Source organism: Oncorhynchus masou, unplaced genomic scaffold, assembly GCF_036934945.1.
Source record: "Oncorhynchus masou masou isolate Uvic2021 unplaced genomic scaffold, UVic_Omas_1.1 unplaced_scaffold_974, whole genome shotgun sequence".
Lineage (NCBI taxonomy): Eukaryota > Metazoa > Chordata > Actinopteri > Salmoniformes > Salmonidae > Oncorhynchus > Oncorhynchus masou.
The window spans coordinates 91,271-206,637 of record NW_027016250.1 but is presented as its reverse complement, the minus strand read 5'-3'; the positions used below and the strand labels follow the sequence as shown (position 1 = coordinate 206,637).

At 42.4% G+C, this 115,367-nt stretch overlaps 1 long non-coding RNA gene and 2 pseudogenes across 1 annotated transcript; 2 read left to right on the top strand and 1 right to left on the bottom strand.

Annotated features, from left to right (window-relative positions):
• The first annotated feature begins 17,147 nt into the window (after positions 1-17,147).
• On the top strand, positions 17,148-44,256 carry LOC135538512 (NLR family CARD domain-containing protein 3-like; annotated as a pseudogene).
• A 12,165-nt stretch (positions 44,257-56,421) lies between these two features.
• Positions 56,422-88,886, top strand: LOC135538511 (NLR family CARD domain-containing protein 3-like; annotated as a pseudogene).
• Positions 88,887-109,289: 20,403 nt separating this feature from the next.
• LOC135538513 (uncharacterized) lies at positions 109,290-113,170 on the bottom strand. The gene is made up of 3 exons (XR_010455436.1): positions 113,083-113,170; positions 112,344-112,477; positions 109,290-109,807 (listed from the first exon to the last, which is right to left on the bottom strand). It is a non-coding gene; the product is annotated as an uncharacterized LOC135538513 (long non-coding RNA).
• Positions 113,171-115,367: the final 2,197 nt, after the last annotated feature.

The following is a 115,367-nucleotide window of genomic DNA, read 5'->3' as shown; positions in this document are numbered from 1 at the left end:
CTCAAATCATTCTGTTCACCTAATTTAGAATTCCTCACAATCAAATGTCGACCGCATTATCTACCAAGAGAATTCTCTTCGATTATAATCACAGCCGTATATATTCCCCCCCAAGCAGACACATCGATGGCTCTGAATGAACTTTATTTGACTCTTTGCAAACTGGAATCCATACATCCTGAGGCTGCATTCATTGTAGCTGGGAATTCTGACAAGGCTAATCTGAAAACAAGACTCCATAAATTGTATCAGCATATCGATTGCGCAACCAGGGCTGACAAAACCTTGGATCATTGCTATTCTAACTTCCGCGACGCATATAAGGCCCTGCCCCGCCCTCATTTCAGAAAAGCTGACCACGACTCCATTTTGCTGATCCCTGCCTACAGACAGACACTAAAACAAGAAGCTCCCACGCTGAGGTCTGTCCAACGCTGGTCCGACCAATCTGATTCCACACTCCAAGACTGCTTCCATCACGTGGACTGGGATATGTTTCGTATTGCGTCAGACAACAACATTGACGATTACGCTGATTCGGTGTGCGAGTTCATTAGAACGTGCGTTGAAGATGTCGTTCCCATAGCAACGATTAAAACATTCCCAAACCAGAAACCGTGGATTGATGGCAGCATTTGCGTGAAACTGAAAGTGCAAACCACTGCTTTTAATCAGGGCAAGGTGACCGGAAACATGACCGAATACAAACAGTGCAGCTATTCCCTCCGCAAGGCAATCAAACAAGCTCAGCGTCAGTATAGAGACAAAGTAGAATCTCAATTCAACGGCTCAGACACAAGAGGTATGTGGCAGGGTCTACAGTCAATCACGGATTACAAAAAGAAAACCAGCCCAGTCACAGACCAGGATGTCTTGCCCCCAGGCACACTAAATAACTCTTTTGCCCGCTTTGAGGACAATACAGTGCCACTGAGACGGCCTGCAACGAAAACATGCGGACTCTCCTTCACTGCAGCCGAGGTGAGTAAAACATTTAAACGTGTTAACCCTCGCAAGGCTGCAGGCCCAGACGGCCTGCATGCGCAGACCAGCTGGCTGGTGTGTTTACGGACATATTCAATCAATCCCTATCCCAGTCTGCTGTTCTCACATGCTTCAAGAGGGCCACCATTGTTCCTGTTCCCAAGAAAGCTAAGGTAACTGAGCTAAACAACTACCGCACCGTAGCACTCACTTCCGTCATCGTGAAGTGCTTTGAGAGACTAGTCAAGGACCATATCACCTCCACCCTACCTGACACCCTAGACCCACTCCAATTTGCTTACCGCCCAAATAGGTCCACAGACGATGCAATCTCAACCACACTGCACACTGTCCTAAACCATCTGGACAAGAGGAATACCTATGTGAGAATGCTGTTCATCGACTACAGCTCGGCATTTAACACCATAGTACCCTCCAAGCTCGTCATCAAGCTCGAGACCCTGGGTCTTGACCCCGCCCTGAGCAACTGGGTACTGGACTTCCTGACGGGCCGCCCCCAGGTGGTGAGGGTAGGCAACAACATCTCCACCCCGCTGATCCTCAACACTGAGGTGCCCACAAGGGTGCGTTCTGAGCCCTCTCCTGTACTCCCTGTTCACCCACGACTGCGTGGCCACGCACGCCTCCAACTCAATCATCAAGTTTGCAGACGACACAACAGTGGTAGGCTTGACCAATAACGACGAGACGGCCTACAGGGAGGAGGTGAGGGCCCTCGGAGTGTGGTGTCAGGAAAATAACCTCACACTCAACGTCAACAAAACTAAGGAGATGATTGTGGACTTCAGGAAACAGCAGAGGGAACACCCCCCTATCCACATCGATGGAACAGTAGTGGAGAGGGTAGTAAGTTTTAAGTTCCTCGGCATACACATCACAGACAAACTGAATTGGTCCACCCACACAGACAGCATCGTGAAGAAGGCGCAGCAGCGCCTCTTCAACCTCAGGAGGCTGAAGAAATTTGGCTTGTCACCAAAAGCACTCACAAACTTCTACAGATGCACAATCGAGAGCATCCTGGCAGGCTGTATCACCGCCTGGTACGGCAACTGCTCCGCCCTCAACCGTAAGGCTCTCCAGAGGGTAGTGAGGTCTGCACAACGCATCATCGGGGGCAAACTACCTGCCCTCCAGGACACCTACACCACCCGATGTTACAGGAAGGCCATAAAGATCATCAAGGACAACAACCACCCGAGCCACTGCCTGTTCACCCCGCTATCATCCAGAAGGCGAGGTCAGTACAGGTGCATCAAAGCTGGGACCGAGAGACTGAAAAACAGCTTCTATCTCAAGGCCATCAGGCTGTTAAACAGCCACCACTAACATTGAGTGTCTGCTGCCAACACACTGACTCAACTCCAGCCACTTTAATAATGGGAATTGATGAGAAATGATGTAAAATATATCACTAGCCACTTTAAACAATTCTACCTAATATAATGTTTACATACCCTACATTATTCATCTCATATGTATACGTATATACTCTATATCATCTACTGCATCTTTATGTAATACATGTATCACTAGCCACTTTAACTATGCCACTTTGTTTACATACTCATCTCATATGTATATACTGTACTCAATACCATCTACTGTATCTTGCCTATGCTGCTCTGTACCATCACTCATTCATATATCTTTATGTACATATTCTTTATCCCCTTACACTTGTGTGTATAAAACAGTAGTTTTGGAATTGTTAGTTAGATTACATGTTGGTTATTGCTGCATTGTCGGAACTAGAAGCACAAGCATTTCGCTACACTCGCATTAACATCTGCTAACCATGTGTATGTGACAAATAAAATTGGATTTGATTTGATTTGAATCACCAATCGTTAAGCTCTTCACTAGCAGGGTCGCAGTCTCCTGGTAGCAGCTCCTCTCTCCCCTAGGATTTGAAGACAATGGTGGCTTAGCCCATAGCCAGTAGGGAGGTCCGGGAAGGAATTTCAACAGCTAAATCCATGAATACATCTACAGTGTATTGCCAAAAACCACTCAACAACTTCAAACATAGACTCTGACCTGTCCAATGAGCCAAACTGATTAAAGAATCCTGCAGAACCTTAACACCCTTTCTCTCTTTATCTCTATCTCACACACGCAGAAAATCCACCGACAGGTGCGACCAAGGTCGTTGTGGAACAGGTAAGGGATGTAGCTTCCCTCTGGTTAGGTGCCCAGGAGCCTTACACTTGGCGTACACCAACTAGGAGGAAAAATAAACCCTCAGCAAAGAGGCACTGTTTGAAGTTAGGCCTTGAAATACATCCACAGGTACATGTCCAATTGACTCAAATGATGTCAATTAGCCTATCAGAAGTTTCTAAAGCCATGACATCATTTTCTGGAATTTTCCAAGCTGTTTGAAGGCAGTCAACTTAGTGTATGTAAACCTCTGAACCACTGGAATTGTGATACAATTAAGTGAAATACTATTACTTATAAGTACAATTATAAATGATAAGTGAAATAATCTGTCTGTTAACAATTGTTGGAAAAATTACTTGTGTCATGCACACAGTAGATGTCCTAACCGACTTGCCAAAACCATAGTTTGTAACAAGAAATTTGTGGAGAAAAACTAATTTTAATGACTCCAACCTAAATGTATGTTAACATCCCGACTTCAACTGCATAAAGCAGACAAACAAGTTCCCTACCTTCTCCTTTTCCACTTGCCTCATTTTTGTGGTAATGGTTCAATCAGTTGGTTGTAAATTTGGATTGAGCAGATACTGCCAGATATTTTCCATAACTACATATGTGACATAACACCTCCGTTTCTATTTATAATATCATTAATAAATATAATATCATTAACAAATATAATATCATCAACAAATATAATATCATTTTTAAAGATTTTTTCCATAAAGAATGTTTTTTTATTCATCATTATATTTGAGTTTAACCAAAACATTTGTTGTAATATTTATTCTACCTTTTCTGGAGGATAAAACTGAAATTGTAACCAGCTTTGTATGGCTTGTTGAAGAAAGGGTGATACTTTAAACAACATGTCATTTTCAATTAGTCAGAAATGAGAAGTTGTAACCTGTATAAAGGTAAAAAGGCCATTTGTTAACAAAGGATGAGCCTTTCTTAATGATCTACTGGAGAACCATTTGGGGTTTAAGTATAACTTTGTATGAGTGAAGCTTTTAGTGAGAGGTTAAAAGCTTTAATATTTAATCATTTTAGCCCCCCAAACTCACATTCCTTACATAAATTATGAACATTTAATTTGGTCTGGCTTAGCATTCCAAATAAAATGAAATATTTGTTGCTCATATGATTTTAAAAACGAGTCATCTGGAGTAGGCAGTGCCATTAGTAAGTAAACTGTGATAGGACCAAAGAGTTATGTGGTCTTGACTTGAGTGTGTTTCAGCAGGGTGAGGTCAGAGAGATGCTTCCAAGACACTATTTTTCTGAAATCATAAAATCCTTTACACAATCTGATGGGATGGATGTTCAACCCCATTAAAATTACCATTTATATAGTACCTTTATGTTAAGATCTCATAGTATATAACTATGAGCTTCATCTTGAGGAGTCACCTGTGACAGTATAGAAAAAAAAGAGTATGAATAGTCTTTTAGATCATAATGAGTCAGATTACATGGAGAGGAGGACTTAATCCTTGTTCAGTACTCCTCCTCTGAGACAAACTGCCTTCATGAATAAGGGACCAGGAGTCACCAGAACCAGGAAACCGAAGACATACTGTTCTAAAGTCTAGTTACAGCAGGTGCTTACTGCCATCTAGTGGATGACGGCTGAGCTGAAACCGAAAGTCAATGCGTTATTTTGTTCAAGATCCATTTTGAGACGACAGAGCAGAAAACACTATATAGAGTAAGAAATAAAGTAAGTATTACTGAACGAAATCTATTTTAAAGGACAGATTAATATAACTAATACCTGGAATGAGATATTACTAGTTAGTAGAACTGTTACTTGAGCTTATTGCTGACAGACAGCAGTATTCTAAGTGGAAACGAATCAGTAGGCCTACATGTTATCAGTAAAACGTCTGGTGACGATGACGAGGAGCTTTTAAATGTTAGGGTTTTGTTCTTGCCCAGCTCTTACAGTACACACCTGATTCAACTAATCATCAAATATTTTAAGACAGTTTAATATTTGAGGCATACAAATGAACATCCTCAAATGAAAAGCTTTTGGGTTTGTAAGCCTGTTTACAAGTAGACCTGGTTACAATTATTACGGACCTACGGTAATTTGAAAAAAACACAACTAAACCTGGTTCCTAGTAAATTATAGGTTTAGCTAAAATAATGTAAGAGCAATGTCTTTTAGTATTATAATAAAAAAAACTGAAGCAAAATTTGGAACAAAATGTCATGAGTTACTGTTGTCGCATGCATAACTGACTGTTAGCGCCACCCTCTGGTTACTGTCGATATATAAAGGGGTGACGCAGTGAAGGCAGTTGAAACTGAACAAAGTAAAGTATCTGTATTGGGCCATTTTGAGATGACAGAGCAGTACATACTTTAATCTCTAGACTGAAACGAAGCTTCAAAGTAAAGTGAGTATTTCAAGATCATAATCTAGAATAAAGCTGAGGAAAAATGTGGATTTAACAAAACTAGTGTCCAAGTGCTGCTATTTTAGCTCAGTAAGTTACATGGGACTGAGATGAGGAAGTAAAACAGTAGGCTTATGTGAAGATGCTACAAGTAAAATGACAAGAAGTTGGAATATGTTTTTTCTGTCAATGTAACGTAAACTCACGTAAACTCGTATATCGCCTTGGTCCGTACAATTGCCCTTATTTTAACACCCCCAAAAACGTAATACTTCCAGATCAACTGTAATGTCAATACCATTGTAAAGCACACTTTATCCCCTTTCCAACTATATCAATTACATGACCTAAACACTGCCCGTTTCTGCATAATTCAAGCAGACAATGAGCTCCGTCGGGTCTTTTTAAAAATGGCGGGTGGGGAAGCGAAACTAATGTGTGATAGTGAGACGGAGAGATGTTGTGTGGGAAAATTGCTTTTTTTCACTTGATCTGTCCAACTTATCACCTTATCGCCTCTAAAATGTAAATAAAACACTATAAAGAGTTTATATAATGTGTCATTACATACCTATTTGAAGGTTTGTGTCGAATTTGAATCAGGTTCGTTTGAATGTTGCCTCGTTTGAATGTTGCGGTTCCGCACATTTGTACGGAATGGGGTGAGTTTACATTATGATGTTATTTCAGTGGTTGTGATATTATGTTTCATTATTTGTTGTAGCCTATGTGTCACATACATGTCTCTCTTTTGACTTTTAGAGTTTATCCAGAAAGTGACACACTATCTTTTTTATCTTCAATTTTTTATTAAATACAATAATGAATTTGATGTGACAATGTTGTGGGTTTTAGTTCTGCTGATCTGTACTCTACACTAGATGTCTCAACAATCAGTCTGCTTGGTGAGGAGGAGGAAATATATCTTTCTGTAGCGACACTGAATTCTGTCTGGATAAAGTGTGTGTGGATACGCCACGAGGCCCAGAGAGCAGTCTCCAGTACCCAGCTGTCTGTCTATGAAGAGTGACTTCTCAATGGATCACCCTGTCAATTTGAGTGGTGGATCAGGGACCTTTGACCCCAGGTAAGTCACGAGTCAGCTTTATGATACTACTGTGAAGAGAAGAATCTTCCAAATCTGAAACAAGTATTTACATTTATATTTCAGTAATTTAGCAGATGCTCTTATTCGGAGCAAGCTACAGTAGTGATTGCATACATTTTCGTAATATGATTTTGAAGATTAAGACAACTTTATATAGTTATATTGTTTAGGGATTGTAATTGCTCTGTGGACATTTATTAACTATTCCAGAGGCTCCAAAAAGACCAGTACCCAGCTGTCTGTCTATAAAGATATCAGAACTCAGGATAAGACCCAGATGCAGACAGCTAGGGTAACACATGTTTATTGACCCAAACAGGGGGCAGGAAAAAGACAGGTCAAAGGTAGGCAAAGGTCCGTAATCCAGAGTCAGGCAAGTACAGAATGGCAGGCAGGCTCGGGGTCAGGGGAGGTCAGAACCGGGAAACAGAACTTGAGAAAGCAGGGAATCACCTTTGATCCAAGGTCAGAATTATGATATTACTAGTGAAGAGGAGAACCTTAAATATTTGAAAGAAGATTTTTTTGTTTTCTATAACTGAGTATATACAGTACCTGCGAATATATTTTAATGCTTTAAGTCTTGTGTTTTATCTATTGAAATATAGTTTTGCTATATTTTAAAATGTAATATCATGCCGATTTATGTTTTCTAGAAGCTCCAACCAAACTCAGAGATCAGTGTCTCCAGTACCAAGTTGTCTGTCGATGAAGAGTGACTTTTCTATGGATCATCCTGCCAATTTTAGTGGTGGATCAGGGACCCTTGACCCTAGGTAAGTTTCCCCAGTCAGAATTGATGATATTCCTATAGAAGAGAAGAATGTTCTAGATCTGAAACCAGATGTATTTGATGTATCTGAGTATTCACTATAAAACTGCTAATACTTTTTTGTTTATGTAATATATTGTTAAATGTTGTTTCATGGTGGTTTATATATTTTATATATTTATATGGTTCATATATTTCCCCCCAGAAGCTCCATCCAGAGATCAGTCTCTCCAGTACCCAGTCATTTGTCTATGAAGAGTGACTTCTCTATGGACCATCCTGACAATTTTAAAAGTGACTCAAAACAATATGATCCTCGGTAAGTCACTAGTCCTCAACATAGGATACACCTTCTGCAAATCAAATCAAATTTTATTTGTCACATACACATGGTTAGCAGATGTTAATGCGAGTGTAGCGAAATGCTTGTGCTTCTAGTTCCGACAATGCAGTAATAACCAACAAGTAATCTAACTAACAATTCCTAAACTACTGTCTTATACACAGTGTAAGGGGATAAAGAATATGTACATAAGGATATATGAATGAGTGATGGTACAGAGCAGCATAGGCAAGATACAGTAGATGGTATCGAGTACAGTATATACATATGAGATGAGTATGTAAACAAAGTGGCATAGTTAAAGTAGCTAGTGATACATGTATTACATAAAGATGCAGTAGATGATATAGAGTATATACGTATACGTATGAGATGAATAATGTAGGGTATGTAAACATTATATTAGGTAGCATTGTTTAAAGTGGCTAGTGATATATTTTACATCATTTCTCATCAATTCCCATTATTAAAGTGGCTGGAGTTGAGTCAGTGTGTTGGCAGCAGCCACTCAATGTTAGTGGTGGCTGTTTAACAGCCTGATGGCCTTGAGATAGAAGCTGTTTTTCAGTCTCTCGGTCCCAGATTTGATGCACCTGTACTGACCTCGCCTTCTGGATGATAGCGGGGTGAACAGGCAGTGGCTCAGGTGGTTGATGTCCTTGATGATCTTTATGGCCTTCCTGTAACATCGGGTGGTGTAGGTGTCCTGGAGGGCAGGTAGTTTGCCCCCGGTGATGCGTTGTGCAGACCTCACTACCCTCTGGAGAGCCTTGCGGTTGAGGGCGGAGCAGTTGCCGTACCAGGCGGTGATACAGCCCGCCAGGATGCTCTCGATTGTGCATCTGTAGAAGTTTGTGAGTGCTTTTGGTGACAAGCCGAATTTCTTCAGCCTCCTGAGGTTGAAGAGGCGCTGCTGCGCCTTCTTCACGATGCTGTCTGTGTGAGTGGACCTATTCAGTTTGTCTGTGATGTGTATGCCGAGGAACTTAAAACTTGCTACTCTCTCCACTACTGTTCCATCGATGTGGATAGGGGGTGTTCCCTCTGCTGTTTCCTGAAGTCCACAATCATCTCCTTAGTTTTGTTGATGTTGAGTGTGAGGTTATTTTCCTGACACCACACTCCGAGTCGTGGGTGAACAGGGAGTACAGGAGAGGGCTCAGAACGCACCCTTGTGGGGCCCCAGTGTTGAGGATCAGCGGGGAGGAGATGTTGTTACCTACCCTCACCACCTGGGGGCGGCCCGTCAGGAAGTCCAGTACCAGTTGCACAGGGCGGGGTCGAGACCCAGGGTCTCGAGCTTGATGACGAGCTTGGAGGGTACTATGGTGTTGAATGCCGAGCTGTAGTCGATGAACAGCATTCTCACATAGGTATTCCTCTTGTCCAGATGGGTTAGGGCAGTGTGCAGTGTGGTTGAGATTGCATCGTCTGTGGACCTATTTGCGCGGTAAGCAAATTGGAGTGGGTCTAGGGTGTCAGGTAGGGTGGAGGTGATATGGTCCTTGACTAGTCTCTCAAAGCACTTCATGATGACGGAAGTGAGTGCTACGGGCGGTAGTCATTTAGCTCAGTTACCTTAGCTTTCTTGGGAACAGGAACAATGGTGGCCCTCTTGAAGCATGTGGGAACAGCAGACTGGTATAGGGATTGATTGAATATGTCCATAAACACACCAGCCAGCTGGTCTGCGCATGCTCTGAGGGCGCGGCTGGGGATGCCGTCTGGGCCTGCAGCCTTGCGAGGGTTAACACGTTTAAATGTTTTACTCACCTCGGCTGCAGTGAAGGAGAGACCGCATGTTTCCGTTGCAGGCCGTGTCAGTGGCACTGTATTGTCCTCAAAGCGGGCAAAAAAGTTATTTAGTCTGCCTGGGAGCAAGACATCCTGGTCCGTGACTGGGCTGGATTTCTTCCTGTAGTCCGTGATTGACTGTAGACCCTGCCACATGCCTCTTGTGTCTGAGCTGTTGAATTGAGATTCTACTTTGTCTCTGTACTGACGCTTAGCTTGTTTGATAGCCTTACGGAGGGAATAGCTGCACTGTTTGTATTCAGTCATGTTACCAGACACCTTACCCTGATTGAAAGCAGTGGTTCGCGCTTTCAGTTTCACCCGAATGCTGCCATCAATCCACGGTTTCTGGTTAGGGAATGTTTTAATCGTTGCTATGGGAACGACATCTTCAACGCACGTTCTAATGAACTCGCACACCGAATCAGCGTATTCGTCAATGTTGTTATCTGACGCAATACGAAACATGTCCCAGTCCACGTGATGGAAGCAGTCTTGGAGTGTGGAGTCAGCTTGGTCGGACCAGCGTTGGACAGACCTCAGCGTGGGAGCTTCTTTTTTTAGTTTTTGTCTGTAGGCAGGTATCAGCAAAATGGAGTCGTGGTCAGCTTTTCCGAAAGGGGGGCGGGGCAGGGCCTTATATGCGTCGCGGAAGTTAGAGTAACAGTGATCCAAGGTTTTTCCACCCCTGGTTGCGCAATCAATATGCTGATAAAATTTAGGGAGTCTTGTTTTCAGATTAGCCTTGTTAAAATCCCCAGCAACAATGAATGCAGCCTCCGGATAAATGGTTTCCAGTTTGCAAAGAGTTAAATAAAGTTCGTTCAGAGCCATCGATGTGTCTGCTTGGGGGGGGATATATACGGCTGTGATTATAATCAAAGAGAATTCTCTTGGTAGATAATGCGGTCTACATTTGATTGTGAGGAATTCTAAATCAGGTGAACAGAAGGATTTGAGTTCCTGTATGTTTCTTTCATCGCACCATGCCTCGTTAGCCATAAGGCATACACCCCCACCCCTCTTCTTACCAGAAAGGTGTTTGTTTCTGTCGGCGCGATGCGTGGAGAAACCCGTTGGCTGCACCGCTTCGGATAGCGTCTCTCCAGTGAGCCATGTTTCCGTGAAGCACAGAACGTTACAGTCTCTGATGTCCCTCTGGAATGCTACCCTTGCTCGGATTTCATCAACCTTGTTGTCAAGAGACTGGACATTGGCAAAAAGAATGCTAGGAAGTGGGGCACGATGTGCCCGTCTCCGTAGTCTGACCAGAAGACCGCCTCGTTTCCCTCTTTTTCGGAGTCGTTTTTTGGGTCGCTGCATGCGATCCATTCCGTTGTCCTGTTTGTAAGGCAGAACACAGGATCCGCGTCGCGAAAAACATATTCTTGGTCGTACTGATGGTGAGTTGACGCTGATCTTATATACAGTAGTTCTTCTCGACTGTATGTAATGAAACCTAAGATGACCTGGGGTACTAATGTAAGAAATAACACGTAAAAAAAAAAAAAAAAAAAAAAAAAAAAACTGCATAGTTTCCTAGGAACGCGAAGCGAGGCGGCCATCTCTGTCGGCGCCGGAAGTACCTTCTGGCCCATGCAAAATCAATTGACAACTTGTATGGGAAATTACTGAGGATAATAGCGGCTGATATATCCACTCCCATTTGTCATATCTTCAATCTAAGCCTACTAGAAAGATCGTGCCCTCAGGCCTGGAGGGAAGCAAAAGTAATTCCGCTACCCAAGAATAGTAAAGCTCTCTTAGCTCAAATAGCCGACTAGCTCAAATAGCCGACCAATCAGCCTGTTACCAACCCGTAGTAAACTTTTGGAAAAAGTTGTGTTTGACCAGATACAATGCTATTTTACAGTAAACAAATTGACAACATACTTTCATCATAGGGAAGGACATTCAACAAGCACAGCACTTACAGAAATGACTGATGATTGCCTGAGAGAAATTAATAATAAAAAGATTGTGGGGGCTGTTTTGTTAGACTTCAGTGCAGCTTTTTACATTATCGATCATAGTCTGCTGCTGTTAAAACTTGTGTTATGGTTTTACACCCCCTGCTATAATGTGGATAAAGAGTTACCTGTCTAACAGAACACAGAGGGTGTTCAATAATGGCAGCCTATCCAATATAATCCAGGTAGAATCAAGAATTACCCAGGGCAGTTGTCTAGGCCCCTTACTTTTTTCAATCTTTACTAACGACATGCCACTAGCTGTGAGGAAAGCCAGATGACTCAACAATATACACGTCAGCTACTACAACAAGTGAAATCACTGCAACACTTAACAAAGAGCAGCAGTTAGTTTTAGAACGGGTGGCAAGGAATAAGTTAGTCCTAAATATTTATAAAACTAAAGGCATTGTATTTCGGATAAATAATTGACTAAACCCTAAACCTCAACCAAGTATTGGTTGAGGTTTAGGTCAAACATATTGAGGTTCATGGTCAAACATATTGATACAACAGTAGCTAAGATGGGGAGAAGTCTGTCCATAATAAAGGTCCTACTGGCTCTAGTTTTGTCACACCTGGACTACTGTTCAGTCGTGTGTTCAGGTGCCACAAAGAAGGACCTTGGAAAATTACAATTGGCTCAGAACAGGGCAGCACTGCTGACCCTTAAATGTACACATAGAGCTAACATTAGTAATATGCATGCACATCACTCATGGCTCAAAGTGGAGGAGAGATTGACTTCATCACTACTTGTTTTGTAAGAAGTGTTGACTTGCTGAATGCATAGAGGTATCTGTTTAAACTACTAGCACACAGCTCGGACACCCATGCATACCCCACTACACATGCCACCAATGGTCTCTTCACAGTCCCCAAGTCCAGAACAGACTATGGGAGGCGCACAGTACTACATAGAGCCATGACTACATGGAACTCTATTCCACATAAAGTAATTGATGGCTACATGGGGACTGTAAAGAAACACACACAGGCACAGACACACATGATAAGATATGCACTCTACAAACACCTACACATGTACAGTGGGGGAAAAAGTATTTAGTCAGCCACCAATTGTGCAAGTTCTCCCACTTAAAAAGATGAGAGAGGCCTGTAATTTTCATCATAGGTACACTTCAACTATGACAGACAAAATGAGGAAAACAAATCCAGAAAATCACATTGTAGGATTTTTTATGAATTTATTTGCAAATTATGGTGGAAAATAAGTATTTGGTCACCTACAAACAAGCAAGATTTCTGGCTCTCACAGACCTGTAACTTCTTCTTTAAGAGGCTCCTCTGTCCTCCACTCGTTACCCGTTATTTATAGAAGTTCTGAAGTTTTCTGCTGTAGCGATTATAGCCAACCAAGATATCTGTTGTTATAGATACATATTGTTTTAATGATACAATAAATCTTGTGGAACCGATCCAGTCGCCTTTAAACTACATCAAAACATTATACTGTATGTTATTTCTTTCTTTTATTATTTAACCTTTATTTGAGACCAGGGCCTTTTTAAAGGGAGCCCTACATGACCAGACCAGGCAATTACACAATAAAAAGTATTACAGAAATTACACAACATAAGTTGGAGAGATAGATACTACAATTAAGGCAGGAGCATAGGAAACACACAAACATGAAATATACCATAAACACAAACGAGGCTGCTGCCCGATGTACATAGGCATGGAACACTGGTCACTTTAATAATGGAACACTGGTCACTTTAATAATGGAACACTGGTCACTTTAATAATGGAACACTGGTCACTTTAATAATGTTTACATACTGTTTTACTCATTTCATATGTATATACTGTATTCTAGTCAAAGCCATCATTAAGTATTGCTGTACGATACTATTCTATCCTAGGTATTCTACAAATATACTAGATATTCTATCCACATAATGTCCATAATGTCTATACATTCCATCACATATATACAGTATATACAATTTCGAGAGTCATAGCAAAGGGTCTGAATACTTATGTAAATAAGATATCTGTTTTTTACCTGTTTTCGCTTTTTCATCAATTTTAGAATAAGGCTGTAACGTAACAAAGTGTGGAAAAAGTCAAGGGGTCTGAATACTTTCCGAATTCACTGTAAATAGATACATACATATGCACACACACATATATACACACACACACACACACACACACACACACACACACACACACACACACACACACACACACACACACACACACACACACACACACACACACACACACACACACACACACACTCTGGACTCCAACATTGCTTGATGTAATATTTCTATATTTCTTAAATCCATTCTTTTACTTTTAGATGTGTGTGTATTGTTGTATATTACTGCACTGTTGGAGCTAGGACCACAAGCATTTCTACACCCGCAATAACATCTGCTAAATCAGCAAAGAACAAAGAAGCAAAGAGGAAAATGCTCACCCAGACGCGCGTCCTAGTGGCCGGGGAATTTAATGCAGGCAAACTTATATCAGTTTTACCAAATTTCAGATGTGCAACCAGGATTTAAAAAAAACAGGGGGAAAAATCCTAGACTTTACTTCACACACAGAGATGCACACAAAGCTCTCCCCAGCCCTCCATTTGGCAAATCTGACCATAATTATTTCCTCCTGATTCCTGCTTACAAGCAAGAACTAATACGGAAGTGGTCAGATGACGCGGATGCTACACTACAGGACTGTTTTGCTTGCACAGACTGGAATATGTTCGGGATTAATCCAATGACATTGAGGAGTACACCAACTCAGTCATCGGCTTCATCAATAAGTGTATTTCTTTTTCCTTTTATTTCACCTTTATTTAACAAGGCAGGCTAGTTGAGAACAAGTTCTCTTTTACAACTGCGACCAGGCCAAGATAAAGCAAGGCAGTGCATCACAAACAACGACAAAGAGTTACACATGGAATAAAGAAGCGTACAGTCAATAACACAATAGAAAAAAATAAAGTTTCTATACAGTGTGTGTAAATGGCGTCGTCGATGACGTCGTCCCAACAGTTACTGTACGTACATATTCCAACCAGTAGCCATGGATTAGGAAGAGGACGACCTGCTGAAAGAACAGGCATTTCTCGGCCTTGACGTACAGATCATGCTCCAACAGTCATCCAAGTACCCTGCGCACCAAGGACACATGCTCGGCGTGTGTAGCGGAGTATATCAGAATGTCATCGATATACACCACTACACCCTGCCCGTGCAGGTCCCTGAAAATCTAGTCTACAAAGGATTGGAAGACTGATGGAGCATTCATCAACCCGTATGGCATGATGAGGTACTCATAATGCCCTGAGGTGTACTAAACGCTGTCTTCCACTCGTCTCCATGCCGGATACGCACAAGGTTATACGCACTCCTGAGATCCAGTTTTGTGAAGAAGCGCGCCCCATGCATTGACTCAATCGCCGTGGCAATTAGAGGTAGCGGGTAACTGTACCTCACCATGATTTGATTGAGACCTCTATAGTCAATGCAAATGTGTAGACCTCCATCCTTCTTCACAAAAAGAAACTCAAGGAGGCGGGTGAAGTGGAGGACCGAATGTACCCCTGACGCAGGGATTCAGAGACATATGTCTCCATAGCCTCTGTCTCAGCTTGCGAGAGGGGATACACGTGACTCCTGGGAAGTGCAGCGTCTGCCAGGAGATTTATCGCACAATAAATTGACATTTACATTTAACATTTAAGTCATTTAGCAGACGCTCTTATTCAGAGCGACTTACAAATTGGTGAATTCACCTTCTGACATCCAGTGGAACAGCCACTTTACAATAGTGCATCTAAATCATTTAAGGGGGGGTGAGAAGGATTACTTTATCCTATCCTAGGTATTCCTTGAAGAGGTGGGGTTTCAGGTGTCTCCGGAAGGTGATGATTGACTCCGCTGTCCTGGCGTCGTGAGGGAGTTTGTTCCACCATTGGGGGGCCAGAGCAGAGAAAAGTTTTGACTGGGCTGAGCGGGAACTGTACTTCCTCAGTGGTAGGGAGGCGAGCAGGCCAGAGGTGGATGAACGCAGTGCCCTTGTTTGGGTGTAGGGCCTGATCAGAGCCTGGAGGTACTGCGGTGCCGTTCCCCTCACAGCTCCGTAGGCAAGCACCATGGTCTTGTAGCGGATGCGAGCTTCAACTGGAAGCCAGTGGAGAGAGCGGAGGAGCGGGGTGACGTGAGAGAACTTGGGAAGGTTGAACACCAGACGGGCTGCGGCGTTCTGGATGAGTTGTAGGGGTTTAATGGCACAGGCAGGGAGCCCAGCCAACAGCGAGTTGTAGTAATCCAGACGGGAGATGACAAGTGCCTGGATTAGGACCTGCGCCGCTTCCTGTGTGAGGCAGGGTCGTACTCTGCGGATGTTGTAGAGCATGAACCTACAGGAACGGGCCACCGCCTTGATGTTAGTTGAGAACGACAGGGTGTTGTCCAGGATCACGCCAAGGTTCTTAGCGCTCTGGGAGGAGGACACAATGGAGTTGTCAACCGTGATGGCGAGATCATGGAACGGGCAGTCCTTCCCCGGGAGGAAGAGCAGCTCCGTCTTGCCGAGGTTCAGCTTGAGGTGGTGATCCGTCATCCACACTGATATGTCTGCCAGACATGCAGAGATGCGATTCGCCACCTGGTCATCAGAAGGGGGAAAGGAGAAGATTAATTGTGTGTCGTCTGCATAGCAATGATAGGAGAGACCATGTGAGGTTATGACAGAGCCAAGTGACTTGGTGTATAGCGAGAATAGGAGAGGGCCTAGAACAGAGCCCTGGGGGACACCAGTGGTGAGAGCGCGTGGCGAGGAGACAGATTCTCGCCACGCCACCTGGTAGGAGCGACCTGTCAGGTAGGACGAATCCAAGCGTGGGCCGCGCCGGAGATGCCCAACTCGGAGAGGGTGGAGAGGAGGATCTGATGGTTCACAGTATCGAAGGCAGCCGATAGGTCTAGAAGAATGAGAGCAGAGGAGAGAGAGTTAGCTTTAGCAGTGCGGAGCGCCTCCGTGATACAGAGAAGAGCAGTCTCAGTTGAATGACTAGTCTTGAAACCTGACTGATTTGGATCAAGAAGGTCATTCTGAGAGAGATAGCGGGAGAGCTGACCAAGGACGGCACGTTCAAGAGTTTTGGAGAGAAAAGAAAGAAGGGATACTGGTCTGTAGTTGTTGACATCGGAGGGATCGAGTGTAGGTTTTTTCAGAAGGGGTGCAACTCTCGCTCTCTTGAAGACGGAAGGGACGTAGCCAGCGGTCAGGGATGAGTTGATGAGCGAGGTGAGGTAAGGGAGAAGGTCTCCGGAAATGGTCTGGAGAAGAGAGGAGGGGATAGGGTCAAGCGGGCAGGTTGTTGGGCGGCCGGCCGTCACAAGGAGCGAGATTTCATCTGGAGAGAGAGGGAGAAAGAGGTCAGAGCACAGGGTAGGGCAGTGTGAGCAGAACCAGCGGTGTCGTTTGACTTAGCAAACGAGGATCGGATGTCGTCGACCTTCTTTTCAAAATGGTTGACGAAGTCATCTGCAGAGAGGGAGGAGGGGGGGAGGAGGATTCAGGAGGGAGGAGAAGGTGGCAAAGAGCTTCCTAGGGTTAGAGGCAGATGCTTGGAATTTAGAGTGGTAGAGAGTGGCTTTAGCAGCAGAGACAGAGGAGGAAAATGTAGAGAGGAGGGAGTGAAAGGATGCCAGGTCCGCAGGGAGGCGGAGTTTTCCTCCATTGAGTCGCCTTCTTTTACAGAAGGAGAGAGACAAATAGGCATATTCTGGGGATGCTCACGGTGGAGAGCAGGTCTGGACTTTCCACCGTGTTAGCACCAACGTAGAGCCCTCTGTTGCCAGGAAATAGTGTGGTTATGGTGAGCCAGTACCACGGGAAACGCAGGACAGTCTATGAGGAAGAGACTCATTTTCTCCCCGGGACCCCCTGGTTCTCCATGGCCAGGGAGATGGTGGCTTCCCTGATTAGCCCGGACCCTAATGGTTGACTATCCAGATCGTGAACTGGGAAAGGTCTAAGTACAGGAATAATGGGGATTCCCAAACTAAGAGGTAACACTCTGTTGATAAAATTCCCAGCTACGCCTGAATTGACGAGCTCCTTATGCTGGGAATGCGTGGAAAACTCAGGAAACAAACAGGTGCAAACAGGTGGTCAACAGAGGACTCTGGATGAGTGTGGTGCAGACTCACCTCGGGTGACGCCAGAGGGCCCTGCCTCTTGCCTCGACTCCCAGAGGATCGACACGGCACCGACCAGCAGTTTTCCCTCTGCTGCCACAAATGATGCACGTGATGGCCCCTCCTGCACCTTCCTACGCTCAGCCCCTCCCAAATCCATGGGCACCAGACCAGGGGTGCTGGAAGATGGCACTGACAGAGCCCCTCTGGACATGCGCGGGTGACCAACCGGTTATCCAAACGGATGGACAAATCCACCAGTTGGTCAAAGGAGATGGTGGCATCCCTGCAGGCCAGCTCATGTCGGACGTCCTGTGGTTGATGAGGGCCCTGTCGTTCCAGCCTGCTCCGGCGGCCAAGGTCCGGAATTCCAGGGTGAATTCCTCGGCGCTCCCTGTCCCCTGCCTCAAATGGATGAGCCGTTCCCCCGCCGCTCGACCTTCGGGCGGATGGTCGAAGACGGCCCAGAAGCGACGGGTGAACTCCTCGAAGTGGTCCAACGCCGTGTCTCCTTCACCCCACACAGCGTTTGCCCACTCCAAAGCTCTCCACGAGAGGCATGAGACAAGGGCAGACACTCTTTCCCTCTCCGGCGTTATTGAATGCCTTTGCACAGTGGCCAGGTAGAGGTTCAGTTGTAACAGGAATCCCTGGCACTGTGCTGCCGTCCCTTCATACCCCCTGGGATGGGAGAGACGCATCCCACTGGGACTGGCTCCGGGCGGGACAGGTAGAGGTAAGACTTCCTATCTCTCCCAGCGGTCCATAATCTGGACAACGTGATCCATCATGGTACCAAGATGATGTAACATAGCAGAATGTTCCTGGACGCGCGCTCCTCAACTCCTCTAACCGGGTACCTGCTCCTGCTGACTCCATGGTTGGGTGTGATATTCTGTTACGGGTGTATATGGGATGTCAGGTGCAGGAGAGCAGAGTGTAGTTAACAGGCGCACTTTTATTCCGGTCCAAAACGAAAGCACGTAAGAACATAAACGTGCCCAAAACATGAACAAAAGTCTGGCGCGTGACAATACCCACATAACATAAAAAATATCACACAAAGACATGGAGGAGAACAGAGGACTGAATACATGCAGTGTGATTAGGGAATGAATACCATGTGTGTATGGAACAAGGCAAAACAAATGGAAATGTGAAAAATGGAGCGGCGATGGCTAGAAACCCGGTGACGTCGATCGCCGAACGCCACCCAAACAAGGAGAGGAGCCGACTTCGGTGGAAGTCGTGACACCTTTCCGAATCATAATTAAAACATTTCATAAATTATCCAACCCAAATTTAGAATGATAGTCCTTAGTGCTTTACATTGAGTCCATCACTAGATTTCAAGCCCCTCAACCTGGCCCACATCACCACGGTTAGAATGTACATTTATAAACAGGACCAGATATTACTCTTCTTATTACAACCCCCATTTGTCCCTGTTTTCCTGTCGCGAGTGGCATGGTAATGAAAGATTTGTATCTCAGTGCATTCTTAGTCTAAATTACTATGAATATCGCAGTGTGCAGACCTCCGCAATCAACCTAATACCCCAACTAAACATTTATGGGCACGGTTGACCATCCCCCTTCTCCCGGCACCTTCTAGCATGTCTTCATTGGTTCTTCTTCAGATAGCGTTACAGTTCATCTTCCCAACTACACATGTAACTCATGCCTGTCACAGTTGATGGCCCTTGATAATGTCATGATATCAATATCGAAATAAATTAATCAGTTTTTCCCAAGTACATGAGTCTCTCACCTGAGCCTCCACCACCATTCTTTACAGTCCATTCTATCTGGTCCATTTTCCCACCAGTACACCAGCAGCATGAGATGAGTTTGAACATGATCTCTCTCTCTCCATGCTCACTTCACATGCGCGGTCTCAGGACTCGTGGTGTACATCTGCCGGCTCATACCCTGGTTGATGGCTCAGACTCAGGTCACAGGTAGGAGAGTTAAAAAGCATGTTCGTATTGAACGCCTTTGTCGCTCTTTCTTCAGCCGGTTAGGGAGGGTTTTTAGGTTCACACACTGTTCATGGTCAAATGATCCCTTCCATGCATCAAGACACCATCTGTGGTCCCCTTTGAATTAAACTTGAGAGAGGACAGAGCAAAACAACAGTTTAAGACACTTCTGAATCTGGAAATCTAGACCATCCATTCACCGTATGACAAATTATTACATTCCCAATTTTCTTAACATCATAATCTCTAAGACAAATGTCAATGAGCATAACAACACACAGTTGAAACCATTTTCCAAGTTGGTTTATACTCCTTATAATACTGGTGACCTCACCACAGAGTTAGTGGGTCTGGGAGTTAGAGTGTTAGCCCTTAGGAGAAAACCCAACAATACAGCAGACCCAATCTGGTGATATTTGTATAGAAACAAAGATAAGAACAAAAACAACAGCAATACACATATCACAATCCATTTGGAGTAACTTTCAACCATTATTAACATATATTTTCTGTATATATGCAGACTGAACAAAAATACATTTGCGTATTTACCAAAGGAGGAACTAGGACTGGGCGATGTGGCTTACATATCATTTTAGCTTAATCCGTTCTGATTTTTGTGCAGCAGCATTAAACAACACTGACAGTGAATAAAAGTAGTGCTATTGGTTCAACTTTATTAAACATAGGAATACTAATAAATAACTCGGCAAAAAGAAAATGAACATATTCACAGTGTGAAAGTTCTGGTCAAGGAAAACAAGCCTATCCACTGTCTATGGCTTCAGCGCTGCGCTGTGGAATGTTACGGCACCACATTGAAAATAAATAACATACAAATAAATTCAACTATTTCACATGATGTGCAAATTGCAAAGGCTGCTGAATGGTACCAAACAGAATAACTTCAAGAATTGCAACAAAATAATGTAAATATTCAAGTCAATCTGGGCAAAATCACAGCTTCAAATAGGGGCTTAGGCTTAAGAACTACAAAAATGTCCCACTTTCATTTAACCAAGTATAGAACCGACAATCATATAGGTTTAGCAGGTAATGGTCAAGGAAATCTGTGGCATGTCACCACATTGCCACCAGTGCTGAAGGCCCTTTCGGAAGGTGAACTAGTGGCAGGAATGCACATGTATTTCTTGGCCAGTTTGTTCACTTGGGAAGTTCTCTTCATGGACTCTCCACCACTCCAGGATCTGCCTCACTGTCAGCATCAACAGTCTGCAGGTAGCTATTCAGCTCAGCTTCAATCGCCCCTCTGTCAGACAAGGAAGCTGCTGGTGCTTGTTTGTCCTTTTGAAAAAGCTTCCAAGCGTCTTCTTAATCTTCTTTGGTTCCACTGGGCGTGGTGCTTCTGCTCCTCCTGCTCCTGACTGTGATTTATCTGTAACTCTGATGGATGGCACCTGCTCTGTCAGCAGTCTATGAAGGTCTGCTGCTGCTCTTGTCTTTATGTAGTCCACCCTGTTGCTCTTGATGTATATGATCTTAAAGCGTGGGTCTAGGAAGGACGCTATGTCCAACAGGTCATCTGTGGTAGGATCTGAGTACTTTTCGTTCAGATAATCAAGAAGGGTCCTCTTGATGTCCTTTGTTAGGGGTGGGTCATCTTCTTCCAGAGTCAATACAGTGATGTTGAACAGCTGGAGTACAGGCTTCAGATAGGAGACACTTACATAATCTTCTCCGGACAAGGCGTCAGTGAACTCCTGCAGGGGAGCCAGGGCTTTGTTGATTGACTCAAGGACTTGTATGTCCTGCCATGTAGGCACACAGTGCCTGGTTTTCTTGTCTGCAGCCAGGACCTGAGTTATGGCCTTCTCATGTTCAAGCACTCTGGATCATCTTCTGGCGTGAGCCCCACCTGGTTGGAGTTTCAGTGACAAGTAAGTGGTCAGGCAAGTCAAGTTCAGTTTGTGCAGTTTTCATAGCTTTTTTCTTTTTCCAGGCCATAGAAAAGGCGCTGACTACTCTCTTGCAGACAGCAACTGGTCAATCCTGGGATCTTTAACACTTATCTCTGTAAAAATACCAACAAAACAATTGACTAAATTAACTCAGTTTTTTTCAAATATTCAAATGGCAGAATAGAAACGAGAACCAAAAAGTAAACCACTAGATTATGAATAATAAGTACATAACACAAATATTACATGAAATTTGTATCAACCATTTTCCATTATCGTTTAATTACAGTAATTGTGATTTAATTGATTGATCTACATACATTATTTACAGTAAAATAAATATATTTCAATTAATGTGATGAACACTCTAGTTATGAATCCAACAATTGGCCAGCAATGCTAGGCAAGATAGTTACATTAATATTTAATCAATAACTAACGTCCCGATAGTTTATAACAGTAGCTGCATATTTGCAAAAATATTTTGGCAACTATTTAACTTACCAATGGCCAGATGAAGACGGGGGCCAGATAAAGTTAAATATTTCAAATAATTACATTTGAATTTGGCGCTCTGCCATTCCACCGGATGTTGACACATCGATCCCGTTAACCGGATTTGATCCCTAAGAAGTTTTTAAATTAATATGTACAAGTCTCTCTCTCTCTCTCTCTCTCTCTCTCTCTCTCTCCTTTATCTCTGTAGTGGATGGTCTACTCTGTTCAAGATCAGTCCAGGTGTGCAGTGTGTCAGCAGGTGCAGAGGGATCCAGTCTCTATCTCCTGTGGACACAGGTTCTGCAGACAGTGCATCACCAGATACTGGGAGAGACCTGCTCCTTCAGGAGACTATGACTGTCCTCAGTGTAGAAAGAGATCCAGAACACTTCCTGTACTACAGAAACTGAGTGAACCCAATGATGCAAGACAGACCACTTGCACATGTGTGCTAAGTCAATACCTCAATATGATTAAATGTAGTTAACTGCAATAATATGAGATAATATAAGTTACTGTAGTTGTGGAAGGCCCATTTTTCATCCTGTCAATGAATGTGTCTGATACACATCCTTTTTACACTTCCCTTGTAGTGGATGACGGCCTACAGAGAGCCATAGTAAACCATAAAGACAGTCTGACAAGGAGGTATGAATGTGTGATAGAAACCATCGACAAAGCAGGGAATCAAACTCCCCTCAACAGGATTTACACAGAGCTCTACATCACAGAAGGAGAGAGTGAAGGGGTTAACAATGAACATGAGGTGTGGCAGCTAGAGACAGCATCCAGGACACCAACCTCACATGACACAGCAATCCACTGCAATGACATATTTAAACCCTTACCTGGCCAGGAGAGAAGCATCAGAACTGTGCTGACGAAGGGTATCGCTGGCATCGGAAAAACAGTCTCTGTGCAGAAGTTCATCCTAGACTGGGCTGAAGGGAAGGCAAACCAAGATATGGATGTCATATTTGTGTTTCCTTTCCGGGAGCTGAACTTGATCAAAGATCGGCAGTACACTCTTCTCAGACTTTTAAATGACTTCCACACAGAACTAGACATAGCCAATGCAAAGAAACTCCATGCCTATAAAGTTATGTTCATCTTTGATGGTTTGGATGAAAGCAGACTTCCATTGGATTTCCAGAACAACGAAATGGTGCCCGATGTCACACAGACATCATCTGTTGATGTTCTGCTAACAAACCTCATCAAGGGAATCTACTTCCCTCTGCTCTCCTTTGGATAACTTCCCGACCTGCAGCAACCAATCAGATCCCCCTGAGTGTGTTGACCGGCTGACAGAGGTACGAGGGTTCAATGACCCACAGAAGGAGGAGTACTTTAGGAAGAGATTCAGTGATGAGAACCTCGCCAGCAGAATCATCTCACACATAAAGACATCAAGGAGCCTCCACATCATGTGCCACATGCCAGTGTTCTGTTGGATTTCTGCAATAGTCCTTGAACACATGTTGAGTACAGACAAAAGGAGAGAGATGCCCACGACTCTGACTGAGATGTCCATACACTACCTTCTCATTCAGATTAGCCTGAAGAACCAGAAGTATCATGGAAGAGATGGCATGGATCAAGAGGAGTTCATGGAGTCAGATAAGGAGATTATTCTGAAGCTGGGGAAGCTAGCGTTTGAAAATCTGGAGAAGGGTAATCTCATGTTCTATGAAGAAGACCTGAAAGAGTATGGCATTGATGTCAAAGAAGCCTCAGTGTACTCAGGAGTGTGCACACAAATCTTTAACGAAGAGTCTGTGTTATTTCAGAGAGTGGTGTACTGCTTTGTTCATCTGAGCATTCAGGAGTTTCTCTCAGCTATCTACATGTACCATTGTTACACAACCAAGTTCATGGATGCACTGAAGCCCTTCCTCAAGAGAACGTCTGGAGCTGCGTCTGAAGAGCTAACCTTGGATGAGCTGCTGAAGAGTACCGTGGATAAAGCCTTGGAGAGTAAGAATGGACACCTGGACCTTTTTGTCCGCTTCCTTCATGGCATGTCACTGGAGTCCAATCAGAAACTCCTACGAGGTCTGGTGACACAGACAGAAAGCAGTCCAGAGAGCGTCAAGAAAACGATCCGATCCCTTAAGGTGATGCAGAGGAAGAACGTCTCCCTGAGAGGTGCATCAATCTCTTCCACTGTCTGATAGAGATGAAAGACCATTCATTACAGGAGGAAATTCAAGTGTACTTGAGGTCAGAGAAGAGATCCAAAAACCTCTCCCTTGCCCACTGCTCAGCACTGGCCTACATGCTGCAGATATCAGAGGAGGTTCTGGATGTGTTTGACCTGAAGGATTACAAGACATCAGAGGAGGGTCGTAGGAGACTGGTCCCAGCTGTGAGAGGCTGCAGGAAAGCTCTGTAAGTATTCATGTAAATTTTGCACACCAAAATACGTTATAGCAGTGTTTTCATTGTCTGAGTGGATCTGTAAGTACTCATGTGACTAACCCTCGGACCAACTTTACTGTATGTAGGAACAACGGTATTTTCATCGGCTGACTAAACTTTCTATCAGCTGAAAATTCTTCACAAACTATAACTCAAACTGATCATTAAAAGTTAGATGATTGAGCCATGTATGCACGACGTACACATTATTTGTGCATGGGTAACAGTGTGAGCAGGGAAAGCTAAGCGTAACATTTTAATACAACCAGTCCGTCATGTATTTTTTCTGTGTTGGCAGACTCGCTGGCTGTAAACTCACAGACACATCCTGTGAAGTGTTGGCCTCAGTTCTCAGCTCAAACCTCTCACACCTGAGAGAGTTGGATCTGAGTAACAATGACCTGAAGGATTCAGGAGTGAAGCTGCTCTCTGCTGGACTGGTGAATGCCCACTGTAAACTGGAGACTCTGAGGTCAGTATTCCTGTAGTTGGTCAACAAGTGATACAGTGGGGCAAAAAATTATTTAGTCAGCCACCAATTGTTCAAGTTCTCCCACTTAAAAAGATGAGAGAGAGACCTGTAATTTGCATCATAGGTACACTTCAACTATGACAGACAAAATGAGAAAAAAAATCCAGAAAATCACGTTGTAGAATTTTTTATGTTTTTGGATATAAAGAGGGACTTTATCGATCAAAACAAACATTTATTGTGTAACTGGGAGTCTTGTGAGTGCATCCATGTGAAAATCATCAAAGGAAAGTGATTAATTGTATTGCTATTTCTGACTTTCGTGACTAGTCTACTTGGCTGGTAACTGTATGTAATGTTTTGTCTACTGAGCGCTGTCCTCAGATAATCGAAAGGTTTGCTTTCGCCGTAAAGCCTTTTTGAAATCTGACACAGCGGCTGGATTAACAACAAGTTAAGCTTTATTTTGACTTATTGCACTTGTGATTTTATGAAAGTTAAATATTTATAGTAAATTCTGCAATTTCACCCGATGTTGTTGAGGTGGGACTACCTAGCGTCCCACTGTTCCGAAAGATGTTAATACACTATAAGTGAGTTGGGGCGGCAGGTAGCCTCGTGGTTCGAGTGTTGGACAAGTAACAGAAAGTTTGGAAGATCAAATCCCGAGCTGACATGGTAAAACTATGTTGTTCTGCCCCTGAACTAGGCAGTTAACCCACTGTTCCTAGGCTGTCATTGAAAATAGGAATTTGTTCTTAACTGACTTGCCTAGTTAAATAAAGTTTAAAAAAAATAAAAAATTGGTCTGTATACTTATGAATCCTTAAAATGGGGGGACTAGATAGATAAAGTGCTTTATCTATGGGTAGTGGCTTGATGTAAGGCTCTGGTTGTCCACCAGAGGTCACAATGTCCTTCTTCTTTGGTAGTGGAGTGGTTGTTAGATAGATACTTCAGATGTACCAACGGTGGTCAAAGAGGGGATTCCTCTTTCCCACCTTGTGTCTTTAGGCAAGTTCTAGACTACTTTACATATACAGCTGCAGACTGGTAGAGTCTAGTGAGTTTCTTCTTCTTGTGTAGAGATTGAGTAATTATCATACTTAATCATATATTCTATACAACATTTAGATGTAAACTTGACACACTTTCAAAGATACAGTTACTTTGTTATACTGTCCTTAACTTGTTATGGCTGCAATCCCGATATCGGGATAAGTGTCATCAACAACCGCTGAATAGCATAGCGCTACATTCAATAAATATTACTACAAATATTTATATTCATGAAATCACAAGTACAATATAGGAAAACACAGCTTAGCCTTTTGTTAATCCACCTGTCGTGTCAGATTTTGAAATGATGCTTTTCAGCGAAAGCAATCCAAGCGTTTGTGTAAGTTTATCGATCGCACTACAAAACATTAAGTACACTTAGCATCAGGAAACTTGGTCACGAAAATCAGAAAAGCAATCAAATTCATCGTTTACCTTTGATGATCTTCAGATGTTTTCACTCACGAGACTCCTGTTACACAAAAAATATTCTGTTTGTTCCATAAAGATGATTTTTTAATCCAAGATACCGTTTATTTGTCGCGTTATGTTCAGAAATCCACAGGAAAGACTGGTCACAAAATTCCAAATAGTTTCCATAATGTCCACAGAAACATGTCAAAGGTTTTTTATAATCAATCCTCAGGTTGTTTTTAAAATATATAATCGATAATATATCAACCGCAAATGTCTTTCACAGTAGGAGAGGGAAAACAATGGCTGTCCAAATTCTGTTGCGCGAGCAAAACTCATGTGACCACTTGACGCGATGTTATCGTTCTGGCTCATTTTTTCAAAATAAAAGCCTGAAACTATGTCTGAAGACTGTTGACACCTTGAGGAAGCAATAGGAAAAATCCAGCAAAGGGAGGCTATGGAACATGGAGTTTTCAAAATAGAAGCCACTTCCTGTTTTGATTTTCCTCAGGTTTTCGCCTGCAATATCAGTTATGTTATACTCACAGACAATATTTTGACAGTTTTGGAAACTTTAGAGTGTTTTCTATCCAATACTACTAATAATATGCATATATTAGTAACTGAGACTGAGGAGTTGGCCGTTTACAATGGGCACATTTTCATCCAAACTACTCAATACTGCCATAAAAAGTTAATGGCATCACAAAATAATAAACAATGTGGCAGGATTATTCTTTAGACCCCCCAGATCATTCTTAACATTCCTATTTTATGACTATTGTTCTAAAGTTCATTCTCTTGGAGAAAAAGGTTTTGGCGGCAAAAGTCTCTGAAACAGAGATATTTCAGTCTTCCCATACTAGAGAGCCAGAGGGAGAGTTTCTGCAAACTATTTATGATCGGCCCAACTCCCCCCTCTCTTCTCCTGTGGGAGAGAGAGTGGGGGTCTGGGTATCTGTCAGCCACTTTTCCAAGCTGATCTGATACCTTTGACCTCACCAAGGAGAGAGTCATGACACAGTCTACTCAAATATTTCTACAATATATTTATCTATCTACAAGCAATACTTTGATAATTGGTCATTACAAATAGTGATACATTATTTTATGAATATATATCGCAGGTTTCAGGACAAAGATATATCTGAATATGTTGAAAAAATATTCTGCCACTATTTTCACCACCAAAGAATAGCAGTGTGGTTTTAAAATAATTTGACCCTTTGCAGAATGTCATGCTGTCAAGTCACAGAGGAAGGCTGTGCTTCTCTGGTCTCAGCTCTGAGGTCAAACCCCTCACACCTGAGTGAGCTGGATTTGTGTAACAATGACCTGAAGGATTCAGGAGTGAAGCTGCTCTCTGCTGGACTGAGGAATGCCCACTGTAAACTGGAGACTCTGAGGTCAGTATTCCTGTAGTTGGTCAACAAATGATAACTGTTCAACAGATCCACATGTGTTTACCAGGCACACATAGTCCACACCATATGTGTTTGGACAGTGAAGCTTACGGTATTAAATTTGGCGTTATGCTCCACCATTTTGGATTTGAGATAGAATGTTGTGTGTACCTATGATGAAAATTACAGGCCTCTCTCATCTTTTTAAGTGGGAGAACTTGCACAATTGGTGGCTGACTAAATACTTTTTTGCCCCAGTGTATATTGTATTAAAGTAGTCATAAGTTTAGTATTTGGTCCCATATTCCTTACCTGCAGTGATTACATTAAGCTTGTGACTCCACAAACTTTTTGAATGTATTTGCAGTTTGTTTTGGTTGTGTTTTGGATAATGTTTTTCCTTATAGTAACTGAATGGTGAGTAATGTCCTGCGTCATTTTGCAGTCACTTGTATTGTAAGTAAGAATAGAATATGTTTCTGAACACTTCTACATTCATGTGGATACTACCATGATTAGGAATAATCATGAATGAATTGTGAATGATGATGAATGAGAAAGTTACAGAGGCACAAAGATCATACCCCCTCTGTTATTGGTAATGTTGAGAGGTTAGCTGTCTTGTTGTAACCTATGTAACTTTCTCACTCATTATTATTCATGATTCATTCATAATTTTTCTTAATCATGTCATCATTAGGATTAATTAAGTAATGTTTAGAAACATGTTATCTACTCACTTAGACTGAAGATTAATCCTGTCATCATCCACTATTCAGTTTCTATTGGGAAAAACATAACCCAAAACACAACCAAAACAAACTGCAAATGCAACCAATGAGTTTGGGACCAAATACTAAACTTTTGACTCTACACTATACGTGAATTGGTCAGAATACTTCAAAGACTTCTTCAAATGGGTGGGCTAGATACATAAAGTGCTTTCATTTTGAAACGTGAAACAGATATGTATGAAAGTACCCTCAAATAAAATATGACATTATATACTGTCACCTCATATGAAACAGTTACAATGTTAGCTTTTATGTCAAAATAGATATGCTGTGGACTGTATACCCAATACAATCCAAATCTGATACCTCACTGTCTGTCTTTTGACTGATTCTCCTTTGTATAATGGTCTGGTCAGTCTACTCCAATATTTCTGCTATATATGTTTCTATCTACAAGCAATACATTGATCACTTGTCATTTCTAATGATACATTAATAAAGAAAAAGAAATGACACGTTTCAGGACATCTGAATATGTTAAAAAAATATACTGCCACTATTTTCACCAACAAAGAATAGCAGTGTGACATTTAAATTATTTTAATCTTTGCAGGCTGTCAGGCTGTCTAGTCACACAGGAAGGCTGTGCTTCTCTGGTCTCAGCTCTGAGGTCAAACCCCTCACACCTGAGAGAGCTGGACCTGAGCTACAATCACCCAGGAGACTCAGGAGTCAGACTGCTCTCTGCTGGACTGGAGGATCCACACTGCAGACTGGAGAAACTCAAGTATGTAGAGGGTTAATGTTAATATCAGACATGTGTGAGTTATCAGGCTAGTTAAGACAAACATTCTTACCTCTGTGTGTGAGTTCATGTATATCAATCAATGTCTGTCTGTTCTTCTGTTTACTGCTACAGTGTGGAACATAGTGGAAAGTACACAATGAATCCTGGACTTAAAAATGTAAGTGTTGACTGCTGTGAAGAATATGACTAAGAATAAGTCTTAATTCATGTTAAGTCATAGTCAAAGACCACCATCATTACTTACTTGGTCATATTAAATATATCCTGTAGTTCTACGGAAGCAGATATCAGGGACAACATGGAAGCCTCTGTAACTTTCTCAATCATAGTTTTTCATGATTCATTCATGATCTTTCTTAATCATGCCATCAGCAGGATAAGTATTGTTTTTAAACATGTTACCTACTCACTTAGAAGATTAATCCAGTTGTCATCCACTGTTCAGTTACTATTGGGCAAAACATAACCCAAAACACAACCAAAACAAACTGCAAAAGCTACCAATGAGTTTGGGACCAAGCACTAAACTTTTGACTACTTTAATACACTATAGGTGAATTGGTCAGAATACGTATGACTTCTTGAAATGGGGGACTAGATAAATATAGTGCTTTCATTCTGAAATGTGAAAAATATACAGTTGAAGTCGGAAGTTTACATACACTTAGGCTGGAGTCATTAAAACTAGTTTTTCAACCGCTCCACAAATTTCTTGTTAACAAACTATAGTTTTGGCAATTCGGTTAGGATATCTACTTCATGCATGATACAAGTAACTTTTCCAAGAGTTGTTTACAGACAGATTATTTCACTTATAATTCACTGTATCACAATTCCAGTGGGTCAGAAGTTCACATACACTAAGTTGACTGTGCTTTTAAACAGCTTGGAATATTCCATAAAATTATGTCATGTCTTCAGAAGCTTCTGATGGGCAAATTGACATCATTTGAGTCACTTGGAGGTCTACCAGTGGATGTACAGTGCCTTGCGAAAGTATTCGGCCCCTTGAAATTTGCGACCATTTGCCACATTTCAGGCTTGAAACATAAAGATATAAAACTGTATTTTTTTGTGAAGAATCAACAACAAGTGGGACACAATCATCAAGTGGAACGACATTTATTGGATATTTCAAACTTTTTAACAAATAAAAAACTGAAAAATTGGGCGTGCAAAATTATTCAGCCCCTTTACTTTCAGTGCAGCAAACTCTCTCCAGAAGTTCAGTGAGGATCTCTGAATGATCCAATGTTGACCTAAATGACTAATGATGATAAATACAATCCACCTGTGTGTAATCAAGTCTCCGTATAAATGCACCTGCACTGTGATAGTCTCAGAGGTCCTTTAAAAGCGCAGAGAGCATCATGAAGAACAAGGAACACACCAGGCAGGTCAGAGATACTGTTGTGAAGAAGTTTAAAGCCGGATTTGGATACAAAAAGATTTCCCAAGCTTTAAACATCCCAAGGAGCACTGTGCAAGCGATAATATTGAAATGGAAGGAGTATCAGACCACTGCAAATCTACCAAGACCTGGCCGTCCCTCTAAACTGTCAGCACATACAAGGAGAAGACTGATCAGAGATGCAGCCAAGAGGCCCATGATCACTCTGGATGAACTGCAGAGATCTACAGCTGAGGTGGGAGACTCTGTCCATAGGACAACAATCAGTCGTATATTGCACAAATCTGGCCTTTATGGAAGAGTGGCAAGAAGAAAGCCATTTCTTAAAGATATCCATAAAAGTGTCGTTTAAAGTTTGCCACAAGCCACCTGGGAGACACACCAAACATGTGGAAGAAGGTGCTCTGGTCAGATGAAACCAAAATTGAACTTTTTGGCAACAATGCAAAACGTTATGTTTGGCGTAAAAGCAACACAGCTCATCACCCTGAACACACCATCTCCACTGTTAAACATGGTGGTGGCAGCATCATGGTTTGGGCCTGCTTTTCTTCAGCAGGGACAGGGAAGATGGTTAAAATTGATGGGAAGATGGATGGAGCCAAATACAGGACCATTCTGGAAGAAAACCTGATGGAGTCTGCAAAAGACCTGAGACTGGGACGGAGATTTGTCTTCCAACAAGACAATGATCCAAAACATAAAGCAAAATCTACAATGGAATGGTTCAAAAATAAACATATCCAGGTGTTAGAATGGCCAAGTCAATGTCCAGACCTGAATCCAATCGAGAATCTGTGGAAAGAACTGAAAACTGCTGTTCACAAATGCTCTCCATCCAACCTCACTGAGCTCGAGCTGTTTTGCAAGGAGGAATGGGAAAAGATTTCAGTCTCTCGATGTGCAAAACTGATAGAGACATACCCCAAGCGACTTACAGCTGTAATCGCAGCAAAAGGTGGCGCTACAAAGTATTAACTTAAGGGGGCTGAATAATTTTGCACGCCCAATTTTTCAGTTTTTGATTTGTTAAAAAAGTTTGAAATATCCAATAAATGTCGTTCCACTTCATGATTGTGTCCCACTTGTTGTTGATTCTTCACAAAAAAATACAGTTGTATATCTTTATGTTTGAAGCCTGAAATGTGGCAAAAGGTCGCAAAGTTCAAGGGGGCCGAATACTTTCGCAAGGCACTGTATTTCAAGGCCTATCTTCAAACTCAGTGCCTCTTTGCTTGGCATCATGGGAAAATCTAAATAAATTAGCCAAGACCTCAGAAAAGAATTGTAGACCTCCACAAGTCTGGTTCATCCTTGGGAACAATTTACAAATACCTGAAGGTACCACTTTCATCTGTACAAACAATAGTAGGCAAGTATAAACACCATGGGACCATGCAGCCGTCATACGGCTCAGGAAGGAGACGCATTCTGTCTCCTAGAGATGAACGTACTTTGGTGTGAAAAGTGCAGATCAATCCCAGAACAACAGCAAATGCCCTTGTGAAGATGATGGAGGAAACAGGTACAAAAGTATCTATATCCACAGTAAAACGAGTCCTATATCGATATAACCTGAAAGGCAGCTCAGGAAGAAGCCACCGCTCCAAAACCCAATAAAAAAGCCAGACTACGGTTTGCAACTACACATGGTGACAAAGATCATACTTTTTGCAGAAATGTCCTCTGGTCTGATGAAACAAAAATAGAACTGTTTGGCCATAATGACTGTCGTTATGTTTGGAGGAAAAAGGGGGAGGCTTGCAAGCCGAAGAACACCATCCCAACCTTGAAGCACGGGGTGGCAGCGTCATGTTGTGGGGGTGCTTTGCTGCAGGAGGGACTGGTGCACTTCACAAGATAGATGGCTTCATGAGGAAGGAAAATGATGTGAATCTATTGAAGCAATATCTCAAGACATAAGTCAGGAAGTTAAAGTTTGGTCGCAAATGGGTCTTCCAAATGGACAATGACTCCAAGCATACTTCCAAAGTTGTGGCAAATGGCTTAAGGACAACAAAGTCAAGGTAATGGAGTGGCCATCACAAAGCCCTGACCTCATTCCTATCGAAGTTTGAGTTTGAATATATTTGGCTAAGGTGTATGTAAACTTCTGACTTCAAATGTGTGTTTGAAAATACCCTCAAATAAAATATTACATTATAAAGATCACCTCATATGAAACATTTGAAATGTTAGTTTCAATATCAAATTAGATATGATGTGGACTGTATACTCAATGCAATTGAAATCTGATACCTCATTGTCTGTCTTTGACCGATTCTGCTTTATAAAATGGTCTGGTCAGTCTACTTTGACAATGTTTGTGTCTGTGTGTGTGTGACATGTAAAATTAGAAATGTGTGTGTTCAGACTTCCTGAATGGATTTCTGGGGAAAGGCTGTGTGCTGATCAAGCTCTGTGACAATTTTTGTCTAAATTAAACTTTCCGAGTTAAAAATACATATTTGACCTTCTAAATCGGACTGGCAATGAGTAAGGATAAATATTCAAGTGAAAGACGGCATCAAAGAGAAGATAATCCGCTATATTCACCGTGTTTAAATTGCTCACCGAGCCCAACTCCACAAGGTGGTAGAGGCTGAAACAGTGATGGCGGAGGTTCATCTCTCATGGCATAGCTGAAGTTATTTAGACGAGAAACAGCCAACTCACTCAGCAAAATGCAAATCTCTATCGATGGCATGAAGGCTACTCTAGAGAAAAATGATAAACGGATGACCACATTGAAAAGAAGAATGAGGAACATGTCGAAAAGTTAATAGACCAGGCTATTAGCTACCTGATGGGCCAGGTCGAGGAGTTGCAAAAGAAGGGAGACTTGTTGGAAAAGTTTTCGCGTCGTAATAATATTCACATCTTTGGGGTCGAAATCAATGCTGAAAGGGGGCAGAAAATGTCTCCATTTGTGGACAAAATGCTGAGGGAGATCTTGGAAATTGCTACTGCTACACCTTTGGTCATAGAGAGGGCCCATAGAACCGCACCTGCAGCCCAGAGCAGGCCCGGAGCGAAGGACACAGAGGCCCAGCGCTATCATTGTGCACCTTCTCAACTTCAAAACGAAACAGGATATAATGCAGCTGTCGAGAACCAAGAGAGAACTGTTCTACCAAGACAAACGCATATCTATCTTCAATGACTGTTCTGCAGAGCTGTTGCGGAAGAGAAAAGATTACGACGGTATCAAGAGAAACTGGCAGCCAAAAACATCACATACTCTCTGATGTTCCCTGCGAAGCTGTTCGTCACCCATGAGAGCAAGACCAACATCTTGGATTCTGTACCTGATGTCGAGTCCTTCCTGCGCTCCATTGGGATTACACCACCTTCCAGATATGAGGACAGGGTCCAGAAAAATATGCCGACTATGTGGTAAATTGTTTGGCCCAGAAGGAGTGAGCGACAGAAGGACACAAGGCCTAAGAAGTAGCCGAAATATACCGCGGAACACTGTCCAGTCCACATTGACTACTGAATCTTAAGGACTGGAAACTACCACGATTTATGCTCATAATTGGGATCTTATTGCTGGACTAATTCATCAATCTTTGACCTACCTAGTTTATTGGGATGATAAGATAATTATTTAATCTGGTGAATAGCCTGTTTTCCTCATTATGTTATGGCAATTACATATAGGCTACCCAAATGTACGTTATTTTAGCATAACATGGGCTGACTCTTTATTGATTATACAAGGCTTTTGGATTACGTTGAATTTCCAGCATTTAACCCTTACTGTTTAGGACAACCTGTTTAGAGGGACAGACAGTTAGCCTGCCTGCATATGCTTATATTATTTATTTGATTTTTGCATTCTGTTTTCTTATTGCCTAATATTATTTGAGTTGGGAAAACATTTAATGGGCCATGTAGCTATATTTCATAGTTTATAACGGAGTGCAGGGAATGGCTCATCCATGCGGGTCTGTTTATGGGCTCCTCAACTTTTTTGTTTCTTTTTATTTATTTATTTTTGCATCCAGGCTACTCTTTAAATTGATAGGTCGCTGAAGTAAAATTGTCTAGTGATAAATATTAGGTAAGATATACTATAATATAGTTTCCACAATTGCCCCGCTACTGGGTCTTGTGAAGAACCCCGCCTTGTTTAAAGAACACCACACCACCAAGATCTACCACCCAGGAATGTGGCAGTCTTAAGTGTTCTTTTAATTTCACTGTTCGTGCTCCCTTTGTTCTAGTGGAGACACTTGTTTTTGTGTTGATGTTCTTGTTTCCCTGTGTGTTTTGTACTGTGTGTTTTGTACTGAAACAAAAAACAAAGGAGCATTTCTGTCTGCAGTTATGGGTTCAAGGAAAAGGGCAATTCAAATCAAGGTCTGTAGTGTTTTATATTGACACTTTACGCTGACAAAGTTACTTAACATTTTGATTTATAACGCAAAGCGCTTAAACCATGTGATTAAACGGGGGAAAATATTGACACTGCTAACACCAATGGATCGTGACATTGCCCTCCTCGAGGAGACCCACTTATCAGACGAGGGGCACAAAAAGCTTAAAAAGGAATGGCTAGGTCAGACCTTTTCTCCTCTCACTCCTCCTCAAAGTAAATGGTGTTTGTATACTGGTTAATAAGAGTCTGTCTTTTACATTGAGAATTCAGGTAACTGATTCAGAGGGTCGGTTTGTTATTGATCATGGCCTATTATTTGGCGTAAATTTAACTTTTGCTAATTTGTATGCACCAAATGATGATTCCCCACAATTTATTAATATATATTTCTTAGAGATTGCTAAGCATTCAAATACACATTATGTAGTTGGAGGTGACTTTAATTGCACATTATCTCCACATTTGGACAAGTCATGACCAAGTGGTCCCACATTAAACATGTCGAGAGTAGTTCAATTTCACTGTGATGAACAAGGGCTTATTGATATTAGGAGAAAGTTAAACCTAACAACAAAAGATGCTTTATTTTCAAATCCTCATGGCACTTACTCTAGGATAGACTTTTTTCTTATCACTCAGACCTTAGCTCATCAGGTAGAACACACTATTATTAATAACATCACCATCTCAGATCATAGTCCAGTATCACTGAAACTAAAGTTAAAAGATCAACAACCTGATACATACAGGTGGAGGCTAAATGCTTCTCATCTTTGAGAAAATTATTTTCAAAAGGTTATTCAAGCTGACCTTACCTTCTGTTGAGTTAAATTCCAAAAACATTGTATCAGCCAACCCTTTTATGGGAGAGTGCTAAAGCTTATCTTAGGGGTCAAATCATAGCCTATTCATCGCTACAAAAAAAAGTATGTATACAAAACCATGAGAAGATTGAGAGAGAAACCTCCCAATTAGAAGAAAGACATAAGAAACAAGGGGATCTGTAACGGTTTTCTTTATGTGAAGGAGAGTCGGACCAAAATGCGGCGTGGCTATTTAGATTCATGTTTTAATGAAAAAAGGAACACGAATCAATACAAAAACATAACGTGAAAACCGAAACAGCCTAAACTGGTGCAAACTAACACAGGAACAGGAACAATCACCCACAAAACCCAACACCAAACAGGCTACCTAAATATGGTTCCCAATCAGAGACAATGACTCACACCTGCCTCTGATTGAGAACCATATCAGGCCAAACATAGAACTAGACAAACTAGACATGAAACATAGAATGCCCACTCAGCTCACACCCTGACCAAACAAACCATAGAAACATACAAAGCAAACTATGGTCAGGGTGTGACAGGATCAGGACTCTAATTCAGTTGACTGCATCGAAAGCTTAATATGCTTCTTAATTATAAAGCGGAGGGTTCTATGCAATTTGCCCAAAATGAATACTATACTCAGGGAGACAAACCAGGGAAAGTTCTTGCACTGCAACTTAAAAAGGATGCATCTGAACGATGTCTTCCCAATATCAGAACGGTGCAGGGCAAAGTTACTTCTTGTCCCAAAGAAATAAATAAGACGTTTGCTGAGTACTACGAGACCCTATATAAGAAACCTAAAGATGTTTCCTCTCCGGAGGACTTTCTCACACATTTGAAGCTGCCAGAGCTATCGTTTGAAGATAATGAAATGATAGACGCCCCCATTACTGACTCATAGATAGAAGCAGCCATCAGAAGCATGCAAAATGGGAAGTGTCCAGGTCCTTATGGGTTCCCCTGTGAGGAAAGAACTAATACCGCAGGAAAGAACTAATACCGCTGATCAGAGGGGTTCTTCATGAGGTTATAGAGTGCAATAAATATCCAGATACTTGGTGTGAAGCAATCATCACCATGTTAAAGAAGCAAGGAAAAGACCCACGAGACTGTGGTTCCCATAAACCAGTAAGTATACTAAATTGTGACTCTAAAATCCTTACTAAGATTTTAACAAAAATAATTGAACCGGGTTCATTACATGACGTCACTCAATATCGAATATAAGATGTATTCTGAATATTATCAATTACTCTTAGACCCAACTCAAACAAACTGTGACACCATCTCTCTATACTGAAAAGGCATTTGACTGCGTCGACTGGGTCTTTCTTTTAGCAACATTAAAGAAGTTTTGGTTTTGGGAAGCGCTTTTTGAAATGGATAGAGCTGATATATTCATGTCCCAAATCATCTGTTAGAATTAATTGGAATATGTCACATTCCTTCTTGCTACAACGAGGCAAGGAGATTGTTGCCACTTAGTATAGAACCTCTGGCGGAAGTTATTCGAAGTGCCATAAACATTCATGGTCTTCAGGTGGAGCCAAATGAACACAAAATATCTTTATGTGCAGACGATGTCATCCTGTACATAACAGAGGCTGAGACAATGATTCCAAGTATATTCAAATTAATAGGTGAATATGGTGCTACATCAGGCTATAAAATTAACGTTGGAAAAACTATTGTTATGATGACATTTGGTGATGCACCCTCAAGTATCAAAGACAACTACAAATTTAAGTGGACTGATACAGGCATGCGTTACTTGGGTGTTAATATTACATCAGACTATGGGAAACTACAGTGCCTTGCGAAAGTATTCAGCCCCTTAAACTTTGCGACCTTTTGCCACATTTCAGGCTTCAAACATAAAGATATAAAACTGTATTTTTTTGTGAAGAATCAACAACAAGTGGGACACAATCATGAAGTGGAACGACATTTATTGGTTATTTCAAACTTTTTTAACAAATCAAAAACTGAAAAATTGGGCATGCAAAATTATTCAGCCCCTTAAGTTAAGACTTTGTAGCACCTTTTGCTGCGATTACAGCTGTAAGTCGCTTGGAGTATGTCTCTATCAGTTTTGCACATCAAGAGACTGATATTTTTTCCCATTCCTCCTTGCAAAACAGCTCGAGCTCAGTGAGGTTGGATGGAGAGTATTTGTGAACAGCAGTTTTCAGTTCTTTCCACAGATTCTCGATTGGATTCAGGTCTGGACTTTGACTTGGCCATTCTAACACCTGGATATGTTTATTTTTGAACCATTCCATTGTAGATTTTGCTTTATGTTTTGGATCATTGTCTTGTTGGAAGACAAATCTCCGTCCCAGTCTCAGGTCTTTTGCAGACTCCATCAGGTTTTCTTCCAGAATGGTCCTGTATTTGGCTCCATCCATCTTCCCATCAATTTTAACCATCTTCCCTGTCCCTGCTGAAGAAAAGCAGGCCCAAACCATGATGCTGCCACCACCATGTTTGACAGTGGAGATGGTGTGTTCAGGGTGATGAGCTGTGTTGCTTTTACGCCAAACATAACGTTTTGCATTGTTGCCAAAAAGTTCCATTTTGGTTTCATCTGACCAGAGCACCTTCTTCCACATGTTTGGTGTGTCTCCCAGGTGGCTTGTGGCAAACTTTAAACGACACTTTTTATGGATATCTTTAAGAAATGGCTTTCTTCTTGCCACTCTTCCATAAAGGCCAGATTTGTGCAATATACGACTGATTGTTGTACTATGGACAGAGTCTCCCACCTCAGCTGTAGATCTCTGCAGTTCATCCAGAGTGATCATGGGCCTTTTGGCTACATCTCTGATCAGTCTTCTCCTTGTATGAGCTGAAAGTTTAGAGGGACGGCCAGGTCTTGGTAGATTTGCAGTGGTCTGATACTCCTTCCATTTCAATATTATCGCTTGCACAGTGCTTCTTGGGATGTTTAAAGCTTGGGTAAATCTTTTTGTATCCAAATCCGGCTTTAAACTTCTTCACAACAGTATCTCGGACCTGCCTGGTGTGTTCCTTGTTCTTCATGATGCTCTCTGCTCTTTTAACGGACCTCTGAGACTATCACAGTGCAGGTGCATTTATACGGAGACTTGATTACACACAGGTGGATTGTATTTATCATCATTAGTCATTTAGGTCAACATTGGATCATTCAGAGATCCTCACTGAACTTCTGGAGAGAGTTTGCTGCACTGAAAGTAAAGGGGCTGAATAATTTTGCACGCCCAATTTTTCAGTTTTTGATTTGTTAAAAAAGTTTGAAATATCCAATAAATGTCGTTCCACTTCATGATTGTGGCCCACTTGTTGTTGATTCTTCACAAAACAATACAGTTTTATATCTTTATGTTTGAAGCCTGAAATGTGGCAAAAGGTCGCAAAGTTCAAGGGGGCCGAATACTTTCGCAAGGCACTGTATATGCTTTGAACTCCCCCTGTGATTAGTAAAATCACTGAAGATCTAGACCGTTGGATGCCGCTCTCTATATCTCTAGCAGGTCGGGTTGCTTCAGTGAAAATGTATGTCTTACCTAGACTGCTCTATCTGTTTTCAATGCTTCCTGTTAAAATCCCTGCTAAAACCTTTACTCGCCTAAATTCAGCAATAGGCACATTTTTCTGGCAAAATAAAAAGGCTCGTATTAGTTATAAAAAACTACAGATGTTCAAAGAATCGTGTGGGCTTGGCCCTTCTAACCTGAAGTCATATTACTGGGCAGCGCAACTTAATCACATAGCATCATGGATTCAACAACCGAAGGATTTGTCATGGTTTGAAATTGAGAGTCAATATTGTGATATGCCTTTACATGGTCTTTTCTTTATAGCAGACCCTATTTCTATTGACAGGATTAAGCAAAACCCAATTATTTCTCTTCCATTGAAGACATGGAGGGAGGTTCAACGCCAATATAAACTGAGTAATGACATTTCTAGACACGCGCCTATATTTCACAACCCAGCCTTTCTTCCTGCTACTATGTCCCAAGGATTTAGGGTTTGGGAAGAGGGGCTTAATAGAGTCTCTCAACTATTCAAAGGCTCAATTGTTTAATAATTTAAAAAATCCAGGAGAAATTCATTATATCCCAAACCAATTTTATAGGTACCTTCAAGTAAGGCAGTTCACTGTTACAAAAAGTGACTGAGATGATTACGCCTATTGATGAGATGATTGAATCACTTTATCAAGGGGAAAACATTGGAACCATTTCAATGTATTATCACAATATCCTTAACATGCAAATATTATCTTTAGATAATCTTAGGAACTCGTGGCAGGTTGAATTACAGGTTCAGATATCAGAGGAGAGCTGGGGGAACATATGGAAATCACTATATAAAGCCACTACATGTAACCGAACATGTAGTACTACAAAAGTACTACATTGCTTTTCTATGAGCCCTGATAGATTTAATAAAATGAAAAACGGAATATCCGCCACGTGTTGGAGGCAGTGTGGACAAATAGGTACTTTATCACAGATATTTTGGCAATGTTTCAAAATCTAGTCGTTTTGGCCTGAAATTCTCCATGTTATTCAGGACATCACACGTATTATTATTCAACCAGACCCATGTCATCTCCTTCCAGCTATTGTTCCTGTGGATATACTCCAATCCTCTCCACTTAAATTGATAGATTATATTTTCGCAGCAGCAAGGAAATGTGTAACAAAATGCTGGAAAAATTAACATGCACCCTCAAAAGAGATGTGGTTTGGTCTATGTGGGGAACTTGCTGACATGGAGAGAATTACATCAATCTTGCAACATAGACAGCACAGGTATGAAGGTGTCTGGTCAGAGTTCCTGACATATCATACGGGTCTTACTATGTCATTTATGGGCTTTTTGTTTGTTTCTGTTGTTTTTTTGTGTGGATTAGTCCAAATTGTGTACTTATTCAGACTCTTGAAATATTTGCTCTATACAGCCAAAATGTACCCTTAATATGTGAATGTAACTACGCTCCTTAGTGAAGACAGCAAAGATACATTGTGTATGTATGGTACATGTTCTTTATGTGCTCTTTAATAAAAATGTATGTAAAAACATAGAAATGTGTGTGTTCATACATGTGTGAATGGTATGTGATTAAGTGTGTTTTATATTACCATACACTATAACATATAATCATTCAACAAGTCTCAAATTATCTTAACTTGATACCTAGAAACATCTACATTAAATTAATTTGTGAAAAGTGAGTTAACATTCTAATGTGAACGATGATGATTTCTAATATTGTGTCTGATTTCATCCATCAGATGCCTGTGATCTCACACTGGACCCAAACACAGTAAACAGACTCCTATCTCTGTCTGAGGAGAACAGAACGGTGACACGTAGGAGAGAGGAGCAGCCGTATCCTGATCACCCAGAGAGATTTGAGTACCGTGGACAGGTGCTGTGTAGAGATGGTCTGACTGGGCGCTGTTACTGGGAGGTAGAGTGGAGTGGGAGAGGGACGAATATAGGAGTGACATATAAAGGAATCAGCAGGAGAGGAAGTGGTTATGACTGTATTATTGGATTCAATGACAAGTCCTGGAGTCTGGACTGCCATGACAACAGTTACGTAGCCTGGCACAATAATAACAACACTACCATAGACGTCCCCTCCTCCGGCTCCCACAGAGTAGGAGTGTATCTGGACTGGCCAGCCGGCACTCTGTCCTTCTACAGAGTCTCCTCTGACACACTGACCCACTTGTACACATTCCACACCAAATTCACTGAGCCCCTCTATCCAGGGTTTAATGTTTGGGGTGATGACTCCTCAGTGTCCCTGTGTCAGGTGGTCCCCGTGTCAAACACAACATGATGTTTCACTCTAATCATGTGTTTTATGTTTGATCACACACACACCAGTTTGGTCCAGTTTATTCCAGTAAATAATAACAATGGTAACTCTCTGTCTCTCTCTTTCCGTAACCCTGAACCCTGAGAGAAAGGTTCAGATGCAACACACACACACTGGACACACACACACACACACACACACTGGACACACACACCCTGGAGACACATACACCTGGAGACACAAACACACACACACACTGGACACACAAAAATACATCCTGGACACACACACACATCGGACACACACATTGGACACACACACACACACACACTGGACACACACACACACACACATTGGACACACACACACACACACTGGACACATACACTGGACATACACACATACACAGGACACACCCACACACACTCCCTAGAAAGGCCAAAACCTAGGAAGAAACCAAGAGAGGAACCAGGTTATGAGGGGTGGCCAGTCCTCTTCTGGCTGTGCCGGGTGGAAATTATAACAGAACATGGCCAAGATATTCAAATGTTCATAAATGACCAGCATGGTCAAATAATAATAATCACAGTAGTTGTCGAGGGTGCAACAGGTCAGCACCTCAGGAGTAAATGTCAGTTGGCTTTTCATAGCCGATCATTGAGAGTATCTCTACCGCTCCTGCTGTCTCTAGAGAGTTGAAAACAGCAGGTCTGGGACAGGTAGCACGTCCGGTGAACAGGTCAGGGTTTCATAGCTGCAGGCAGAACAGTTGAAACTGGAGCAGCAGCACGGCCAGGTGGACTGGGGATCATCATACCAGGTAGTCCTGAGGCATGGTCCTAGCTGATGCTTAAAGTTAGTGAGGGAGATATAAGTCTCCAACTTCAGTGATTTTTGCAATTCATTCCAGTCATTGGCAGCAGAGAACTGGAAGGAAAGGCAGCCAAAAGAAGTGTTGGCTTTGGGGATGACCATTGAAATATACCTGGGTGTTGCTATGGTGACGAGTGAGCTGAGATAAAGCGAAGCTTTACCCAGCAAAGACTTATAGATGACCTGGAGCCATTGGGTTTGGCAAACGAATATGTAGCGAGGGCCAGCCAACGAGAGCATACAGGTCTCAGTGGTGGGTAGTATATGGGGCTTTGGTGACAAAATTGATGCCACTGTGATAGACAACATCTAATTTGCTGAGTAGAGTGTTGGAGGCTATTTTGTAAATTACATTGCCTAAGTCAAGGAACGATAGGATAGTCAGGTTTACGGGGTATGTTTGGCAGCATGAGTGAAGGAGGCTTTGTTGCGAAATAGTAAGCCGATTCTAGAATTCATTTTGGATTGGAGATGCTTAATATGAGTCTGGAAGGAGAGTTTGCAGTCTAGCCAGACACCCAGGTATTTATAGTTGTCCACATATTCTAAATCAGAACCGTCCAGAGTAGGGATGCTGGACGGGCGGGCAGGTGCGAGCAGCAATAGGTTGAAGAGCATGCATTTAGTTTTACCAGCATTTAAGAGCAGTTGTAGGCCACCGAAGGAGTGTTGTATGGCATTGAAGCTCGTTTTGAGGTTTGTTAACACCGTGTCCAAAGAAGGGCCAGATGTATACAGAATGGTGTCATCTGCGTAGAGGTAGATCAAAGAATCACCCACAACAAGAGCAACATCATTGATATATACAGTGGGGCAAAAATGTATTTAGTCAGCCACCAATTGTGCAAGTTCTCCCACTTAAAAGATGAGAGAGGCCTGTAATTTTCATCATAGGTACACTTCAACTATGACAGAAAAAATGAGGGAAAAAAATCCAGGAAATCACATTGTAGGATTTTTAATGAATTTATTTGCAAATTATGAATGTGGTGATTGACAGAGTCGAAAGCCTTGACCAGGTCGATGAAGATGACTGCACAGTACTATCTTTTGTCGATGGCAGTTATGATATCGTTTAGGACCTTGAGCATGACTGAGGTGCATCTGTGACCAGCTCGGAAACCGGATTGCTTAGCGGCGAAAGGTACGGTGGGATTTGAAATGGTCGGTGATCTGTTTGTTCACTTGGCTTTCGAAGACTTTAGAAAGGCAGGGTAGGATGTATATAGATCTATAACAGTTTGGGTCTAGAGTGTCTCCCCATTTGAAGAGTGGGATGCCCGCTGCCGCTTTCAATCTTTGGGAATCTCAGACGATACGAAAGAGAGGTTGAACAGACTAGTAATAGGGGTTGCAACAATGGCGGATAATTTTAGGAAGAGAGAGTCTAGATTGTCTAGCCCAGCTGATTTGTAGGGATCCAGGCTCTTTCAGAATATCAGCTGTCTGGATTTGGGTGAAGGAGAAGCGGGGGGGGGGCTTGGGCCAGTTGCTGCGGGGGGGCACAGAGCTGTTGGCTGGGTTTGGGGTAGCCAGATGGAAAAATGGCCAGCCATAGAGAAATGCTTGTTGAAATTCTCAATTATCGTGGATTTTTCAGTGGTGACCGTGTTTCCTATCCTCAGTGCAGTGGGCAGCTGGGAGGGGGAGCTCTTATTCTCCATGGACTTTACAGTGTCTCAAAACTTCTTGGAATTAGTGCTGCAGGATGCAAATTTCTGTTTGAAAAAGCTAGCCTTTGCTTTCCTAACTGACTGTGTATATTGGTTCCTGACTTCACAGAAAAGTTGCATATCGCAAGGACTATTCGATGCTAGTGCAGTACGCCACAGGTTGGTTCTGTGCTGGTCAAGGGCAGTCAAGTCTGGAGTGAACCAAGGGCTATATCTGTTCTTAGTTCTACATTTTTTGAAAGGGCCATGCTTATTTAAGCACTTTTAAAGAACAACCAGACATCCTCTACTGACTGAATGAGGTCAATATCCTTCCAGAATACCCGGGCCAGGTTGATTAGAAAGACCTGCTCGCAGAAGTGTTTTAGAGAGTGTTGGACAGTGATGAGAGGTGGTCGTTTTTGGTGGCCTTCCTAAGCCAGGATTCAGACACGGCTAGGACATCCGGGTTGGTGGAATGTGCTAAAGCAGTGAATAAAACAAACTTAGGGAGGAGGCTTCTGATATTAACATGCATGAACCCAAGGATTTTACGGTTACAGAAGTCAACAAATGAGAGCACCTGGGGAGTGGGAGTGGAGCTAGGAACTGCAGGACCTGGATTAACCTCTACATCACCAGAGGAACAGAGGAGAAGTAGGATAAGGGTACGGCTAAAGACTATACGAACTGGCCATCTAGCACATTTGGAACAGAGAGTAAAAGGAGCAGGTTTCTGGGCATGATAGCATAGATTCAAGGCATAGTGTACAGACAAAGGTAAGGTAGGATGTGAGTACATTGGAGGTAGACCTAGGCATTGAGTAATGATGAGGGAGATATAGTCTCAAGAGACGTCAAGAAGTCAGAAGGAGTAGGATGAGGGTACGTCTAAAAGCTAAAAGAACAGGTCATCTAGTGCGTTGGGAACAGAGAATAAAAGGAGCAGATTGAGGGCATAATGTACAGACAAGGGTATGGTAGGGTGCGAGTACAGTGGAGGTAAACCTAGGCATTGAGTGACGATGAGAGAGGTTGCCAGTTAAGCTAGGTACGGTCTCCGATTGTGTGGGGGTGGGGCAAAGGAGCAACCTAAGGCATGTTGAGATAGACTAGGGGCTCCGTAGTAAAATTAAACCATGAGAGCTACCCTAAACAACAGTAGACAAGGCATATTAACATTAGAGAGAGGCATAAAGCAATCACAGGTGTTGTTTGGGAGAGCTAAAACAACAATGGGTAAATGGCGATGAATGGGCAGAGAGGGTCAGTTAGCTACGCACAGGGCCTGAGTTTGAGGCTTGGGCCGACAGATAACAAAATGAAGTACCAGGTACCCCCTGTGTATAGTCTTGCTATTGTTATTTTACTGCTGCTCTTTAATTACTTGTTACTTTTTTCTTATTCTTATCCGTATTGTTGCATTGTTGGTTAGGGGCTCGTAAGTAAGCATTTCACTGTAAAGTCGACACCTCCACCAGGCCTGACCCATGATCAGAATGTATCTCTGTGTCCAATTACAGCTCTGACATTTCTACCTGTCCTGATCTAGTGTTTCACGGCTGACCTCCTCACACCGTCTCACTGCTTTTAGCTTCCACCTCTACTTCACTGTGTTATAATGGACCTTAAGCTTGCTATGTCACCTCTGTAACCAGTTCTCAAACATAGTAACCTTTCTGACCCTATCCCATGGCCCCACTTTTTATATCTTAACATTTAAATTCATCCATGAGTATTGTTTAGTGTCCATTTACTCATTTACTTACGTATTTGTTGTATATTGGGTTTGCCACAGAGCATCATGGGAGTTTGTATGTGTTGAGATGATCACATTCCAGATAAATGGTTGAACTGATTCCTGTCTCCTGTCTCATCATTATTAAATTGTTATACAGACGTGGTAATGAAACCCACGAGACATAACAACAGATTGGTGATGAGTAAGTCTGAATCTACAGGAACTATACCGTCTGGAAGAAGTTGCTTTTTACAACAGTTTAAACTGTTATTTTCTGTGGTGCAGTATAGGCTAATGTTAGCACAGTGTATTGCTAGCAGAGGCAAGTGCATAGTCGAGCTAGCTAAGAGAGTTTTGGGTGTGTGTGTGTGTGTCCAGTGTGTGCATGTGTGTGTGTTTGCGCGCGCGTGTGTGTGTGTCCAGTGTGTGCGTATATGTGTGTCCAGTGTGTGTGTTTGTGTTTGTGTTCAGTGTGTGTGCATGTGTGTGTGTGTGTTTGTTTACAGTGTGTGTGTGTGTTCATTAAGTGATACACGTGAACATACATAACCACAGACACACACTGCATTAAAATAAACACACACACATTACATTTACATTACATTTAAGTCATTTGGCAGACGCTCTTATCCAGAGCGACTTACAAATTGGTGAATTCACCTTATGACATCCAGTGGAACAGCCACTTTACAATAGTGCATCTAAATCCTTTATTCCTTAAAGAGGTGGGGTTTCAGGTGTCTCCGGAAGGTGGTGATTGACTCCGCTGTCCTGGCGTCGTGAGGGAGTTTGTTCCACCATTGGGGGGCCAGAGCAGCGAACAGTTTTGACTGGGCTGAGCGGGAACTGTACTTCCTCAGTGGTAGGGAGGCGAGCAGGCCAGAGGTGGATGAACGCAGTGCCCTTGTTTGGGTGTAGGGCCTGATCAGAGCCTGGAGGTACTGCGGTGCCGTTCCCCTCACAGCTCCGTAGGCAAGCACCATGGTCTTGTAGCGGATGCGAGCTTCAACTGGAAGCCAGTGGAGAGAGCGGAGGAGCGGGGTGACGTGAGAGAACTTGGGAAGGTTGAACACCAGACGGGCTGCGGCGTTCTGGATGAGTTGTAGGGGTTTAATGGCACAGGCAGGGAGCCCAGCCAACAGCGAGTTGCAGTAATCCAGACGGGAGATGACAAGTGCCTGGATTAGGACCTGCGCCGCTTCCTGTGTGAGGCAGGGTCGTACTCTGCGGATGTTGTAGAGCATGAACCTACAGGAACGGGCCACCGCCTTGATGTTAGTTGAGAACGACAGGGTGTTGTCCAGGATCACGCCAAGGTTCTTAGCGCTCTGGGAGGAGGACACAATGGAGTTGTCAACCGTGATGGCGAGATCATGGAACGGGCAGTCCTTCCCCGGGAGGAAGAGCAGCTCCGTCTTGCCGAGGTTCAGCTTGAGGTGGTGATCCGTCATTCACACTGATATGTCTGCCAGACATGCAGAGATGCGATTCGCCACCTGGTCATCAGAAGGGGGAAAGGAGAAGATTAATTGTGTGCCGTCTGCATAGCAATGATAGGAGAGACCATGTGAGGTTATGACAGAGCCAAGTGACTTGGTGTATAGCGAGAATAGGAGAGGGCCTAGAACAGAGCCCTGGGGGACACCAGTGGTGAGAGCGCGTGGTGAGGAGACAGATTCTCGCCACGCCACCTGGTAGGAGCGACCTGTCAGGTAGGACGCAATCCAAGCGTGGGCCGCGCCGGAGATGCCCAACTCGGAGAGGGTGGAGAGGAGGATCTGATGGTTCACAGTATCGAAGGCAGCCGATAGGTCTAGAAGGATGAGAGCAGAGGAGAGAGAGTTAGCTTTAGCAGTGCGGAGCGCCTCCGTGATACAGAGAAGAGCAGTCTCAGTTGAATGACTAGTCTTGAAACCTGACTGATTTGGATCAAGAAGGTCATTCTGAGAGAGATAGCGGGAGAGCTGGCCAAGGACGGCACGTTCAAGAGTTTTGGAGAGAAAAGAAAGAAGGGATACTGGTCTGTAGTTGTTGACATCGGAGGGATCGAGTGTAGGTTTTTTCAGAAGGGGTGCAACTCTCGCTCTCTTGAAGACGGAAGGGACGTAGCCAGCGGTCAGGGATGAGTTGATGAGCGAGGTGAGGTAAGGGAGAAGGTCTCCGGAAATGGTCTGGAGAAGAGAGGAGGGGATAGGGTCAAGCGGGCAGGTTGTTGGGCGGCCGGCCGTCACAAGAAGCGAGATTTCATCTGGAGAGAGAGGGGAGAAAGAGGTCAGAGCACAGGGTAGGGCAGTGTGAGCAGAACCAGCGGTGTCGTTTGACTTAGCAAACGAGGATCGGATGTCGTCGACCTTCTTTTCAAAATGGTTGACGAAGTCATCTGCAGAGAGGGAGGAGGGGGGGATTCAGGAGGGAGGAGAAGGTGGCAAAAGAGCTTCCTAGGGTTAGAGGCAGATGCTTGGAATTTAGAGTGGTAGAAAGTGGCTTTAGCAGCAGAGACAGAGGAGGAAAATGTAGAGAGGAGGGAGTGAAAGGATGCCAGGTCCGCAGGGAGGCGGGAGTTTTCCTCCATTTCCGCTCGGCTGCCCGGAGCCCACACACTTACACACACACACACACACACACACACACACACACTGATTTGTGATTATTCAAACACATATGGTGTACAGCATATGTATATATACTAATAATTATGACTTCTTAAAATAGAATCAAATGGGAGAACTAGATACTTAAAGGGCTTTAATTTCTAAACAGTAAAACAGATATTTATGAATACCTTCCAATAAAAGTTTAGATACTCTGTTCTGTCACTTAATATGAAACATTCTTTCTCAAATCCAAAATGCTGGAGCATAGAGCCAAATTTAAAACTGTTAACTTCACTGTCCAAACACACATGGTATGGACTACAGTATGTGTGCCTGGTAAACACATGTGGATCTGGTGAACAGTTATCACTTGTTGACTAACTACAGGAATACTGACCTCAGGGTCTCCAGTTTACAGTAGGGATTCCCAAGTTCAGCAGAAAGCAGCTTCACTCCTGAATCCTTCAGGTCATTGTTACTCAGATCCAGCTCTCTCAGGTGTGAGGGGTTTGACCTCAGAGCTGAGACCAAAGAAGCACAGCCTTCCTCTGTGACTAGACATCCTGACAGCCTGCAAAGAGTCAAATAATTAAAAAACCACAACACCATTCTTTTCTTTAGATATATCAGTGTCCTGAAACCTGCCATATCTATTCATAAATGAATGTATCATTATTATAAATTACAAATGATCAAAGTATTGCTTGTAGAGGGAAACATAAAGTACAAAATATTTGAGTTGACTGACCAGACCAGTTTAAAAAGCGGTATCAGTCAAAAGACAGACAGTGAGGTATCAGATTTAGATTGTATTGAGTCCACATCATATCTAGTTTAACAGTGAAGCCAACATTTTAATTTGGCTCTATAATCCAGCATTTTGGATTTCAGATCAATTGTTTAATATGAGGTGACAGTACATCAAGCTTCTTTGACTGTGTTTTGGGTGTATGTCCAGTGTGTGTTTGTGTGTCCAGTGTGTGTGTGTGTGTGTGACTTGTGTGTGTGTATATACGTATATGCTGTGTGTGTGTGTCCAGTGTGTGTATATGTGTGTGTGTGTCCAGTGTGTGTGTGTGTGTATATACGTATATGCTGTGTGTGTGTGTCCAGTGTGTGTGTGTGTGTGTGTGTGTGTCCAGTGTGTGTGTGTATCCAGTGTGTGTGTGTATATACATATATGCTGTGTGTGTGTGTCCAGTGTGTGTATATGTGTGTGTGTGTCCAGTGTGTGTATATGTGTGTGTGTGTGTCCAGTGTGTGTGTGTGTGTGTGTGTCCAGTGTGTGTGTGACTTGTGTGTGTGTATATACGTATATGCTGTGTGTGTGTGTCCAGTGTGTGTGTGTGTGTGTGTAATAATATAATAATATATCCCATTTAGCAGACGCTTTTGTCCAAAGCGACTTACAAGTCGGCTGGGGCCACTACTTTTACATATGGGTGGCCCCAGCGGGATCGAACCCACGACGCTTGGCGTTGCAAGCGCCATGCTCTACCGACTGAGCCACACAGGACCCAGCCGACTTGTAAGTGTGTGTGTGTGTGTGTGTGTGTGTGTCCAGTGTGTGTGTGTATCCAGTGTGTGTGTGTGTGTGTGTGACTTGTGTGTGTGTATATATGTATATGCTGTGTGTGTGTGTCCAGTGTGTGTATATGTGGGTGTGTGTGTGTCCAGTGTGTGTGTGTGTGTGTGTGTGTCCAGTGTGTGTATATGTGTGTGTGTGTGTGTGTCCAGTGTGTGTGTGTGTGTGTGTGTGTCCAGTGTGTGTATGTGTAACTTCACTGTCCAAACACACATGGTATGGACTACAGTCTGTGTGCCTGGTAAACACATGTGGATCTGGTGAACAGTTATCACTTGTTGACCAAGTACAGGAATACTGACCTCAGGGTCTCCAGTTTACAGTGGGGATTCCCCAGTCCAGCAGAGAGAAGTTTCACTCCTGAATCCTTCAGGTCATTGTTACTCAGATCCAGCTCTCTCAGGTGTGAGGGGTTTGACCTCAGAGCTGAGACCAGAGGAGCACAGCCTTCCTCTGTGACTAGACAGCGTGACAGCCTGCAAAGAGTAAAATATATTTCAAATCACTCTGCTATTCTTTGTGTTGAGTCATTTTTGTTTCAAAGTGAGTAGATAACACGTTTCTAAACACTACTAAAGTAATCCTGATGGTGCCATGATTGAGAAAGATCATGTATGAATCATGAACAATAATGAGTGAGAAAGTTACAGAGGCTACAACAAAACATGCTAACGTCTCACCATTACCCTCAAATAACAGGTGACATTCTGTACTGTTGCCTAATATGGAACCAACTACAGGAATACTGACCTCAGAGTCTCCAGTTTACAGTGGGGATTCCCCAGTCCAGCAGAGAGCAGCTTCACTCCTGAATCCTTCAGGTCATTGTTACTCAGATCCAGCTCTCTCAGGTGTGAGGGGTTTGACTCCAGAGCTGAGACCAGAGAAGCACAGCCTTCCTTTCTGACTAGACAGCCTGACAGCATGACAGAGATCATCATGATTTCACAAACACAGTTAATTTAACACCAGTAGTGTAGAAGGAAAATGTCAGATGCATTTGGTTTATTCTCTCAAACAACATTTAGATTCATCTTCCATCTCCTATAATTATATGGTCATTTTGTTATACTAATGTGAACATCAATGCATTGATTTAATATGTTTATCAATATAATATTATATATTATATAAATATTATAATACATATTTTTGTCTAAATTGAAAATGTCTTTCTTCCTGATGATTAGTACTTAAATGTCATGTTTGTACTCACAGAGCAACTCTGGAGGCTTTGACCACTGGCAGCAGCCTCAGCAGACCTTCCTCTGATCTGGAGTATTTCTTCTGGTCAAACACATCTAGCTCCTTTTCTGAAGTCAGCAACACAAAGACCAGAGCTGACCACTGTGAAGGTGAGAGTCTGGCTTCTGAGAGACTTCCTGATCTCAGGTATCTTTGGATCTCCTCCACTAGAGAATGGTCATTCAGTTCATTCAGACATTGGAACAGATTGATGCACCTCTCTGGAGAGGGATTCTCCCTGATCTTCTCATTGATGTACTTGACTGTTCCTTCATGGCTCTGTGAGCTGCTTCTTGTCTTTGCCAGTAGACCTCGTAAGTGCTTCTGATTAGACTCCATTGAGAGGTCCAGAAGGAAGTGGAGGAAAGGGTCCAGGTTTCCCGTCTCACTTTGTAATGCTTTATCCACAGCACTCTTGTAGGAAGTAACGTCAGGCTCGTATCTGAACAGAGCAAAAAAGTAGCTGAACATTGATTGCGGTTTGGCCATTAGATTCTCGTTGTTGTTGATGAATGAGAGGAGCACATATACAGCAGCCAGAAACTCCTGAATGCTCAGATGCACGAAGCAGTACACCTTGTCCTGGTACAGCCCACATTCCTCTTTAAAGAGCTGTGTGCACAATCCTGAATACACTAAAGCTTCATTGACATCAATGCCAGCCTCTTTCAGGTCTTCTTCATAGAAAATCAGATTGCCCTTCACAGGCTGTTGAAAAGCCAGTTTTCCCAGTTTTCTTGATTCCAGTGTGGACCTGTCTCTTCTTTCCCAAGATACTTTTCATTCTTCCATTTGGTATGAAACACCACAAGGTGTGTGTACATCTCAGTGAGAGTCTTGGGCATCTCTTCTCTCTTATGTTTCAGCATGTGTTCAATGACTATTGCAGAAATCCAACAGAAGACTGGAATGTGGCACATGATGTGGAGGCTCCTTGATGTCTTTATGTGTGAGATGATTCTGCTGGCCAGGTCCTCATCATCACTGAATCTCTTTCTGAAGTATTCTTCCTTCTGTGGGTCTTTGAACCCTCGTACCTCTGTCACCTGGTCAACACACTCTGAAGGGATCTTATTGGCTGCTGCAGGTCGGGTAGTTATCCAGAGGAGAGCAGAGGGAAGCAGATTTCCCTTGATGAGATTTGTCAGCAGAACATCCACTGAGGTTGATATTGTGACATCACAACATATCTTGTTCTTCTGGAAGTCTAGGGGCAGTCGGCACTCATCCAGACCATCAAGATTAAAAGAACGTTGTACTTGTTGTGTTCGGAGAATCTTAATTCTTTGGTTTCCATTGAGAAACGATTGAGAAGTTCATTCAAAGTGTGTTTCACCTCTTTCATCAAATTCAGCTCCCGAAAAGGGAATGAAAATACAAATTGGACATCCTGATTTGCTTTTCCTTCAGCCCAGTCCAGAATGAACTTCTGCACAGAGACTGTTTTTCCAATGCCAGCGACTCCTTTGTCAGCACAGTTCTGATAGGTTTGTCTTGTCCAGTTAAGGGTTTGAAGATGTCGTTACATTTGATTGCAGTCTCTGGTCTTGCTTGTTTCCTGGTTGTTGTCTCAATCTGTCTCAGCTCATGTTCATTATTAACCTCTCCTGTTCCACCCTCTGTGATGTAGAGCTCTGTGTAGATCTTATTGAGAAGTGTTGGGTTTCCTTGTTTAGCGATCCCCTCAAATACACATTGAAACTTCTTCTTTAGATTAGATTTGAGTTCACGTTGGCAAATCACAGCAAGATCATCTGAATCTAGAAATAACACAGAGGATATTCACATTTCATCTGTTCATATTACATCATAGTACAGTATTGTAGGACTGTTTTAAAGTTGTACTTTATAATTATTTATTCTCTTAAATGACTGTATAAATGTTTTCATAATGCTTCACCTCTCTTCATCTCTCTCTCTCTCTCTCTCTCTCTCTCTCTCTCTCTCTCTCTCTCTCTCTCTCGACATGGAAAACATAATCGCTTTCCCCCTCTCTCTAGCTCTCGATTTCTGCATCTCTCTCTCTCTCTCTCTCTCTCTCTCTCTCTCTCTCTCGAAATTGAAAACATAATCAACAAAAGTTCAATAAACAGTAAACATTACACTCACAAAGGTTCCAAAATTATTAAGATATTTCAGATGTCCTATTATGTCTATATACAGTGTTGTAATTATGTGCTAAATCTCTCTCTCTCTCTCTACTCTTCACTGTGTCTAAATCAATCAACACAACACATCCCTGCTGCTACTTGACGACGTCACTAGGTGTTGTGTTAAGGCTGCTATAATATCATTGAGTAACACAGCTACTTTAGCTGTACCTTAGCTACAGTGTTTAAATATTTGTTACAATTAAGCATTCAACATGAGGCAGACTGCTCTTACTTTTCTCCAGTGTGTCAGCAAGCTCCTTCTGGTTCATTTTCCTCAGAACATGCAGTGTGATCTTCAGAGCCCCCTCTCTGGCACTGCTCTCCTGCTTCTCATCTTCAGCATCCACAACTTCCTCATCCTGCTTCTGACTCAAAGCCTTCTGGGAGTTCTGGATTAAGAATCCTCTTGAACTTCATCAGCTCATTCTTCACAAATGTCATAAGATTATTTTCAAGCAACTGAAATAAATAAAGACAATAAGTTAAGAGAAGAAATGCTTTCATGAACATATTATTGAATGATTGACAGATCAACTTTAGTTGAGGTAAACCAAAACAAATGTACATAACAGGACCACATACACTGAATATGGAGGCCAGGTCTGTTTGATGACTCTGGGAAGACTGACCACTGAGAATCTCTGACTCTGATCTCTCCTGTTGGTATCTGTGGACAAACACACACACACACACACACACACACACACACACACACACACACACAGGGAGAGAATGTTGTGTTAACTTTCGTAAAAAAATATATATGTATTATTAAATAAATATAATATTTTATTTATTTACTTTTCTGCTCTTTTGCACACCAATATCTCTACCTGTACATGACCATCTGATCATTTATCACTCCAGTGTTAATCTGCAAAATTGTAACTATTTGCCTACCTCCTCATGCCTTTTGCACACAATGTATATAGACTCTCTTTTTTTCTACTGTGTTATTGACTTGTTAATTGTTTACTCCATGTGTAACTCTGTTGTCTGTTCACACTGCTATGCTGTATCTTGGCCAGGTTGCAGTTGCAAATGAGAACTTGTTCTCAACTAGCCTACCTGGTTAAATAAAGGTGAAATAATAAATAAAAAAACAAACATTCAATCTACTTGAGGTGAAGTTGCTCAACATTTACAATACATTCAGTTATCTAACAGACTCCCATCCAGAGCGACCCACAGAAGCAACCAGGGTCACCGCCCTGCCCAAAGGCATTTTGACAGATCTCCCACAAGGCCAAAACGGGGACCCAAACCAGCGACATATCAGCCACCGGCCCAAGCTCCCAACCGCCAGGCCACCAGCCCTCCAAGATTACCCCACAGTTCCTCGAGAGCACTCCGAGACCATCCGAGACCACCCCAACAAGCCACCGTCCACCTAGCCACCATCCCCCAAGCCACCGTCCACCAAACCCCCATCCCCCAAGCCACCGTCCACCAAGCCACCGTCCACCTAGCCACCATCCCCCAAGCCACCGTCCACCAAACCCACATCCCCCAAGCCACCGTCCACCAAGCCACCGTCCACCAAGCCCCCATCTCCCAAGCCACGGACCCCCAAGTCATTGTCCCTCAAGCCACCTTTCAACAAGCCCCCGTAACCCAATTCCCTGTCCCCCGATGCCCCTGTCCCACCAACCAACAAATTTAACAAAGAAAAAAAAAGAGAAAGACTAAGAAAAACAGAAAACAACAAAAACAAAGTATAATAAGGACAGCAACAATCACAACTGCAAGGCCAACTGAATACGTCTAAGTGCATGTGTGGCATTATTTAGATGTGTGGATGTGTGTCCGTGTATGTGAACATGTGTGCTTTTGAATGCGAGTGTGTGTATATGCATGTGCACACACGTACAAACACCTGTGCGACATCAGCCTCAGGCAAACAGGCATTAGATGTAACAATGTTGCCCCTCAGTGTCATTCAAACGTTTGTATAATATTGTTTTATGGAAATGGAAAAAAGGATTAACCTATGGATTATTAAAACAACCAAAATAAATGGGAAAATGGAAAATGACAGTGTTGTTTAATTCACTGACCAGCACCAGCTGTCAGAGCAGCTCACAGATGACTGCACCTGTACATAGCCCATCTATAATTTAGCCCAAACAACTACCTCTTTCCCTACTGTATTTATTTTATTTTATTTATTTTGCTCCTTTGCACCCCATTATTTTTATTTCTACTTTTGCACATTCTTCCACTGCAAATCTACCATTCCAGTGTTTTACTTGCTATATTGTATTTACTTTGCCACCATGGCCTTTTTTTTTTGCCTTTACCTCCCTTATCTCACTGCATTTGCTCACATGATATATAGACTTGTTTCTACTGTATTATTGACTGTATGTTTGTTTTACTCCATGTGTAACTCTGTGTTGTTGTATGTGTCGAACTGCTTTGCTTTATCTTGGCCAGGTCGCAATTGTAAATGACAACTTGTTCTCAACCTGCCTACATGGTTAAATAAAGGTGGGAAAAAGAATAATAATACATTTGAGAAACGTTCTTGCGTATTCTATGCAACGACGCTGTTTACGTTATTACGTAATAACGCCATCACGCAACGACATCACAATGTCATTCAGCAACTTTTAGCAACAAGTCTATCTGCCTCTAACAACTTCCCCTGAAAATTAGTTGGCAACATTGTTTCCTGATATGAAATTGAAAGTCAATTTGGAGCCTAACGCATCTACAAAATGGCTGTTCAAACTGTGGCGCACATGTCTCGGCAACATTAGATGTCTGATAAACGTATTGAAAGAAGCAGACTCTGGTAAGTCTAGAGGCTACCTAAAAACTAGTATAAAGTTAGGTCGTCGTCAGACATTCAATAGTAGGTTTGAGCTATGATCACTTATCATCACGTGTGTAGTGTTGGTGGAGCGCGAGGAGCAATTTTCTTTACATTTGAGAATACACGAAAAAATAAATCGTATAAATTCTAAATAAATGACATTTAATTACCACAAAAATTCGATGAAAAAATATATCATGACAAAACAAATATGTTGCAACCTAGAGGTAGGTAAATGGTTGTTTCTTCCTTGTCTTGTCTCTGGCGTTGGCGAGAATGATAAAGAACTGTAGGCAACGTGTGTGCATTGCAGAGGCCCGTTGGAGGCTTGACAACTTTGGCAAATTGCAGTAAAAACAAAAAAACACGAAAAGCTTGATTGTTATGGCGGTTTTAAAACGAATTTCCTGCAATTCTACGTAATGACTTATGTTCACTACTTGGTCAATTGATTTAATTATTTAAATATATGCAAATGTATTATATGAATAGATTGTTAACTTATCTGTTTTATTTTATTCTGCAATAAGGAATATTGTAAACATGTGTTCAAGTTAATCAAACCAAAGTTTATTTAGCGCAGTACTTTTAGATCCACGAATGGCGATAATAATGATAATATTCATCAAGATCGATTGCCTATGCCTAATAGTCCTACTCATTATTATAATTATTATTATTACAAATAGAAGTTGATCACTTCTCACAATGGTGCTGGTTTAATCAAGTTAGATCAAAGCTGAATCAATGTCTTGCAAGATCACAGAGCGATTCATTTGTTTTTTACGTAACATAACCGACTATAATAATATAGTAGGTCTATAACGTCACGGATACAACACAAACACCTCATTTCTATTAAGATTTTAGGATGGTTAGCTGAAGATGAATAATACTCTCATGCGCCAAAACTCAACAGAGCCACCAGCCAGGATATATGCTTTGATTGAAACAAAATACAAAGACTTATACTTTGTGAACACAATCTGCTCTAATTATCTCTCCATACTGCAATTCAAGAAGATCGAAATGGATAGGCCATTCCATTGTAACTGAGATCAATCAAATAATTGTTATTCAGATGCAATTTCACCAGTAAAACGTGAAGAATTATTATTCATGATTGACAGTGATGATGGCCTATTTTGAAATGAGTTATGCCTGACTTGGTGTTTGAGGGTATTACAAGTATAAAAGCATGTTATAACGTTCTCTTGCGGGCATAGACAGAGGTGCAATTGTAGGATGTATTTTATGCATATTCTGTAACAGCACTCTCAAATCCTGTTCCTGGAGAGCTACCCTTCTGTTCATTCCAACTCAAAACTAGCACACCTGATTTAAATAATGTGTTTATAAGATGAATCAGGTTAGTTACATTTGGGGTTGGAGCAGTGGCGGTTCTAGCTTGTATGGCTCCCTGGGCGACCCCCCTCCCCCTTTAGCGCCCCACACCCAGCCAACAAACAAATACTGTAATTTTTATTCAGACATTTGGAACAAAACAAATCAATTATCATAACTTTTAAAACTGTTTAAATATAAAAATATATTTAAAAATAAGACTCATAAATATAAAAAATAAATAAAAGACAAATAGACAAAACACAAATAAAACTAAATTGCACAAATCCTATCACACAAATACACAAATCGAACAATTTGTAAGTCGCTCTGGATAAGAGCGTCTGCTAAATGACTTAAATGTAAATGTAAATGAACAACACACTTATAAAGAAGAGAACCTGATTATTACACTATTGCACTTCAAACAAGAAAAACACAAACTAAATTGCACAACTAATTGCATTAGTACTGTACAAAGTTAGAGATGCGCTATTTGATAGATTCCCGGCACCCCCTACCTCGGGCTTCCAGAGGGGAGACCTGAGGTCAACCTACCCCCGCCCCCTTCCCCATCTTGTACTTCTGATTGGGAGACCTTCCCAGTCAGCAGCCTGCCTAGCTCCCAAACTAGAATCGGGCACCCACTCCGACAAGGTTAATTGACCCACAGTCCCAAACCGGGACATGATATCATTGACGTAACATGCAAGTGAGCGATAGAAAACTGATCACGCAAATGTCACCATTCCGAATATTTATTATTATTATTAAAAAAATTGTTGGTGCGGGTGCCCCGTGCTGCCCCCATCAAGATACCGCTCTGGGCGGCTGTACATGTCGCCTTTTCCAAAAATCCGCCACTGGGTTGGAGTGAAACCCTACAGGAGGGTAGCTCTCCAGGAACAAGGTTGGAGAGCCCTGCAATGATACGCTGTTCAATAGGCTACATCTGTCCTGACAGACTTTGATTGAGGAAATTATAACGAATTTACATATTTGTTGCGCTCCCTCATCTAAAAAGAAATACACAACTTCTTATCATGCATACCGACCTGATGGCCTCCGTTGGAAATGTTTTGAACAATATCAGGCCTAGGCTACATTCTCTGTCCTAGTACTGTTATGCCTATAACGTTATGTGAACTGATCTGAACAGGTTGGTCATCTATGATATGTAGCTATAACCAAGGTATAGACCTCAATCTGCATATCACTAACAAACCGCTATTATACATTATAACCTAGCCTACTTTACATAATATAACATCTCTTACTTGTTGCAAAAAACCTTTCTGAATGGATCAATCATGCCCATTTTAGTCCTTCTGTTTACATTATCAGATACGTTTAGAAAAGAACCGATTGAAAGACAATAAATAGCCTACTTTTAATTAATAAAAATAAGTGTGAGACATGGCCTTGTGTTTCCACACTGTCTATAACTACCTTAACAAACAGTGACTTATTATTATTGTTATTGACTGTTACCAAGGAGAAGAGATGTCACAACTACATGTTCATGTGATTGCATTAAATCACCTGACTGTTTCGATATGTCTGTTAGTAAATGAAAGAGAATAATTGACATTCAAGAATTAGTTGTCACTGTGTTAACCACAACCAACATGTTGGATCTCTGTTTAGGGCTCAGTGCTCTAAAAAAGAGTCTCTCTGTGGAGAAAGAGGAGGGCCCTGCCTCTAAAATGAGTCTCTCTGTGGAGAAAGAGGAGGGGGCCCTGACTCTAAAATGAGTCTCTCTGTGGAGAAAGAGGAGGGCCCTGCCTCTAAAATGAGCCTCTCTGGGGAACATGACACCAAAGCTAAGAGGTGAGATGACAATATATTCATTATTAATTGTTTATTTCCAAAACACTAAATCCCCCCAAAAATTCCATCAGAAATGATTGTGTAAATATACCTTCAATATTACTGTTCGCAGGTTTTTAATTAATAGATTTGAAATATGTATATACAGTATATCACAAAAGTGAGTACACCCTCACATTTTTGTAAATATTTGAGTATATCTTTTCATGTGATAACACTGAAGAAATGACACTTTGCTACAATGTAAAGTAGTGAGTGTACAGCTTGTATAACAGTGTAAATTTGCTGTCCCCTCAAAACAACTCAACGCACAGCCATTAATGTCTAAACCGCTGGCAACAAAAGTGAGTACACCCCTAAGTGAAAATGTCCAAATTGGGGCCAAAGCGTCAATATTTTGTGTGGCCACCATCATTTTCTAGCACTGCCTTAACCCTCTTGGGCATGGAGTTCACCAGAGCTTCACAGGTTGCCACTGGAGTCCTCTTCCACTCCTCCATGACGACATCACGGAGCTGGTGGATGTTAGAGACCTTGCACTCCTCCACCTACCGTTTTAGGATGCCCCACAGATGCTCAATAGGGTTTAGGTCTGGAGACATGCTTGGCCAGTCCATTACCTTTACCATCAGCTTCTTTAGCAAGGCAGTGGTCGTCTTGGAGGTGTGTTTGGGGTCGTTATCATGTTGGAATACTGCCCTGCGGCCCAGTCGCCGACGGGAGGGGATCATGCTCTGCTTCAGTATGTCACAGTACATGTTGGCATTCATGGTTCCCTCAATGAACTGTAGCTCCCCAGTACCGGCAGGACTCATGCAGCCCCAGAACATGACACTCCCACCACCATGCTTGCCTGTAGGCAAGACACACTTGTCTTTGTACTCCTCATCTGGTTGGCGCCACACACACTTGACACCATCTGAACCAAATAAATTTATCTTGGTCTCATCAGACCACAGGACATGGTAATCCATGTCCTTAGTCTGCTTCTCTTCAGCAAACTGTTTGCGGGCTTTATTGTGCATCATCTTTAGAAGAGTCTTCCTTCTGGGACGACAGCCATGCAGACCAATTTGATGCAGTGAACGGCGTATGGTCTGAGCACTGACAGGCTGACCCCCACCCCTTCAACCTCTGCAGCAATGCTGTCAGCACTCATACATCTATTTCCCAAAGACAACCTCTGGATATGAAGTTGAGCATGTGCACTCAACTTCTTTGGTCGACCATGGCGAGGCCTGTTCTGAGTGGAACCTGTCCAGTTAAACCGCTGTATGGTCTTGGCCACCGTGCTGCAGCTCAGTTTCAGGGTCTTGGCAATCTTCTTATAGCCCAGGTTATCTTTATGTAGAGCAACAATAATTTTTTTCAGATCCTCAGAGTGTTATTTGCCATGAGGTGCCATGTTGAACTTCCAGTGACCAGTCAGTATGAGGGAGTGGGAGAACGATGACACCAAATTTAACACAACTGATCCCCATTCACACCTGAGACCTTGTAACACTAATGAGTCCTATGACACCGGGGAGGGAAAATGGCTAATTGGGCCCAATTTGGACATTTTAACTTAGGGGTGTACTCACTTTGTTGCCAGCGGTTTTGACATCAATGGCTGTATTTTGAGGGGACAGCAAAATTTTAAAAAGTATTTAGTCAGCCACCTATTGTACAAGTTCTCCCATTTAAAAAGATGAGAGAGGCCTGTAATTTTCATCATAGGTACACTTCAACTATGACAGACAAAATGAGAAGAAAAGAAAAAATCCAGAAAATCACATTGTAGGATTTTTCATGAATTTATTTGCAAATTATGGTGGAAAATAAGTATTTGGTCAATAACAAAAGTTTATATCAATACTTTGTTATATACCCTTTGTTGGCAATGACAGAGGTCAAACGTTTTCACAAGGTTTTCACACACTGGGCAACACGGACTTTCAACTCCCTCCAAAGATTTTCTATGGGGTTGAGATCTGGAGACTGGCTAGGCCACTCCAGGACCTTGAAATGCTTCTTACGAAGCCACTCCTTTGTTGCCCGGGTGGTGTGTTTGGGATCATTGTCATGTTGAAAGACCCAGCCACGTTTCATCTTCAATGCCCTTGCTGGTGGAAGGAGGTTTTCACTCAAAATCTCACGATACATGGCCCCATTCATTCTTTCCTTTACACAGATCAGTCGTCTTGGTCCCCTTGCAGAAAAACAGCCCCAAAGCATGATGTTTCCACCCCCATGGTTCACAGTAGGTATGGTGTTCTCTGGATGCAACTCAGCATTCTTTATCCTTCAAACACGACGAGTTGAGTTTTTATCAAAAAGTTATATTTTGGTTTCATCTGACCATATGACATTCTCCCAATCTTCTTCTGGATCATCCAAATGCTCAAACTTCAGACGGGACTGGACATGTACTGGCTTAAGCAGGGGGACATGTCTGGCACTGCAGGATTTGAGTCCCTGGCGGCGTAGTTGAGTCCCTGGCGACTGATGGTAGGCTTTGTTACTTTGGTCCCAGCTCTCTGCAGGTCATTCACTAGGTCCCCCGTGTGGTTCTGGGATTTTTGCTCACCATTCTTGTGATCATTTTGACCCCACAGGGTGACATCTTGTGTGGAGCCCCAGATCGAGGAGATTATCAGTGGTCTTGTACGTCTTCCATTTCCTAATAATTGCTCACACAGTTGATTTCTTCAAACCAAGCTGTTTACTTATTGCAGATTCAGTCTTCCCAGCCTGGTGCAGGTCTACAATTTTGTTTCTGGTGTTCTTTGACAGCTCTTTGGTCTTGACCATAGTGGAGTTTGGAGTGTGACTGTTTGAGGTTGTGGACAGGTGTCTTTTTATACTGATAACAAGTTCAAACAGGTGCCATTAATACAGGTAACGAGTGGAGGACAGAGGAGCATCTTAAAGAAGAAGTTACAGGTCTGGGAGAGCCAGAAATCTTGCTTGTTTGTAGGGGACCAAATACTTATTTTCCACCATAATTTGCAAATAAATTCATAAAAATCTTACAATGTGATTTTCTGGATTTTTTTTCACATTTTGTCTGTCATCTTTTTAAGTGGGAGAACTTGCAAAATTGACTAAATACTTTTTTGCCCCACTGTATATACAGTGCCTTGCGAAAGTATTCGGCCCCCTTGAACTTTGCGACCTTTTGCCACATTTCAGGCTTCAAACATAAAGATATAAAACTGTATTTTTTTGTTAATACTTTTTGTTAATTAAGTTAATACTTTGTAGCGCCACCTTTTGCTGCGATTACAGCTGTAAGTCGCTTGGGGTATGTCTCTATCAGTTTTGCACATCGAGAGACTGAAATTCTTTCCCATTCCTCCTTGCAAAACAGCTCGAGCTCAGTGAGGTTGGATGGAGAGCATTTGTGAACAGCAGTTTTCAGTTCTTTCCACAGATTCTCGATTGGATTCAGGTCTGGACTTTGACTTGGCCATTCTAACACCTGGATATGTTTATTTTTGAACCATTCCATTGTAGATTTTGCTTTATGTTTTGGATCATTGTCTTGTTGGAAGACAAATCTCCGTCCCAGTCTCAGGTCTTTTGCAGACTCCATCAGGTTTTCTTCCAGAATGGTCCTGTATTTGGCTCCATCCATCTTCCCATCAATTTTAACCATCTTCCCTGTCCCTGCTAAAGAAAAGCAGGCCCAAACCATGATGCTGCCACCACCATGTTTGACAGTGGGGATGATGTGTTCTTTGTGATGAGCTGTGTTGCTTTTACGCCAAACATAACGTTTTGCATTGTTGCCAAAAAGTTCAATTTTGGTTTCATCTGACCAGAGCACCTTCTTCCACTTGTTTGGTGTGCCTCCCAGGTGGCTTGTGGTAAACTTTAAATGACACTTTTTATGGATATCTTTAAGAAATGGCTTTCTTCTTGCCACTCTTCCATAAAGGCCAGATTTGTGCAATATACGACTGATTGTTGTCCTATGGACAGAGTCTCCCACCTCAGCTGTAGATCTCTGCAGTTCATCCAGAGTGATCATGGGCCTCTTGGCTGCATCTCTGATCAGTCTTCTCCTTGTATGAGCTGAAAGTTTAGAGGGACGGCCAGGTCTTGGTAGATTTGCAGTGGTCTGACACTCCTTCCATTTCAATATTATCGCTTGCACAGTGCTCCTTGGGATGTTTAAAGCTTGGGAAATCTTTTTGTATCCAAATCCGGCTTTAAACTTCTTCACAACAGTATCTCGGACCTGCCTGGTGTGTTCCTTATTCTTCATGATGCTCTCTGCGCTTTTAACGGACCTCTGAGACTATCACAGTGCAGGTGCATTTATACGGAGACTTGATTACACACAGGTGGATTGTATTTATCATCATTAGTCATTTAGGTCAACATTGGATCATTCAGAGATCCTCACTGAACTTCTGGAGAGAGTTTGCTACTCTGAAAGTAAAGGGGCTGAATAATTTTGCACGCCCAATTTTTCAGTTTTTGATTTGTTAAAAAAGTTTGAAATATCCAATAAATGTCGTTCCACTTCATGATTGTGGCCCACTTGTTGTTGATTCTTCACAAAAAATACAGTTTTATATCTTTATGTTTGAAGCCTGAAATGTGGCAAAAGGTCGCAAAGTTCAAGGGGGCCGAATACTTTCTCAAGGCACTGTATATATATTGGAAAATATTCAGACCCCTTTACTTTTTTCAAATTTTGTTACACGTTACAGCCTTATTCTAAAATGGATTAAATAGTTTTTGTTCCTCATAAATCCACACACAATACCCCATAATGACAAAGAAAAACAGGTTTTAAGACATTTTTGCAAATGTAAATGATATATATAAGAAATAAATCATTTACATAAGTGTTCAGACCCTTTACTCAGTACTTTGTTTGGCAGCGATTACAGTCACGAGTCTACTTGGGTATGATGTTAAAAGCTTGGCACACCTGTATTTGGGGAGTTTCACCAATATTTCTCTGCAGATCCTTTCAAGCTCTGTCAGGTTGGAGGGGGATGGTCGCTGCACAGCTATTTTCAGGTCTCTACAGAGATATTCGATTTGGTTCAGGTCCGGGCTCTGGACATTCAAAGATTTGTCCCGAAGCCACTCCTGCGTTGTCTTGGCTGTGTGCTTAGAGTTGTTGCCCTGTTGGAAGTTGAATCTTTGCCCCAGTCTGAGGTCCTGAGTGCTCTGGAGGAGGTTTTCATCAAGGATCTCTCTGTACTTTACTCAGTTCATCTTTCCCTCTATCCTGACTAGTCTCCCAGTCCCTGCTGCTGAAAAACATGCTGCCTCCACCATGCTTCCCACCACTGTGTTCTTGGTGACCTTGAGTGCTGCAGACATTTTTTGCTACCCTTCCCCAGATGTGTGCCTCGGCACAATCCTGTCTCTTAGCTGTCTCAAGACCTCATGGCTTGGATTTTGCTCTGAAATGCACTGTCAACTGTGGGACCTTTTATATAGACAGGTGTGTGCCTTTCCAAATCATGTCCAATCCATTGAATGCACCACAGGTGGACTCCAATCAAGCTCTAGAAACATCTCAAGGATGACCAATGGAAACAGGATGTAACTGAGTTCAATTTCAAGTCTCATGGCAAGGGGTGAATACTTATGCAATTAAGGTATTTCTGTTTTCTATTGTTAATACATGTGCAAACATTTCTAAAAAACAGTTTTTCTTTAGTCATTATGGGTTACAGCTTCTACCCCAAGCCATAAGACTCCTGAACAGCTAATCAAATGGCTACCCAGACTATTTGCATTGCCCCCTCCCCCTTCAACGTTGCTACTCTCTGTTATTATCTATGCATAGCCACTTTAATAACTCTACCTACATGTACATGATTACCTCAATACCTCGACACTGGTACCCCCTGTATATTGCCTCGCTATTGTTATTTACTGCTGCTCTTTAATTATTTGTTATTCTTATCGCTTACTTTTCTGTAGGTATTTTCTTAAAACTGCATTGTTGAAGGGCTTGTAAGTAAGCATTTCACTAAGGTCTACTACACCTGTTGTATTCAGAGCATGTGACAAGTAAAATTTGATTTGATTTTGTGTAGATTGATGAGGAAAAATCTTTTATTGAATCAATTTTAGTATAAGGCTGTAACGTAACAAAATGCGAAAAAAGTCAAGGAGTCTGAAGATTTCCCGAATGTATTGTATGTGGTTGTCTCACCTAGATATCTTCAGATAAATGCACTTTATCTTCATTTGACCCAGTTCATTTAACCCAGTTTCTTACGGACGGAAAATGCTAAAATCCATTTAATCCATTTTAGAATAACGCTGTAACGTAACAAAATGTGGAAACCGTCAAGGCGTCATTGATCAACCCCATGCCATGATTAGACAGTGGAACAAAAACAAATTTCCTTCATAATTTCTTTAAACAGTAAAAGCTTCTCATTTTCCCCATCTGAGTTCAGAGTAAATGAGAGACTGTAGTAATGTTTGTTTCGGTTGTGTTGAAGCCCAATCAAGCAGGAGAGAACAGACAGCTGTGTGTCCATGAACAGGTCTATGGGACTACCTATAGACTTCAGAAAGAGATGTTTATCTACTGAAAAAAGGTAACAAGAGCTCATGGGTCATGATCAGTGAGTTAAACAGTACTGTCTCTAGTAATTTCTCCTCTCACATTTTCCCATACATTTTTGTTGCTTTCATTATCCACAGGCTTGTCCTTTTTTATACATTTTCATAGTCCTAACACCATATTTTTCCCACTTTAAATTACGTGTAGCTTATAATGCCTTCTTAAGGTCTTCATAAAGCCTTCATAATGCCTTCTTCATAAGCACTACATGAATATGTTACACAGCATCTATAGCCGTATATCATTCTTTATAAAGGGTTCATAAATGTGGCATAACTGTGACATAACCACCAATGTCAAATGTGACATAACCACAATGAATATACAATGAAAACAGGTCCATACTGGACTAACAACAGCATGACTGCTTGGTTATAAAAAGGGGAGGGTCAGAAAGGGAGAGTCAGAGATTCAAACTATCGTTGTAACATCTGGAAACTACGCTCATGGAAAAAGAATACTTAGCACCTAATCACCGCTCATCCGGATAAGAAATGCAACGTATATATTTACGCGTCGCTGTCCTTGATCGTTGTCTCTCTGTTGAACCACTTTCTCAAAAAGGGTTTGAGTGTCCAATCCCACTTCAGTGTGAGATTCAGCTTGTCTTCGAGTGGAGTGTTCGTTAGAATAGATACTTCAGATGTACCAACGGTTGTCTGAGAGGATTGTCCTTCCCACCTTGTGTCTATAGTCAAATGTTCTAGACTGCTTTACATGCCAGCTGTAGACTGGTAATGCTACGGTCTAGTGAGTTTCTTCTTGTGTAGAGATTGAGAGTTTCAGAGTTTCTCACCATTTCAAACGTGTGGACTAACGTCTCACGTTTCCTGATCTGTAGAGGTTCAACCATTTGTAACGTTGAGCTTGCACTTCACTCTTGCTGGTCCGATGTAAATTTTGTTACGAAGGCTTTTATACTCTGGTAAAAAGGGGGCGTTCCATCACGCCGACACATTGTCTGTGCTACCTTGGGCATGGTTACTGACTGGGCAAAAGTTTATATTAAAACAATTATCTCATTAGAAGGCTAAAATCACATTGCTATCTTCACAAAAGTACTCTTATACTTAATCATATATTTCATACAACATTTAGATGTAAACTTGACTGGTAGACTGGGTACCCTTTCAGAGTTAGTTATTTCGTTTTAATGACGTCACAAAATAATAAACAATATGTCATGATTATTCTTGAGCTCCCCACTGAACATTACGAACATTCAGAAGTCAGGAAAAAGGTTACATGTTTACCTTTTTTTTTTTAAAAAAAGCTTTTGGCGGAAAGAGTCTCTCTCTACACACAGCAGATTCCTTTCCCAATACTGCAGGCAAGAAAGACCCTTTTGCGGCACACAATTTATGACCATGTGTTAAGGTGTCAAAACCGGCTATCTGTCAGCCATTTGTCCAAGCTGATCTGGCACCTTTGATCCTCACCAAGGAGAGAGTCATGACTCTGTTGAGTGTGAAAAACCCAGAAGCGTTGCAGTTGTTGACACAAACCAGAGTCCCTGGCACCTACTACCATACCCTGTTCAAAGGCACTTAAATATTTTGTCTTGCCCATTCACCCTCTGAATGGCACACATACACAATCCATGTCTCAATTGTCTCAAGGCTTAAAAATCCGTTAACCTGTCTCCGTCCCCTTCATCTACACTGATTGAAGTGGATTTAACAAGTGACTTCAATAAGGGATCATACCTTTCACCTGGATTTACCTGGTAAGTCTGTCATGGAAAGAGTTCTTAATGTTTTGTATGGTCAGTGTATGTGCTGTGTGTGCAATAGCCTGGGGAAGACATTACACCAAGAAACACTTACCTCGATGAAAGCCTTCAACCTAAAATAAATTGAAGGTGTCTTTCTTCTGGAACCAAATCACATGTTCCTCAGTACACAAACATGCACACAACAAAAATGAGCCAAACCGTGCAGTAAGTCGCTCTGGATAAGAGCGTCTGCTAAATGACTTAAATGTAAATGTAAATGTACTGGGTCCAGTCAGGTCTTTGACACATTCACCCACTCCCCGCTGAAAGCTCAGCCACAAAATTTTAGCACCATTGTAACAGGTTGTAATCAAGCCATGGTCTCCATGGGAACAGAAGAGTAATACCTGGTGTGTTAGTCTCGGCGGCAGGTAGCCTAGTGGTTACAGTGTTGGTTGCTGGATCAAATCCCAGAGCTGACAAGGTAAAAACCTGTTGTTCTGCCCCTGAGCAAGGCAGTTAACCCACTGTTCCCCGGGTGCCGAAGACGTGGCTGTCGATTAGGCAGCCCCCCGGCACCTCTCTGATTCAGAGGGTTTGGGTTAAATGTGTTCAGTTGAATGCATTCAGTTGTGTAACTGACTAGGTATCCCCTTTCCCAGGTTGGGAAATCATCTTGGCTCTGACATAGACACATCCACACACACACAAACAGACACAAATGCAAGCTTTGCAGGTCCATCAACCCATTTAGATACCTCTCACACCCTACTGTAACCTATGGATCATCAGAGGACTGTCATAAATCAGCAGAACATTAATAACATGCTTATTGACACTTTATGTAGTGTCCTGTAATACTTCCTTTGTAGTGAGACACCTTTAATCATTCATAACATATTCATACATGCTTTATCATATGATGCTGTACTTACTATGAAGTCGGACACATTTGGTCATTCATAACACATACATAAAGGCTTAATGATGTAAACACCAATGTAATAACCCTTAGGGAAATTCACTAACAACTGAAATAAACATTCAAGATATGTTTAAACTATACATTTCCTTTTTTGACATTTTTTTTAACAATACACATACATTAAGTTTTAAGTCCATCAATGTGCTGAACATTACACAGGGCTTTGAATAGTGTAGCTTGTTCCTGAGCTGGCGGACATACTGCAATGTTTCTTGCCTCCCTTCCTGCTGGAGGTACTGCATGTTAGTTCCAACCTTAAAGTGATCGCGGGAATAGAACTCACTATCCTGATTTCTAAAGCCTTTATTAAGCGATGCTTATGCCACCTTTTATGAAACACGTGTTTATATCATATTTGACATAGTGGGTTATGTCACATTTGACATTGGTGGGTATGTCACACAGTTATGCCATGAACACTTTATAGAGCATGACATACGGTTATAGATGATTTGTGACACTTATGTAGTGTTAATAAAGGCTTTATGAAGGCCTTATAACCTGCACCGCATGTAAAGTGGATCCAAAATATTAAACAAACATAACATTCCCTCCCTGAGTGTGTGTGCTGGATGAGATGTAATCTCATGTTTTGACCACAGAAACCAACGGAAGAACGAGATGAAGATGTTCAAGAGGATTCTTAGTCCAGAACTCCCACAAGGCTTTGAGAGTCATAAACAGGATAAGGACGTGGTGGACGCTGAAGATGAGAAGCAGGAGAGCAGTGCCAGAAACGCACTGTATAAAGGTAAGAGCTGTCTGCCTCCATGTTGAATGCTGTTTTATAACAAACATTTAAAAGTTGTAGCTAAAGTACAGTTTTAGCTGTGTAACTCCGTATTGTAGCATCATAACCACAAGACCTAGTGACCTCATCAAGAAGCCCCCGACCTCTAGGGGCCCCCAAAACATATCAAATGATACATAGAACATAACATATGATAGCAAAATGTGTAGAATTGCAGGAAACTAGATATAAAGATACAACATAATTTTCTCAGCCGAGTTGGGGTATGGATATACTAGATCAAGATGATGTTACAATTGATTTTAACATTATCCATTAGCCTTTAGATATGTTTATATTGGTGATTTTTGACGGACGTGCTACCTGTCCCAGACATGTTGTTTTCAACTCTCTAGAGACAGCAGGAGTGGTAGAGATACTCTTAATGATCGGCTATGAGAAGCCAACTGACATTTACTCCTGAGGTACTGACTTGTTGCACCCTCGACAACTATTGTGATTATTATTATTTAACCATGCTGGTCATTTATGAACATTTCAACATCTTGGCCATGTTCTGTTATAATCTCCACCCGGCACAGCCAGAAGAGGACTGGCCACCCCTCAGGGCCTGTTTCCTCTCTAAGTTTCTTCCTAGGTTTTTGCCTTTCTAGGGAGTTTTCCTAGCCACCGTGCTTCTACATCTGCATTGCTTGCTGTTTGGGGTTTTAGGCTGGGTTTCTGTATAGCACTTTGAGATATCAGCTGATGTACGAAGGGCTGTATAAATACATTTGATTTGATTTTATTATTTCAGGGGGAATTGGCCATGTATAGACCAATAAACTAAATTAGTGTAATAATTTAACAAATATTTGTTTTGTGTCTCTTTCACTAGGGTAGACCTGGTTTATGAGAGCATTGGGACATAGCCACAGACCTGGTTCGTATGGGTCTTTGGGCTGAGATATGCAGGTGTAGATCTAGTTTATATTAGTATTGGGAACAAATGGGTTAACACAACACCTAGTGACCTTGTCAAGTAACAGCATGGATGTGTTGTGTTGATTAATTTAGACAGAGGGAAGAGAAGAGAGACAAGGAGAGGGAGAGAGAGGGAGAGACAACATTAATAATACCATCAATAATTATATAATCAGTTAAACCAGGGAGTACTGCATTATGAAAACATTTACATATTTATACAGGAGTTTAACCTGTCTGGGACTGCTAGCGGAACCCCCCCGAACAGCCAGTGAAAGTGCAGGGCCCCAAATTCAAAACAATAAAAATCTCATAATTAGAATTCCTCAAGCATACAAGTATTTTACACCATTTTAACGATAGAATTCTCGTTAATCCAGCCAGTGTCTGATTTCAAAAAGGATTTACAGCGAAAGCACCACGAACGATTATGTTAGGTCACCACCAAGCCACAGAAAAACACAGCCATTTTTCCAGGCAAAGAGGGGAGTCACATATAGCAGAACTAGAGAAAAATGAATCACTAACCTTTGATGATCTTCATCAGATGACACTCATAGGACATGTATGTTTTGTTTGATAAAGTTCATATTTCTCTAAAAAAAAATCTGAGTTTACATTGGCGCGTTAACTTCAGTAGTTCTAAAACATGCAGTGATTGTGCAGAGAGCCACATCAATTTACAGAAATACTGTCACGCCTTGGTCTTAGTATTTTGTGTTTTAGTTAATTAGTTGGTCAGGCCAGGGTGTGACATGGGTTTATTGTTTGTTGTAATTCTTAGTGGGTTTTTTTAGTTATTGGATTTGTAGCTGATTAGGGGTGTGTGTTACATAGGTTTGGCTGCCTGAGGCGGTTCTCAATCAGAGTCAGGTGATTCTCGTTGTCTCTGATTGGGAACCGTATTTAGGTAGCCTGGGTTTCGCTTTGTATTTCGTGGGTGATTGTTCCTGTCTCTGTGTAGTTTCACCAGATAGGCTGTAATTAGGTTTCACGTTCCGTTTTGTTGTTTTTGTATTTTTATTCAGTTATTTCATGTACCACGATTGTTTCATTAAAAACATGAGTAACCAGCACGCTGCATTTCGGTCCGACTTTCTTGCGACAAACGAAGAACGCCGTTACAAATACTCATAATAAACATTGATAAAGATAGACTATTATGCTTTAGATAAACCTCTCCTTAATGCAACCGCTGTGTCAGATTTTAAAAAAAACTTTACGGAGAAAGCAAACCATGCAATAATCTGAGTACAGCCTTTAGACAACAAAGCAGCCAAAAAGATACCCGCCATATTGGATAGTCAACAATACTCAGAAATAGCATTTTAAATGTTCACTTACCTTTGATTATCTTCATCAGAATGCACTCCCAGGAATCCCAGTTCCACCATAAATGTTTAATTTGTTTGATAATGTCCATGAGTTATGTCCAAATATCTTCTTTTGTTAGGGCGTTTGGTAAACAAATCCAAAAGCGCGTTCAGGTCGCGCCGGAAGTCAGACGAAAAGTTCAAAAAGTTCCGTTACAGTCCGTAGAAACATGCCAAACCAAGTATGGAATCAATCTTTAGGATGTTTATAACATACAACTTCATTAATGTTCCAACAATTCCTTTGTCTGTACAAATGAAGAGGAACGTAGGTACCTTTCACGTGAGCGCGCCAGACCGAGGCTGTGGCACTCTGCCAGACCACTCACTCAAAGAGCCCTTATGAGCCCCTCCTTTAGAGTAGAATCCTCAAAACAGGTTCTAAATACTGTTGACATCTAGTGGAAGCCTTGGGAAGTGAAACATAACTAATATCACCCTGTATCTTCAATGGTTGCTGAGTTGAAAAACTACAAGCCTCAGAATTCCCACTTCCTGGTTGGATTTTTTTCTCAGGTTTTTGCATGCCATATGAATTCTGTTATACTCACAGACATCATTCAAACAGTTTTAGAAACTTCAGAGTGTTTTCTATCTAAATTTTTGTATGCATATTCTAGCTTTTACGGCTGATTAGCAGGCAGCTTAATTTGGGCACGTTTTTCATCCAAGCTACCCAATACTGCCCCCTACCCCCAAAGAAGTTAATAATTAATTATTACGATTTTACATCTTCATAACAAAGTCCTACAATAATGTAGGCATTAAAACAGACCTAATATTAATATCCTCTGTGTTGTGTTATTTCTTCATTCAGATGAGATTGCTGTGATTTCCCAAAGTGAACTCAAGTCTAATCTAAAGAAGAAGTTTCAATATGTATTTGAGGGGATCGCTAAACAAGGAAACCCAACACTTCTCAATAAGATCTACACAGAGCCCTACATGACAGAGGGTGGAAAAGGAGAGGTCAATAATGAACATGAGCTGAGACAGATTGAGACAACAACCAGGAAACAAGCAAGACCAGAGACTGCAATCAAATGTAACGACATCTTCAAACCCTTAACTGGACAAGACAAACTTATCAGAACTGTGTTGACAAAGGGAGTCGCTGGCATTGGAAAAACAGTCTCTGTGCAGAAGTTCATTCTGGACTGGGCTGAAGGAAAAGCAAATCAGGATGTCCAATTTATACTTTCATTCCCTTTTCGGGAGCTGAATTTGATGAAAGAGGAAAAACACACTTTGATTGAACTTCTCAATCACTTCTCAATGGAAACCAAAGAATCAAGAATCTCCAACTACAACAAGTACAAAGTCCTGTTCATCTTTGATGGTCTGGATGAGTGCCGACTGCCCCTAGACTTCAAAAAGAACAAGATCTGTTGTGACGTCACAAAGTCAACCTCAGTGGATGTTCTGCTGACAAATCTCATTAAGGAAATCTGCTTCCCTCTGCTCTCCTCTGGATAACTACCCGACCTGCAGCAGCCAATAAGATCCCTTCAGGGTGTGTTGACCAGGTGACAGAGGTACGAGGGTTCAATGACCCACAGAAGGAAGAATACTTCAGAAAGAGATTCAGTGATGATGAGGACCTGGCCAGCAGAATCATCTCACACATAAAGACATCAAGGAGCCTCCACATCATGTGCCACATTCCAGTCTTCTGTTGGATTTCTGCAACAGTCCTTGAACACATGCTGAAACATAAGAGAAGAGATGCCCAAGACTCTGACTGAGATGTACACACACCTTCTGGAGTTCCATACCAAACAGAAGAATGAAAAGTATCTTGGGAAAGAAGAGACAGGTCCACACTGTAATAAAGAGAGCATTCTGTCACTGGGAAAACTGGCTTTTCAACAGCTTGTCAAGGGCAATCTGATTTTCTATCAAGAAGACCTGAAAAGGGCTGGTATTGAGGCCAATGAAGCCTCAGTGTACTCAGGATTGTGCACACAGTTCTTTAAAGAGGAATGTGGGCTGTACCAGGAAAAGGTGTACTGCTTCGTGCATCTGAGCATTCAGGAGTTTCTGGCTGCTGTATATGTGTTCCTCTCATTCATCAACAACAATGAGAATCTAATGGCCAAACCGCAATCAACATCCAGGTACTTTTCTGCTCTGTTCAGAGACAAGCCTGAAATTACTTCCTACAAGAGTGCTGTGGATAAAGCATTACAAAGTGAGACGGGACACCTGGACCTTTTCCTCCGCTTCCTTCTGGGCCTCTCAATGGAGTCTAATCAGAAGCACTTACGAGGTCTACTGACAACAAGAAGAAGCAGCTCACAGGGCCATGAAAAAACAGTCAAGTACATCAAGGAGAAGATCAGGAGAATCCCTCTCCAGAGAGGTGCATCAATCTGTTCCACTGTCTGAATGAACTGAATGACCATTCTCTAGTGGAGGAGATCCAAAGCTACCTGAGATCAGGAAGTGTCTCCAGTGAAGAACTGTCACCTACACAGTGGTCAGCACTGGTCTTTGTGATGCTGACTTCAGAAAAGGAGCTGGATGTGTTTGACCTGAAGAAATACTCCAGATCAGAGGAAGGTCTGCTGAGGCTGCTGCCAGTGGTCAAAGCCTCCAGAGTTGCTCTGTGAGTACAAACATGACATTTAAGTACTAATCATCAGGAAGAAATATTCCGTTTAGAGAACTGATATATTATATTAAAAAACATATTGAATCAATGCATTGATGTTCACATTAGTATAACAATATGACCATACAATTCTAGGAGACGGAAGATAAATCTATATGTTGTTTGAGAGAATAAACCAAATTCGTCTGCCATTGTCCTTCTACACTACTGGTATTAAATTAACAGTGTGTTTAGTGAAATCATGATCTCTTTGTCTGTCAGGCTGTCAGGCTGTGGAGTCAAAGAGAAAGGCTGTGCTTCTCTGGTATCAGCTCTTATGTCAAACCCCTCACACCTGAGAGAGCTGGATCTGAGTAACAATGACCTGAAGGATTCAGGAGTGAAGCTGCTCTCTGCTGGACTGGGGAATCCTCACTGTAAACTGGAGACTCTGAGGTCAGTATTCCTGTATTTTGTCAACAAGTGATAACAGATTGATTGTTAATCAATTCCCGTTACATATATCACCAGTAGTACATTCACCCGTTAATTCTTATGCCTAATCTACAATGTTTGTTACTGTAATTTATTTTACTATATTCATTATATTATTTCAGTCTTCCCCTTCTCATTGTCGGAGTGGACACATTGTTTCTCATAGTGCACAACCTATGCTAAACTTGTGAGACAAATTTCTGGTTTATTTCATTCCATTTATGAGTTTTGTCAATGTAGTAATTGTCTTTTGTTTGGAGCACTCCTGTCAATGTAGGCCTATAGGTAGGCCGTCTCGATCATTGATTGAAAGAACAGATGACATTCGGTCGACAAATGTTTGTTTTTTTAAATGTAGTAAACAGCCTTAGTGTGGACTGTATACTCAATGCAATCTCAATCTGATACCTCAGTTTTTTGACTGATACTGCTTTTTAAACTGGTCTGGATAGTCTAATCAAATAGTTGTACTTCATATTTCTGTCTACAAGCAATACTTTGATCATTTGTAATGTCTAGTAATGATACATCCATTTAAATCAAATCAAATGTTATTGGTCATATACACGTTTTTAGCCGATGTTATTGCAGGTGTAAGTAAGTAATATCTAACAGTTTCACAACATATACCTAAAATACAGGTAGTTCTAAATATGGAATGGATTATGAATATATACATATATGTCAGAGCAGCATTGGACTGAGACACAGTGGCATAGTATAGAATACATTATATGCATATGAGATGGGTGATGCAATATTTACAAACCATTAAAGTGACTAAGATACTGTAGAATAGTATAGAGTACAGTTTACACATATGAGATGAGTAATGCAAGATACAGAGACATTATTAAAGTGGCTAGTGTTTAATTTCCTTAAAGTGGCCAGTGATTCCTAATCTATGTCTATAGGCTGCCACTCCCTGATGTGCTAGTGATGGCTGTTTAGCAGTCTGATGGCCTTGAGATAGAGGCTGTTTTTCAGTCTCTCGGTCCCAGCTTTGATGCACCTGTACTGACCTCTCCTTCTGGATGATAACGGGGTGAACAGGCAGTGGCTTGGGTGGTTGATGTCCTTGATGATCTTTTTGGCCTTCCTATGGCATTGGGTGCTGTAGGTGTCCAGAAGGGCGGGAAGATCGCCCCCGGTAATGCGTTGGGCAGACCGCACCACCCTCTGGAGAGCTTTGGGATAGTCATTTAGTTCAATTACTTTAGCTTTTTTAGGTAAAGAGGCAACAGACTGGGATAGGGATTGATTGAATATATCTGTAAACACACCAGCCAGCTGGTCTGTGCATGCTCTGAGGACGTGGCTAGAAATGCCATCTAGGCCGGCATCCTTGCGAGGATTAACACTCTTAAAACCTGTTGAGTGTAGGGGGCAGTATTTTGATTTGGATGAAAAACATACCCAAATGAAACTGCCTGTTTCTCAGGCCCAGAAGCTAGAAAATGCATCAAAACTGTCAAAATTTTGTCTGTGAGTATAACAGAACTGATATTGCAGGTGAAAACCTGAGGAAAATCCAACCCGGAAGTGCCTAAGAGAAATGAATCTCCCTGTTCCATTACATGCCTTCCCTCCATTTAAAGGGATATCAACCAAATTCCTCTCCCTATGGCTTCCACTTGGTGTGAACAGTTTTTAGACATACTGTGGGGCAAAAACGTATTTAGTCAGCCACCAATTGTGCAAGTTCTCCCACTTAAAATGCTGAGAGAGGCCTGTAATTTTCATCATAGGTACACTTCAACTATGACTAAAGAAAATCCAGAAAATCACATTGTAGGATTTTTAATGAATTTATTTGCAAATTATGGTGGAAAATAAGTAGTTTCAGGCTTTCATTCTGAAAAATGAGCGAGAACGATCACATCACGTCTGTGGATGGCTGGGTGCCAGCAGGGTTTTGTATGCGCAACAGCTTGGAGCAGACATTTTCTCTCTTTTCCTATTGAAAAAGCTATGGTCCGGTTGAAATATTACTGATTATTTATTGTAAAAACAACCTGAGGACTGATTTATCAAAAACGTTTGACATGTTTCTACGAACTTTACGGATACTATTTGGAATTTTCGTCTGCCCCGTCGTGACCGCTCGAGCCTGTGGATTACTGAACATAACGCGCCAACCAAATGGAGGTATTTTGGATATAAAAATAATCTTTATGGAACAAAAGGAACATTTATTTGTGTAACTGGGAGTCTCGGAGTGCAAACTTCCGAAGATCATCAAAGGTAAGCGATTCATTTTATTGCTATTCTGACTTTCGTGACCAATCTACTTTGCTGCTAGCTATTTGTAATGTTTTGTCTGCTGAGAGAGATGTCCTTACATAAACACTTGGATTGCTTTTGCTGTAAAGCTCTTTTGAAATTTGACACGCAATGTGGATTAACAACAAGCTAAGCTGTGTTTTGCTATATTGCACTTGTGATTTCATGAAAATGTAATATTTTTAGTAGTTTAATTTGTTTTGGTGCTCTGCAATTCAGCGGATGTTGACGAAAATGATCCCGCTAACGGGATGGGTGCGCCAAGAAGTTAAATGTTTTACTCATGTCGGCCATGGAGAAGGAAAGCCCACAGTCTTTGGTAGCGGGCCGCGTCAGTAGCACTGTATTATCCTCAAAGCTCTTCAACCGATCGCTGCCTGCACCCGCCCGCCCTCCCGACTAGCATCACTACTTTGGACGGGTCTGACTTAGAATATGTGGACAACTATAAATACCTACAGTTGAAGTCGGAAGTTTACATACACATAGGTTGGAGTCAATAAAAGTAGTTCAACCACTATAGTTTTGGCAAGTCGGTTAGGACATCTATTTTGTGCATGACACAAGTAATTTTTCCAACAATTGTTTACAGACAGATTATTTCATTTATAATTCACTGTGTCACAATTCCAGTGGGTCAGAAGTTTACATACACTAAGTTGACTGTTCCTTTAAACAGCTTGGAAAATTCCAGAAAATTATGTCATGGCTTTAGAAGCTTCTGACAGGCTAATTGACATCATTTGAGTCAATTGGAGGTGTACCTGTGGAGGGATTTCAAGCGAAACCTTCAAACTCAGTGCCTCTTTGCCTGACATCATGGGAAAAACAAAAGAAAGACCTCAGAAAAAATGGTAGACCTCCACAAGTCTGGTTAATCCTTGGGAAGGTACCACGTTCATCTGTACAAACAATAGTATGCAAGTATAAACACCATGTGTCACGTTCTGACCTTAGTTCTGTTATTTTATCTTTGTTTTAGTATGGTCAGGACGTGAGTTGGGTGGGCAGTCTGTTTGTTTTTCTATGTTGGTTTTTGAGTTCGGCCTAGTATGGTTCTCAATCAGAGGCAGCTGTCAATTGTTTTCCCTGATTGAAAATCATACTTAGTTAGCCTGGGTTTCAGTTTTGGGTTGTAGGTGTTTGTCTTCCGTGTCAGTGTTAGTCGCCACACGGGACTGTTTTGTTAATTTCACGTTTATTGTTTTGTATTTCGTAGTGTTCAGTTTGTTTTAAAATAAACATTATGGACACTTACCACGCTGCGTTTTGGTCCTCCGATCCTTCTCGCTTCTCCTCTTCAGAAGAGGACGACGAGGTTCGTTACACCATGGGACTCATCTGTACAAACAAGAGTACGCAAGTATAAACACCACAGGACCACGCAGCCGTCATACAGCTCAGGAAGGAGACGCGTTCTGTCTCCTAGAGATGAACTTTGGTGTGAAAAGTGCCAATCAATCCCAGAACAACAGAAAAGGACCTTGTGAAGATGCTGGAGGAAACAGATACAAAGTATCTAAATCCACAGTAAAAACAAGTCCTATATCGACATAACCTGAAAGGCCGCTCAGCAAGGAAGAAGCTACTGCTCCAAAACCGGCATAAAAAATCCAGACTACGGTTTGCAACTGCACATGGGGATGAATATCACACTTTTTGGAGAAATGTCCTCTGGTCTGATGAAACAAAAATAGAACTGTTTGGCCATAATGACCATCATTATGTTTGGAAGAGAAAGGGGTAGGCTTGCAAGCCGAAGAACACCATCCCAACCGTGAAGCACGGGGTGGCAGCATCATGTTGTGGTGGTGCTTTGCTGCAGGATGGACTGGTGCACTTCACAAAATAGATGGCAACATGAGGGAGGAAAATTATGTGGATATATTGAAGCAGCATCTCAAGACATCAGTCAGGAAGTTAAGGCTTGTTCGCAAATGGGTCTTCCAAATGGACAATGATCCTCAAGCATACTTCCAAAGTTGTGGCAAAATGGCTTAAGGACAACAAAGTCAAGGTATTGGAGTGGCCATCACAAAGCCCTGACCTCAATCCTATAGAAAATGTGTGGGCAGAACTGAAAAAGCATGTGTGACCAAGGAGGACTACAAACCTGACTGTCAGGCACCAGCTCTGTCAGGAAGAATGGGGCAAAATTCACCCAACTTATTGTGGGATGCTTGTGGAAGGCTATCCGAAGGCTACCTAACATTTCACATTCTTAAAATCAAGCGGTGATCCTAACTGAGCCAAGACGGAATTTTTATTACGATTAAATGTCAGGAATTGTGAAACATGTAGATTAAATGTATTTGGCTAGGATGTATGTAAACTTCCAACTTCAACTGTAGGTTTCTGGCTAGACTGTAAACTCTCCTTCCAGACTCACATTAAGCATATCTGATCCAAAGTTAAATCTGGAATCGGCTTCCTATTTTGCAACAAAGCCTCCTTCACTCATGCTGCCAAACTTACCCTCCTAAAACTGACTATCCTACCAATCCTTGACTTCGGCGATGTAATTTACAAATTAGCCTCCAACACTCGAATCAACAAATTGGATGCAGTCTATCACAGTGGCATCCGTTTTGTCACCAAAGCCCCATATACTACTCACCCCTGCGACCTGTATGCTCTCGTTGGCTGTTCCTCGCTACATATTAGGTAAGCCAAACCCGCTGGTTCCAGGTCATCTATAAATCTTTGCTAGGTATAGCTCTACCATATTTCAGCTCACTGGTCACCATAGCAATATCCACCCGTAGCACGCGCTCCAGCAGGTATATTTCACTGATCATCCCCAAAGCCAACGCCGCCTTCCCTTCCAGTTCTCCACTGCCTGGAACAAATTGCCAATGACTGGAACGAATTGCAACAATCACTGAAGTTGGTGACATATCTCCCTCACTAACTTTAAGTGTCAGCTGCCAGAGCAGCTTACCGATCGCGGCAGCAGTACACAGTACACCATCTGTAAGTAGCCCATCCATCCAATCAACTACCAACCTCAATTGTTTTGTTTTTTTCTGCTCTTTTGCACACCAGTATTTCTAGTTGCACATCCTCATCTGCACATATATCACTCCAGTGTAAATGGCTAAATTATAATTACTTCACCACTATTAGCCTATTTATTGCCTTACCTCCTTACTGAATTTGCACACACTGTATACAGATTTTTCTATTGTGTTATTGACTGTACGTTTGTTTATCCCATGTGTAACTCTGTGTCGTTGTTTTTGTCACACTGCTTTGCTTTATCTTGGCCAGGTCGCAGTTGTTAATGAGAACTTGTTCTCAACTGGCCTACCTGGTTAAATAAAGGTGGGAAAAAAATCTATTTTAAAAAGCGAGTGAGCGAGGTGTTCAGCCTGTCCGGAAGCAAGACGTCAGTGTCCGCGACGTGGCTGGTTTTCCTTTTGTAATCCGTGATTGTCTGTAGACCCTGCCACTGTAACTCTGAGTTGTTGAACTGAGACTCAACTTTGTCCCTATACCGATGTTTATCCTGCTTGATTGCTTTGCGGAGGGAACAACTACATCGTTTGTGTTCTTCCATATTCCCAGTCTTCTTGCCCTGGTCAGTTTTGCGCGAATGCTCCCGTCTATCCACTGTTTCTAGTTGGGGTAGGTTTTAATAGTCACAGTGGGTACAACATTTTTGCGAGGTAGGAGGGGTAGGAGGGTTGTTTGCGAGCGGTCGCATCTACACTTCGGTCCGCAGGTAGTATAACCTTTCATTACATTTCATTAAAGTACAACGGTTTGATTTGTCTATAATAATAATTGCGTAATTATCGTATTTCGTCGTCCCTAACGTAGTCTACACTGCTATCTGCCCAGCAGCTAGCTAAGCAACTAGCTAACGTCTAAGACAATTGTGTAGTCTAGAGCGATTTTCTAGGTTAGCTAGCCAGCTATTGTCGTTCTTTTAACGTAACGTAACGCAATCAATACTGCTAGCTAGCCAGCTAGCCCCCGAATAGCAGCACTGTAGAAACTATTACAGTATAACGGTTTGATTTGTTTGATCGTAGCTAGCTAGCTACATAGCCGTCTTTGTATCTAAGACAATTGTGTAGTCTAGAGCGATTTTCTAGGTTAGCTAGCCAGCTATTGTTGTTCTTTTAACGTAACGTAACGCAATCAACACTGCTAGCTAGCTAGCTAGCCCAAATAGCAGCACTGTAGAAACTATTACACTCGACGGAACGACTTGATTAGTGTAGTGTCAACATCGCAGCCACTGCCAGCTAGCCTACTCCAGCAGTACTGTATCATTTCAATCATTTTAGTCAATAAGATTCTTGCTACGTAAGCTTAACTTTCTGAACATTCGAGACGTGTAGTCCACTTGTCATTCCAATCTCCTTTGCATTAGCGTAGCCTCTTCTGTAGCCTGTCAACTATGTGTCTATCTATCCCTGTTCTCTCCTCTCTGCACAGACCATACAAACGCTCCACACCGCGTGGCCGCGGCCACCCTAATCTGGTGGTCCCAGCGCGCACGACCCACGTGGAGTTCCAGGTCTCCGGTAGCCTCTGGAACTGCCGATCTGCGGCCAACAAGGCAGAGTTCATCTCAGCCTATGCCTCCCTCCAGTCCTCGACTTCTTGGCACTGACGGAAACATGGATCACCACAGATAACACTGCTACTCCTACTGCTCTCTCTTCGTCCGCCCACGTGTTCTCGCACACCCCGAGAGCTTCTGGTCAGCGGGGTGGTGGCACCGGGATCCTCATCTCTCCCAAGTGGTCATTCTCTCTTTCTCCCCTTACCCATCTGTCTATCGCCTCCTTTTGAATTCCATGCTGTCACAGTTACCAGCCCTTTCAAGCTTAACATCCTTATCATTTATCGCCCTCCCTCGGAGAGTTCATCAATGAGCTTGATGCCTTGATAAGCTCCTTTCCTGAGGACGGCTCACCTCTCACAGTCCTGGGCGACTTTAACCTCCCCACGTCTACCTTTGACTCATTCCTCTGCCTCCTTCTTTCCACTCCTCTCCTCTTTTGACCTCACCCTCTCACCTTCCCCCTACTCACAAGGCAGGCAATACGCCGACCTCATCTTTACTAGATGCTGTTCTTCCACTAACCTCATTGCAACTCCCTCCAAGTCTCCGACCACTACCTTGTATCCTTTTCCCTCTCGCTCTCATCCAACACTTCCCACACTGCCCCTACTCGGATGGTATCGCGCCGTCCCAACCTTCGCTCTCTCCCCCCCGCTACTCTCTCCTCTTCCATCCTATCATCTCTTCCCTCTGCTCATACCTTCTCCAACCTATCTCCTGATTCTGCCTCCTCAACCCTCCTCTCTTCCCTTTCTGCATCCTTTGACTCTCTATGTCCCCTATCCTCCAGGCCGGCTCGGTCCTCCCCTCCCGCTCCGTGGCTCGACGACTCATTGCGAGCTCACAGAACAGAGCTCCGGGCAGCCGAGCGAAAATGGAGGAAAACTCGCCTCCCTGCGGACCTGGCATCCTTTCACTCCCTCCTCTCTACATTTTCCTCCTCTGTCTCTGCTGCTAAAGCCACTTTCTACCACTCTAAATTCCAAGCATCTGCCTCTAACCCTAGGAAGCTCTTTGCCACCTTCTCCTCCCTCCTGAATCCTCCTCCCCCTCCCCCCTCCTCCCTCTCTGCAGATGACTTCGTCAACCATTTTGAAAAGAAGGTCGACGACATCCGATCCTCGTTTGCTAAGTCAAACGACACCGCTGGTTCTGATCACACTGCCCTACCCTGTGCTCTGACCTCTTTCTCCCCTCTCTCTCCAGATGAAATCTCGCTTCTTGTGACGGCCGGCCACCCAACAACCTGCCCGCTTGACCCTATCCCCTCCTCTCTTCTCCAGACCATTTCCGGAGACCTTCTCCCTTACCTCACCTCGCTCATCAACTCATCCCTGACCGCTGGCTACGTCCCTTCCGTCTTCAAGAGAGCGAGAGTTGCACCCCCTTCTGAAAAAACCTACACTCGATCCCTCCGATGTCAACAACTACAGACCAGTATCCCTTCTTTCTTTTCTCTCCAAAACTCTTGAACGTGCCGTCCTTGGCCAGCTCTCCCGCTATCTCTCTCAGAATGACCTTCTTGATCCAAATCAGTCAGGTTTCAAGACTAGTCATTCAACTGAGACTGCTCTTCTCTGTATCACGGAGGCGCTCCGCACTGCTAAAGCTAACTCTCTCCCTCTGCTCTCATCCTTCTAGACCTATCGGCTGCCTTCGATACTGTGAACCATCAGATCCTCCTCTCCACCCTCTCCGAGTTGGGCATCTCTGGCGCGGCCCACGCTTGGATTGCGTCCTACCTGACAGGTCGCTCCTACCAGGTGGCGTGGCGAGAATCTGTCTCCTCACCACGCGCTCTCACCACTGGTGTCCCCCAGGGCTCTGTTCTAGGCCCTCTCCTATTCTCGCTATACACCAAGTCACTTGGCTCTGTCATAACCTCACATGGTCTCTCCTATCATTGCTATGCAGACGACACACAATTAATCTTCTCCTTTCCCCCTTCTGATGACCAGGTGGCGATTCGCATCTCTGCATGTCTGGCAGACATATCAGTGTGGATGACGGATCACCACCTCAAGCTGAACCTCGGCAAGACGGAGCTGCTCTTCCTCCCGGGGAAGGACTGCCCGTTCCATGATCTCGCCATCACGGTTGACAACTCCATTGTGTCCTCCTCCCAGAGCGCTAAGAACCTTGGCGTGATCCTGGACAACACCCTGTCGTTCTCAACCAACATCATGGCGGTGGCCCGTTCCTGTAGGTTCATGCTCTACAACATCCGCAGAGTACGACCCTGCCTAATCCAGGCACTTGTCATCTCCCGTCTGGATTACTGCAACTCGCTGTTGGCTGGGCTCCCTGCCTGTGCCATTAAACCCCTACAACTCATCCAGAACGCCGCAGCCCGTCTGGTGTTCAACCTTCCCAAGTTCTCTCACGTCACCCCGCTCCTCCGCTCTCTCCACTGGCTTCCAGTTGAAGCTCGCATCCGCTACAAGACCATGGTGCTTGCCTACGGAGCTGTGAGGGGAACGGCACCGCAGTACCTCCAGGCTCTGATCAGGCCCTACACCCAAACAAGGGCACTGCGTTCATCCACCTCTGGCCTGCTCGCCTCCCTACCACTGAGGAAGTACAGTTCCCGCTCAGCCCAGTCAAAACTGTTCGCTGCTCTGGCCCCCCAATGGTGGAACAAACTCCCTCACGACGCCAGGACAGCAGAGTCAATCACCACCTTCCGGAGACACCTGAAACCCCACCTCTTCAAGGAATACCTAGGATAGGATAAGTAATCCTTCTCACCCCCCTTAAATTATTTAAATGCACTATTGTAAGTGGCTGTTCCACTGGATGTCAGAAGGTGAATTCACCAATTTGTAAGTCGTTCCGGATAAGAGCGTCTGCTAAATGACTTAAATGTAAATGTAACATCTCCTATGCACTTCCTGTTAAACTTATTCACCGTATCGGTATGTGTGTCGATATTCTGAAGCTACTCTGAACATATCCCAGTCCGCGTGATCAAAACAATCTTGAAGCATGGATTCCGATTTGTCAGACCAGATTTGAATAGTCCTTAACACAGGTGCTTTCTGTTTGAGTTTCTGCCTATAGGAGGGGAGTAGTAAGATGGAATCATGGGTCCGATTTGCCGAATGGAGGGCGGGGGAGGGCCTTCTATGCATTCTGGAAGGTAGTATAGCAATAGTCGAGGGTTTTAGCAGAGCGAGTACAGCAATAAGTATGTTGATAGAATTTCACAAGCCTTTTCCTCAAATTTGCTTTGTTAAAATCCCCAGCTACAATAAATGCATCCTCAGGATATGTGGTTTCCAGTTTGCATAAAATCCAGTGAAGCCGTCGTGGTATTCGCTTGGGGGGGATATAGACCGCTGTGGCTATTATTGACAAAAAGTATCTCAGGAGATAGTACAGTCAGCATTTAATTGTGAGATATTCTAGGTCGGGTGAACAGAAGGACTTGAGTTCCTGTATGTTATCACAGTTACACCATAAGTCGTTAATAATAAAACATATACCTCCACCCTTCTACTTCCCAGAGAGATGTTTGTTTCTGTCTGTGCAGTGTACTGAGAATCCAACTGGCTTTACAGAGTCAGACAGTATATATATATAGAGAGAGAGGAGAGATGTTTCTGTGAAGCAGAGCTCATCAATTTATTATCCAGAGATTGAACATTATCTAGTAAAATACTCGGGAGCGGTGGGTGGTGTGCACATTTCCTGAGTCGGACCAGAAGACTGCCTCGAGTACCTCGCCTTCGCTGCCGTTGTTTTGGGTCAGTCTCTGGAATAAACTCGATTGCTCTCGGGAAAGTAAACAAAGGATCCGCTCCAGGGAGGTTGTAATGCTGGATGTTCTCGTGAGTTACCGCTGCTCTAATATCCGGCAGTAAATTATGACACAAAACAATTCCTGAGCTAAAAACATAAACAATAGTACATAAACAAAACAGCAGAGTTGCTTGAGAGCTAGCCGCGATACTGCCATCTCCATCGGCGCCATCTTTATGAATAGATATGGCAGGTTTCAGGACACTGATAAACTGTATCTGAACATGTTGAAAAATATACTGCCTCTCTATTTTCACAGTTAAAGAATAGCAGTATGGTTATAACATTTATTTTAATCTTTGCAGGCTGTCAGGCTGTGGAGTCACAGAGGAAGGCTGTGCTTCTCTGGTCTCAGCTCTGAGGTCAAACCCCTCACACCTGAGAGAGATGGATCTGAGTAACAATGACCTGAAGGATTCAGGAGTGAAGCTCCTCTCTGCTGGACTGGGGAATCCCCACTGTAAACTGGGGACACTGAGGTCTGTATTCCTGTATTTGGTCAACAAATGGTAACTGTTCACCAGATCCACGTGTTTACCAGGCACACATAGTCCACACCATATGTGCTTGGACAGTGAAGTTTACACACACACACACACACACACACACGATAACATACGCACTATATGGTGGATATGTAGATATGTGGTAGTGGTGGAGTAGGGGCCTGAGGCCACACAGTGTGATGTGAATATATTGTAATGTTTTTAAAATTGTATAAACTGCCTTAATTTTGCTGGACCCCAGGAAGAGGAGCTGCTGCTTTGGCAGCTAATGGGGATCCATAATAAATCCAGTTTTACATTAGGCCCTATGTTCCAGCATTTTGAATTTCAGATTGAATGCTTCATATTAGGCCACAGTACAGAATGCCAACTTTTATTTAAAGGTATTTATACATATCTGTTTAACCGTTTAGAAGTGAAAGCACTTTTCTATATCTAGTTCTCCCATTTGATAAAGTCGGAATTATTTGGATAAATTCACTTATAGTGTATTAAAGTAGCCAAAAGTGTAGTATTTGGTCCCATATTCCTTGCCCACTGTGATTACATCAAGCTTGTTACTCTACACACTTGTTGAATGCATTTGATGTTTGTTTTGGTTGTGTTTTCCAATAGAAAATGAATGGTGAATAATGTCATTTTGGAGTCACTTCACTTGTATTGTAAATAAGAAATGAATATTTGTAATATACATTTTCTCTCTACAAGCAATACTTTGATAATTTATATTTTTTATCGTATACAGTACACCCATTTATGAATAGATATGGACGGTTTCAGGACGCTAATATACAGTATCTGAATATGTTGAAAAAATATACTGCCTCTCTATTTTCACAGCCAAGGAATAGCAGTGTTATTTTAAAACGATTTTACTCTTTGCAGGCTGTCAGGCTGTCAAGTCACAGAGGAAGGCTGTGCTTCTCTGGTCTCAGCTCTGACATCAAACCCCTCACACCTGAGAGAGCTGGACCTGAGCTACAATCACCCAGGAGACTCAGGAGTCAGACTGCTCTCTGCTGGACTGGAGGATCCACACTGCAGACTGGAGAAACTCAAGTATGTAGAAGGTTTATGTCAATGTTCATATCAGACATGTTTGAGTTATCAGGCTAGTTAAGACAAAAATTCTTACTACCACTTGGACGAAGTTATATGCTATGTGGGTGTGTGTTTGTGTGTGTGTGTGCGTGCGTGCGTTCACATGTATCTCTCAATAAAATATGTATCACTCAATACAATGTTCTTCATCTTACCACTACAGTGTGGAACATGGTGGAGAGTACACAATGAAACCTGGGCTAAGAAAATGTGAGTGTTGACTGCTGTGAAGAATATGAGTAATAATAAGTCTTAATTCAAGTTCAGTCAAAGTCAACCACCACCATCATTACTTACTTGGTCATATTAAATATAAGCTGTAGTTCTACAGAAGCAGAAATCAGGGACACAAAAGTTTAGAAAGTGTTGCGTTGACAATGTGTGTGTCTGTGTATGTGTGGCCTGTTCGTGTTACTTTAGAAATGTGTGTGTTCATGCTGATGATTTCTAATAATGTCTCTGGTTTCATCCATCAGATGCCTGTGATCTCACACAGGACCCAAACACAGTAAACATAAACCTCTCTCTGTCTGAGGAGAACAGAAAGGTGACATGGAGGAGAGAGGAGCAGCCGTATTCTGATCACCGAGAGAGATTTGACTGGAAACAGGTGCTGTGTAGAGAGGGTCTGACTGGGCGCTGTTACTGGGAGGCAGAGTGGAATGGGAGAGGGGCTTACATAGGAGTGACTTATAAAGGAATCAGCAGAAAAGGAAGTGGTAATGACAGTGGGATTGGATGGAATGACAAGTCCTGTAGTCTGTTTTACTCTGTCAACAGTTTTGTTGCCTGGCACAATGATAATCCCACTACCATAGATGTCCCCCCCTCCAGCTCCCACAGAGTAGGAGTGTATCTGGATTGGCCAGCCGGCACTCTGTCCTTCTACAGAGTCTCATCTGACTCACTGACCCACCTGTACACATTCTACACCACATTCACTGAGCCCCTCTATCCAGGGTTTCATGTTTGGTTTGATGCCGCCTCAGTGTCCCTGTGTCAGGTGGTCCCTGTGTCAAACACAACATGATGTTTCACTCTAATCCTGGTCATGTTCAGGTAGACACACCGGAGCAACAATGTAGAATATCTCTTTAGTGTGTAAACATATGATTGTAAAATATTCATGAATACACACCATTGAAGTCATTCATTAATATAATGAATCACCACACTGTGTTGTAAAAACTTTTCATTTAGATATCACTGATCTTGTTATTGGGCTTCTTGGTGTTTGTAAATGTTGTTGTCGGTAGAATGTTTGTCTAATTCTTTACACAACAATCTTGCTTCTGCATAAACTCAATTCCACTGAATGAAATGTACATGTGACAGATTTGACGAATTAAGGGCTGGAATAATACATTATGGCCTTTCTCTTCCATTTAAAATATGTTTTTTTCTTTGTATTATCTTTTACCAGATCTAAATGTGTTATTCTCCTACATTCCCTGTGTTATTCTCCTACATTTCCAAAAAATGTTTCCTTTCAAATGGTACCAGGAATATGCATATCCTTGCTTCAGGGCAAAGCTTTGCCCTGGAAATTCAAGGATATTTATTTCAAATCCAAGATAGCAGTGCAGTAGGACGTGCATATCTGTCTTTGTCTTATCCCTGGTCTTATCCCTTGTAAGAAGGCAGTGTTTTTCGTATATATCTTAGAAAGTTATTTTACGTAAGAACTAAATATGCTTTCCTGCAACCCGCCAGATCACCGAATGTGATCTGCTATTTTTATTCCTTATAACTGGAACTTCCATCTGGAGCTAGCCAGCTAACTAGCTAATAGTCTTTGTGAGCCACGGCTAGTGGTCCTCGCCTTTTTCCCCCCGGAATCAGCCAGCCTTAGCTCGGACAATCACCTACCAGTCTGCAGAGCGCCATATCAACCCAGAGCATATCGGACTGCTTCTCTCTACCATATCACCGGATTCCTGCCGCTCTGGATTATTACACCGGATCATTACTCCGGCAGCCACTAACGAGTGGCTACTGTGAGCTAACGCCTCTGTCCTGAAACAAGCACCAGCTAGCTTTGAGCTAGGCCCATATACTGGCTAATTCTAGGGCTATTCTGTTACGATATCGCCTCAGAACCGTCTACTAGCCCTGGCCCACTAGCTTTTCTGAACGCTGTGTCCCCTGCTTGCCCAGCGTAGTAGTGGCTACCGAACAGCACCCTGACTTACCTATTGCTGCTCTTTTGACCCTATGATCACTCGGCTACACCGCTGATGCCCCCTGGACTGTTTCAATAACACGGTACCTCATTTTGTTTACCTGTCGGCCCCAGCCGAACTCAGGTCCTTTATGTACCTAACTGACCCGCTCTGCCCATTCATCGCCATTTACCAGTTGTTGTCTTAGCTCTCCTGATCAACACCTGTGTTTGCTTTATGCTTCTCTCTAATGTCAATATGCCTTGTCTACTGCTGTCTTGGCTAGTTTTTATTGTTTTATTTCACTGTAGAGCAGTCAGTCCCACTCAAAATGCCTTAGATAGCTCTTTCGTCCCACCCCACACACATGCCTCACCTACGTTAATTGATGCCTCCAGAGACAAACACATCTCTCATTGTCACATAACGCATAGGTTTCCGTCCACTGTACTCACATCCTACCATACCATTGTCTGTACATTATGCCTTGAATGTATTCTACCACGCCCAGAAATCTGCTCCTTTTATTCTCTGTCCCCAACGCACTAGACGACCAGTTCTTATAGCCTTTAGCCGTACCCTTCTACTACTCCTCCTCCTGGTGATGTAGAGGTTAACCCAGGCCATGTAGCCCCCAGTTCCACTCCTATTACCCAGGTGCTATCATTTGTTGACTTCTGTAACTGTAAAAGCCTTGGTTTTATGCCTGTTAAATTATGTTATCTAGGTGGAAGGTATAGCCTGTGTATGAGATTAAAATGTATCAACTGTTTGTTAGATTAATCAACTGGTGAGCCTCTTTAGCAGCTAGTTCAATGGACACATTGATTTCAATGTCCTTTGCCATGGTCAGATTACTTTCAGTCAACAGTATCTTTTGTGTAGCTTCACTCCGTAGCCCACATACTAGTCTGTCTCTAATGTCATTTAGAACAGCATTAAACTCATTGTTGTGATAGTTTCTTTAATGCAGCAGCAAACATTGGCACAGTCTATTTTTGTGTAGCTTCACTACATAGCCACAGAGCTCACACCCAGTAGCTCCAGGACCAGATTCAGAGAACACCTGACTCGCTGTTGATAGTCTAACCCCTGGAAGGACATGGAATTCACTAGAATTCTACTGTTAATAGTCTAACACCTGGAAGGACCGCAGTGGAAAAGGTGGAAAGCTTCAAGTTCCTCGGCATACACATCACTGACAAACTGAAATGGTCCATCCACACAGACAGTGTGGTGGAGAAGGCGCAACAGCGCCTCTTCAACCTCCGGAGGCTGAAGAAATTTAGCTTGGCACCTAAATCCCTCACAAACTTTTACAGATGCACAATTGAGAGCATCCTTCTGGGCTGTATCACCTCCTGGTACGACAACTGCTCCGTCTGCAACTGCAGGGCTCTCCAGAGGGTGGTGTGATCTGCCCAACGCATCACCGGGGGCAAACTACCTGCCCTCCAGGACACCTACAGCACCCGATGTCACAGGAAGGCCAAAAAGATCATCAAGGACAACAACCACCTGAGCTACTGCGTCTTCACACCGTTATAAACCAGAAGCAAGGTCAGTACAAAAGCATCAAAGCAGGGACCGAGAGACTAAAAAACTGTTTCTATGCCGCTCCGTCCAAATATTTATATATTCTTAATTCCATTCCTTCACTTTAGATGTGTGTATTGTGTGTATTATTGTAAAATCGTTAGATATTACTTGCTATATATTTTATGTACTGTTGGAGCTAGAAACACAAGAATTTTGCTACACCCGCAATAACATCTGCCAAATGTGTATGTGACCAATAAAATATGATTTGATGATTTGATTTTGATTTGACAAGGGATTCACTATAATACTACTGTTAGTAGTCTACCACCTGGAAGGACAAGGGATTCACTAGAATTCTATTCAGAATGTTTTTATTGTAAGGTTTTCATTGAAGCTATTGTGCATCATCTTGTGTGCAGAAGAGGCCTAGGATCAGTTTAGATAATAATGAATAAGATTATATGGACAGATCGTAGATCACCACTCCTACTATGAGATGCAATGTGGATATGGGCCCAGTATCCTGTTTCAGGTCAGTTCTACCTTTCTATCTGAAAATGGAATGTTCTGAACATCCTGAAATCATAGCTTCATACCAGACTTGGGTTAAAGACTCCATGTACATTTTTGTAGGTGAACTTGATTTCTACTGATCTTTGCACCTTTGGGACTATTCCATTCCATTTCAACAATAACTTGTAGTGGTGCGACAGTCACACTCTGACTCCAGCTAGTGGTATCCTCACAGAGTTATATAGGGGGACCTCTGGTCACCTGCCATGTCATCAACAAATATGGCTGAGGGTTTAGATCTTGTATCATTGGGTTCACTCAGGTGCTGTAGTACAGGAAGTGTTCTGGATCTCTTTCTACACTGAGGACAGTCATCGTCTCCTGAAGGAGCAGGTTTCTTCCATTATCTGGTGATGCACGGTCTACAGAACCTGTGTCCACAGGTGATAGAGACTGGATCCCTCAACACCTGCTGACACGCTGCACACCTGGACTGATCCTCTGGCAGAGTAGACCATCCACTACAGAGATAAAGGAGAGAGAGACTTGTCGATGTTAATACTGATCCTCTAACAGAGTAGACCATCCACTACAGAGATAAAGGAGAGATACTGATCCTCTAACAGAGTAGACCATCCACTACAGAGATAAAAGAGAGAGAGAGATACTGATCCTCTAACAGAGTAGACCATCCACTACAGAGATAAAGGAGAGAGAGAGAGAGATACTGATCCTCTAACAGAGTAGACCATCTACTACAGAGATAAAAGAGAGAGAGAGATACTGATCCTCTAACAGAGTAGACCATCTACTACAGAGATAAAAGAGAGAGAGATACTGATCCTCTAACAGAGTAGACCATCTACTACAGAGATAAAGGAGAGAGAGATACTGATCCTCTAACAGAGTAGACCATCCACTACAGAGATAAAGGAGAGAGAGAGATACTGATCCTCTAACAGAGTAGACCATCCACTACAGTGATAAAAGAGAGAGAGAGATACTGATCCTCTAACAGAGTAGACCATCCACTACAGAGATAAAGGAGAGATACTGATCCTCTAACAGAGTAGACCATCCACTACAGAGATAAAAGAGAGAGAGAGTATACTGATCCTCTAACAGAGTAGACCATCTACTACAGAGATAAAGGAGAGAGAGAGAGAGATACTGATCCTCTAACAGAGTAGACCATCTACTACAGAGATAAAGGAGAGAGAGAGAGACTGATCCTCTAACAGAGTAGACCATCCACTACAGAGATAAAAGAGAGAGAGAGATACTGATCCTCTAACAGAGTAGACCATCCACTACAGAGATAAAGGAGAGAGAGAGAGATACTGATCCTCTAACAGAGTAGACCATCTACTACAGAGATAAAGGAGAGAGAGAGATACTGATCCTCTAACAGAGTAGACCATCTACTACAGAGATAAAGGAGAGAGAGAGATACTGATCCTCTAACAGAGTAGACCATCCACTACAGAGATAAAGGAGAGAGAGAGACTGATCCTCTAACAGAGTAGACCATCCACTACAGAGATAAAGAGAGAGAGATACTGATCCTCTAACAGAGTAGACCATCCACTACAGAGATAAAGGAGAGAGACTCCTCTGGCAGAGAGCTGAAAGAACATTATAAAAACATGAGGACATTGAGATCATTCACTGCTATTTCTCAATTAATGTAATGTCATGATTAACATTTTAACAAAGCAGAGTAATCAACAGGTACGGATAATACAGAGTTATGTCCCTTTCTCCCCAACCCGGGAAGTGAACTAAAAAACCTCTGAACAATAAACACTTTTGAAAGTACCGTCTCACTCATGGCAACTTTTGATCAAAGAGAGTCATTACGCTGATAAAACTCAGAGGAGTGTCCATACAGAGATCAGGCAGACAGCTGGGTACTGGAGACTCTACTCGCTGGGTCTGGTTGGAGCCTCTGACAGCTGGGTACTGGGGACTATTGTCTGGGTCTGGTTGGAGCCTCTGGACTTATCAAATGTTTATCAATGTTGGAAGAGTGATCAGATAAATAATGGGTAACACTGTAGTATTTCATATAGTAATGATCATCAGTAGTATTATTTAGCCTGTTCAACCTCTCTTTCGTATAGTCTGAGATCCACAAAGATTAGAAAGCTGCCGCGGTCAACCCCCTCTTCAAAGGGGGAGACACTCTAGACCCAAACTGTTAAATACCTAAATCTATCCTACCCTGCCTTTCTTAAGGTCTTCGAAAGCCAAGTTAACAAACAGATCACCGACCATTTAGAATCCCACCATACCTTCTCCGCTATGCAATCAGGTTTCCCGAGCCTGTCATGGGTGCACCTAAGCCACGCTCAAGGTCCTAAACTATATCATAACCGCCATCGATAAAAGACAATACTGTGCAGCCGTCTTCATCGACCTGACCAAGAATTTTGATTCTGTCAATTACCGGATTCTTAACGGCAGACTCAACAGCCCTGGTTTCTCAACTCGCCTGGTTCACCAACTACTTCTCAGACAGAGTTCAGTGTGTTAAATCGGAGGGCCTGTTGTCCGGACCTCTGGCAGTTTCTATGGGGGTGCCACAGGGTTCAATTCTCGGGCCGACTCTTTTCTCTGTATACATCAATGATGTCGCTCTTGCTGCTGGTGAGTCTCTGATCCACCTCTACGCAGATGACACCATTCTGTGTACTTCTGGCCCTTCTTTGGAAACTGTTAACTAACCTCCAGACGAGCTTCAATGCCATACAATTCTCCTTCCGTGGCATTCAACTGCTTTTAAATGCAAGTAAAACTAAATGCATGCTCTTCAACCGATCGCTGCCCACACCTGCCCGACCGTCTTGCATCACTACTCTAAACGACTCTGGATTAGAATATGTGGGCAACTACAAATACCTAGGTGTCTGGTTAGACTATAAACTCTCCTTCCAGACCAAAATTACATCTAGAATCGGCTTCCTATTTCGCAACAAAGCATCCTTCACCCATGCTGCCAAACATACCCTTGTAAAACTGACTATCCTACCGATCCTTGACTTCGGCGATGTCATTTACAAAATAGCCTCCAACACTCTACTCAGCAAATTGGATGCAGTCTATCACAGTGCCATCCGTTTTGTCACCAAAGCCCCATATACTACTCACCCTTGGCCCTCGCTTCATATTCGTTGCCAAACCCCCTGGCTCCAGTTCATCTATAAGTCTTTGCTAAGTAAAGCCCCACCTTATCTCAGCTCACTGTTCACCATAACAGCACCCACCCGTAGCACGCGCTCCAGCAGGTATATTTCACTGATCACCCCCAAAGCCAATTCCTCATTTGGCCGCCTTTCCTTACAATTCTTTGCTGTCAATGACTGGAATGAATTGCAAAAATCACTGAAGCTGGTGATGCATATCTCCCTCACTAACTCTAAGCATCAGCTGTCAGAGCAGCTTACAGATCATTGCACCTGTACATAGCCCATCTGTAAATAGCCCACCCAACTTCCTCACCCCAATATTGTTATATATATTTTTTGGTCCTTTGCACTACTTGCACATTCATCTCTACACATCTCTACACATCTATTACTCCAGTGTTTAATTGCTAAATTGTAATAGTTTCGCCAATATGGCCGATTTATTGCCTTACCTCTCTAATTTTACCTAATTTGCACAACCTACATATAGACTTTTCTATTGTGTTATTGACTCTATGTTTGTTTTTTCCATGTGTAACTCTGTGTTGTTGTTTGTGTCGCACTGCTTTGCTTTATCTTGGCCAGGTCGCAGTTGTAAATGAGAACTTGTTCTCAACTAGCCTACATGGTTAAATAAAGGTGGGAAAAAAATATATATATAATAATTTCCTCTTGATATTCCCAAACCCGCAATCATTGCCTGACAATAATTAGCATAACGCAACAGACATAAATATCCCTAGAAAATATTCCTATTCATGAAAATCACAAATGAAATATATTGAGACACAGCTTAGCCTTTTGTTAATCACCCTGTCATCTCAGATTTTCAAAATATGCTTTACAGCCAACGCTAGACAAGCATTTCTGTAAGTTTATCGATAGCCTAGCATAGCATTAAGCCTTGTTAGCAGCAGGCAACCTTGTCATGGAAATCGGAAAAGCAATCAAATTAAATCGTTTACCTTTGATGAACTTCGGATGTTTTCACTGACGAGACTCCCAGGTAGATAGCCAAAGTTCATTTTTTCCCAATAGATTATTTTTGTAGGCGAAATAGCTCCGTTTGTTCTTCACGTTTGGCTGAGAAATCGCCCGGAAATTGCGGTCACCACAACGCCGAAAAATATTCCAAATTAGCTCCATAATATCGACAGAAACATGGCAAACGTTGTTTATAATCAATCCTCAAGGTGTTTTTGTAATATCTATTCGATAATATATCCGTCGGGACAATTAGTTTTTCGGTAGGACCGATTGGAGTAATAGCTACCTCTGTATTTTACGCAAGAATCTCTCTCGGAGCCACCATGTGACCACTTACGCAATGTAGCCGCCTACGGCTATTCTTCAACAGAAATGCGTAAAACTACGTCACAATGCTGTAAACACCTTGGGGAATATGTAAAAAGCGTAAGGTCATTGATGGCACAGCTGAATAGGGAGTCATTGGAACGCAGCGCTTTCAAAACCTGGGGCACTTCCGGATTGGATTTTTCTCAGGCTTTTGCCTGCAACATCAGTTCTGTTATACTCACAGACAATATCTTTACAGTTTGGGAAATGTTAGTGTTTTCTATCCAAAGCTGTCAATTATATGCATATTCTAGCATCTTTTCCTGACAAAATATCCCGTTTAAAACGGGAACGTTTTTTTTTTCAAAAATTAAAATACTGCCCCCTAGTACCAAGAGGTTTTAAATGTCATTTTATGTACTCACAGAGCAGCTCCGGAGGCTTTTACCACTGGCAACAGCCTCAGAGGACTTTCCTCTGATCTGGAGTATTTCTTCAGGTCAAACACATCCAGCTCTTTTTCTGAAGTCAGCATCACAAAGACCAGAGCTGACCACTGTCTCTAGTCATTTTTCCTATCCCATTTTCCAATTTATTTAGTTGTTTTCATAATCCATAGACTAATCCTTTTTTCCATTTTCATAGTCCTAAAACAATATTAAACAAACACACCATTCCCTCCCTGTGTGTGTGTGTGTGCGTGCGTGTGTGTGTGTGTGTGCATAGCACCATATTTAAAATGGTAAGCTTCACTTTCCAAACACATATGATGTGGACTATGTGTGCCTGGTAGACACGTGGATCTGGTGAACAGTTATCACTTGTTGACCAACTACAGGAATACTTTAATAATGTCACGCCCTGACCTTAGAGAGCTTTTTATATCTCTATTTTGGTTTGGTCAGGGTGTGATTTGGGTGGGCATTCTATGTTCATTTTTCTATGTTTTGTATTTCTGTGTTTTGTCCTGGTATGGTTCTCAATCAGGGACAGCTGTCTATCGTTGTCTCTGATTGGGAACTGTACTTAGGCAGACTTTTCCCACCTGTGTTTTGTGGGTAGTTGTTTTCTGTTTTGTGTTTCTGCACCTGACAGAACTGTTAGTTGTCGGTTTGCTCTTTGTCATTTTTTGTTCTAGTGTTCAGTTTTAATAAAAATCATGAACACTTACCACGCTGCGCTTTGGTCCGATCCTTCTTCATCAGACGACCGTGACAAATACACTATACGTGACTTGGTTTCTGAACTTAAGACTTATTCAAATGGGGCGAGAAGATACATAAAGTTCTTTCATTTCTAAATGGTGAAAGAGATATGTATGAAAATCCCTGAAATAAAAAGTGACATTATACTGTCACCTCAAATGAAACATTTGATCTAAAACGCTGGAGTATAGAGCTGTTTAGAATGTTAGCTTCAATGTCAAAATAGGAATGATGTGGGCTGTATACTGAATACAATTTACGTATCTAGTTCTCCCATTTGAAGAAGTTGTAATTATTTAGACAAATTCACTTATTGTATTATTAAAATAGTCAAAAGTTGAGTGTATATTCCTTGTCTGCAGTGATGTGCTTCTACAAACTTGTTGAAGGCATTTGCAGTTTGTTTTGGATGATGTTTTTTCCAATAGAGACTGAATGGTGAATAATATATTGTGTCATTTTGGAGTCACTTCACTTGTATTGTAAGAATAAAATGTTTCTGAACACTTTTTTTTTAACCTTTATTTAACCAGGCAAGTCAGTTAAGAACAAATTCTTATTTTCAATGATGGCCTGGGAACAGTGGGTTAACTGCCTGTTCAGGGGGAGAATGACAGATTTTGTACCTTGTCAGCTCGGGGGTTTGAACTCTCAACCTTCCGGTTACTAGTCCAATGCTCTAACCACTAGGCTACACTGCCGCCCCATTCATGTGGATGCTACCATGATTATGAATAAACATGAATTAATTGTAATTGATGAATGAAAACGTTACAGAGACATATTGTAATTACTTCGCCACCATGGCCTATTTATTTCCTTAACTTACCTAATTTGCACTCACTGTATATAGACTTTTTGTTTTCTTTTGTTCTACTGTATTATTGACTGTATGTTTAGTTTATTCCATGTGTAACTCTGTGTTGTTGTATGTGTCGAATTACTACACTTTATCTTGGCCATGTCGCAGATGCAAATGAGAACTTGTTCTCAACTAGCCTACCTGATTACATAAATAAAACACATGCCCCCTCTGTTATTTATAATGGTGAGATGTTAGCTGTTTTATTGTAGCCTCTGTTTTCACGATTGATTCCCTATTTTTCTTAATTATATCATATTTTAGTAGTGTTTAGAAACATGTTATCTACTCACTTAGACAGAAGATTAATCTAGTCATCATCCACTATTCAGTTACTATTGGGCAAAACATAACCCAAAACACAACCAAAACAAACTGCTAATGCAGCCAACGAGTGTGGGACCAAATACTATACTTTTGATTACTTTAATATACTATGAGTGAATTGGTCAGAATACGTATGACTCATTCAAATGGGGGGAGTAGATTCATAATGTGCGTTCATTCTGAAACAGTTAAATAGATATGTATGACAATACCGTCAAATAAAAGGTGACATATGTGTACTTCGTATTTTTCTCTCTACAGGCAATACTTTGATAATTTGTCATTTGTAATATTATATACATTTATGAATAGATATGGCAGGTTTCAGGACACTGATATATCTGAATATGTTGAAGATTTTTACCACCAAAGAATAGCCGTGTGAATTTAAAATTATTTTACTCTTTGCAGGCTGTCAGGCTGTCTAGTCACAGAGGAAGGCTGTGCTTCTCTGGTCTCAGCTCTGAAGTCAAACCCCTCACACCTGAGAGAGCTGGACCTGAGCTACAATCACCCAGGAGACTCAGGAGTCATACTGCTCTCTGCTGGACTGGAGGATCCACACTGCAGACTGGAGAAACTCAAGTATGTAGAGTGTTTATGTCAATGTTCATATCAGACATGTTTAAGTTATCAGGCTAGTTAAAACCTGTTAGGTTAGGGGGCAGCATATGTCACTTTTTGATGAATTGCGTCCCCAAACTGAACTTTCTCCTACTCTGTCCCAGATGCTAATATATGCATAGTATTATTAGTATTGGATAGAAAACACTCTGAAGTTTCTAAAACTATTTGAATGATGTCTGTGAGTATAACAGAACTCGTATGCCAAGCAAAAACCTGAGAAGAAATCCAAACAGGAAGTGAGAAGTCGAATTTCAAAGCAGAGCCTATTTAAATCCCAGATAGTTATGGATGTGCATGCACTTCCCAGGGCTTCCAATAGATGTCACCGTCTTTAGATCCTAGTTTTAAGATTATACTATAAAGGAGGGGCTCATTAGACCCCTTTTAGTGAGGGGTCTGTCAGAGCGCCTCAGTCTCATGAAGCACGCTTCAAAGAGAGTATCCACGCGTTCCAGGGCTTTTATTCAGACAATGAAGTTCTCCGGTTGGAACCTTATTGATGATATTTGTTAAAAACATCCTCAAGATTGATTGCAGACATGTTTTGACTTGTTCCTACGACCTGTGACGGAACTTTTTGAGTTTTTGTCATGGAGGAAATAGTCGCGCCTCCATGAAGATGGATTACTGGGCTGAACACGCTAAATGAAGGGCTTTATGGAACTTTATGGAACAAATGAGTCATTTATTGTCAAACTGGGATTCCTTGGAGTGCCTTCTGATGAAGATCATCAAAGGTAAGTGAATATTTATAGTGGTTTTTCTAACTAATGTTGACTCCAAGATGGCGGAATTGTCTAATTGTTTATAAACAGGTGCCGAGCTCCGTTCTCAGATTATGCTTTTTCCGTAAAGTTTTTTACAAATCTGGCACAGCGGTTGCATAGAGGATCAGTCTATCTTTAATTCTGTGAATAACACTTGGATCTTTTATCAATGTTTATTATGAGTATTTCTGGGAAAATCACCCGATGTTTTGTAATCAAAATATTACTGCACGTAACCCGCCAATGTTAACTGACATTTTTGGATATAAATATGCACATTATCGAACAAAACATACATGTATTGTGTAACATGATGTCCTATGAGTGTCATCTGATGAAGATCATCAAAGGTTAGGGATTCATTTTATCTATATTTCTGCATTTTGTGACTCCTTTCTTTAGCTGGAAAATGGCTGTGTGTGTTTTTGTGACATGACTATGACCTAACATAATCATATGTGGTGCTTTCGTTGTAAATAATTTTTGAAATCGGAACAACATGGGTAGATTAACAAGATGTTTATCTTTCATTTGCTGTATTGGACTTGTTAATGTGTGAAAGGTACATATATTTACAAAAAAATATTTTTTAATTTCACGCACTGCTTTTTCAGCGGAATTTTGAGGTGGGGTTCCGCTAGACAGGTTTTAAGCCAAACATTCTTACCTCCACTTGGACAAAGTTGTGTGTGTGTGTGTGTGTGTGTGTGTGTGTGTGTGTGTGTGTGTGTGTGTGTGTGTGTGTGTGTGTGTGTGTGTGTGTGTGTGTGTGTGTGTGTGTGTGTGTGTGTGTGTTAACATGTATCACTCAATGAGTGTCTGTTCTTCTGCTTACCTCCACAGTGTGGAACATGGTGGAGAGTACACAATGAAACCAGGGCTTGGGAAATGTGAGTGTTGACTGCTGTGAAGTATATGACTAAGAATAAATCTTAATTCAAGTTCAGTCAAAGACCACCATCATTACTTACTTGGTCATATTAAATATAAGCTGTAGTTCTACAGAAGCAGAAATCAGAGACTCCAAAGTGTAGAAAGAGTTGCTTTGACAATGTGCTTGTCTGTGTATGTGTGTGGCGTATTTGTGCTACATAAGAAGTGTGTGTGTGTGTGTTCATACAGGTGTGTGTGTAATTAATGGGAATAAATGTGTTTTATATTACCATACAGTATAACATATAACCGTTCAACAAGCCTCAAGTTACATGAACTTCTTCTTTTGAAACCTAGAAACATCTACATTAAATGAATTGGTGAAAAATTAGTTAACATTCTAATGTGAATGATGATGATGATTTCTAATATTGTGTCTGGTTTCACCCATCAGATGTCTGTGATCTCACACTGGACCCAAACACAGTACACAAACACCTCTCTCTGTCTGAGGAAAACAGAAAGGTGACATGGAGGATAGAGAAGCAGCTGTATCCTGATCACCCAGAGAGATTTGACTACTGGAGCCAGGTGCTGTGTAGAGTCAATCACCACCTTCCGGAGACACCTGAAACCCCACCTCTTCAAGGAATACCTAGGATAGGATAAGTAATCCTTCTCACCACCCCCCTTAATGATTTAGATGCACTATTGTAAAGTGGCTGTTCCACTGGATGTCAGAAGGTGAATTCACCAATTTGTAAATCGCTCTGGATAAGAGCGTCTGCTAAATGACTTAAATGTAAATGTAAATGTAGAGGGTCTGACTGGGCGCTGTTACTGGGAGGTAGAGTGGAGTGGGAGAGAGGCTAATGTAGGAGTGACATATAAAGGAATCAACAGGAGAGGAAGGGTTAAGGACTGTGGGCTTGGATCCAATGACAAGTCCTGGAGTCTGTTCTGCTCTGACAACAGTTACTCTGCCTGTCACAATAATAATCCCACTACCATAGTCGTCCCCTGCTCCAGCTCCCACAGAGTAGGAGTGTATCTGGACTGGCCAGCCGGCACTCTGTCCTTCTACAGAGTCTCCTCTGACACACTGACCCACCTGTACATTCCACACCACATTTACTGAGCCCCTCTATCCAGGGTTTAATGTTTCGTATGACTCTTCAGTGTCCCTGTGTCAGGTGGTCCCTGTGTCAAACACAACATAATGTTTCACTCTAATCATGTGTTTTATGTTTGAAATTTAAATATGACATTTAAATACATGGAGGAACACACACACACCAGTTTGGGCCAGTTTATTCCTGTAAATAATAACCATGGTAACTCTGTCTGTCTCTTTCTGTGATCCTGCACCCTTGTGAGAACGGTTCAGATGCACCACACACACACTGAACACAAATACACACTGGCCACACACACATGCTGGACACACACACACACTGGACACACACACACAAATACACACTGAACACACACACACACACAAATACACACACTTGACACAGACAAACTGGACACACTTGCCACTCACACACAAACTGGACACACTCACCACTCACACACACTCACACTTGACACATACACAGGACACACACAAAAACACACTGGACACACATAAAAACACACTGGACATACACAAAACACACACACACTGGACACACAGGGAGGAGGTCAGGGCTCTGGGAGTGTGGTGTCAGGAAAATAAACTCTCACTTAATGCCAACAAAACTAAGGAGATGATCATGGACAGAGGGAGCCTCCCCTTTCCACATCGATGATTTGATTTTGGATTGGAGATGTTTGATATGAGTTGACAAGGAGAGTTTACAGTCTAGCCAGACACCTAGGTATTTGTATTTGTCCACGTATTCTAGGCCAGAACCGTCCAGAGTAGTGATGCTAGTCGGGCGGGCGGGCGGGTGCGGTTTGGTTTTGCTAGCACTTAAGAGCAGTTGGAGTCCATGGAAAGAGTGTTGTATGGCATTGAAGCTCGTTTGGGGATTAGTTAACACAGGGTCCAAAGAAGGGTCAGATGTATACAGAATGGTGTCGTCTACGTAGAGGTGGCTCAGGGAATCACCCGCGGCAAGAGCGACATCGTTGATATATACAGAGAAAAGAGTCAGCCCGAGAATTGAACCCTGTGGTACCCCCATAGAGACTTCCATATGTCTGGACAACAGACCCTCCGATTTTACACACTGAACTCTGCCTGCGAAGTAGTTGGTGAACCAGGCGAGGCAGTCATTTGAGAAACCAAGGCTATTGAGTCTGCCGATAAGAATACGGTGATTGACAGAGTCGAAAGCCTTGGCTTTCAGGTCAATGAAGATGGCTGCACAGTACTGTCTTTTATCGATGGCGGTTATGATATGATTTAGTACCTTGAGCGTGGCTGAGGTGAACCCGTGACCAGCTCAGAAACCGGATTGCACAGCGGAGAAGGTACGGTGGGATTCGAAATGGTCAGTGATCTGTATATTAACTTGGCTTTCAAAGACTTTAGAAAGGCAGGGCGGGATGGATATAGGTCTGTAACAGTTTGGGTCTAGGGTGTTACCCCCTTTGAAGAGGGGGATGATTACGGCAGCTTTCCAATCTTTAGGGATCTCGGCCGAAAAGAAAGAGAGGTTGAACAGACTGGTAATAGGGGTTGCAACAATGGCGGCGGATCATTTTAGAAAGAGAGGGTCCAGATTGTCTAGCTCAGCTGATTTGTACGGGCCCAGGTTTTACAGCTCTTTCAGAACATCTGCGATCTGGATTTGGGTGAAGGAGAAGCTGGGAGGCTCGGGCAAGTAGCTGCGAGGGGTGCAGAGCTGTTGGCCGGCGTTGGGGTAGACGGGAAGAAAGCATGGCCAGCTGTAGATAAATGCTTATTGAAATGTTTGATTATCATGGATTTATCGGTGGTGACCGTGTCGCCTAGCCTCAGTGCAGTGGGCAGCTGGGAGGGGGTGCTCTTGTTCTCCATGGACTTTACAGTGTCCCAAAACTTTTGGGAGTTAGAGCTGCAGGATTCAAATTTCTGTTTGAAAAAGCTAGCCTTTGCTTACCTGACTGACTGTGTGTATCGGTTCCTGACTTCCCTGAACAGTTGCATATCACGGGGACTATTCGATGCTATTGCAGTCCGCCACAGGATGTTTTTGTGCTGGTCAAGGGCAGTCAGGTCTGGTGTGAACTAAGGGCGATATCTGTTAGTTGTACATTTTATATCTGTAGTTGTGCATTTTTTGAAAGGGGCATGCTTATTTAAGATGGTGAGGAAATTACTTTTAAAGAACGTCCAGGCATCCTCGACTGACGGGATGAGGTCAATATCCTTCCAGGATACCTGGGCCAGGTCGATTAGAAAGGCCTGTGTTTTAGGGAGCGTTTGACAGTGATGAGGGGTGGTCGTTTGACCACGGAACCATAGCGGATGCAGGCAATGAGGCAGTGATCACTGAGATCCTGATTGAAAACATCAGAGGTGTATTTGTATTACAAGTTGGTCAGGATAATATCTATGAGGGTGCCCATGTTTATGGATTTAGGGTTGTGTCTGGTGGTTTCCTTGATAATTTGTGTGAGATTGAGGGCATCTAGCTTAGGTTGTAGGACTGCTGGGGTGTTAAGCATATCCCATTTTAGGTCACCTAACAGAACGAACTTTGAAGATAGATCGGGGGCAATCAATTCACATATGGTTTCCAGGGCACAGCTGGGAGCTTCATTCAAATGTATGTCACATACACATGGTTATCAGATGTTAATGCGAGTGTAGCGAAATGCTTGTGCTTCTAGTTCTGACAATGCAGTAATAACCAACGTGTAATCTAACCTAACAATTTCAAAACTACTACCTTATACACACAAGTGTAAAGGGATAAAGAATATGTACATAAAGATATATGAATGAGTGATGGTACAGAACGGCATAGGCAAGATGCAGTAGATGGTATCGAGTAGAGTATATACATATGAGATGAGTAATGTAGGGTATGTAAACAAAGTGGCATAGTTTAAAGTGGCTAGTGATACATGTATTGCATAAAGATGCAGTAGATGATATAGAGTACAGTATATACATATACATATGAGATGAGTAATGTAGGGTATGTAAACATTATATTAAGTAGCATTGTTTAAAGTGGCTAGTGATATATTTTACATACATTTTCATCAATTCCCTTTATTCAAGTGGCTGGAGTTGAGTCAGTGTGTTGGCAGCAGCCACTCAATGTTAGTGGTGGCTGTTTAACAGTCTGATGGCCTTGAGATAGAAGCTGTTTTTCAGTCTCTCGGTCCCTGCTTTGATGCACCTGTACTGACCTGCCTTCTGGATGATAGCGGGGTGAACAGGCAGTGGCTCGGGTGGTTGTTGTCCTTGATGACCTTAATGGCCTTCCTGTGACATCGGGTGGTGTAGGTGCCCTGGAGGGCAGGTAGTTTGGAGATGCGTTGTGCAGACCTCACTACCCTCTGGAGAGCCTTACGGTTGTGGGCGGAGCAGTTGCCGTACCAGGCGGTGATGCAGCCCGACAGGATGCTCTCGATTGTGCATCTGTAGAAGTTTGTGAGTGCTTTTGGTGACCAGGCGGCAACAGTGAGAGACTTATTTCTGGAGAGATTCATTTTTAAAATTAGAAGCTCAAACTGTTTGGGCATAGTCCTGGAAAGTATGACAGAACTTTGCAAGCTATCTCTGCAGTAGATTGCAACTCCTCCCCCTTTGGCAGTTCTACCTTGACGGAAAGTGTTGTAGTTTGGTATGGAAATCTCAGAATTTTTGGTGGCCTTCCTAAACCAGGATTCAGACACAGCAAGGACATCAGGGTTGGCAGAGTGTGCTAAAGCAGTGAGTAAAACAAACGTAGGTAGGAGGCTTCTGATGTTAACATGCATGAAACCAAGGCTTTTTCGATTACAGAATTCAACAAATGAGTGCCTGGGGACACGCAGGGGCAGGGTTACCCTCCACATCACCCGAGGAACAGAGGAGGAGTAGGATGAGGGTACGGCTAAAGCCTAGCAAAACTGGTCATCTAGTGCGTTGGGGACCGATAATAAAAGGAGCAGATTTCTGGGCTTGGTAGAATAGATTCAGGGCATAATGTGCAAACAGTGGAATGGTGGGGTGTGGGTACAGTGGAGGTAAGCCCAAGCACTGAGTGATGATAAGAGAGGTTGCATCTCTGGACACGTTGGTTATGCTGGGTGAGGTCACCGCATGTGTGGGAGGTGGGACAAAGGAGGTATCTAAGGCATGTACAGTGGGGCTAGGGGCTCCGCAGTAAACTAAAACAATGATAATTATCCCAAACAACAGATGACGGTCAACACGCCCGAAAGGATGAATTTCGACTATACCAGCCAGAATATAGCATGAGCTTTAAAGTATGGCAACTTGGTATGAACTTTGAACTCTTATTTACTAAAGGAGTGATACCTCCTAGCCGTCGCGTTAGCGCAGCAACTGTAGACGAGGGTTAAGAGTGGACCGACAGAGAATCTGTTCTACCACTCGACGACGGTACTACCAAGTATCCATTCTACCACCAGACACTCTTCAAAGGACAGCAAGGCCTTCCATCTACGACCAACCGACCAAAGCGCAGCTCAGAGTAAATATTTTTTGCATTCTCCTTTTTCAAATTGTAATTTAGAATGCATAAGATACTGTATTTACGATAGCATAGCTTCTTCCTTTGTTCCTCAGTCTTCCTGCTCTTTCACTCAAACCCTCCTCCCCTTTTCTTTGTGTAACCAGCCGCTATATCGGCTCTGTTCACCAGGTCCATCAATGCATGATTCATTCTGTGTATATGTAATTATGTGTGATTAGTTCGGTACTTAGTAAATAAATAATTAAACCAAATTTTGTATTGCTGATTCAACTTGTTAGCCAGGGTTCGTAAAGATAACCAAGAATGTACAACTTTCAGATGAGACTAAATAAGGTGAGGATTAAATATCGACTGCTGCTGATGTAAAAGATTACTAGGTCTTAAAGAGTTTATTCGGAAGATAACAGCTATATAAACATTTTTTCGTGGTGCCCCGATTTTCTAGTTAATTATTGACCTGATTAGCTTAATCAGGTAACATTAATTACAGAGAAATGATTTTATAGAATCGCGTGTCATATAATTTGATCCGGCATAGCCAAAGACACGACACCACTATGTTGTTATGACTCTGTGTGAGGAGGAAGAAGGTCCTGGTGGAAGTTACTATATAACCTAGGACTCATCCTGTCTAAGTCTAATGAACACCACTATGTTGTTATGACTCTGTGTGAGGAGGAAGAAGGTCCCGATGGAAGTTACTATATAACCTAGGACTCATCCTGTCTAAGTCTAATGAACACCACCATGTTGTTATGTGTGAGGAGGAAGGATATCCTGATGGAAGTTACTATATGAGGGAAAGGGGGCTACCTAGTCAGTTGTAAAACTGAACACGTTGAACCGAAGCATGCCTGCCACATGTAACCCATCCACTGAATTGGAGCGGTGGGGGGGGCTGCCTTATTCAACATCCATGTCATCGGTACACTGGAAGCAGTTGTTGGGGGGTTAACTGCCTTACTCAAGGACAGAATGTCATATTTTTCCACCTTGTCAGGTCGGGATTTGAACCAGCAATATTTTGGTTACTGGCCCAATGCACTTAACCGCTAGGCTACCTGCTGCCGAATAGGGTTGCAGAATTCTGGTAACTTTACCCAAATTCCCAGGTTTTCCAGAAATCCTACTTGGAGGATTCCCGGGTGTCCTACTTATTCCCTCCATATTTGGAGAAATGTGCAACATTAACATATAACCTAGAAGTCATCCTGTCTAACACAAACCAGGTCAAACAGCAGCAGGGGAAATGTGCAACATTAAATTAACATATAACCTTGAAGTCATCCTGTCTAACCCTAACCAGGTCAAACAGAAGCAGGGGAAATGTGCAACATTAAACATATAACATTGAAGTCATCCTGTCTAACCGTAACCAGGTCAAACAGAAGCAGGGGAAATGTGCAACATTAAACATATAACATTGAAGTCATCCTGTCTAACCGTAACCAGGTCAAACAGAAGCAGGGGAAATGTGCAACATTAACATATAACCTTGAAGTCACCCTGTCTAACCCTAACAAGGTCAAACAGAAGCAGGGGAAATGTGCAACATTAAACATATAACCTTGAAGTCACCCTGTCTAACCCTAACCAGGTCAAACAGCAGCAGGGGAAATGTGCAACATTAACATATAACCTTGAAGTCACCCTGTCTAACCCTAACCAGGTCAAACAGAAGCAGGGGAAATGTGCAACATTAACATATAACCTTGAAGTCACCCTGTCTAACCGTAACCAGGTCAAACAGCAGCAAGGGAAATGTGCAACATTAAACATATAACCTTGAAGTCATCCTGTCTAACCCTAACCAGGTCAAACAGAAGCAGGGGAAATGTGCAACATTAACATATAACCTTGAAGTCATCCTGTCTAACCCTAACCAGGTCAAACAGAAGCAGGGGAAATGTGCAACATTAACATATAACCTATACGTGTCATACCCTAATCTGTTCCACCTGGCTTTGTGCTTGTCTCCACCTCTCTCCAGGTGTCGCCCATCTTTCCCATTATCCCCAGTGTATTTATACCTGTGTTCTCTGTTTGTCTGTTGCCAGCTCGCTTTGTTCATCAAACTTACAGCGTTTCCCCCTTGCTCCTGTCTTGTTCTAGTTTCGGTTTTCTAGTTTTCCCAGTTTTTGACCTTTCTGCCTGCCCTGACCCTGACCCTGCCATTCTGTACCTTGTCACACCACATTGGATTATTGACCTCTGCCTGCCCTGACCCTGAGACTGCCTGCTGTTCTGTACCTTAGGGACTCTGATCTGGATTATTGACCTCTGCCTGCCCTGACCCCGAGACTGCCTGCTGTTCTGTACCTTAGGGACTCTGATCTGGATTATTGACCTCTGCCTGCCCTGACCCCAAGACTGCCTGCTGTTCTGTACCTTAGGACTCTGATCTGGATTACTGACGCCAGCCCTTGATCTGTTGTTTTGCCTGCCCCCTGTTCTAATAATAAACTTGTGTTACTTCGACACTGTATGCTTCTGGGTCTTCTCCTAAAATGTGATAGACTGCTTACAGGGTAAAGGCGTCAGCAGGCTTCAGTTTGGCTGGCGCCTAGCTGAACTCGGCTAGCCGAACTGAACAAAAAAATCGGCAACAGTACTGTTGGTCCATTTTGAGATGCCGTAACCAGTATACACCTCCTCAAAATAGTCAGATTTGTTCTAAGATACTGTAACTCAAGAAATCTGTCATTAATTTTGACATTTTTTCAGAGGAGATCTTAGTCATGCAATTGTCCATCTAAAGATGTTTGGTGCAGTATTTCTCAATGAAAACTCTTGCATGAAAATGAGTCATTTCTCATTGAATAACAACAAAGACTTTATTGAAAAATCCCCACTGTTGACCAATCACAGACGAAGGGGCGTAGACTTCGGCTCAAAACTTCTGCTTGCATCCAGAAAAATGTTGTGCCTGAACAGCCTAAACAACCTTCACCAATGTCCAAAACAAACAACGTCACAAAATGTCATCATAATATAAGCACAAACTGTTCCGAACTGTTTTGGCTGGGAAGCATGCGGACGCCTTAAGAAAGCAAGTAATTTTATAGTTTGGGTGAACTACCCTTTAAAAGTGAAATCTCTGTATCAGAGTCTCCATACAGACAATGTTAGTGAGTTTGTGTGTCCTCTTAAACAGTGACAGTAATGTTATTGTGTTGGCATCCATCAACCAGTGATATCTGTGTTTCAGTGATATACATGTGTATTGCTTGTTCTTGGTCACAGCCTCCTGCTCTCCAGCTGGAAGTCTGCTTTTGTTTCTGTTTCTCCATCATTGTCTCCAGCTCTGTAGATTTGCGGACATCCTAATAGAAATGGAGAGAGAGACCGAGAAAGAAAGGAAGAAATACAGTCTGTTAAGGAACTAGTAGTTACTTTGCCAACGTTAGGGAGCTAGTAGTTACTTTGCTAACTTTAGGGAGCTAGTAGTTACTTTGCTAACATTAAGGAACTAGTAGTTACTTTGCCAACGTTAGGGAGCTAGTAGTTACTTTGCTAACATTAGGGAGCTAGTAGTTACTTTGCTAACATTAGGAAGCTAGTAGTTACTTTGCTAACATTAGGGAGCTAGTAGTTACTTTGCTAACATTAAGGAACTAGTAGTTACTTTGCCAACGTTAGGGAGCTAGTAGTTACTTTGCTAACATTAGGGAACTAGTAGTTACTTTGCTAACGTTAGGAGCTAGTAGTTACATTGCTAACATTAAGGAACTAGTAGTTACTTTGCTAACATTAAGGAACTAGTAGTTACTTTGCTGACGTTAGGGAGCTAGTAGTTACTTTGCTAACATTAAGGAACTAGTAGTTACTTTGCTAACATTAGGGAGCTAGTAGTTACTTTGCTAACATTAAGGCACTAGTAGTTACTTTGCTAACATTAGGGAGCTAGTAGTTACTTTGCCAACGTTAGGGAGCTAGTAGTTACTTTGCTAACGTTAGGAGCTAGTAGTTACTTTGCTAACATTAAGGAACTAGTAGTTACTTTGCTAACATTAGGGAGCTAGTAGTTACTTTGCTAACATTAGGAACTAGTAGTTACTTTGCCAACGTTAGGGAGCTAGTAGTTACTTTGCTAACATTAGGGAACTAGTAGTTACTTTGCTAACGTTAGGGAGCTAGTAGTTACTTTGCTAACATTAAGGAACTAGTAGTTACTTTGCCAACGTTAGGGAGCTAGTAGTTACTTTGCTAACATTAGGGAGCTAGTAGTTACTTTGCTAACATTAGGAAGCTAGTAGTTACTTTGCTAACATTAGGGAGCTAGTAGTTACTTTGCTAACATTAAGGAACTAGTAGTTACTTTGCCAAGCGTTAGGGAGCTAGTAGTTACTTTGCTAACATTAGGGAACTAGTAGTTACTTTGCCAACGTTAGGGAGCTAGTAGTTACTTTGCTAACATTAGGAACTAGTAGTTACTTTGCTAACGTTAGGGAGCTAGTAGTTACTTTGCTGACGTTAGGGAGCTAGTAGTTACTTTGCTAACATTAGGGAACTAGTAGTTACTTTGAACGTTAGGGAGCTAGTAGTTACTTTGCTGTCGCTAGGGAGCTAGTAGTTACTTTGCTGATGTTAGGGAGCTAGTAGAGTTATTTGCTAACGTTAGCCTCTTGTCTGTAGCAAAGCACAGTAATGAAAGGTCAAGTCACTACAGGTTGGTCAGATTATAAAATGTGAGTGAACTACTCTCACTTCCAGTGAGACAGTATGTGCTGTGATATTGTAGTGAACTCAGGGGGAAGCCCAGACTGGGACTCCAACCCAAGTCCAGCCAACACCTAACAACCTCGTCAAGAGGTTCAGACCTCTTGGCGTAACGGTCATTAGCCCCTTCCTTCTAGTGTATCCCCACGCTTTACCAAGTCCCTCATGTGTACACACCTCTCCGATGGAGGTGCCTTCCTTGAGTCATCCCCCTTCTGACATGTAGTCCTGGCCACAGTGTAGCAAATTCAGGGGTAGCCCAAACCGGGACTCTAACCCTGGTCCAGTGACTGTCAAGCTAACACCCTAACCATTACACCAATAGGTCTGAACCTCTTGAGGATGTCTCTAGGTGTTGGATTAAAGTTCTACAATATATTGGTTAGATTCCAAAATGGAAAATGACTCACTTCACTCCCTTCATTAAATAAACAGGAAGTATAGTCCTTTTAACATAACTTGACATTTTAAACAACCTTCCAACAATATTTTGTATGAGTTACATGTGTTACACATCTAACATCAGTCCATCATTAGAAGTATTCATTCATCTACACCCAGAAACTCCCAGAGACTCCCAGTCACACTGAATAGGAAAGAGGAGAGAAGGAGGGAGGGGGAGAGGAGAAGGAGGGTGGGAAGAGGAGAGAGAGGAGAAGGAGGGAGAGAAGAGGAGAGAGAGAGAGAGAAGGAGGAGACAAGAAAGAGAGAAAAAAGCATGGGAACCAATGATCTATCTATAATGTGAGAGTTGTGTCAACCGGAAGAGAAGAAAGAAAGAGGGAAAGGAGAAATAAAAGGAGTACTGAGGAAGTGATGTGTTTTGATACAACACTATAAGAGTTGCGATGAGAATGGGGTTGCCAGTGTATGAGGCTGCCAGTGTATGAGGCTGCCAGTCAATAGGGTTGCCAGTCAATGCGTTGCCAGTCAATGGGGTTGCCAGTCAATGGGGTTGCCAGTCAATGGGGTTGCCAGTCAATGGGGTTGCCAGTCAATGGGGTTGCCAGTCAATAGCGTTGCCAGTCAATGGGGCTGCCAGTCAATGGGTTGCCAGTCAATGGGGTTGCCAGTCAATGGGGTTGCGAGTTAATAGCGTTGCCAGTCAATGGGGTTGCCAGTTAATAGGGTTGCTTGTACCTCCAGTAAAGCCTTCTGCACCATCATCTGGCTGTACACTCTGGCACCCTCCTCTGGTGAAAACATACGTAGGTCCTCTTTACTCAGGGGCGAAGAGCTCAGCACCAGTGAGTCTCCCCAGCAGTGTTACTGTCCTGAATGGAGAGAGAGATAAGGGACAGTAAGGTGGTTAGGTGTTTACTGTACTGAATGGAGAGAGATAAGGGACAGTAAGGTGGCCAGAAGTGTTACTGTCCTGAATGGAGAGAGAGATAGGGCAGAGTAATGTGGTCAGAAGTGTTACTGTCCTGAATAGAGAGAGAGATAGGGCAGAGTAATGTGGTCAGAAGTGTTACTGTCCTGAATAGAGAGAGAGATAGGGCAGAGTAATGTGGTCAGAAGTGTTACTGTCCTGAATAGAGAGAGAGATAGGGCAGAGTAATGTGGTCAGAAGTGTTACTGTCCTGAATAGAGAGAGAGATAGGGCAGAGTAATGTGGTCAGAAGTGTTGTTGTCCTGAATAGAGAGAGATAGGGCAGAGTAATGTGGTCAGAAGTGTTGTTGTCCTGAATAGAGAGAGAGATAGGGCAGAGTAATGTGGTCAGAAGTGTTACTGTCCTGAATAGAGAGAGAGATAGGGCAGAGTAAGGTAAGGTGGTCTTTATTATGGCCATGCTAGAAAGGATAGACGTGAGACAGAAGCATAGTGTATATCAAGTATACTGTAGTAGATTGAACTAGCTCCACTACACCCACTCACGGCTCAGTGAAGCCCTTCCCTCTCAGCCAGCCCTCTACCTCCGCAGGAGGGAGTGGTAGTCCAGGGGGGCCGAGGTGTCTGTGGTGCGGGGGGATCACTAGGGACGGATGGAGCCCGCCCCTGCCGTTGGCCAGCCGCTGGAGGAGCTCATCGTTCACCATAAAGCCTGTGTACAGGGGTCACACACACATTTAATGTCAGTTAAGAATGTGCACATACTGTGTACACACACTGTTACAAGCATGTTCTCACTTATAAACATGTATTCAATCACACACACACACAACTACACACACACACGCACGCACACACACACACACACACACACACACACATTGACTACACATTGACTACACAGCTTTAGGGTTAGATATTACATTGACTACATTGACTTGACTACACAGCTTTAGGGTTAGACATTACATTGACTACATTGACTTGGACTACACAGCTTTAGGGTTAGACATTACATTGACTACACAGCTTTAGGGTTAGATATTACATTGACTACATTGACTTGGACTACACAGCTTTAGGGTTAGACATTACATTGGACTACATTTAGGGCTAGACATTACATTGACTACACAGTTTTAGGGCTAGACATTACATTGACTACACAGCTTTAGGGCTAGACATTACATTGACTACACAGCTTTAGGGCTAGACATTACATTGACTACACAGCTTTAGGGCAAGACATTACATTGACTATATTGTAGTCATTTAACCCATTTTATCCAGAGGGATCTAGAATGGGTGGATATTGTCATAGCAACATGATACAGAACATGCAGGTATAACACAACCACTAAACCTTGAGAAGTAGCCAGCCAGTCTGCAGTGCTATGAACAGAAAACAGTGTCTGATAAGAGTAGTACTATTCTGAATCCCAAATGGCACCCTATTCCCTATATAGTGTACTATTTCTGGTATTGAATTGTGAAAAGAGTAGTGCACTATATAGGGAATAGGATTGTTAAAACAGCTACACATTCAGATTTAGTATTTCTCCTATACACCCCTAGTTTATCCCTTTTTATTTAGAATGCCTGACAGCTCATCAGTCAATCACCCCTAACTTTCTACCCAATCAGAGGCATTCTCTCCCACCCTGTTGGTTGTAAGTCTCCAGGCAGTGAGTTGCAGTGATGGAAAGTTTGGCTCTTTTTACTGACTCGGATCTTTCAGACTCGTTCAGTCAAAAGAACAAATTCTTCGACTCATTAGGTTCATTTGAGTCAGTAATGCCCAGAGCATGCAGGACCCTCTACCGGCGAACAATGAACTGAAAACTCAAAAATGTAATGATTCTATAATCCTCTCATTCACATGTTGTTCACCATAAGGGGCTTATTGGAGCTGTGTGACTGAGACATGTCAAAGTTTAAAACATCGATGTTTATTGATTGCTAAACATACAAATAAATACATTCTTGATATATTTGAAACGAAACCGGTCTACTTTGGCCTCAACTAGATATGGACTAGATTGAGAACGACTCTTGGACTAGATTGAGAACGACTCATAGGACTAGATAGTGAATGACTCTTGGACTAGATTGAGAACAACTCTTGGACTAGATTGAGAACGACTCATGGACTAGATAGTGAATGACTCTTGACTCTTGGACTAGATTGAGAACGACTCATGGACTAGATAGTGAATGACTCTTGGACTAGATTGAGAACGACTCTTGGACTAGATTGAGAACGACTCCTGGACTAGATTGAGAACGACTCATGGACTAGATAGTGAATGACTCTTGGACTAGATTGAGAACGACTCTTGGACTCAGATTGAGAACGACTCTTGGACTAGATTGAGAACGCTCTTTGAGAACGCTAGATTGAGAACGACTCATGGACTAGATAGTGAATGACTCTTGGACTAGATTGAGAACGACTCATGGCGGAATGCATTGCTTGACTGCCTTGAGGGTGATAAGCACAATGTGGTTCGTGAAATGCAGTCCCTAAACGATTCATTCTCCAGTTCGGGTTTGTTGAGCAGAGGCTGTGTATGTTTTGGTTCTACTAATCAATGAGTTGGCTTCATTTTTGCACCATGCAATCAATGATCAGTTCTAAACATGTATTTTTTCTTCTCTATGCTGGTGATTTATTTCCCCGAGGACATGATGACAGACAGTTGGTGGTCGGAGTACATCTCTGGAGCCGCTGAGCCGAGGGTGTGTATTAATCCTGCTGTAGGACTCATTGAGGCCAGTACTAGCAGGCCAAACAGACGACTAAAATAAAATAGTCATGACTCTCCAGTCAG